At 47.1% G+C, this 143451-nt stretch overlaps 1 long non-coding RNA gene across 1 annotated transcript; it reads right to left on the bottom strand.

The window, feature by feature from the left end:
• Positions 1 to 80900: 80900 nt before the first annotated feature.
• LOC132207894 (uncharacterized) lies at positions 80901 to 140246 on the bottom strand. The gene is made up of 6 exons (XR_009443972.1): positions 140142 to 140246; positions 135361 to 135473; positions 91179 to 91388; positions 87426 to 87587; positions 82573 to 82632; positions 80901 to 81060 (listed from the first exon to the last, which is right to left on the bottom strand). It is a non-coding gene; the product is annotated as an uncharacterized LOC132207894 (long non-coding RNA).
• Positions 140247 to 143451: the final 3205 nt, after the last annotated feature.

Here is a 143451-nt window from a genome sequence, read left to right as displayed (position 1 = left end):
AGAGCAGGACGGGGGGGAGAAAAGAGCAGGACGGGGGGAAGAAAAGAGCAGGACGGGGGGAGAAAAGAGCAGGACGGGGGGAGAAAAGAGCAGGACGGGGGGAGAAAAGAGCAGGACGGGGGGGAGAAAAGAGCAGGACGGGGGGAGAGAAAAGAGCAGGACGGGGGGAGAAAAGAGCAGGACGGGGGGGAGAAAAGAGGAGGCGGGGGGGAAGAGCAGGAGGGGGGAGAAGGAGGGGGGGGAGGAAAAGGAGGACGGGGGGAGAAAAGAGCAGGACGGGGGGAGAAAAGAGCAGGACGGGGGGAGAAAAGAGCAGGACGGGGGGAGAAAAGAGCAGGACGGGGGGGAAAAGAGCAGGACGGGGGGAGAAAAGAGCAGGACGGGGGGAGGAAAAGAGCAGGACGGGGGGAGAAAAGAGCAGGACGGGGGGAGAAAAGAGCAGGACGGGGGGAGAAAAGAGCAGGGCGGGGGGGGAGAAAAGAGCAGGACGGGGGGAGAAAAGAGCAGGACGGGGGGAGAAAAGAGCAGGACGGGGGGAGAAAAGAGCAGGACGGGGGAGAAAAGAGCAGGACGGGGGGAGAAAAGAGCAGGACGGGGGGAGAAAAGAGCAGGACGGGGGGAGAAAAGAGCAGGACGGGGGGAGAAAAGAGCAGGACGGGGGGAGAAAAGAGCAGGACGGGGGGAGAAAAGAGCAGGACGGGGGGAGAAAAGAGCAGGACGGGGGGAGAAAAGAGCAGGACGGGGGGAGAAAAAGAGCAGGACGGGGAGAAAAGCAGACGGAAAAAGAGCAGGACGGGGGAGAAAAGAGCAGGACGGGGGGAGAAAAGAGCAGGACGGGGGGAGAAAAGAGCAGGACGGGGGGAGAAAAGAGCAGGACGGGGGGAGAAAAGAGCAGGACGGGGGGAGAAAAGAGCAGGACGGGGGGAGAAAAGAGCAGGACGGGGGGAGAAAAGAGCAGGACGGGGGAGAAAAGAGCAGGACGGGGGGAGAAAAGAGCAGGACGGGGGAGAAAGAGCAGACGGGGAGAAAAGAGCAGGACGGGGGGAGAAAAGAGCAGGACGGGGGAGAAAAGAGCAGGACGGGGGGAGAAAAGAGCAGGACGGGGGGAGAAAAGAGCAGGACGGGGGGAGAAAAGAGCAGGACGGGGGAGAAAAGAGCAGGACGGGGGAGAAAAGAGCAGGACGGGGGGAGAAAAGAGCAGACGGGGGGAGAAAAGAGCAGGACGGGGGGAGAAAAGAGCAGGACGGGGGGAGAAAAGAGCAGGACGGGGGGAGAAAAGAGCAGGACGGGGGGAGAAAAGAGCAGGACGGGGGGAGAAAAGAGCAGGACGGGGGGAGAAAAGAGCAGGAAAGAGCAGGACGGGGGGAGAAAAGAGCAGGACGGGGGGAGAAAAGAGCAGGACGGGGGGAGAAAAGAGCAGGACGGGGGGAGAAAAGAGCAGGACGGGGGGAGAAAAGAGCAGGACGGGGGGAGAAAAGAGCAGGACGGGGGGAGAAAAGAGCAGGACGGGGGGAGAAAAGAGCAGGACGGGGGGAGAAAAGAGCAGGACGGGGGGAGAAAGAGCAGGACGGGGGGAGAAAAGAGCAGGACGGGGGGAGAAAAGAGCAGGACGGGGGGAGAAAAGAGCAGGACGGGGGGAGAAAAGAGCAGGACGGGGGGAGAAAAGAGCAGGACGGGGGGAGAAAAGAGCAGGACGGGGGGAGAAAAGAGCAGGACGGGGGGAGAAAAGAGCAGGACGGGGGAGAAAAGAGCAGGACGGGGGGAGAAAAGAGCAGGACGGGGGGAGAAAAGAGCAGGACGGGGGGAGAAAAGAGCAGGACGGGGGGAGAAAAGAGCAGGACGGGGGGAGAAAAGAGCAGGACGGGGGGAGAAAAGAGCAGGACGGGGGGAGAAAAGAGCAGGACGGGGGGAGAAAAGAGCAGGACGGGGGGAGAAAAGAGCAGGACGGGGGGAGAAAAGAGCAGGACGGGGGGAGAAAAGAGCAGGACGGGGGGAGAAAAGAGCAGGACGGGGGGAGAAAAGAGCAGGACGGGGGGAGAAAAGAGCAGGACGGGGGGAGAAAAGAGCAGGACGGGGGGAGAAAAGAGCAGGACGGGGGGAGAAAAGAGCAGGACGGGGGGAGAAAAGAGCAGGACGGGGGGAGAAAAGAGCAGGACGGGGGGAGAAAAGAGCAGGACGGGGGGAGAAAAGAGCAGGACGGGGGGAGAAAAGAGCAGGACGGGGGGAGAAAAGAGCAGGACGGGGGGAGAAAAGAGCAGGACGGGGGGAGAAAAGAGCAGGACGGGGGGAGAAAAGAGCAGGACGGGGGGAGAAAAGAGCAGGACGGGGGGAGAAAAGAGCAGGACGGGGGGAGAAAAGAGCAGGACGGGGGGAGAAAAGAGCAGGACGGGGGGAGAAAAGAGCAGGACGGGGGGAGAAAAGAGCAGGACGGGGGGAGAAAAGAGCAGGACGGGGGGAGAAAAGAGCAGGACGGGGGGAGAAAAGAGCAGGACGGGGGGAGAAAAGAGCAGGACGGGGGGAGAAAAGAGCAGGACGGGGGGAGAAAAGAGCAGGACGGGGGGAGAAAAGAGCAGGACGGGGGGAGAAAAGAGCAGGACGGGGGGAGAAAAGAGCAGGACGGGGGGAGAAAAGAGCAGGACGGGGGGAGAAAAGAGCAGGACGGGGGGAGAAAAGAGCAGGACGGGGGGAGAAAAGAGCAGGACGGGGGGAGAAAAGAGCAGGACGGGGGGAGAAAAGAGCAGGACGGGGGGAGAAAAGAGCAGGACGGGGGGAGAAAAGAGCAGGACGGGGGGAGAAAAGAGCAGGACGGGGGGAGAAAAGAGCAGGACGGGGGGAGAAAAGAGCAGGACGGGGGGAGAAAAGAGCAGGACGGGGGGAGAAAAGAGCAGGACGGGGGGAGAAAAGAGCAGGACGGGGGGAGAAAAGAGCAGGACGGGGGGAGAAAAGAGCAGGACGGGGGGAGAAAAGAGCAGGACGGGGGGAGAAAAGAGCAGGACGGGGGGAGAAAAGAGCAGGACGGGGGGAGAAAAGAGCAGGACGGGGGGAGAAAAGAGCAGGACGGGGGGAGAAAAGAGCAGGACGGGGGGAGAAAAGAGCAGGACGGGGGGAGAAAAGAGCAGGACGGGGGGAGAAAAGAGCAGGACGGGGGGAGAAAAGAGCAGGACGGGGGGAGAAAAGAGCAGGACGGGGGGAGAAAAGAGCAGGACGGGGGGAGAAAAGAGCAGGACGGGGGGAGAAAAGAGCAGGACGGGGGGAGAAAAGAGCAGGACGGGGGGAGAAAAGAGCAGGACGGGGGGAGAAAAGAGCAGGACGGGGGGAGAAAAGAGCAGGACGGGGGGAGAAAAGAGCAGGACGGGGGGAGAAAAGAGCAGGACGGGGGGAGAAAAGAGCAGGACGGGGGGAGAAAAGAGCAGGACGGGGGGAGAAAAGAGCAGGACGGGGGGAGAAAAGAGCAGGACGGGGGGAGAAAAGAGCAGGACGGGGGGAGAAAAGAGCAGGACGGGGGGAGAAAAGAGCAGGACGGGGGGAGAAAAGAGCAGGACGGGGGGAGAAAAGAGCAGGACGGGGGGAGAAAAGAGCAGGACGGGGGGAGAAAAGAGCAGGACGGGGGGAGAAAAGAGCAGGACGGGGGGAGAAAAGAGCAGGACGGGGGGAGAAAAGAGCAGGACGGGGGGAGAAAAGAGCAGGACGGGGGGAGAAAAGAGCAGGACGGGGGGAGAAAAGAGCAGGACGGGGGGAGAAAAGAGCAGGACGGGGGGAGAAAAGAGCAGGACGGGGGGAGAAAAGAGCAGGACGGGGGGAGAAAAGAGCAGGACGGGGGGAGAAAAGAGCAGGACGGGGGGAGAAAAGAGCAGGACGGGGGGAGAAAAGAGCAGGACGGGGGGAGAAAAGAGCAGGACGGGGGGAGAAAAGAGCAGGACGGGGGGAGAAAAGAGCAGGACGGGGGGAGAAAAGAGCAGGACGGGGGGAGAAAAGAGCAGGACGGGGGGAGAAAAGAGCAGGACGGGGGGAGAAAAGAGCAGGACGGGGGGAGAAAAGAGCAGGACGGGGGGAGAAAAGAGCAGGACGGGGGGAGAAAAGAGCAGGACGGGGGGAGAAAAGAGCAGGACGGGGGGAGAAAAGAGCAGGACGGGGGGAGAAAAGAGCAGGACGGGGGGAGAAAAGAGCAGGACGGGGGGAGAAAAGAGCAGGACGGGGGGAGAAAAGAGCAGGACGGGGGGAGAAAAGAGCAGGACGGGGGGAGAAAAGAGCAGGACGGGGGGAGAAAAGAGCAGGACGGGGGGAGAAAAGAGCAGGACGGGGGGAGAAAAGAGCAGGACGGGGGGAGAAAAGAGCAGGACGGGGGGAGAAAAGAGCAGGACGGGGGGAGAAAAGAGCAGGACGGGGGGAGAAAAGAGCAGGACGGGGGGAGAAAAGAGCAGGACGGGGGGAGAAAAGAGCAGGACGGGGGGAGAAAAGAGCAGGACGGGGGGAGAAAAGAGCAGGACGGGGGGAGAAAAGAGCAGGACGGGGGGAGAAAAGAGCAGGACGGGGGGAGAAAAGAGCAGGACGGGGGGAGAAAAGAGCAGGACGGGGGGAGAAAAGAGCAGGACGGGGGGAGAAAAGAGCAGGACGGGGGGAGAAAAGAGCAGGACGGGGGGAGAAAAGAGCAGGACGGGGGGAGAAAAGAGCAGGACGGGGGGAGAAAAGAGCAGGACGGGGGGAGAAAAGAGCAGGACGGGGGGAGAAAAGAGCAGGACGGGGGGAGAAAAGAGCAGGACGGGGGGAGAAAAGAGCAGGACGGGGGGAGAAAAGAGCAGGACGGGGGGAGAAAAGAGCAGGACGGGGGGAGAAAAGAGCAGGACGGGGGGAGAAAAGAGCAGGACGGGGGGAGAAAAGAGCAGGACGGGGGGAGAAAAGAGCAGGACGGGGGGAGAAAAGAGCAGGACGGGGGGAGAAAAGAGCAGGACGGGGGGAGAAAAGAGCAGGACGGGGGGAGAAAAGAGCAGGACGGGGGGAGAAAAGAGCAGGACGGGGGGAGAAAAGAGCAGGACGGGGGGAGAAAAGAGCAGGACGGGGGGAGAAAAGAGCAGGACGGGGGGAGAAAAGAGCAGGACGGGGGGAGAAAAGAGCAGGACGGGGGGAGAAAAGAGCAGGACGGGGGGAGAAAAGAGCAGGACGGGGGGAGAAAAGAGCAGGACGGGGGGAGAAAAGAGCAGGACGGGGGGAGAAAAGAGCAGGACGGGGGGAGAAAAGAGCAGGACGGGGGGAGAAAAGAGCAGGACGGGGGGAGAAAAGAGCAGGACGGGGGGAGAAAAGAGCAGGACGGGGGGAGAAAAGAGCAGGACGGGGGGAGAAAAGAGCAGGACGGGGGGAGAAAAGAGCAGGACGGGGGGAGAAAAGAGCAGGACGGGGGGAGAAAAGAGCAGGACGGGGGGAGAAAAGAGCAGGACGGGGGGAGAAAAGAGCAGGACGGGGGGAGAAAAGAGCAGGACGGGGGGAGAAAAGAGCAGGACGGGGGGAGAAAAGAGCAGGACGGGGGGAGAAAAGAGCAGGACTGGGGGGGGGGAGAGAAAGAGCAGGACGGGGGGAGAAAAGAGCAGGACTGGGGGGGGGGGAGAGAAAGAGCAGGACGGGGTGGGGGGGGAGAAAGAGCAGGACGGGGTGGGGGGAGAGAAAGAGCAGGACGGGGGCGGGGGAGAGAAAGAGCAGGACGGGGGGGGGGAGAAAGAGCAGGACGGGGGGGGGAGAGAAAGAGCAGGACGGGGGGGGGAGAGAAAGGGCAGGACGGGGGGGGAGAGAAGGGGCAGGACGGGGGGGGGAGAGAAGGGGCAGGACGGGGGGGGAGAGAAGGGGCAGGACGGGGGGGGAGAGAAGGGGCAGGACGGGGGGGGGAGAGAAGGGGCAGGACGGGGGGGGGGAGAGAAGGGGCAGGACGGGGGGGGGAGAGAAGGGGCAGGACGGGGGGGGGAGAGAAGGGGCAGGACGGGGGGGGGGAGAGAAGGGGCAGGACGGGGGGGGGAGAGAAGGGGCAGGACGGGGGGGGGGAGAAGGGGCAGGACGGGGGGGGGGAGAAGGGGCAGGACGGGGGGGGGGAAGGGGCAGGACGGGGGGGGGGGGAAGGGGCAGGACGGGGGGGGGGGGAAGGGGCAGGACGGGGGGGGGGGAGAAGGGGCAGGACGGGGGGGGGGGAAGGGGCAGGACGGGGGGGGGGAAGGGGCAGGACGGGGGGGGGAAGGGGCAGGACGGGGGGGGGGAAGGGGCAGGACGGGGGGGGGGAAGGGGCAGGACGGGGGGGGGGGAGAAGGGGCAGGACGGGGGGGGGGGGAGAAGGGGCAGGACGGGGGGGGGGGAGAAGGGGCAGGACGGGGGGGGGGAGAAGGGGCAGGACGGGGGGGGGGGAGAAGGGGCAGGACGGGGGGGGGGGAGAAGGGGCAGGACGGGGGGGGGGAAGGGGCAGGACGGGGGGGGGGAAGGGGCAGGACGGGGGGGGGGAAGGGGCAGGACGGGGGGGGGAAGGGGCAGGACGGGGGGGGAAGGGGCAGGACGGGGGGGGGGAAGGGGCAGGACGGGGGGGGGGAAGGGGCAGGACGGGGGGGGGGGGAAGGAGCAGGACGGCGGGGGAAGGAGCAGGACGGCGGGGGAAGGAGCAGGACAGGGGGGGAAGGAGCAGGACGGCGTGGGGGGAGAAGGGAGATGAACACAGCAGACCGGCTGACATCACCTCTACACCCAGAATATTCAGACACTTCAGAAGCGTTTCTCCCTGCGACTCCTGAAACAGACTCTCGCAGCTATGCGCCGGCACCTCCACACACTGCAATCCAGCCTGTCCCAGCTCAGAGCCTCCCTCTCCCAGACCTGCTCAGGACCCCTGCTGTTTTTTATCCGCCGCAGGATCCACAGACTGAACACCCAGTTCCACTCAGCTTTACTGGACACCAAAAATCCTAAGTACAACCAACTCACGGGGCCCTGCCTCCCACAAGAGGATTCCTGCGCCTCCCAAATCCCGAGTCTGTACCTGCGCCGCCGCCATTGACCATGAAGACACGGCCATGGACCCCACCGATGACGTCACATCCGCCTCCGCCGGCCACACCACTTCCGGAACCGCTGCTGCAGTTACCACCTCCACTTCCAGGTACAACACCTCACACACCACCCTAACCGCAGCTGCTGCCGCCCACCCCGATCCTCCAAACGCCGACGGAACCCCGCCCACGGCCGACGCCGACGGAACCCCGCCCACGGCCGACGGAACCCCGCCCATGGCCGACGCCGACAGAACCCCGCCCACGGCCGACGACCTCATCGCTCCGCCCTCAGCCAGCAGCCCCAGAGGAGACAGTCACACCCGGCCCTGCCGCATGTTCACCGTCTCCCCACACCTCCCACTGACTGAGGACGAACGGTCAGTCCTCAGGAAGGGGCTCACCTTTGTCCCCCTACAACCACACATCAACCAACACCAGTCATGATTGGACATAGAGCAGTTTTTCCACCGTCTTCGCCTCCACGCCTACTTCTTCAACCGGGAGCCCAACCCTCCCTCCACTGACCCCTTCACCCTCTTCCAACACAAGTCCTGCTCCTGGACACCACCCCCAGGCCTCCTAACCTCCCTCGCACTCTTCATCTCCAACTGCCGTCGAGACATTAACCGCCTCAACCTCTCCACCCCTCTCACCCACTCCAACCTCTTCCCCGCAGAATGGGCAGCCCTCCGCTCCCACCCCAACCTCACCATCAAACCCCCAGACAAGGGTGGCGCAGTGGTAGTATGGCGCACTGACCTCTACATCGCCGAGGGCAGACGCCAACTCTCTGACACCACCTCCTACCGCCCCCTCGATCATGACCCCACACCCGAGCACCAAACCATCATCTCCAACACCGTTCATGACCTCATCACCTCAGGGGACCTCCCACCCACCGCCTCCAACCTCATTGTTCCCCAACCCCGCACGGCCCGTTTCTATCTCCTTCCCAACATCCACAAACCTGCCTGCCCTGGTCGACCCATCGTCTCAGCCTGTTCCTGCCCCACCGAACTCACCTCCACCTATCTGGACTCCATTTTCTCCCCTGTGGTCCAGGAACACCCTACCTACGTCCGTGACACCACCCACTCCCTCCCCCTCCTCCAGGACTTCCAATGTCCTGGCCCCCAACACCTCATCTTCACCATGGACGTCCATTCCGCATGCAGATGGCCTCCAGGCCCTCCACTTCTTCCTGTCCCGCAGGCCCGACCAGTCCCCCTCCACCGACATCCTAATCCGCCTAGCCGAACTCGTCCTCACCCTCAACAACTTCTCTTTTGACTCCTCCCACTTCCTACAGACTAAGGGGGTGGCCATGGGCACCCGCATGGGCCCCAGCTATGCCTGCCTCTTTGTAGGTTACGTGCAACAGCCCCTCTTCCGCACCTACACAGGCCCCAAACCCCACCTCTTCCTCCGGTACATTGATCAGTGTATCGGCGCCGCCTCTTGCTCCCCAGAGGAGCTCAAACAGTTCATCCACTTCACCAACACCTTCCACCCCAACCTTCAGTTCACCTGGGCCATCTCCAGCACATCCCTCACCTTCCTGGACCTCTCAGTCTCCATCTCAGGCAACCAGCTTGTAACTGATGTCCATTTCAAGCCCACCGACTCCCACAGCTACCTAGAATACACCTCCTCCCACCCACCCTCCTGCAAAAATTCCATCCCATATTCCCAATTCCTTCGCCTTCGCCGCATCTGCTCCCACGATAAGACATGCCACTCACACACATCCCAGATGTCCAAGTTCTTCAAGGACCGCAACTTTCCCCCACAGTGATCGAGAACGCCCTTGACCGCGTCTCCCGTATTTCCGCAACACACCCCGCCCCCGCCACAACCGCCCAAAGAGGATCCCCCTCGTTCTCACACACCACCCCACCAACCTCCGGATACAACGCATCATCCTCCGACACTTCTGCCATCTACAATCCGACCCCACCACCCAAGACATTTTTCCATCCCCACCCCTGTCTGCCTTCCGGAGAGACCACTCTCTCCGTGACTCCCTTGTTCGCTCCACACTGCCCTCCAACCCCACCACACCCGGCACCTTCCCCTGCAACCGCAGGAAATGCTACACTTGCCCCCACACCTCCTCCCTCACCCCTATCCCAGGCCCCAAGATGACATTCCACATTAAGCAGAGGTTCACCTGCACATCTGCCAATATGGTATACTGCATCCACTGTACCCGGTGTGGCTTCCTCTACATTGGGGAAACCAAGCGGAAGCTTGGGGACCGCTTTGCAGAACACCTCCGCTCAGTTCGCAACAAACAACTGCACCTCCCAGTCGCAAACCATTTCCACTCCCCCTCCCATTCTTTAGATGACATGTCCATCATGGGCCTCCTGCAGTGCCACAATGATGCCAGCCACCCAAAGGTTGCAGGAACAGCAACTCATATTCCTCCTGGGAACCCTGCAGCCTAATGGTATCAATGTGGACTTCACCATTTTCAAAATCTCCCCTTCCCCCACCGCATCCCAAAACCAGCCCAGTTCGTCCCCTCCCCCCACTGCACGACACAACCAGCCCAGCTCTTCCCCTCCACCCACTGCATCCCAAAACCAGTCCAACCTGTCTCTGTCTCCCTAACCTGTTCTTCCTCTCACCCATCCCTTCCTCCCACCCCAAGCCGCACCCCCATCTACCTACTAACCTCATCCCACCTCCTTGACCTGTCTGTCTTCCCTGGACTGACCTCTCCCCTCCCTACCTCCCAACCTATACTCTCTCCACCTATCTTCTTTTCTCTCCATCTTCGGTCCGCCTCCCCCTCTCTCCCTATTTATTCCAGAACCCTCACCCCATCCCCGTCTCTGATGAAGGGTCTCGGCCCGAAACGTCAGCTTTTGTGCTCCTCAGATGCTGCTGGGCCTGCTGTGTTCATCCAGCCTCACATTTTATTATCTTGGATTCTCCAGCATCTGCAGTTCCCATCATCTCTGACATCAGCTTCCCTGCGTCTCTGATGCTGCTTGTCCTGCTGTGTTCATCCACATCAACACCTTGTTACCCCCCATTCTCCTTTGTTTGTGTTTTCTTGCTCTTCCTCCCTCCCTCTGATTCTCACCCCCTCTCTCACCTCTGCTGGCTCTAATTTCACTCCCTTGTCATGTTCCCTTATTTCCATCTTTCTGTCCCTTCTCTCTCTCTCTCCGCCCACAAACTCACTCTGGCTTTATTCACAGAGAGTACAAGAGGAAAGGAAACCAAAGCACACAGCGCCTTCGGCTGAGAGAGAAATGAAGAACTGCCGGAGATTTTCCAAACCCTGACGCAGGGGTTGCCTCTCTCTCTCTCTCGACAGTCTCTGTGACTGCCCCATCAAACCCCACACCCATTCCCGTCCCATGGTGTCTCTCCACCTCCGGTTGGAAATGCAAACACAAGTTGCTGGAAATGCTCAGCATCTGTGAAGAAAAAGTCCCGAGGTAGCGTTTTGGGTGCGATGATCCTTTCCCTCAGAGCTCCGGCTAGAAATGCTCCAGCCTCTGAGACAGGGTCCCCTTGAGGTCGGAGAGCTGCGGCTCCATCTCGGCTGTTCGCTTGGCATCAGGAGCTCCCCTCAGCCCCAGGAAGGGGTATGATCACCCCCTAACCTTATACTGACAGTGGTTGTGTCCTTCCCTCATCCCCGGGAGCCCCTCCTGCCTTCTCACCTTGTTGCCGGGGTGCTATTTGACTACGGAGGGCTGTGCGATAAAGATCCTACTTCCCACAGCGGCAGGGGGAGGGGGCATCCCTTCGCTCCTAAAACACCTCCTCCCATCCAATCTTGTGGCAATGGCTGTTCGGCTGCAGAAAGCGGCGCTGCCCGTGACCCCAAACCTCCCTACAACACCCCTCTCCTAATCCGACCCTTTTGCAGTAGCTGTAGGCCACTCAGTCACTGGGCTGTACAATAGTGACTCTCCCCATGTCCATTCACCTCCAGGACGGCTATCCTCCAACCCCGACCCCATCCCATCCGCCTCCTTCCCTTTACCATGTGGTACGAGAGCTGCAGGCTGGTCGGCTACGGAAACCCGCGCAAGGCTGGATAATAGACACCCTCCCAATGTCCCCAGCCTTCCCCTCACCCGGGGAGGGGAATTCTCACCCCCAAAACATCCATTCCCAACACCTCGCTTTGGGATAGGAGCGGCGCAGGATGTGAAACAGGGACCGTGCTCATGTCCCCAATCCTCCCTTCACCCCAAACCACCACCCCACAGCTTACCTTGCAGTAGGAGATAGTTGTAGGCTGCTCAGCTACGGAAGGCGTCGCGGACCCGTGGCCGGGTGCTCGGGCTCGGTGCCAGGCAGCTGTGCCCAGGTGCCAGGCGAAGAGGCCTTCTCCCACCTCGGATCCCCACTCCCAGCACAGGCGGTGCAGGGCCGAGCCACTGAGCAGCGAGCACTCCAGCAGCCCGGATGCCTGCTCCCAGCCCGGTGGTCATGCTGGAGGCCGCTGGAGAACAGGAGGTTGTAGGGGTACGGGAGCGTGGTGCGATGATCCCCGCTGCCGAACAGCTGGGTCCTCAGAACCCTCCCGGGAAAAGGGATCCAGACAGCGGACTCGTCGCCGAGGGAGAGCGGGGGAAAGGCGTGAGTAGGAACAGGAGAGGAAGAGGATTTACTGAGAGGGAGAAAGAGACAGACTCTGTGTGTGTGTGTGTGTGTGTGTGTGTGTGTGTGTGTGTGTGTGTGTGTGTGTGTGTGTGTGTGAGAGAGAGAGAGAGAGAGGATTAGAAATGCAGTCTGATTGCGGATGGGTTGGGTTTAAATAGAGATTTTTAAACTTCGTTCAAAAAAACTCACAACGCTCCCTGCAGAGCGGGTGGAGAGGCTCGGACAGAGAGGAAGAGAGAGACGGGGGGCGGGGGAGAGGGGACAGAGAGAGGTTCACAGGGAGAGACGGAGAGACAGGGGAGAGAGAACGGCAGAAGCACACACAGAGGGAGCCAGATACAAGACGAGAGGTGGAGAGGGGCGCACACATAGACCAAAGAGACAGAGTGAGAGAGGAGAGAGGAGAGAGACAGAAGTGCACAGCGAGGTGGCAGAGACAAGACGACAGAGAGAGACAGAGACATAGAGTGAGGCACACACAGAGAGATGGAGAGACAGAGATTGTGTGTGTGGCGGGGGGTGGGTTTGGAGAAAATGGGAGAGAGAGACACAAAGTCGTAGAGTTGTACAGCAGGGAAACAGACCCTTCAGTCCAACTCCTCCAGGCCGACCAGACACCGTAACTGACTAGTTCTGTTTGCCAACCTGGAGCCCATATCCCTCCAGCCCCTTCCTATTCATGTGTCCCTGCAGGTGACTTCTCAATACTGTGAGTATAACAGCCTCTGCCACTCCTCTGGCAGTTCATGCCACACACAAACTACACTCGGGACAACACGTTGGCGCCAAATCCCCCTCCCATCCTCTGAGAAAAGGAACCGGAAATGACATCACCAACCCAAGGAAACCGGAACGCTTAAAGAGAAGGCGGGACCTAACTCCAGCGCTTCCCCGGATGCTCCCTGAAGATTTTACCCGGAATGGTCCCGAAACGTCTGCAAACTAACCTTCCAGCTCAGTGAGCAATCTTACATCCAGAACCTCAACCCTGAGCTACAAATCTTCTCAAAACTCGATAATGCTTTGCCACTTGATTAACAGGTGCATCCTTTTTTTAAAAAAAAATAAACTTTTTTTGCTGGATGTATGACTGACTGGCCAGTGTTTATTGTCCTTCCTTAACTGAGCCTTGGGAGCTCTGCAGACCAATGCTATCAACGTGGATTTCACAAGCTCCAAAATCTCCCCTCCCACCACTGCATCCCAAAACCAGCCCAGCTCGTCCCCTAATCTGTTCTTCCTCTGACCGATCCCCTCCTCCCAGCTCAAGCCAAACCCCCATTCCCGACCTCCAAACCTCTTCCCGCCCCCTTGACCTGTCCGTCCTCCCCAGACTGACCTAACCCCTCCCTACCTCCACACCCACACTCACCTCTACTGGCTTCATGTCCTCCGCTTTTACTTAAGACCAGAAGACATCGGAGTGGAAGTAGGGCCATTCGGCCCATCAAGTCCACTCAACCATTTAAATCATGGCTCAGGGGCATTTCAACTCCACTTCCCTGAACTCTCCCCGTTGTTCTTGGTTCCTCGTGAGATCAAGAATTAGTCGATCTCTGCCTCGAAGGCATCCAACGTCCTGGCCCCGACTGCACTCCGTGGCAATGATTTCCACAAGCCCGCCACTCTCTGGCTTTACAATTGTCATCTCATTTCCATTTCAAATTTACCCCCTCTAATTTTAAGGCTGTGCCCACGGGTCCTAGTCTCCCGGCCTCACGGAAACAACTTCCTAGCGTCCACCCCTTCTGAGGCAGACATTATGTTGTAAGTTTCTATTAGATCTCCCCTCAACCTTCTAAACTCTGATGAGTACAATCCCAGGATCCTTAGCCGTTCATCATATGTCAAACCTACCACTCCAGGGATCATCCGTGTGAATCTCCGCTGGACACGCTCCAGGGCTAGTATGTCCTTTCTGAGGTGTGGGGCTCAAAATTGGACACGGTATTCTAAATGGGGCCTAACTGGAGCTTGATAAAGCCTCAGAAGCACATCGCTGCTTTTATATTCCAACCCTCTTGCGATAAAGGACAACATTACATTCGCTTTCTTAATTACGGACTCTACCTGCAAGTTAACCTTTAGAGAATCCTGGACCAACACTTCTAGATTCCTTTGTACTTGAGCTTTACGAATTTTCTCACCATTTAGAAAATAGTCCATACCTGTATTCTTTTTAACAAAGTGCAAAACCCCACATTGAATTTCATCAGCCATTTCCTGGACCACTCTCCTAAACTGTCTAACTCTTTCTGCCGCTTCTTCACCTCCTCAGTACTACCTGCCTGTCCACCTATCTTCGTATCATCGGAAAACTTCGCCAGAATGACCCCGGTCCCTTCATCCAGATCATCAATACGTAAGGTGTACAGCTGCGGCCCCGACACCGAAACCTGCGACACCAATCGTCACCGGTTGCCATGCCGAAAAACAGCCTTTTATCCCAACTCTCTGCCTTCTATCAGACAGCCAATCCTCAATCCAAGCCAGTAGCTCATCTCGAACACCATGGGCCCTCACCTTGCTCAGCAGCCTCCCGTGAGACACTTACGTAAGGCCTTTTGGAAGTCTAGATAGATAACATCCACTGGGTTTCCCTGGGCTAACATACTTGTTACCTCTTCAAAGAATTCTAACAGGTTTGGCAGGCACGACCTCCCCTTACTACATCCATGCTGACTTGTTCTAATCTGACCCTGCACTTCCAGGAATTTCAAAATCTCATCCTTGACAATGATTCAAGAATTTTATTAACTTCCGAAGTCAGGTTAATCGGCCTGTAATTTTCCATCTTTTGCCTTGATTCTTTCTTAAACAAGGGGGTTACAACATCAATTTTCCAATCATCTGGGACTTACCCTGACTCCAGGGACTTTTGAAAGATCACATCCAAAGCCTCTGCTATTTCCTCAGCCACCTTTCTCAGAACTCTAGGATGTAGCCCTTCGGGGCCAGGAGATTTAGCAATTTTTAGACCTTTTAGCTTTTCTAGCACTTTCTCTTTTGTAATGCCTACCGTACTCAACTTTGCCCCCTGACTCTCCCTAAGTGTTGGCATACTACTCATGTCTTCCACTGTGAAGACTGACGCAAAGTACTTATTAAGTCCTTCAGCTACTTCCTTATCTCCCATCACTAGCCTTCCAGCATCAATTTGGAGCGGCCCAGTGTCTACTTTTGCCTCATGTTTGTTTCTTATGTATTGAAAGAAGCTTTCACTGTGATTTCTAATATGACTAGCTAGCCTACCTTCATATTTGATCCTCTCCTTCCTTATTGCTCGTCTGTCTCCTCTGCACCTATCTTCCCCTCTGTCCATCTTCAATCTGCCTTCCCCCTCTCCCTGTTTATTTCAGAACTGTCTCCTCCTCCCTCTTTTCTGATGAAGGGTCTCTGCCCGAAATGTCAGCTTTTGTGTTCCTGAGATGCTGCTTGGCCTGCTGTGTTCATCCAGCTCCACACTTTGTTATCTTGGATTCTCCAGCATCTGCAGCTCCCATTTTCTTTTTATTTTGGGGGCAGCTGCTGTCAATACCCACCCAAACAAAAGCTTCATTTGTCATTTTCAAAATTGGTAATAGCCCACAATCTGCTGAGTGAACAAAGAAAGTACGCATTTGCCTGTGACTCTCAGATGGATTTCTTTCCGATTTATTTATTCTTTAATGAGACATAGCTGTTGCTGATTGTCCAGCATGAACTGACTTCTTGAACAGCTTCATGTTGCTGTACAGAGACCCACAATGCTGTTCCAAAAGAGATTACGAAGATTGACTCAGTAACAACCATTCATTTCCAAATAAGTTTGTGAGTAGCTTGGAGGTGATTTTTACTGGGGTTAGTGCTACCATGTCTGATGTCCTTGCCCTTGAAGATGAGTTTTCTAAGTCTGGAAAGGTGTGTGTCAGAATAGTGGGTAAAAAATGTGGCAGTGCATCTTGTACAGGGACACATTATTGTCTCTTGGAGTTGGCTGTGGAGAGAATGGAAACGGTGCCAATCAAGGGGCTGCTTTGGCCTAGACTCAAGATTGTTTTCAGTGTTGTTGGATCTGCACCGTCATTGACACACTTCTGACTTGAGAATTGGAGGAGGGCTGCAGGCTTCGGAGTGTCAGCAGTTTCTACATCAAATCGCAGAGTCGTCTTGCTTTGTCTCTGAGTCTGTGGCCCCGAGTGATATCTAAAACCAGGTCATCTCTCTTGTGAGCTTGTTATTCTAAACTGGACATTGCGCTTTCTTTACTCAGAGAGTAGTAAGGGAATGGAATGCTTTGCTTGCGACGGTAGTAGATTCGCCAACTTTCGGTACATTTAAGTCGTCATTGGATAAGCACATGGACGTACATGGAATAGTGTAGGTTAGATGGGCTTCAGATCGGCATGACAGGTCGGCACAACATCGAGGGCCGAACGGCCTGTACTGCGCTGTAATGCTCTATGTTCTAATGGTCTCTTCATTATAGAAAAGAGGTGATTGCATTTGAGCATGTGTGGAGGACATTCATCAGGATGTTCTGAGGGAGTGAAGCATTTTAACTCGATGGAGAGTCTGGATAAGTTTGAGATAACAGGAACTGTCAATGCTGGAGTCTGAGATAACACAGCGTGGAGCTGGAGGGACACTGCAGGCCAGGCAGCATCACTGTTTTATCTGGATAAGGTTGGCTTGTTTTCTTCCGAATAGGGAAGGTTGAAGAAGGTCCTGAAAAAATGGTCTGCATTCTGATGGGTCTAGGCGAGGGAAGCAGAACGACCATTCATGGGGTGGGAGGTCGGGGGGGGGGCGGGGGGACGGGGGGGGAAGAGATACATACATTTAAGCTAAAAGGCTCAGAAGGAATTTCAGGAAAGAAAAGACACCCAGAAGGTGCTGGGGGTTTGGAATTCATTGTCTGGGACTTTAGTTGAGGTGGTGGATAATCTTTTCACATTAAAGAAAAAGGGTTGGTACAGCACTTAAAATGAAATAACATTCAAGGCAACGGGCCTATTGCTAAAACATGAGCCGAATGTGAACTTAGTGTGGCTTCAGTGGTTACAGACACAATGGAATGAAGTGCTTGTTCAATTCACACAGATGATCCCTGGAATGGTAGGCTTCACCTACGATGAATGGCTAAGGATCCTGGGATTATACTCACGACAGTTCAGAAGGTTGAGGGGAGAACTAATAAAAACTTACAAGATAATGTATGGTTGAGAAGAGGTGGACGCTAGGAGGTTGTTTCCGTTAGCAGGGGAGACGAGGACCCGTGGGCACAGCCTTAAAATTCGAGGGGTTCAATTTAAAACTGAAATCAGACGACATTTCTTCAGGCAGAAAGTGGTCGGCTTGTGGAATTCATTGCCGCAGAGTGCAGTGCAGGCCGGGATGTTGGACGCCTTCAAGGCAGAGATTGACAAATTCTTGATCTCAAAAGGAATCAAGGGCTACGCGGAGAGTGCAGGGAAGTGGTGTAAAAATGCCCATCAGCCATGATTTAAATGGTGGAGTGGACTTGATGGGGCGAATGGCCTTACCTCCACTCCTATGTCTCATGGCCTTATGGTCTAATTCTGGAGAATTCTCTTATTCTATGATTCTGGAGCAGGGGACAGTGAGTGGACAGCACATGACAGTTCACCTAACTTCTCCTTTACCAATCTTCTATCTGCCTCCCCACTTCTCCCTATTTTTTACAGAATCCCCTTCTCCTCCCCCATTTTTGAAGAAGGGTCTCGATCTGAAACGTCAGCTTTCTTGCTTCTCTGATGCTGCTCGGCCCGCTGTGTTCATCCAGTTCTACACCTTGTTCTCTCAGATTCTCCAGCATTGGCAAGTTCCTACTATCTCTTGAGGAAACTTACTTGTTTTTGCACCCAAACTGTGGTGAGAATGTGGAACGCACCGACTGTGTGGGTGGTAGAATCAGAAACCATGATAACATTTAACAAGTCTGTGATTGGGCATTTGCGATGCCAAGGCAAACAAGGCTCTGGGTCGAGAGCTGGGAAATGTGATGAGAATAGTTCGGGACTTGCATCTTGTGAGGGCACATACAATTTGCTGAAGGGTCTGTTCCATTGCCATGGCACTCTATTATGCTGTCCCTCAATGATCCTACGACAAGTAAGTGAAGGCTTCCAGAAACAGATAGTTTTCAAGGACAATGCCAAGAGGAAAAGTGATGCACAGGCAAAGTGCATGTAAGAATTTAACCAAGGATTAACACCATTGAAGAACTGGTATTTGTGCCAATGCACCAAACCTGCAGATGAAAATGCAGTGTCCAGTTTGATTGCAAACTGCAACAACCACCAGTTAGTAACATGATCAATGGAAATATCTGAATGCCTGTTCTTGTGATCTCAAGCATTTACCTGCGTCGAGTGAAATCCACCACCATAGTTCTGTTGCATCGTTGGCCACCTCGCAATCGGTGTTGCATCGTCAATATCATTCCTTGACAACGCTTGAAGCAAGGCATAAGCAGTGGTTTCCACAGTCATCGCAGAAGCCTGTGCTGCTTCAATTGGATACGGCTTCTCGTCCTCCAACAATGGAGGCTTTCCAGGAACCGACATCACAATCTGTCATTTGAGAAAGGGATTAGCTGAGAATAAAGTTTACATCATATAGATTTTTGTTTGCATTTCACCAACACAACAATGGTTTTGCTGGTCATGATCCAGCATTATCTCACCACTGATGTCTATAACATTCTCCATACTTTCCGCTCAGTGATGGGTCCTTTTGTTTGGGAAAAATAGGCACCTTCAAATGCAAATGAATCAAGGTGAGCTTTAGTTTCTCTTCAGGCTACATGGCAGTTATTACAAGATGTTACGAACAAAAGGTGAAGGAGCAGATGAAACCATTCACCAGTCTGGATGATCTTCTTGCCCTCATCCTGAGGAGGCATCATAGATCTTAACTTACACGCAATTCAAATTATTTCATGCAATGACAAGACTGAATGTTCCGGATACTGCAAATGCCATGGCACCTGGCAGCATCCCACAAACTGTCCTGGAACAATGTGCCCCAAGGTCGCCACGCCAACAGTAAATGTTTTCCTGTACATTTTTAAACACTTGCAACACTCACATTTCAGAGAAAGATGACCTATCACGCAATCGGCAGACAAATTGTCCTGACCAATTATGACCTCAATGTATTCTCAATCATCAGCAAAGTAATGCAACATCTGGATGACAGTGCTGTCAAACAGCTGCACACTAAGGTTCAGTTTACTTTTCGTCATGCCACACTTCTCGTAACCTCGTTCAGGATTTACCACAAATATGATCAGAGATCCTGAGCTTGAAAAGGAAGGAAAGTGCAATCTGTCATTTCCACCCTGGCAACTTCTGATTGAATGTGGTGTTAAGCAGAGGAATAGAAAATTGAGTCAGTGGCATTCACTGGATACCTGCACTGGTTGAAGTCATGTCTTCATTTGAACCAAAGTGGAGACATGAACGTTCATTGACTATTGTCCAGGTGTCCAGCAGAATTCATGACTTTTCCAACAGTGAAGTCAACGATGAGAAAATACAGTGAGACTTGGACAACGATCAGGCTTGGCCTGATAAACGATAAGTAACATTTGCACCATACAAGTGCGAAGCAGCAATCAGCTCCAACAAGAGCGAATATGACCATATCACAAAATTCCATGGAAATGAGGTAAGAAAAATTCAGTGCTTGTCTTTGACTCTCACAGAATCCGTGAGCTTAAGAATTTAATTCTCCTGTACTGTCGCCCACTGAGGTGCTTGGCTATCCACTTAATCAAGGTTAACACTGATCTAAAACTAAACTGGAACGGTTATATAATCAGCAGCAGCCAGGTCCGTGGTACAAACCGCCCTGCTGTGGGACAGGGTCAGGCAAATCCAAGTGAGTGATCGTGGTTGGAGACTCATTCGTTGGGGGCATAGTTTCTGTAGCCACATTTGAGATACCAGGGCTGTGTGTTGCTTCTCTGGTACCAAGGTCAAGGACATCTCTGAGTGGTTGCAAGAAATTCTTAAGGGGGAGGGTGAGCAGCCAGAGGCCATTGTGCACATTGGTACCAATGACGTAGGTAGAAAGAGGGATGAGATCCTGTGGACTGTGTACAAGGAGTTAGCAAAGAGGCTGAAAGGCAGGACCTCGAGGGTAATAATTTATGGGTTGCCACGAGTGCCACATGTTAGTGAGTTAAGTCAGAGAAAGATAGGTGAGATGAATGCATTGGTTAAGGAGCTGGTACTGGGGGCAGGCTTTCAGGTTCATGGATAATTGCGACCGCTTCTTGGGCAAGGGGTGACCTGTGCAAGAGGGATGGGTTGCACCGAAACTGAACAGGAACAAATACCCTCACAGGGAGGTTTGCTAGTGCTACTTGGGAGGATTTAAAGACTGGCAGGCAGCTGGGAACCAGAGCAGCAGGTCAGCAAGTAGATGAATTGATGGCAGGTACATGCTGGGACCAATAAATCAGAAAAGAATGGCAGTCAGAGACAGGTACATGAACATGATGGCACGAACAAGCTGAAATATGTTTATTTCACTGCCAGGAGTATTACAGGTAAGGCAGATGAGCTTAGAGCCTGGATCAGTACATGGGACTCTGATGTTGAGGCCATTACAGAGGCTTGGTTGAGACAGAGACCGGACTGGGTGCTCAATGTTCCAGGGTTTCATTGCTTCAGACAAGATAGAGGGGAAGATAAAAGGAGGAGGTGCACTCCTAACCTGTGGGAAATGTTGCATCTGTACCTAGAAAGGACATTCTGGAGGGCTTGCCCACTGAGGCAACAGAGGTAGCGTTCAAAAATAAGATAGACACGATCACTCTGATCAGATTAAACTAATAGCCTGCTCCCCTTTTGCCACTGACACACTGAGGAACAAATATGTAGGCAGCTTTTGAAACGATGCAATAAGTCAGAGTTGTCACAGTCAGTGAATTTAACCTCCCCGGTATTGACTGGGACTCCCTTACAACAAGAGTTTAAATGAGGCTGAATTTGTTAAGTCTATCCAAGAGAGTTTCTTGACACAGTATGTGGATAGAAGATGGGCCATACTGGACTTTGTCCTGGTCAGGTAACTGGTGAGAAGGGTGGGAAAGCATTTTGGAAATAGTGATCACAACTCCTTAAATTTTAAGATTGCTATGAAGAAGTATAAGTCAGGACCTTGGGGGAGAGTAAATTATATCAATTTTAGGTAGGAGCTGGGGAGTGTTAATTGGGGGGAGCTGTCACATTTGCCATACGGGAATTGTTTAAAGGCCTGCTTATGAGTTTAGGATCAGGAAGGAGGAAGGACAACGATGGCAAGGTAAAAGACCCTTGGATAATTGGGGAGGTTGTGAAGTTAGTCAAAAGGGAAAAACAAAAATATGTCAGGTTTACGAAGCTAAAATCGAACAGGGCTGACATAAAGAAAGCAGAAAAAGAAAGGCGATCAAATGACCTTGGCAAGGAGGGTTGAAGGAAATCCCAAGGCATTCTGTGCATACATCTAAAACAAGGGGATAAATAGCAAGAAGGTACGACCATTCAGGATAAAGGAGGGAACTTGTGTTTGGAAGCAGAAGATGTGGGCAAGATCCTAAATTAAGTCCGTGCATCACTATTCACTCAGGCGAAGGGTGTGGAGGATAGTGGGATTTGTGTGGAGCAGGCTCATGTGATAACAGCATTTTGAAATCAAGAAAGAGCATTAAGGTGGATAAGTCCTCAGGACCCAATGGTATCTCCTCAAGGTTTTTGAGCGAGGTGAGAGAAGAGATTGTCGGGGCATTCAGCAATATCTTTGTATCCTTGGTAGCCACTGGAGGGGTACTGGAGGATGAGCAAGTTGCTAAATGTTCTTCTTCTGTTCAAGAAGGGAAATAGGGTCAATCCAGGAAACTCTCGACTAGCGAGTTTCTCATCGTTCATTGGAAGCTATTGGAGAGAATTCTTAGGGATTGTATTTATCTGTATTTGGAACAGCATGGCCTCATTCGGGACAGTCAGCATGGCTTTGTGCAGGGCAGGTCATGTCTTCCTAACTTGACTGAATTTTTTGAGGAGGTGACGAATGTGATCAATGAAGGTAGAGCAGTGGATATTGTTGACATGGATTTTAGCAATACTTTCAACAAGGTGCCTCATGACAGGATCATCCAGAAAATTAAGATGCACCGAGTCAATGGTGGCTTGGATGCTTGGATTCACAACTGGCTTGCCCAGAGAAGACAGAGGCAAGAGGTGGAATGGTGCTTTTCAGGCTGTAGATCCAGGACGATTGGTGTTCCGCAGGGATCTGTGCTGGGACCTCTGCTGTTTGTGGTCTGTACAAAATGACTGAGGTGAAAATATAGATGTATGGGTTAGCAAGTTTGCAGACAATAGAATGATTGGGAGAATCAGGATGAGTGTAGACGTCATAAAAGGATACGGATCAGTTGCAGAAACGGCAAGTGGATTTTAATCCATTAAATGTGAGATGCTCCACTTTGGGAAATCAACTATTACAGAAAAATATACAGTTAATGGCACCCCTCAGTGCAGAATTGTTAAGGTGGGGATGCAGGTGCACTCAATCTGTTCATTGAGAACTGTCGACGTGCTATCACCTCAATTTCTCTGTTCCCTGCACCAAACCCAACCTACGTCCTGCCCAACCGACTGCCCTCCACGCACTCATATCTCACCCTGACTTTGTTATTAAGCCTGCCGATAAGGTGGTGCTGTTGTGGTCTGGTGAGCTGAAGTCTACCTTGCAGAGGCTGAGCGCCAGCTCTCAGATACCTCCTCCGACTTCTCCTGGACCATGACCGCACCGGGCCATTGTATCTACTACAGTAACTGATCTTGGTCTATCCGGTGATCTTCCCCCTCTGTTTCCAAGCTGAAAGGCCACAGCTCCCCACAGGTTGCTCCTACGTCCCCCTAAAAATCCACAAATGAGACTGTCCTGGCAGACCCATTGTTTCAGCCTGTTCCTGCCCCACAGAACTCATCTCTTCCGACCTTGACTCAATCTTCTGTCCCCTGGTCCAAGCACTGCCCACGTACATCCAGAAATACTCTGATATTTTACGCAGTTTTAAAAACATCAGTTTGCCGGTTCCAGCTGCGTCCTCTTTACCATGAATGTGTAATTCCTTTACACATCCATTCCCCACCAGGAGGTTCTTAGGGCTGTCCCCTTCTTCTTGGAGCAAAGACCTGAACATGCCCCTCCCACCACCACCCTCCTCCACTTGGTCGACCTCATCCTCACCCTCAACAACTTGTTGTTTAACTCCTCTCATTTTCTTCGGGTAAGAGGAGCAGCTCCGGGCACCTGCGTGGGCCCGAGTTAAACCTGTCTCTTCACGGGGTACGTGGAACATTCCCACCCACAACACTTTCTCCGATACATCAATGATATCATCCGGCTGCTTCTCTCTCTTGTCTGCAATTTGAAAACTTCATCAACTTCGCCTCCAATTTCCATCCTGCCCTCACTTTCACCTGCTCTACCTCTGACTCTACCCTTCCCTTCCTCAACATTTCTGCTTCCATTCCTGGGGGTAGGCTTCGCACTAATATCCATTACAAACTCTCTGACTCTCACAGCTACCTGGTCTATATATCCTCACACCCCACTTTCTGTAAAGACTCCAACCTCTTCTCTCACTTCCTCCATCTCCATCGAACATGTTCTCATGAGGCCAACATCAACAAGGGAGCCTCCAAAATGTCCATCTTCTTCCTCAACTGAGGATTCTCCGGCTCCGTGGTCGACAGGGCCCTCAACTGTGTCCAACCCAGCACTTTTGCCCTCACCTTTTCTCTTCCCTCCCAAGATAGCAATAAGGTTCCACTTGACCTTACCTATCAACCCACATACCCACATCCATACCAACCTCAGGCACCATTTCCACCACCACCAGCAGGATGCCGCCACCAGACACATATTCCCCTCCCCTCCCTTATCCGCCTTAACCGGATCACCAGGAGGAAATGCAAGCAGACACGGGGAGAACGTGCAAACTTCGCACAGACAATTGCACGAGGCTGCAGTGCGAACCACTGAGCCACCGTGCTGCCCAGAATCTTGGTGGTGTGGATGAGCAGAGAGATCTCGGTGTCCATGTGCGTAGATCCCTGAAAGTTGCCACGCACATTGATAGGCTTGTTCAGAAGGCGTATGGCGTGTTAGGTTTTATTGGTACAGAGATTGAGTTTCGGAGCCATGAGGTCATGTTGCAGCTGTACAAAACACTGGTGCGGCCGCGCTTGGACTATTGCGTACAGTTCTGATCGCCACATTATCGGAAGGATTTGGAGGGGGTTTATTAGGATCTTGTCTGGTGTGGAAGGAAGGTCTTATGAGGAAAAGCTTCGAGACTTGAGGCTGTTTTTGTCAGAAGAAGGTGAAGAGGCAACTTAATAGAGACATACAAGATAATCAGAGGATTAGATAGGTGGACAGCGATAGTCTTTTTCCTCGATGGTGATGGTGAGCACGAGTGGAGATAGGTTTAAATTGAGGGGAGATAGATATGGGACACATGTCAGAGGGAGGTTCTTTATTCAGAGAGTAGTATGGGTACGGAATGCCCTGCCTGCAACAGGAGTAGATTGCCAAGTTTAAGGGCATTTAAATGAACATTGCTAAATATATGGATGGTAATGGAATAGTGTCGGTTAGATGGGCTTCAGGTTGGATTCACAGGTTGGCGCAACATCGAGGGCTGAAGGGCCTGTACTGCGCTGAAATGTTCTATGTTCTATGTCATAATACTTCAGTGAATTCTGGTTACCCTGCCGTAGGAAGAATGCTGTTAAACTATACAGAGTGCAAAAATAATTACAAAAGGTCATTGCCGGGACTGGAGGGTTTACGAGGAGTGGTGGATAGGCTCGGACTTTTTCCCTGGAGTATCGGAGATGAAGGGGTGACTTCCAGAGGTGTAAAAAAATCATGATGGGCATTGATAAGGGGAATAACCAAGGTAGGGGAGTCCAAAGCTAGAAGGGAGTAGGTTCAAATGTGAAAGGGGAAAGATTTAAAAGTGACCCGACAGGCAACTTTTCCCACACAGAGGGTGGTGCGTGAATGCAATGAGCTGCCAACAGACGTGGTAGAGGCAGATAAAATTTCTGTATTTAAAAGACATTTGGACAGGTACACAATGAGGAAAGGTTTAGACGGATACCAAACGCAGGCAAATGGGACCGGTTAAGTTTGGGACACCTGATCAGTACAGATGATTAGGAGTGAGGGTCCTGATTCTGTGCTGTATGACTCTATGAATCTATGACTGAAGAGCTAACTAGGTGTGTGGATGAGGGCAATGCATTTGACACAGTCTACTTGGGCTTCAGCAGAGCTTTTGACAAGATTCCCCATTTGAAGACTGTTAGAACAGGAAACAGTCCATGGGATCCGAGGACACATGTGCACAGGAAATCATAACTCATATAATTTGAATGAGTTTTTTAAAGTAGTAATGAAGAGCATTGATTAAGGCAGAAACATGGACGTATATGGGTTTCAGTAAGGCGTTCAAGAAGGTTCCTGACAGTAGTCCAGTAGGGAAGTTAAATCACACGGAGCACAGGGAGAGCTAGCCATAGAAGAGAGAACATAGAACATTACAGCACAGTACAGGCCCTTCGGCCCTCGATCTTGTGCTGACCTGTCATGCCGATCTCAAGCCCATCTAACCTGCACTCTTCCATGTACGTCCATATGCTTGTCCAATGACCACTTAAATGTACCTGAAGTTGGCGAATCTACTACCGTTGCAGGCAAAGCGTTCCATTCCCTTACTACTGTCTGAGTAAAGAAACTACCTCTGACATCTGTCCTGTATCTTTCACCCCTCAATTTAAAGCTCTGCCCCCTCGTGCTCACCATCACCATCCTAGGAAAAAGGCTCTCCCTATCCACCCTATCTCACCCTCTGATTATTTTATATGTTTCAATTAAGTCACCCCTCAACCTTCTTCTCTCTAATGAAGACAGCCTCAAGTCCCTCAGCCTTTCCTCGTAAGACCTTCCCTCCATACCAGGCAACATCCTAGTAAATCTCCTCTGCACCCTTTCCAAAGCTTCCACATCCTTCTTATAATGCGGTGACCAGAACTGTATACAATACTCCAATGCGGCCGCTTCAGAGTTTTGTACAGCTTCACCATAACCTCTTGGTTCCGGAACTCGATCCCTCTATTAATCAAAGCTAAAACACTGTATGCCTTCTGAACAGCCCTGTCAACCTGGGTGGCAACTTTCAAGGATCTGTGTTCATGGACACCGAGATCTCTCCGCTCATCTATACTACTAAGAATCTTACCATTAGCCCTGTACTTTGCCTTCTGGTTACTCCTGCCGAAGTGCATCACCTCACGCTTGTCTGCATTAAACTCCATTTGCCACCTCTCAGCCCAGCTCTGCAGCTTATCTGTGTCTCTCTGCAACCAATCCTTTGTCACGATCCACAACTCCACCTATCTTAGTGTTGTCTGCAAATTTACTAACTCATCCTTCACTGCCCTCATCCAGGTCATTTATAAAAATGACAAACAGCAGTGGACCCAACACCGACACTTGCGGTACCACCAGAAACTGGTCTCCAGGATGAACGTTTCCCATCAACTACCACCCTCTGTCTTCTTTCAGCAGGCCAATTTCCGATCCAAACTGCTATATCTCCCACAATTCCATTCCTCTGCATTTTGTACAATAGTCTGTTATGGGGAACCTTATCGAACGCCTTGCTGAAATCCATATACACCACATCAACCGGTTTACTCTCATCTATCTGTTTGGTCACCTTCTCAAAGAACTCAATAAGGTTTGTGAGGCACGACCTACCCTTCACAAAACTGTGCTGACTATCCCGAATCAATTTATTCTTTTCTAGATGATTATAAATCCTGTCCCTTAGAACCTTTTCCAACACTTTACCAACAACTGAGGTAAGGCTCACTGGCCGACAATTACCAGGGTTGTCTCTACTCCACTTCTTGAACAGGAGAACCACAATTGCTATCCTCCAGTCATCTGGCACTATTCCTGTAGACAATGATGAGTTAAAGATCAATGCCAAAGGCTCGGCAATCTCCTCCCTGGATTCCCCGAGGATCCGAGGATAAATCCCATCCGGCCCAGGGGTCATAGCTGTCTTCACCCTCTGTAGGATTTCAAATACCTCTTCCTTGTGAACCTCAATCCCACCTAGTCCAGTAGCCTGTATCTCTGTATTCTCCTCGACAACATTGTCGTTTTCTAGAGTGAATACTGTTGAAAAATATTCATTTCACGCTTCCCCTATCTCATCTGACTCCACACACAACTTCCCACTACTATCCTTGATTGGGCCTAATCTTACTTTTCTCATTCTTTTATTTCTTAAATACCGATAGAAAACCTTACGGTTTACCCTGATCCTATCCGCCAACAACTTCTCAAATCTCCTCCTGGCTCTTCTGAGCTCTCTCTTTCGGTCTTTCCTGGCTACCTTGTAACCCTCAAGCACCCTGACTGAGCATTCACATCTTATAGTAACAGAAGCCTTCTGCTTCCTCTTGACCAGAGATTCCGCTTCCTTCGTAAACCACGGCTCCCGCGCTCTACAGCTTCCTCCCGGCCTGACAGGTACATACTTATCTAGGATACACAGGAACTTTTCCTTGAATAAGCTCTACATTTCTATTGTGCCCATCCCTTGCAGTTTCCTTCCCCATCCTATGCTCCCAAAATCTTGCCAAATCTCATCGGAATTGCCTTTCCCCCAGATAACTCTTGCCCAGTGGTGTACACCTCTACCTTTCCTTCACTAAAGTAAACATAACAGAATTGTGATCGCTGAGGTTGGCAGTTTATTATCTTAGAATTGTGATCGCTATCACCAAGGTGATCACCTACTTCCAAATCTAACACCTGGCCAGGCTCATGACCCAGTTCCAAATCTGATGCGGTCACTGCACTCCAATTCCATTAGTCACTACATCCCACTTCCCTCAGTCACTGCATCCCACTTCACTCAGTCACTGCACCCCAAGGCCCGTCAGGCACTGCATCCCTATTACCTCATTCACTCCTTCCCATTACGTCAGTCACTGCATCCCATTTCACTCAGTGACTGCATCCCATTTCACTCAGTCACTGCATCTCATTTCAATCAGTCAATGCATCCCATTTCACTCAGTCTCAGCATCCCATATCACTCAGGCACTGCATCCCATTTCACTCAGTCACTGCCTCCCATTTCAGTGAGTCACTGCCTCCCATTTCAGTGAGTCACTGCCTCCCATTTCAGTGAGTCACTGCCTCCCATTTCAGTGAGTCACACCCTCCCATTTCAGTGAGTCACACCCTCCCATTTCAGTGAGTCACACCCTCCCATTTCAGTGAGTCACACCCTCCCATTTCAGACAGTCACTGCATCCCATGTCCCCAGAGTCACTGCGTCCCATTACACTCAGTCACTGCATCCTATTTCCCTCAGTCACTGCATCACATTTCACTCAGTCTCTGCTTCCAATTTCCCTCAGTCACTGCGTCCGAGTTCACTCAGTCAGTGTTTCCCATTACACTCAGTCACTGCGTCCCATTTCTGACAGTCACTGCAACCCATTTCACACAGTCACTGCATCTCCTTCCCCTCAGTCACTGCATCTCCTTCCCCTCAGTCACTGCATCTCATTTCCCTCAGTCACTGCATCTCATTTCCCTCAGTCACTGCATCTCATTGTCCTCAGTCACAGCATCCCATTACACTCAGTCACTGCATCCTATTTCCCTCAGTCACTGCATCCCAATTCACTCAGTCACTGCATCCCATTTCACGCAGCCACTGCACCCCACTTCACTCAGTCACCGCATCCCATTTCACTCAGTCACTGCATCCCATTTCACTCAGTCACGACATCCCATTACACTCAGTCACGGCGTCCCATTTCACTCAGTCACTGCCTCCCATTGCACTCAGTCACTGCATCCCATTACACTCAGTCACTGCCTCCCATTTCACTCAGTCACTCCCTCCCATTTCACTCAGTCACTCCCTCCCACTTCACACAGTCACTGCCTCCCATTTCAGTCAGTCACTGCATCCCATTACACTCAGTCACTGCATCTCATTTCAATCAGTCAATGCATCCCATTTCACTCAGTCACTGCATCCCATTACACTCAGTCACTGCCTCCCATTTCACTCAGTCACTCCCTCCCATTTCACTCAGTCACTCCCTCCCACTTCACACAGTCACTGCCTCCCATTTCAGTCAGTCACTGCATCCCATTTCAGTCAGTCACTGCATCTCATTTCAATCAGTCAATGCATCCCATTTCACTCAGTCTCAGCATCCCATATCACTCAGGCACTGCATCCCATTTCCATCAGTCACTGCATCCAATTTCCTTCAGTCACTGCATCCCATTACACTCAGTCACTGCATCCCATTTCACTCAGTCACTGCATCCCATTTCACTCAGTCACTGCATCCCTTCTAACGGAGACAGTGAATCCTATTCAACTGCAACAGTGAATCCATTTCGATCATCACCACACCCAATTCCCCACAGTCACGGCATCACATTACACTCAGTCACTGCATCCCATTACAGTCAGTCACTGCATCCTATTTCCCTCAGTCACTGCGTCCCATTTCACTCAGTCAGTGCATCCCATTTCCCTCAGTCTGGGCGTCCCATTTCACTCAGTCACTATATCCCATTTCACGCAGCCACTGCATCCCATTTCACTCAGCCACTGCACCCCATTACACTCAGTCACTGCATCCCATTACCGTCAGCCACTGCATCCCATTTCACTCAGTCACTGCATCCCATTTCCCTCAGTAACTGCATCACATTCCCCTCAGTCACTGCATCCCATTTCACTCAGTCACTGCATCCCATTTCCCTCAGTAACTGCATCACATTCCCCTCAGTCACTGCATCCCATTTCATTCAGTCACTGCACCCCAGTTCACTCAGTCAGTGCATCCCATTTCCCTCAGTCACTGCGTCCCATTTCCCTCAGTCACTGCAACCTATTTCCCACAGTCACTGCATCTGCTTTCCCTCAGTCACAGCATCCCAATTCACTGAGACAGTGAATCTCATTGAACTGAAACGGCGCATCCCCTTACCCTCAGTCACAGCATTCCATTTCCCAGAGTCACTGCGTCTCCTTTCCCTCAGTCACTGCATCTCATTTCCCTCAGTCACTGCATCCCATTTCACTCAGCCACTGCATCCCATTTCACTCAGTCATTGCATCCTTTTTCACTCAGTCACTGCATCCCATTTGACTCAGTCATTGCATCCTATTTAATGGAGACGTTGAATCCTATTCAACTGAGACAGTGCATCCATTTCCATCAGTCACCGCACCTGATTCCCGACAGTCACCGCATTCCATTTCCCTCAGTCACCGCATCCCATTTCCCTCAGTCACCGCATCCCATTTCACTCAGTCACGCATCCCATTTCACTCAGTCACTGCACCCCATTTCACTCAGTCACTGCATCACATTACCGTCAGTCACGGCATCCAATTACCCTCAGTCACGGCATCCAATTACCCTCAGTCACGGCATCCCATTTCACTCATTCACAGCTTCCGATTTCACTCAGTCACTGCATGCCATTTCCCACAGGGACGGCATCTCCTTTCCATCAGTCAACGCATCACATTTCACTCAGTCACTGCATCCCATTTCATTCAGTCACTGCATCCATTTCCCCACAGTCTCCGCATCACATTTCACAGAGACACGGCGTCACATTTCACTTCGCCACTGCAACCCGTTACCCTCAGTCACAGCTTCCCGTTTCCACAGTCACTGCATCTCCTTTCCCCAAGTCACTGCATCCCATCTCCACGGTCACTTGCACCCATTTCATTCAATCACTGCCTCCCATTTCCATCACTCACTGCATCCCATTTCCAAAAGTCACTGCATCCTATTTCCCTCAGTAACTGCATCCCATTTCCCTCAGTCACTGCATCCCATTTCCATCAGTCAGTGCATCCCATTTCCCTCAGTCAGTGCATCCCATTTCCCTCAGTCAGTGCATCCCATTTCACTCAGTCCGTGCATCCCATTTGCATCAGACACTGCATTTAATCTCCATCAGTCACTGCATCCCACTTCACACAGTCATTGCAGCTCATTTCACTCAGTCACTGCATCCTATTTCCCTCAGTCACTGCATCCCATTACACTCAGTCACGGCGTCCCATTTCACTCAGTCACGGCGTCCCACTTCACGCAGTCACTGCCTCCCATGTCAGTCAGTCACTGCATCCCATTTCAGTCAGTCACTGCATCTCATTTCAATCAGTCAATGCATCCCATTTCACTCAGTCTCAGCATCCCATATCACTCAGGCACTGCATCCCATTTCCATCAGTCACTGCATCCCATTTCCTTCAGTCACTGCATCCCATTACACTCAGTCACTGCATCCCATTTCACTCAGTTACTGCATCCCTTCTAATGGAGACAGTGAATCCTATTCAACTGCAACAGTGAATCCATTTCGATCATCACCACACCCAATTCCCCACAGTCACGGCATCACATTACACTCAGTCACTGCATCCCATTACAGTCAGTCACTGCATCCTATTTCCCTCAGTCACTGCGTCCCATTTCACTCAGTCAGTGCATCCCATTTCCATCAGTTTGGGCGTCCCATTTCACTCAGTCACTACATCCCATTTCACGCAGCCACTGCACCCCATTACACTCAGTCACTGCATCCCATTCCCGTCAGCCAGTGCATCCCATTACCGTCAGCCACTGCATCCCATTTCACTCAGTCACTGCATCCCATTTCCCTCAGTAACTGCATCCCATTTCCCTCAGTCACTGCATCCCATTTCATTCAGTCACTGCACCCCAGTTCACTCAGTCAGTGCATCCCATTTTCCTCAGTCACTGCGTCCCATTTCCCTCAGTCACTGCAACCAATTTCCCACAGTCACTGCATCTGCTTTCCCTCAGTCACAGCATCCCAATTCACTGAGACAGTGAATCTCATTGAACTGAAACGGTGCATCCCATTACCCTCAGTCACAGCATTCCATTTCCCAGAGTCACTGCATCTCCTTTCCCTCAGTCAGTGCATCCCATTACCCTCAGTCACTGCATCCCATTTGACTCAGTCACTGCATCCTATTTAACGGAGACGTTGAATCCTGTTCAACTGAGACAGTGCATCCATTTCCATCAGTCACCGCACCCGATTCCCGACAGTCACCGCATTCCATTTCCCTCAGTCACCGCATCCCATTTCCCTCAGTCACCGCATCCCATTTCACTCAGTCACGCATCCCATTTCACTCAGTCACTGCACCCCATTTCACTCAGTCACTGCGTCACACTACCCTCAGTCACTGAATCACATTACCCTCAGTCACTGCATCACATTACCCTCAGTCACTGCATCACATTACCCTCAGTCACGGCATCCAATTACCCTCAGTCACGGCATCCCATTTCACTCATTCACAGCTTCCCATTTCACTCAGTCACTGCATGCCATTTCCCACAGGGACGGCATCTCCTTTCCATCAGTCAACGCATCACATTTCACTCAGTCACTGCATCCCATTTGATTCAGTCACTGCATCCATTTCCCCACAGTCTCCGCATCACATTTCACAGAGACACGGCGTCCCATTTCACTTCGCCACTGCAACCCGTTACCCTCAGTCACAGCTTCCCGTTTCCACAGTCACTGCATCTCCTTTCCCCAAGTCACTGCATCCCATCTCCACGGTCACTTGCACCCATTTCATTCAATCACTGCCTCCCATTTCCATCACTCACTGCATCCCATTTCCAAAAGTCACTGCATCCTATTTCCCTCAGTAACTGCATCCCATTTCCCTCAGTCACTGCATCCCATTTCCCTCAGTCAGTGCATCCCATTTCCCTCAGTCAGTGCATCCCATTTCCCTCAGTCAGTGCATCCCATTTCACTCAGTCCGTGCATCCCATTTGCATCAGACACTGCATTTAATCTCCATCAGTCACTGCATCCCACTTCACACAGTCATTGCAGCTCATTTCACTCAGTCACTGCATCCCATTTCACTCAGTCACTGCATCCCATTTGCATCAGACACTGCATCCCATTTCCCACAGTCACTGCATCCCATTTCACTCAGTCACTGCATCCCATTTCACTCAGTCACTACATCCCATTTCACACAGTCACTACATCCCATTTCACACAGTCACTACATCCCATTTCACACAGTCACTTCATCTCGTTTCCCACAGTCACTTCATCTCGTTTCCCACAGTCACTGCATCCCATTTCCCTCAGTCACTGCATCACATTTCAATCAGCCACTGCATCCCATTTCACTCAGCCACTCCGTCATATTCACTCAGTCATTGCATCCCATTTCACTCAGTCACAGCATTCCATTTGACAGAGTCACGACATGCTATTTAACGGAGACAGTGAATCCTCTTCAACTGCGACAGTGCATCCATTTCCCTCAGTCACCGCACCCTATTCCCCTCAGTCACCGCATCCCATTTCACTCAGTCACGGCATCCCATTTCACTCAGTCACCGCATCCCATTTCCATCAGTCACTGCATCCCATGACCCTCGGTCACTGAATCCCATTTCACTCAGTCACTGCATCCCATTTCCCTCGGTCACTGCATCCCATTTCACTCAGTCACTGCATCACATTTCACTCAGTGACTGCATCCCATTTCACTCAATCACTGCCTCCCATTTTCCTCAGTCACTGCAACCCATTTCCCACAGTCACTGCGTCTCCTTTCCCTCAGTCACAGCTTACCATTTCACTCAGTCAGCGCATCCCATTTCCCTCAGTCACTGCATCCCATTTCACTCAGCCACTGCATCCCATTTCACTCAGCCACTGCATCCCATTTCACTCAGCCACTGCATCCCATTTCACTCAGTCACTGCATCCCATTACCCTCAGTCAATGCATCCCATTTCAATCAGTCACTGCATCCCATTTCAATCAGTCACTGCATCCCATTCACTCAGTCACTGCATCCCATTTCACTCAGTCACTGCCTCCCATTTCACTCAGTCACTCACTCCCATTTCAGTGACTCCCTCCCATTTCCCTCAGTCATTGCGTCCCATTTCGCTCAGTCACTGCGTCCCATTTCTCTCAGACACTACATCCCATTTCACGCAGTCAGTGCATCACATGTCATTCAGTCTCTGCACTCCATTTCACTCAGTCACTGCATCCCATTTCCCATAGTCACTGGATCTCAATTCCTCAGTCACGGCATCCCATTACACTCAGTCACTGCATTCCATTTCACTCAGCCAGCGCATCCCATTACCCTCAGTCACTGCATCACATTTCACTCAGTCAGAGCATTCCATTTCACTCAGTCAGGGCATCCCATTACCCTCAGTCACTGCATCTCATTTCCCTCAGTCACTGCATCTCATTTCCCTCAGTCACTGCATCTCATTTCCCTCAGTCACTGCATCCCATTATCACTCAGTCACTGCATCCCATTATCACTCAGTCACTGCATCCCATTTCACGGAGACAGTGAATCCTATTCAACTGAGACAGTGAATCAATTTCCATCAGTCACCACACCCTATTCCCCACAGTCACGGCATCACATTACACGTGGTCACTACATCCTATTTCACTCAGTCACTGTGTCCCATTACCCTCAGTCACTGCATCCCATTTCACTCAGTCACTGCCTCCCAAATTCAATCAGTCACTCCCTCCCATTTCAGTCAGTCACTACCTCCCATTTCACTCAGTCACTGCATCTCCTTTCCCTCAGTCACTGCATCACATTTCACTCAGTCACTGCATCACATTTCCCTCAGTCACTGCATCCCATTTCATTCAGTCACTGCACCCCAGTTCACTCAGTCAGTGCATCCCATTTTCCTCAGTCACTGCGTCCCATTTTCCTCAGTCACTGCAACCAATTTCCCACAGTCACTGCATCTGCTTTCCCTCAGTCACAGCATCCCAATTCACTGAGACAGTGAACCTCATTGAACTGAAACGGTGCATCCCATTACCCTCAGTCACAGCATTCCATTTCCCAGAGTCACTGCATCTCCTTTCCCTCAGTCAGTGCATCCCATTACCCTCAGTCACTGCATCCCATTTGACTCAGTCACTGCATCCTATTTAACGGAGACGTTGAATCCTGTTCAACTGAGACAGTGCATCCATTTCCATCAGTCACCGCACCCGATTCCCGACAGTCACCGCATTCCATTTCCCTCAGTCACCGAATCCCATTTCCCTCAGTCACCGCATCCCATTTCACTCAGTCACGCATCCCATTTCACTCAGTCACTGCACCCCATTTCACTCAGTCACTGCGTCACACTACCCTCAGTCACTGCATCACATTACCCTCAGTCACTGCATCACATTACCCTCAGTCACTGCATCACATTACCCTCAGTCACTGCATCACATTACCCTCAGTCACGGCATCCAATTACCCTCAGTCACGGCATCCCATTTCACTCATTCACAGCTTCCCATTTCACTCAGTCACTGCATGCCATTTCCCACAGGGACGGCATCTCCTTTCCATCAGTCAACGCATCACATTTCACTCAGTCACTGCATCCCATTTCATTCAGTCACTGCATCCATTTCCCCACAGTCTCCGCATCACATTTCACAGAGACACGGCGTCCCATTTCACTTCGCCACTGCAACCCGTTACCCTCAGTCACAGCTTCCCGTTTCCACAGTCACTGCATCTCCTTTCCCCAAGTCACTGCATCCCATCTCCACGGTCACTTGCACCCATTTCATTCAATCACTGCCTCCCATTTCCATCACTCACTGCATCCCATTTCCAAAAGTCACTGCATCCTATTTCCCTCAGTAACTGCATCCCATTTCCCTCAGTCACTGCATCCCATTTCCCTCAGTCAGTGCATCCCATTTCCCTCAGTCAGTGCATCCCATTTCCCTCAGTCAGTGCATCCCATTTCACTCAGTCCGTGCATCCCATTTGCATCAGACACTGCATTTAATCTCCATCAGTCACTGCATCCCACTTCACACAGTCATTGCAGCTCATTTCACTCATTCACTGCATCCCATTTCACTCAGTCACTGCATCCCATTTCACTCAGTCACTGCATCCCATTTCACTCAGTCACTGCATCCCATTTGCATCAGACACTGCATCCCATTTCCCACAGTCACTGCATCCCATTTCACTCAGTCACTGCATCCCATTTCACTCAGTCACTACATCCCATTTCACACAGTCACAGCATCACATTTCACACAGTCACTTCATCTCGTTTCCCACAGTCACTGCATCCCATTTCCCACAGTCACTTATTCTCCTTTCCCTCAGTTACTGCGCCTCATTTCCTCACTCAGTGCAACCCATTTCCCACAGTCACTGCATCCCATTTCCCTCAGTCACTGCATCACATTTCAATCAGCCACTGCATCCCATTTCACTCAGCCACTGCATCCCATTTCACTCAGCCACTCCGTCATTTTCACTCAGTCATTGCATCCCATTTCACTCAGTCACAGCATTCCATTTGACAGAGTCACTACATGCTATTTAACGGAGACAGTGAATCCTCTTCAACTGCGACAGTGCATCCATTTCCCTCAGTCACCGCACCCTATTCCCCTCAGTCACCGCATCCCATTTCACTCAGTCACGGCATCCCATTTCACTCAGTCACCGCATCCCATTTCCATCAGTCACTGCATCCCATGACCCTCGGTCACTGAATCCCATTTCACTCAGTCACTGCATCCCATTTCCCTCAGTCACTGCATCCCATTTCACTCAATCACTGCCTCCCATTTTCCTCAGTCACTGCAACCCATTTCCCACAGTCACTGCGTCTCCTTTCCCTCAGTCACAGCTTACCATTTCACTCAGTCAGCGCATCCCATTTCACTCAGTCACCGCATCCCATTTCACTCAGTCACGCATCCCATTTCACTCAGTCACTGCACCCCATTTCACTCAGTCACTGCGTCACACTACCCTCAGTCACTGCATCACATTACCCTCAGTCACTGCATCACATTACCCTCAGTCACTGCATCACATTACCCTCAGTCACGGCATCACATTACCCTCAGTCACGGCATCCAATTACCCTCAGTCACGGCATCCCATTTCACTCATTCACAGCTTCCCATTTCACTCAGTCACTGCATGCCATTTCCCACAGGGACGGCATCTCCTTTCCATCAGTCAACGCATCACATTTCACTCAGTCACTGCATCCCATTTCATTCAGTCACTGTATCCATTTCCCCACAGTCTCCGCATCACATTTCACAGAGACACGGCGTCCCATTTCACTTCGCCACTGCAACCCGTTACCCTCAGTCACAGCTTCCCGTTTCCACAGTCACTGCATCTCCTTTCCCCAAGTCACTGCATCCCATCTCCACGGTCACTTGCACCCATTTCATTCAATCACTGCCTCCCATTTCCATCACTCACTGCATCCCATTTCCAAAAGTCACTGCATCCTATTTCCCTCAGTAACTGCATCCCATTTCCCTCAGTCACTGCATCCCATTTCCCTCAGTCAGTGCATCCCATTTCCCTCAGTCAGTGCATCCCATTTCCCTCAGTCAGTGCATCCCATTTCACTCAGTCCGTGCATCCCATTTGCATCAGACACTGCATTTAATCTCCATCAGTCACTGCATCCCACTTCACACAGTCATTGCAGCTCATTTCACTCATTCACTGCATCCCATTTCACTCAGTCACTGCATCCCATTTCACTCAGTCACTGCATCCAATTTCACTCAGTCACTGCATCCCATTTGCATCAGACACTGCATCCCATTTCCCACAGTCACTGCATCCCATTTCACTCAGTCACTGCATCCCATTTCACTCAGTCACTACATCCCATTTCACACAGTCACAGCATCACATTTCACACAGTCACAGCATCACATTTCACACAGCCACTTCATCTCGTTTCCCACAGTCACTGCATCCCATTTCCCACAGTCACTTATTCTCCTTTCCCTCAGTTACTGCGCCTCATTTCCTCACTCAGTGCAACCCATTTCCCACATTCACTGCATCCCATTTCCCTCAGTCACTGCATCACATTTCAATCAGCCACTGCATCCCATTTCACTCAGCCACTCCGTCATATTCACTCAGTCATTGCATCCCATTTCACTCAGTCACAGCATTCCATTTGACAGAGTCACTACATGCTATTTAACGGAGACAGTGAATCCTCTTCAACTGCGACAGTGCATCCATTTCCCTCAGTCACCGCACCCTATTCCCCTCAGTCACCGCATCCCATTTCACTCAGTCACGGCATCCCATTTCACTCAGTCACCGCATCCCATTTCCATCAGTCACCGCATCCCATGACCCTCGGTCACTGAATCCCATTTCACTCAGTCACTGCATCCCATTTCCCTCAGTCACTGCATCCCATTTCACTCAGTCACTGCATCACATTTCACTCAGTGACTGCATCCCATTTCACTCAATCACTGCCTCCCATTTTCCTCAGTCACTGCAACCCATTTCCCACAGTCACTGCGTCTCCTTTCCCTCAGTCACAGCTTACCATTTCACTCAGTCAGCGCATCCCATTTCCCTCAGTCACTGCATCCCATTTCACTCAGCCACTGCATCCCATTTCACTCAGCCACTGCATCCCATTTCACTCAGCCACTGCATCCCATTTCACTCAGCCACTGCATCCCATTTCACTCAGCCACTGCATCCCATTTCACTCAGCCACTGCATCCCATTTCCATCAGTCACTGCATCCCATGACCCTCAGTCAGTGAATCCCATTTCACTCAGTCACTGCATCCCATTACCCTCAGTCAATGCATCCCATTTCAATCAGTCACTGCATCCCATTTCAATCAGTCACTGCATCCCATTCACTCAGTCACTGCATCCCATTTCACTCAGTCACTGCCTCCCATTTCACTCAGTCACTCACTCCCATTTCAGTGACTCCCTCCCATTTCCCTCAGTCATTGCGTCCCATTTCGCTCAGTCACTGCGTCCCATTTCTCTCAGACACTACATCCCATTTCACGCAGTCAGTGCATCACATGTCATTCAGTCTCTGCACTCCATTTCACTCAGTCACTGCATCCCATTTCCCATAGTCACTGGATCTCAATTCCTCAGTCACGGCATCCCATTACACTCAGTCACTGCATTCCATTTCACTCAGCCAGCGCATCCCATTACCCTCAGTCACTGCATCACATTTCACTCAGTCAGAGCATTCCATTTCACTCAGTCAGGGCATCCCATTACCCTCAGTCACTGCATCTCATTTCCCTCAGTCACTGCATCTCATTTCCCTCAGTCACTGCATCTCATTTCCCTCAGTCACTGCATCCCATTATCACTCAGTCACTGCATCCCATTATCACTCAGTCACTGCATCCCATTTCACGGAGACAGTGAATCCTATTCAACTGAGACAGTGAATCAATTTCCATCAGTCACCACACCCTATTCCCCACAGTCACGGCATCACATTACACGTGGTCACTACATCCTATTTCACTCAGTCACTGTGTCCCATTACCCTCAGTCACTGCATCCCATTTCACTCAGTCACTGCCTCCCAAATTCAATCAGTCACTCCCTCCCATTTCAGTCAGTCACTACCTCCCATTTCACTCAGTCACTGCATCTCCTTTCCCTCAGTCACTGCATCACATTTCACTCAGTCACTGCATCACACTTACCTCAGTCATTGCATCCCATTTCACTCAGTCACTGCATCCCATTTCACTCAGTGACTGCATCCCATTACCCTAAGTCACTGCAACCCATTTCCCACAGTCACTGCATCGCATTTCACTCAGTCACTGCATCCCATTTAACTGAGACAGTGAATCTCATTGAACTGAGACAGTGCATCCCATTTCCCTCAGTCACAGCAGCTCCTTTAACTCAGTCACAAAATCCCCTTTCACTCAATCACTGAATCCCATTTCACACAGTCACTGCACCCCATTTCACAGAGTCACTGCACCCCATTTCACAGAGTCACTGCACCCCATTTCACAGAGTCACTGGAGCCCATTTCACTCAGTCACTGCAGCCCATTTCACTCAGTCACTGCAGCCCATTTCACTCATTCACAGCTTCCCATTTCACTCATTCACAGCTTCCCATTTCACTCAGTCACTGCCTCCCTTTTCCCACAGTCACTGCAAAATTTTCCCACAGTCACTGCAACCCATTTCCCTCAGTCACTGCATCCCATTTCCCTCAGTCACTGCATCCCATTTCCTTCAGTCACTGCATCCCATTTCCCTCAGTCACTGCATCCCATTTCTCTCAGCCAGTGCATCCCATTTCACTCAGTGACTGCATCCCATTTCACTCAGTCACTGCATCCCATTTGCATCAGACACTGCATTCAATTTCCATCAGTCACTGCATCCCACTTCACTCATTCACTGCATCCCATTTCCCACAGTCACTGCATCCCATTTCCCACAGTCACTGCATCCCATTTCACACAGTCACAGCATCACATTTCACACAGTCACTTCATCTCGTTTCCCACAGTCACTGCATCCCATTTCCCACAGTCACTGCATCCCATTTCCATATGTCAATGCATCCCATTTCACGCAGTCACTGCATCCCATTTCATGCAGTCACTGCATCCCATTTCACGCAGTCACTGCATTCAATTTTCATCAGTCACTGCATTCAATTTCCATCAGTCACTGCAATGCATTCCACTCTATTACTGCATCCCATTTCCCTTAGTCAATGCATCCCATTTCACGCAGTCACTGCATCCCATTTCACTCAGTCACGGTGTCCCATTTCCCTAAATCACTGCATCCCATTTCACGCAGTCACTGCATCCCATTTCACGCAGTCACTGCATCCCATTTCACGCAGTCACTGCATCACATTTCACGCAGTCACTACATCACATTTCACTCAGTCACTGCATCTCCTTTCCATCTGTCACTGCATCTCCTTTCCATCAGTCACTGCATCTCACTTCACTCATTCACTGCATCCCATTTCACGCAGTCACTGCATCCCATTTCACAGAGTCACTGCATCCTGTTTCTCATCTGATGCTGCATTCAAGTTCCGTCAGGTACGGCGTCCCATTTCACTCAGTCACTGCATCCCATTTCCCTCAGTCACTGTGTCCCATTTCTCTCAGTCACTACATCCCATTTCCAAACAGTCATTGCATCCAATTTCACTCTCTCACTGCATTCAATTTCCATCTGTCACTGCATCCCATTTCACTCAGTCACGGCATCCCATTTCCCTCAGTCACGGCATCCCATTTAACGGAGACAGTGAATCCCATTTAACGGAGACAGTGAATCCTATTCAACTGAGACAGTGAATGTATTTCCATCAATCACCACACCCAATGCCACACAGTCACTGCATCCCATTTCACTCAGTCACTGCATCCCATCTCCATCAGTCAGGGCATCCCATTTCCATCAGTCATGGCATCCCATTTCCATCAGTCACTGCATCCGATTTCCATCAGTCACTGCATCTCCTTTCCCTCAGTCACTGCATCCCATTTCAGTCAGTCACTGCATCCCATTTCACTCAGTCACTGCATCCCATTTCCCACAGTCACTGCATCCCATTTCCCTCAGTCACTGCATCCCATTTCCCTCAGTCACTGCATCCCATTCCCCTCAGTCACTGCATCGCATTAACGACAGTCACAGCATGCCATTTCCCACAGTGACTGCATCCCATTTCATTTAGGCACTGCATCCCAGTTCAATCATTCACTGCATTCCAGTTCACTCAGTCACTGCATCCCATTTCCGTCAGTCACTGCATCACATTCCCCTCAGTCACTGCATCGCATTAACCTCAGTCACAGCATGCCATTTCCCACAGTGACTGCATCCCATTTCATTTAGGCACTGCATCCCAGTTCAATCATTCACTGCATCCCAGTTCACTCAGTCGCTGCATCCCAGTTCACTCAGTCGCTGCATCCCATTCCCCTCAGTCACTGCACCCGATTTCCAACAGTCCCTGCAGCCCATTTCACGGTCACTGCATCCCATTTCACTCAGTCACTGCATCCCAGGACACTCAGTCACTGCATCCCAGTTCACTCAGTCACTGCATCCCATTTCACTCAGTCACTGCATCCCATTTCACCCAGTCACTGCATCCCAGTTCACTCAGTCACTGCATCCCAGTTCACTCAGTCACTGCGTCCCAGTTCACTCAGTCACTGCGTCCCAGTTCACTCAGTCGCTGCATCCCATTCCCCTCAGTCACTGCATCTCCTTTCCCTCAGTCACTGCATCCCATTTCACTCAGTCACTGCAACCCATTTCACTCAGTCACTGCAACCCATTTCACTCATTCACAGCTTCACATTTCACTCATTCACAGCTTCCCAATTCAGTCAGTCACAGCATGCCATTTCCAACAGTGTCGGCATCTCCTTTCCATCAGTCAACGCATCACATTTCACTCAGTCACTGCATCCCATTTCATTCAGTCACTGCATCCATTTCCCCACAGTCTCCGCATCACATTTCACAGAGACACGGCGTCCCATTTCACTTCGCCACTGCAACCCGTTACCCTCAGTCACAGCATCCCGTTTCCACAGTTACTGCATCTCCTTTCCCCAAGTCACTGCATCCCATCTCCACGGTCACTTGAACCCATTTCATTCAATCACTGCCTCCCATTTCCATCACTCACTGCATCCCATTTCCAAAAGTCACTGCATCCCATTTCCCTCAGTCACTGCATCCCATTTCCCTCAGTCACTGCGTCCCATTTCCCTCAGTCAGTGCATCCCATTTCACTCAGTCAGTGCATCCCATTTGCATCAGACACTGCATTCAATCTCCATCAGTCACTGCACCTCACTTCACTCATTCACTGCATCCCACTTCACACAGTCATTGCATCCCATTTCACTCAGTCACTGCATCCCATTTCACTCAGTCACTGCATCTCACTTCACTCATTCACTGCATCTCACTTCACTCATTCACTGCATCCCATTTCACTCAGTCACTGCATCTCACTTCACTCAGTCACTGCATCCCATTTCCCAGTCACTGCATCCCATTTCCCACAGTCACTGCATCCCATTTCACTCAGTCACTGCATCCCATTTCACTCAGTCACTGCATCCCATTTCCCACAGTCACTGCATCACATTTCACACAGTCACTTCATCTCGTTTCCCACAGTCACTGCATCCCATTTCCCACAGTCACTGCATCCCATTTCACGCAGACACTGCATCACATTTCACGCAGTCACTGCATCACACTTCACGCAGTCACTGCATCACACTTCACGCAGTCACGGCATCACACTTCACGCAGTCACGGCATCACAATTCACTCTGTCACTGCATCACATTTCACTCTGTCACTGCATCACATTTCACTCTGTCACTGCATCACATTTCACGCAGTCACTGCATCCCATTTCACACAGTCACTGCATCCCGTTTCTCATCTGACGCTTCATTCAAGTTCCGTCAGGTACTGCATCCCATTTCACTCAGCCACTGCATCCCATTTCACTCAGCCACTGCATCCCACATCACTCAGTCACTGCATCCCATTTCACTCAATCACTGCCTCCCATTTTCCTCAGTCACTGCAACCCATTTCCCACAGTCACTGCGTCTCCTTTCCCTCAGTCACCGCATCCCATTTCACTCAGTCAGCGCATCCCATTTCCCTCAGTCACTGAATCCCATTTAACTGAGACAGTGAATCTCATTGAACTGAGACGGTGCATCCCATTACTCTCAGTCACAGCATTCCATTTCCCACAGTCACTTCATCTCCTTTCCCTCAGTCACTGCATGTCATTTCCCTCAGTCAATGCATCTCATTTCCCTCAGTCAATGCATCTCATTTCCCTCAGTCAATGCATTCCATTTCACTCAGCCACTGCATCCCATTTCACTCAGCCACTGCATCCCATATCACTCAGTCACTGCATCCCATTTCCCTCAGTCACTGCATCCCATTTCACTCAGCCACTGCATCCCATTTCCATCAGTCACTGCATCCCATGACCGTCAGTCCCTGAATCCCATTTCACTCAGTCACTGCGTCCCATTTCACTCAGTCACTGCATCACATTTCACTCAGTGACTGCATCCCATTTCACTCAATCACTGCCTCCCATTTTCCTCAGTCACTGCAACCCATTTCCCACAGTCACTGCGTCTCCTTTCCCTCAGTCACAGCATCCCATTTCACTCAGTCAGCGCATCCCATTTCCCTCAGTGACTGCATCCCATTTCACTCAGCCACTGCATCCCATTTCAATCAGCCACTGCATCCCATTTCAATCAGCCTCTGCTTCCCATTTCACTCAACCACTGCATCCCATTTCACTCAGTCACAGCATTCCATTTGACTCAGTCACTACATGCTATTTAAGGAAGACAGTGAATCCTATTCAACTGAGACAGTGCATCCTATTTCACTCAGTCACTGCGTCCCATTACCCTCAGTCACTGCATCCCATTTCACTCAGGCACTCCCTCCCAAATTCAGTCAGTCACTACCTCCCATTTCACTCAGTCATTGCATCCCATTTCACTCAGTCACAGCAGCCCCTTTCACTCAGTCACTGCATCCCATTTCACTCAGTGACTGCATCCCATTTCCCTCAGTCACTGCCTCCCTTTTCCCAGTGTCACTGCAATCCTTTCCTGCAGTCACTGCAACCCATTTCCCACAGTCACTGCATCCAATTTCCCTCAGTCACTGCCTCCCTTTTCCCAGTGTCACTGCAATCCTTTCCTGCAGTCACTGCAACCCATTTCCCACAGTCACTGCATCGCATTTCACTCAGTCACTGCATCCCATTTAACTGAGACAGTGAATCTCATTGAACTGAGACAGTGCATCCCATTTCCCTCAGTCACAGCATCTCCTTTAACTCAGTCACAAAATCCCCTTTCACTCATTCACAGCTTCCCATTTCCCTCAGTCACTGCAACCCATTTCACAGAGTCACTGCACCCCATGTCACTCAGTCACTGCAGCCCATTTCACTCATTCACAGCTTCCCATTTCACTCATTCACAGCTTCCCAATTCACTCAGTCACAGCTTCCCATTTCACTCAGTCACTGCATCCCATTTCCCTCAGTGACTGCATCCCATTTCCTTCAGTGACTGCATCCCATTTCCCTCAGTCACTGCATCCCATTTCTCTCAGCCAGTGCATCCCATTTCACTCAGTGACTGCATCACATTTCACTCACCCAGTGCATCCAATTTCCCTACATCAGTGCATCTCATTTCCCTCAGTCACTGCATCTCATTTCATTCAGTCACTGCATCCCATTTCATTCAGTCACTGCATCCATTCCCCACAGTCTCCGCATCACATTTCACAGAGACACGGCGTCCCATTTCACTCAGCCGCCTCAACCCGTTACCCTCAGTCACAGCATCCCGTTTCCACAGTCACTGCATCTCCTTTCCCCAAGTCACTGCATCCCATCTCCACGGTCACTTGCACCCATTTCATTCAATCACTGCCTCCCATTTCCATCACTCACTGCATCCCATTTCCAAAAGTCACTGCATCCTATTTCCATCAGTAACTGCATCCCATTTCCCACAGTCACTGCATCCCACTTCACACAGTCATTGCAGCTCATTTCACTCAGACACTGCATCCCATTTCACTCAGTCACTGCATCCCATTTCACTCAGTCACGGCGTCCCATTTGCATCACACACTGCATTCAATTTCCTTCAGTCACTGCATCTCACTTCACTCATTCACTGCATCCCATTTCCCACAGTCACTGCATCCCATTTCACTCAGTCACTGCATCCCATTTCCCACAGTCACTGCATCCCATTTCACACAGTCACTGCATCCCATTTCACACAGTCACAGCATCACGTTTCACACAGTCACAGCATCACGTTTCACACAGTCACAGCATCACGTTTCACACAGTCACTTCATCTGGTTTCCCACAGTCACTGCATCCCATTTCCCGCAGTCACTGCATCCCATTTCACGCAGTCACTGCATCCCATTTCACGCAGTCACTGCAATGCATTTCACGCAGTCACTGCAATGCATTTCACTCTGTTACTGCATCCCATTTCACTCAGTCACGGTGTCCCATTTACCTAAGTCACTGCATCCCATTTCACGCAGACACTGCATCCCATTTCAGGCAGTCACTGCATCACATTTCATGCAGTCACTGCATCACATTTCACACAGTCACTGCATCACATTTCACTCAGTCACTGCATCTCCTTTCCATCAGTCACTGCATCTCACTTCACTCATTCACTGCATCCCATTTCACGCAGTCACTGCATCCCAGTTCACTCAGTCACTGCATCCCATTTCACTCAGTCACTGCATCCCATTTCACCCAGTCACTGCATCCCATTTCACTCAGTCACTGCGTCCCAGTTCACTCAGTCACTGCGTCCCAGTTCACTCAGTCGCTGCATCCCATTCCCCTCAGTCACTGCATCTCCTTTCCCTCAGTCACTGCATCCCATTTCACTCAGTCACTGCAACCCATTTCACTCAGTCACTGCAACCCATTTCACTCATTCACAGCTTCACATTTCACTCATTCACAGCTTCCCAATTCAGTCAGTCACAGCATGCCATTTCCAACAGTGTCGGCATCTCCTTTCCATCAGTCAACGCATCACATTTCACTCAGTCACTGCATCCCATTTCATTCAGTCACTGCATCCATTTCCCCACAGTCTCCGCATCACATTTCACAGAGACACGGCGTCCCATTTCACTTCGCCACTGCAACCCGTTACCCTCAGTCACAGCATCCCGTTTCCACAGTTACTGCATCTCCTTTCCCCAAGTCACTGCATCCCATCTCCACGGTCACTTGCACCCATTTCATTCAATCACTGCCTCCCATTTCCATCACTCACTGCATCCCATTTCCAAAAGTCACTGCATCCCATTTCCCTCAGTCACTGCATCCCATTTCCCTCAGTCACTGCGTCCCATTTCCCTCAGTCAGTGCATCCCATTTCACTCAGTCAGTGCATCCCATTTGCATCAGACACTGCATTCAATCTCCATCAGTCACTGCACCTCACTTCACTCATTCACTGCATCCCACTTCACACAGTCATTGCATCCCATTTCACTCAGTCACTGCATCCCATTTCACTCAGTCACTGCATCTCACTTCACTCATTCACTGCATCTCACTTCACTCATTCACTGCATCCCACATCACTCAGTCACTGCATCCCATTTCACTCAGTCACTGCATCTCACTTCACTCAGTCACTGCATCCCATTTCCCAGTCACTGCATCCCATTTCCCACAGTCACTGCATCCCATTTCACTCAGTCACTGCATCCCATTTCACTCAGTCACTGCATCCCATTTCCCACAGTCACTGCATCACATTTCACACAGTCACTTCATCTCGTTTCCCACAGTCACTGCATCCCATTTCCCACAGTCACTGCATCCCATTTCACGCAGACACTGCATCACATTTCACGCAGTCACTGCATCACATTTCACGCAGTCACTGCATCACACTTCACGCAGTCACGGCATCACACTTCACGCAGTCACGGCATCACATTTCACTCTGTCACTGCATCACATTTCACTCTGTCACTGCATCACATTTCACTCTGTCACTGCATCACATTTCACGCAGTCACTGCATCCCATTTCACACAGTCACTGCATCCCATGTCCCCAGAGTCACTGCGTCCCATTACACTCAGTCACTGCATCCTATTTCCCTCAGTCACTGCATCACATTTCACTCAGTCTCTGCTTCCAATTTCCCTCAGTCACTGCGTCCGAGTTCACTCAGTCAGTGTTTCCCATTACACTCAGTCACTGCGTCCCATTTCTGACAGTCACTGCAACCCATTTCACACAGTCACTGCATCTCCTTCCCCTCAGTCACTGCATCTCCTTCCCCTCAGTCACTGCATCTCATTTCCCTCAGTCACTGCATCTCATTTCCCTCAGTCACTGCATCTCATTGTCCTCAGTCACAGCATCCCATTACACTCAGTCACTGCATCCTATTTCCCTCAGTCACTGCATCCCAATTCACTCAGTCACTGCATCCCATTTCACGCAGCCACTGCACCCCACTTCACTCAGTCACCGCATCCCATTTCACTCAGTCACTGCATCCCATTTCACTCAGTCACGACATCCCATTACACTCAGTCACGGCGTCCCATTTCACTCAGTCACTGCCTCCCATTGCACTCAGTCACTGCATCCCATTACACTCAGTCACTGCCTCCCATTTCACTCAGTCACTCCCTCCCATTTCACTCAGTCACTCCCTCCCACTTCACACAGTCACTGCCTCCCATTTCAGTCAGTCACTGCATCCCATTACACTCAGTCACTGCATCTCATTTCAATCAGTCAATGCATCCCATTTCACTCAGTCACTGCATCCCATTACACTCAGTCACTGCCTCCCATTTCACTCAGTCACTCCCTCCCATTTCACTCAGTCACTCCCTCCCACTTCACACAGTCACTGCCTCCCATTTCAGTCAGTCACTGCATCCCATTTCAGTCAGTCACTGCATCTCATTTCAATCAGTCAATGCATCCCATTTCACTCAGTCTCAGCATCCCATATCACTCAGGCACTGCATCCCATTTCCATCAGTCACTGCATCCAATTTCCTTCAGTCACTGCATCCCATTACACTCAGTCACTGCATCCCATTTCACTCAGTCACTGCATCCCATTTCACTCAGTCACTGCATCCCTTCTAACGGAGACAGTGAATCCTATTCAACTGCAACAGTGAATCCATTTCGATCATCACCACACCCAATTCCCCACAGTCACGGCATCACATTACACTCAGTCACTGCATCCCATTACAGTCAGTCACTGCATCCTATTTCCCTCAGTCACTGCGTCCCATTTCACTCAGTCAGTGCATCCCATTTCCCTCAGTCTGGGCGTCCCATTTCACTCAGTCACTATATCCCATTTCACGCAGCCACTGCATCCCATTTCACTCAGCCACTGCACCCCATTACACTCAGTCACTGCATCCCATTACCGTCAGCCACTGCATCCCATTTCACTCAGTCACTGCATCCCATTTCCCTCAGTAACTGCATCACATTCCCCTCAGTCACTGCATCCCATTTCACTCAGTCACTGCATCCCATTTCCCTCAGTAACTGCATCACATTCCCCTCAGTCACTGCATCCCATTTCATTCAGTCACTGCACCCCAGTTCACTCAGTCAGTGCATCCCATTTCCCTCAGTCACTGCGTCCCATTTCCCTCAGTCACTGCAACCTATTTCCCACAGTCACTGCATCTGCTTTCCCTCAGTCACAGCATCCCAATTCACTGAGACAGTGAATCTCATTGAACTGAAACGGCGCATCCCCTTACCCTCAGTCACAGCATTCCATTTCCCAGAGTCACTGCGTCTCCTTTCCCTCAGTCACTGCATCTCATTTCCCTCAGTCACTGCATCCCATTTCACTCAGCCACTGCATCCCATTTCACTCAGTCATTGCATCCTTTTTCACTCAGTCACTGCATCCCATTTGACTCAGTCATTGCATCCTATTTAATGGAGACGTTGAATCCTATTCAACTGAGACAGTGCATCCATTTCCATCAGTCACCGCACCTGATTCCCGACAGTCACCGCATTCCATTTCCCTCAGTCACCGCATCCCATTTCCCTCAGTCACCGCATCCCATTTCACTCAGTCACGCATCCCATTTCACTCAGTCACTGCACCCCATTTCACTCAGTCACTGCATCACATTACCGTCAGTCACGGCATCCAATTACCCTCAGTCACGGCATCCAATTACCCTCAGTCACGGCATCCCATTTCACTCATTCACAGCTTCCGATTTCACTCAGTCACTGCATGCCATTTCCCACAGGGACGGCATCTCCTTTCCATCAGTCAACGCATCACATTTCACTCAGTCACTGCATCCCATTTCATTCAGTCACTGCATCCATTTCCCCACAGTCTCCGCATCACATTTCACAGAGACACGGCGTCACATTTCACTTCGCCACTGCAACCCGTTACCCTCAGTCACAGCTTCCCGTTTCCACAGTCACTGCATCTCCTTTCCCCAAGTCACTGCATCCCATCTCCACGGTCACTTGCACCCATTTCATTCAATCACTGCCTCCCATTTCCATCACTCACTGCATCCCATTTCCAAAAGTCACTGCATCCTATTTCCCTCAGTAACTGCATCCCATTTCCCTCAGTCACTGCATCCCATTTCCATCAGTCAGTGCATCCCATTTCCCTCAGTCAGTGCATCCCATTTCCCTCAGTCAGTGCATCCCATTTCACTCAGTCCGTGCATCCCATTTGCATCAGACACTGCATTTAATCTCCATCAGTCACTGCATCCCACTTCACACAGTCATTGCAGCTCATTTCACTCAGTCACTGCATCCTATTTCCCTCAGTCACTGCATCCCATTACACTCAGTCACGGCGTCCCATTTCACTCAGTCACGGCGTCCCACTTCACGCAGTCACTGCCTCCCATGTCAGTCAGTCACTGCATCCCATTTCAGTCAGTCACTGCATCTCATTTCAATCAGTCAATGCATCCCATTTCACTCAGTCTCAGCATCCCATATCACTCAGGCACTGCATCCCATTTCCATCAGTCACTGCATCCCATTTCCTTCAGTCACTGCATCCCATTACACTCAGTCACTGCATCCCATTTCACTCAGTTACTGCATCCCTTCTAATGGAGACAGTGAATCCTATTCAACTGCAACAGTGAATCCATTTCGATCATCACCACACCCAATTCCCCACAGTCACGGCATCACATTACACTCAGTCACTGCATCCCATTACAGTCAGTCACTGCATCCTATTTCCCTCAGTCACTGCGTCCCATTTCACTCAGTCAGTGCATCCCATTTCCATCAGTTTGGGCGTCCCATTTCACTCAGTCACTACATCCCATTTCACGCAGCCACTGCACCCCATTACACTCAGTCACTGCATCCCATTCCCGTCAGCCAGTGCATCCCATTACCGTCAGCCACTGCATCCCATTTCACTCAGTCACTGCATCCCATTTCCCTCAGTAACTGCATCCCATTTCCCTCAGTCACTGCATCCCATTTCATTCAGTCACTGCACCCCAGTTCACTCAGTCAGTGCATCCCATTTTCCTCAGTCACTGCGTCCCATTTCCCTCAGTCACTGCAACCAATTTCCCACAGTCACTGCATCTGCTTTCCCTCAGTCACAGCATCCCAATTCACTGAGACAGTGAATCTCATTGAACTGAAACGGTGCATCCCATTACCCTCAGTCACAGCATTCCATTTCCCAGAGTCACTGCATCTCCTTTCCCTCAGTCAGTGCATCCCATTACCCTCAGTCACTGCATCCCATTTGACTCAGTCACTGCATCCTATTTAACGGAGACGTTGAATCCTGTTCAACTGAGACAGTGCATCCATTTCCATCAGTCACCGCACCCGATTCCCGACAGTCACCGCATTCCATTTCCCTCAGTCACCGCATCCCATTTCCCTCAGTCACCGCATCCCATTTCACTCAGTCACGCATCCCATTTCACTCAGTCACTGCACCCCATTTCACTCAGTCACTGCGTCACACTACCCTCAGTCACTGAATCACATTACCCTCAGTCACTGCATCACATTACCCTCAGTCACTGCATCACATTACCCTCAGTCACGGCATCCAATTACCCTCAGTCACGGCATCCCATTTCACTCATTCACAGCTTCCCATTTCACTCAGTCACTGCATGCCATTTCCCACAGGGACGGCATCTCCTTTCCATCAGTCAACGCATCACATTTCACTCAGTCACTGCATCCCATTTCATTCAGTCACTGCATCCATTTCCCCACAGTCTCCGCATCACATTTCACAGAGACACGGCGTCCCATTTCACTTCGCCACTGCAACCCGTTACCCTCAGTCACAGCTTCCCGTTTCCACAGTCACTGCATCTCCTTTCCCCAAGTCACTGCATCCCATCTCCACGGTCACTTGCACCCATTTCATTCAATCACTGCCTCCCATTTCCATCACTCACTGCATCCCATTTCCAAAAGTCACTGCATCCTATTTCCCTCAGTCACTGCATCCCATTTCACTCAGTCACTGCATCCCATTTGCATCAGACACTGCATCCCATTTCCCACAGTCACTGCATCCCATTTCCCACAGTCACTGCATCCCATTTCACTCAGTCACTGCATCCCATTTCACTCAGTCACTACATCCCATTTCACACAGTCACTACATCCCATTTCACACAGTCACTACATCCCATTTCACACAGTCACTTCATCTCGTTTCCCACAGTCACTGCATCCCATTTCCCTCAGTCACTGCATCACATTTCAATCAGCCACTGCATCCCATTTCACTCAGCCACTCCGTCATATTCACTCAGTCATTGCATCCCATTTCACTCAGTCACAGCATTCCATTTGACAGAGTCACGACATGCTATTTAACGGAGACAGTGAATCCTCTTCAACTGCGACAGTGCATCCATTTCCCTCAGTCACCGCACCCTATTCCCCTCAGTCACCGCATCCCATTTCACTCAGTCACGGCATCCCATTTCACTCAGTCACCGCATCCCATTTCCATCAGTCACTGCATCCCATGACCCTCGGTCACTGAATCCCATTTCACTCAGTCACTGCATCCCATTTCCCTCGGTCACTGCATCCCATTTCACTCAGTCACTGCATCACATTTCACTCAGTGACTGCATCCCATTTCACTCAATCACTGCCTCCCATTTTCCTCAGTCACTGCAACCCATTTCCCACAGTCACTGCGTCTCCTTTCCCTCAGTCACAGCTTACCATTTCACTCAGTCAGCGCATCCCATTTCCCTCAGTCACTGCATCCCATTTCACTCAGCCACTGCATCCCATTTCACTCAGCCACTGCATCCCATTTCACTCAGCCACTGCATCCCATTTCACTCAGTCACTGCATCCCATTACCCTCAGTCAATGCATCCCATTTCAATCAGTCACTGCATCCCATTTCAATCAGTCACTGCATCCCATTCACTCAGTCACTGCATCCCATTTCACTCAGTCACTGCCTCCCATTTCACTCAGTCACTCACTCCCATTTCAGTGACTCCCTCCCATTTCCCTCAGTCATTGCGTCCCATTTCGCTCAGTCACTGCGTCCCATTTCTCTCAGACACTACATCCCATTTCACGCAGTCAGTGCATCACATGTCATTCAGTCTCTGCACTCCATTTCACTCAGTCACTGCATCCCATTTCCCATAGTCACTGGATCTCAATTCCTCAGTCACGGCATCCCATTACACTCAGTCACTGCATTCCATTTCACTCAGCCAGCGCATCCCATTACCCTCAGTCACTGCATCACATTTCACTCAGTCAGAGCATTCCATTTCACTCAGTCAGGGCATCCCATTACCCTCAGTCACTGCATCTCATTTCCCTCAGTCACTGCATCTCATTTCCCTCAGTCACTGCATCTCATTTCCCTCAGTCACTGCATCCCATTATCACTCAGTCACTGCATCCCATTATCACTCAGTCACTGCATCCCATTTCACGGAGACAGTGAATCCTATTCAACTGAGACAGTGAATCAATTTCCATCAGTCACCACACCCTATTCCCCACAGTCACGGCATCACATTACACGTGGTCACTACATCCTATTTCACTCAGTCACTGTGTCCCATTACCCTCAGTCACTGCATCCCATTTCACTCAGTCACTGCCTCCCAAATTCAATCAGTCACTCCCTCCCATTTCAGTCAGTCACTACCTCCCATTTCACTCAGTCACTGCATCTCCTTTCCCTCAGTCACTGCATCACATTTCACTCAGTCACTGCATCACATTTCCCTCAGTCACTGCATCCCATTTCATTCAGTCACTGCACCCCAGTTCACTCAGTCAGTGCATCCCATTTTCCTCAGTCACTGCGTCCCATTTTCCTCAGTCACTGCAACCAATTTCCCACAGTCACTGCATCTGCTTTCCCTCAGTCACAGCATCCCAATTCACTGAGACAGTGAACCTCATTGAACTGAAACGGTGCATCCCATTACCCTCAGTCACAGCATTCCATTTCCCAGAGTCACTGCATCTCCTTTCCCTCAGTCAGTGCATCCCATTACCCTCAGTCACTGCATCCCATTTGACTCAGTCACTGCATCCTATTTAACGGAGACGTTGAATCCTGTTCAACTGAGACAGTGCATCCATTTCCATCAGTCACCGCACCCGATTCCCGACAGTCACCGCATTCCATTTCCCTCAGTCACCGCATCCCATTTCCCTCAGTCACCGCATCCCATTTCACTCAGTCACGCATCCCATTTCACTCAGTCACTGCACCCCATTTCACTCAGTCACTGCGTCACACTACCCTCAGTCACTGCATCACATTACCCTCAGTCACTGCATCACATTACCCTCAGTCACTGCATCACATTACCCTCAGTCACTGCATCACATTACCCTCAGTCACGGCATCCAATTACCCTCAGTCACGGCATCCCATTTCACTCATTCACAGCTTCCCATTTCACTCAGTCACTGCATGCCATTTCCCACAGGGACGGCATCTCCTTTCCATCAGTCAACGCATCACATTTCACTCAGTCACTGCATCCCATTTCATTCAGTCACTGCATCCATTTCCCCACAGTCTCCGCATCACATTTCACAGAGACACGGCGTCCCATTTCACTTCGCCACTGCAACCCGTTACCCTCAGTCACAGCTTCCCGTTTCCACAGTCACTGCATCTCCTTTCCCCAAGTCACTGCATCCCATCTCCACGGTCACTTGCACCCATTTCATTCAATCACTGCCTCCCATTTCCATCACTCACTGCATCCCATTTCCAAAAGTTACTGCATCCTATTTCCCTCAGTAACTGCATCCCATTTCCCTCAGTCACTGCATCCCATTTCCCTCAGTCAGTGCATCCCATTTCCCTCAGTCAGTGCATCCCATTTCCCTCAGTCAGTGCATCCCATTTCACTCAGTCCGTGCATCCCATTTGCATCAGACACTGCATTTAATCTCCATCAGTCACTGCATCCCACTTCACACAGTCATTGCAGCTCATTTCACTCATTCACTGCATCCCATTTCACTCAGTCACTGCATCCCATTTCACTCAGTCACTGCATCCCATTTCACTCAGTCACTGCATCCCATTTGCATCAGACACTGCATCCCATTTCCCACAGTCACTGCATCCCATTTCACTCAGTCACTGCATCCCATTTCACTCAGTCACTACATCCCATTTCACACAGTCACAGCATCACATTTCACACAGTCACTTCATCTCGTTTCCCACAGTCACTGCATCCCATTTCCCACAGTCACTTATTCTCCTTTCCCTCAGTTACTGCGCCTCATTTCCTCACTCAGTGCAACCCATTTCCCACAGTCACTGCATCCCATTTCCCTCAGTCACTGCATCACATTTCAATCAGCCACTGCATCCCATTTCACTCAGCCACTGCATCCCATTTCACTCAGCCACTCCGTCATTTTCACTCAGTCATTGCATCCCATTTCACTCAGTCACAGCATTCCATTTGACAGAGTCACTACATGCTATTTAACGGAGACAGTGAATCCTCTTCAACTGCGACAGTGCATCCATTTCCCTCAGTCACCGCACCCTATTCCCCTCAGTCACCGCATCCCATTTCACTCAGTCACGGCATCCCATTTCACTCAGTCACCGCATCCCATTTCCATCAGTCACTGCATCCCATGACCCTCGGTCACTGAATCCCATTTCACTCAGTCACTGCATCCCATTTCCCTCAGTCACTGCATCCCATTTCACTCAATCACTGCCTCCCATTTTCCTCAGTCACTGCAACCCATTTCCCACAGTCACTGCGTCTCCTTTCCCTCAGTCACAGCTTACCATTTCACTCAGTCAGCGCATCCCATTTCACTCAGTCACCGCATCCCATTTCACTCAGTCACGCATCCCATTTCACTCAGTCACTGCACCCCATTTCACTCAGTCACTGCGTCACACTACCCTCAGTCACTGCATCACATTACCCTCAGTCACTGCATCACATTACCCTCAGTCACGGCATCACATTACCCTCAGTCACGGCATCCAATTACCCTCAGTCACGGCATCCCATTTCACTCATTCACAGCTTCCCATTTCACTCAGTCACTGCATGCCATTTCCCACAGGGACGGCATCTCCTTTCCATCAGTCAACGCATCACATTTCACTCAGTCACTGCATCCCATTTCATTCAGTCACTGTATCCATTTCCCCACAGTCTCCGCATCACATTTCACAGAGACACGGCGTCCCATTTCACTTCGCCACTGCAACCCGTTACCCTCAGTCACAGCTTCCCGTTTCCACAGTCACTGCATCTCCTTTCCCCAAGTCACTGCATCCCATCTCCACGGTCACTTGCACCCATTTCATTCAATCACTGCCTCCCATTTCCATCACTCACTGCATCCCATTTCCAAAAGTCACTGCATCCTATTTCCCTCAGTAACTGCATCCCATTTCCCTCAGTCACTGCATCCCATTTCCCTCAGTCAGTGCATCCCATTTCCCTCAGTCAGTGCATCCCATTTCCCTCAGTCAGTGCATCCCATTTCACTCAGTCCGTGCATCCCATTTGCATCAGACACTGCATTTAATCTCCATCAGTCACTGCATCCCACTTCACACAGTCATTGCAGCTCATTTCACTCATTCACTGCATCCCATTTCACTCAGTCACTGCATCCCATTTCACTCAGTCACTGCATCCCATTTCACTCAGTCACTGCATCCCATTTGCATCAGACACTGCATCCCATTTCCCACAGTCACTGCATCCCATTTCACTCAGTCACTGCATCCCATTTCACTCAGTCACTACATCCCATTTCACACAGTCACAGCATCACATTTCACACAGTCACAGCATCACATTTCACACAGCCACTTCATCTCGTTTCCCACAGTCACTGCATCCCATTTCCCACAGTCACTTATTCTCCTTTCCCTCAGTTACTGCGCCTCATTTCCTCACTCAGTGCAACCCATTTCCCACATTCACTGCATCCCATTTCCCTCAGTCACTGCATCACATTTCAATCAGCCACTGCATCCCATTTCACTCAGCCACTCCGTCATATTCACTCAGTCATTGCATCCCATTTCACTCAGTCACAGCATTCCATTTGACAGAGTCACTACATGCTATTTAACGGAGACAGTGAATCCTCTTCAACTGCGACAGTGCATCCATTTCCCTCAGTCACCGCACCCTATTCCCCTCAGTCACCGCATCCCATTTCACTCAGTCACGGCATCCCATTTCACTCAGTCACCGCATCCCATTTCCATCAGTCACCGCATCCCATGACCCTCGGTCACTGAATCCCATTTCACTCAGTCACTGCATCCCATTTCCCTCAGTCACTGCATCCCATTTCACTCAGTCACTGCATCACATTTCACTCAGTGACTGCATCCCATTTCACTCAATCACTGCCTCCCATTTTCCTCAGTCACTGCAACCCATTTCCCACAGTCACTGCGTCTCCTTTCCCTCAGTCACAGCTTACCATTTCACTCAGTCAGCGCATCCCATTTCCCTCAGTCACTGCATCCCATTTCACTCAGCCACTGCATCCCATTTCACTCAGCCACTGCATCCCATTTCACTCAGCCACTGCATCCCATTTCACTCAGCCACTGCATCCCATTTCACTCAGCCACTGCATCCCATTTCCATCAGTCACTGCATCCCATGACCCTCAGTCAGTGAATCCCATTTCACTCAGTCACTGCATCCCATTACCCTCAGTCAATGCATCCCATTTCAATCAGTCACTGCATCCCATTTCAATCAGTCACTGCATCCCATTCACTCAGTCACTGCATCCCATTTCACTCAGTCACTGCCTCCCATTTCACTCAGTCACTCACTCCCATTTCAGTGACTCCCTCCCATTTCCCTCAGTCATTGCGTCCCATTTCGCTCAGTCACTGCGTCCCATTTCTCTCAGACACTACATCCCATTTCACGCAGTCAGTGCATCACATGTCATTCAGTCTCTGCACTCCATTTCACTCAGTCACTGCATCCCATTTCCCATAGTCACAGGATCTCAATTCCTCAGTCACGGCATCCCATTACACTCAGTCACTGCATTCCATTTCACTCAGCCAGCGCATCCCATTACCCTCAGTCACTGCATCACATTTCACTCAGTCAGAGCATTCCATTTCACTCAGTCAGGGCATCCCATTACCCTCAGTCACTGCATCTCATTTCCCTCAGTCACTGCATCTCATTTCCCTCAGTCACTGCATCTCATTTCCCTCAGTCACTGCATCCCATTATCACTCAGTCACTGCATCCCATTATCACTCAGTCACTGCATCCCATTTCACGGAGACAGTGAATCCTATTCAACTGAGACAGTGAATCAATTTCCATCAGTCACCACACCCTATTCCCCACAGTCACGGCATCACATTACACGTGGTCACTACATCCTATTTCACTCAGTCACTGTGTCCCATTACCCTCAGTCACTGCATCCCATTTCACTCAGTCACTGCCTCCCAAATTCAATCAGTCACTCCCTCCCATTTCAGTCAGTCACTACCTCCCATTTCACTCAGTCACTGCATCTCCTTTCCCTCAGTCACTGCATCACATTTCACTCAGTCACTGCATCACACTTACCTCAGTCATTGCATCCCATTTCACTCAGTCACTGCATCCCATTTCACTCAGTGACTGCATCCCATTACCCTAAGTCACTGCAACCCATTTCCCACAGTCACTGCATCGCATTTCACTCAGTCACTGCATCCCATTTAACTGAGACAGTGAATCTCATTGAACTGAGACAGTGCATCCCATTTCCCTCAGTCACAGCAGCTCCTTTAACTCAGTCACAAAATCCCCTTTCACTCAATCACTGAATCCCATTTCACACAGTCACTGCACCCCATTTCACAGAGTCACTGCACCCCATTTCACAGAGTCACTGCACCCCATTTCACAGAGTCACTGGAGCCCATTTCACTCAGTCACTGCAGCCCATTTCACTCAGTCACTGCAGCCCATTTCACTCATTCACAGCTTCCCATTTCACTCATTCACAGCTTCCCATTTCACTCAGTCACTGCCTCCCTTTTCCCACAGTCACTGCAAAATTTTCCCACAGTCACTGCAACCCATTTCCCTCAGTCACTGCATCCCATTTCCCTCAGTCACTGCATCCCATTTCCTTCAGTCACTGCATCCCATTTCCCTCAGTCACTGCATCCCATTTCTCTCAGCCAGTGCATCCCATTTCACTCAGTGACTGCATCCCATTTCACTCAGTCACTGCATCCCATTTGCATCAGACACTGCATTCAATTTCCATCAGTCACTGCATCCCACTTCACTCATTCACTGCATCCCATTTCCCACAGTCACTGCATCCCATTTCCCACAGTCACTGCATCCCATTTCACACAGTCACAGCATCACATTTCACACAGTCACTTCATCTCGTTTCCCACAGTCACTGCATCCCATTTCCCACAGTCACTGCATCCCATTTCCATATGTCAATGCATCCCATTTCACGCAGTCACTGCATCCCATTTCATGCAGTCACTGCATCCCATTTCACGCAGTCACTGCATTCAATTTTCATCAGTCACTGCATTCAATTTCCATCAGTCACTGCAATGCATTCCACTCTATTACTGCATCCCATTTCCCTTAGTCAATGCATCCCATTTCACGCAGTCACTGCATCCCATTTCACTCAGTCACGGTGTCCCATTTCCCTAAATCACTGCATCCCATTTCACGCAGTCACTGCATCCCATTTCACGCAGTCACTGCATCCCATTTCACGCAGTCACTGCATCACATTTCACGCAGTCACTACATCACATTTCACTCAGTCACTGCATCTCCTTTCCATCTGTCACTGCATCTCCTTTCCATCAGTCACTGCATCTCACTTCACTCATTCACTGCATCCCATTTCACGCAGTCACTGCATCCCATTTCACAGAGTCACTGCATCCTGTTTCTCATCTGATGCTGCATTCAAGTTCCGTCAGGTACGGCGTCCCATTTCACTCAGTCACTGCATCCCATTTCCCTCAGTCACTGTGTCCCATTTCTCTCAGTCACTACATCCCATTTCCAAACAGTCATTGCATCCAATTTCACTCTCTCACTGCATTCAATTTCCATCTGTCACTGCATCCCATTTCACTCAGTCACGGCATCCCATTTCCCTCAGTCACGGCATCCCATTTAACGGAGACAGTGAATCCCATTTAACGGAGACAGTGAATCCTATTCAACTGAGACAGTGAATGTATTTCCATCAATCACCACACCCAATGCCACACAGTCACTGCATCCCATTTCACTCAGTCACTGCATCCCATCTCCATCAGTCAGGGCATCCCATTTCCATCAGTCATGGCATCCCATTTCCATCAGTCACTGCATCCGATTTCCATCAGTCACTGCATCTCCTTTCCCTCAGTCACTGCATCCCATTTCAGTCAGTCACTGCATCCCATTTCACTCAGTCACTGCATCCCATTTCCCACAGTCACTGCATCCCATTTCCCTCAGTCACTGCATCCCATTTCCCTCAGTCACTGCATCCCATTCCCCTCAGTCACTGCATCGCATTAACGACAGTCACAGCATGCCATTTCCCACAGTGACTGCATCCCATTTCATTTAGGCACTGCATCCCAGTTCAATCATTCACTGCATTCCAGTTCACTCAGTCACTGCATCCCATTTCCGTCAGTCACTGCATCACATTCCCCTCAGTCACTGCATCGCATTAACCTCAGTCACAGCATGCCATTTCCCACAGTGACTGCATCCCATTTCATTTAGGCACAGCATCCCAGTTCAATCATTCACTGCATCCCAGTTCACTCAGTCGCTGCATCCCAGTTCACTCAGTCGCTGCATCCCATTCCCCTCAGTCACTGCACCCGATTTCCAACAGTCCCTGCAGCCCATTTCACGGTCACTGCATCCCATTTCACTCAGTCACTGCATCCCAGGACACTCAGTCACTGCATCCCAGTTCACTCAGTCACTGCATCCCATTTCACTCAGTCACTGCATCCCATTTCACCCAGTCACTGCATCCCAGTTCACTCAGTCACTGCATCCCAGTTCACTCAGTCACTGCGTCCCAGTTCACTCAGTCACTGCGTCCCAGTTCACTCAGTCGCTGCATCCCATTCCCCTCAGTCACTGCATCTCCTTTCCCTCAGTCACTGCATCCCATTTCACTCAGTCACTGCAACCCATTTCACTCAGTCACTGCAACCCATTTCACTCAGTCACTGCAACCCATTTCACTCATTCACAGCTTCACATTTCACTCATTCACAGCTTCCCAATTCAGTCAGTCACAGCATGCCATTTCCAACAGTGTCGGCATCTCCTTTCCATCAGTCAACGCATCACATTTCACTCAGTCACTGCATCCCATTTCATTCAGTCACTGCATCCATTTCCCCACAGTCTCCGCATCACATTTCACAGAGACACGGCGTCCCATTTCACTTCGCCACTGCAACCCGTTACCCTCAGTCACAGCATCCCGTTTCCACAGTTACTGCATCTCCTTTCCCCAAGTCACTGCATCCCATCTCCACGGTCACTTGAACCCATTTCATTCAATCACTGCCTCCCATTTCCATCACTCACTGCATCCCATTTCCAAAAGTCACTGCATCCCATTTCCCTCAGTCACTGCATCCCATTTCCCTCAGTCACTGCGTCCCATTTCCCTCAGTCAGTGCATCCCATTTCACTCAGTCAGTGCATCCCATTTGCATCAGACACTGCATTCAATCTCCATCAGTCACTGCACCTCACTTCACTCATTCACTGCATCCCACTTCACACAGTCATTGCATCCCATTTCACTCAGTCACTGCATCCCATTTCACTCAGTCACTGCATCTCACTTCACTCATTCACTGCATCTCACTTCACTCATTCACTGCATCCCATTTCACTCAGTCACTGCATCTCACTTCACTCAGTCACTGCATCCCATTTCCCAGTCACTGCATCCCATTTCCCACAGTCACTGCATCCCATTTCACTCAGTCACTGCATCCCATTTCACTCAGTCACTGCATCCCATTTCCCACAGTCACTGCATCACATTTCACACAGTCACTTCATCTCGTTTCCCACAGTCACTGCATCCCATTTCCCACAGTCACTGCATCCCATTTCACGCAGACACTGCATCACATTTCACGCAGTCACTGCATCACACTTCACGCAGTCACTGCATCACACTTCACGCAGTCACGGCATCACACTTCACGCAGTCACGGCATCACAATTCACTCTGTCACTGCATCACATTTCACTCTGTCACTGCATCACATTTCACTCTGTCACTGCATCACATTTCACGCAGTCACTGCATCCCATTTCACACAGTCACTGCATCCCGTTTCTCATCTGACGCTTCATTCAAGTTCCGTCAGGTACTGCATCCCATTTCACTCAGCCACTGCATCCCATTTCACTCAGCCACTGCATCCCACATCACTCAGTCACTGCATCCCATTTCACTCAATCACTGCCTCCCATTTTCCTCAGTCACTGCAACCCATTTCCCACAGTCACTGCGTCTCCTTTCCCTCAGTCACCGCATCCCATTTCACTCAGTCAGCGCATCCCATTTCCCTCAGTCACTGAATCCCATTTAACTGAGACAGTGAATCTCATTGAACTGAGACGGTGCATCCCATTACTCTCAGTCACAGCATTCCATTTCCCACAGTCACTTCATCTCCTTTCCCTCAGTCACTGCATGTCATTTCCCTCAGTCAATGCATCTCATTTCCCTCAGTCAATGCATCTCATTTCCCTCAGTCAATGCATTCCATTTCACTCAGCCACTGCATCCCATTTCACTCAGCCACTGCATCCCATATCACTCAGTCACTGCATCCCATTTCCCTCAGTCACTGCATCCCATTTCACTCAGCCACTGCATCCCATTTCCATCAGTCACTGCATCCCATGACCGTCAGTCCCTGAATCCCATTTCACTCAGTCACTGCGTCCCATTTCACTCAGTCACTGCATCACATTTCACTCAGTGACTGCATCCCATTTCACTCAATCACTGCCTCCCATTTTCCTCAGTCACTGCAACCCATTTCCCACAGTCACTGCGTCTCCTTTCCCTCAGTCACAGCATCCCATTTCACTCAGTCAGCGCATCCCATTTCCCTCAGTGACTGCATCCCATTTCACTCAGCCACTGCATCCCATTTCAATCAGCCACTGCATCCCATTTCAATCAGCCTCTGCTTCCCATTTCACTCAACCACTGCATCCCATTTCACTCAGTCACAGCATTCCATTTGACTCAGTCACTACATGCTATTTAAGGAAGACAGTGAATCCTATTCAACTGAGACAGTGCATCCTATTTCACTCAGTCACTGCGTCCCATTACCCTCAGTCACTGCATCCCATTTCACTCAGGCACTCCCTCCCAAATTCAGTCAGTCACTACCTCCCATTTCACTCAGTCATTGCATCCCATTTCACTCAGTCACAGCAGCCCCTTTCACTCAGTCACTGCATCCCATTTCACTCAGTGACTGCATCCCATTTCCCTCAGTCACTGCCTCCCTTTTCCCAGTGTCACTGCAATCCTTTCCTGCAGTCACTGCAACCCATTTCCCACAGTCACTGCATCCAATTTCCCTCAGTCACTGCCTCCCTTTTCCCAGTGTCACTGCAATCCTTTCCTGCAGTCACTGCAACCCATTTCCCACAGTCACTGCATCGCATTTCACTCAGTCACTGCATCCCATTTAACTGAGACAGTGAATCTCATTGAACTGAGACAGTGCATCCCATTTCCCTCAGTCACAGCATCTCCTTTAACTCAGTCACAAAATCCCCTTTCACTCATTCACAGCTTCCCATTTCCCTCAGTCACTGCAACCCATTTCACAGAGTCACTGCACCCCATGTCACTCAGTCACTGCAGCCCATTTCACTCATTCACAGCTTCCCATTTCACTCATTCACAGCTTCCCAATTCACTCAGTCACAGCTTCCCATTTCACTCAGTCACTGCATCCCATTTCCCTCAGTGACTGCATCCCATTTCCTTCAGTGACTGCATCCCATTTCCCTCAGTCACTGCATCCCATTTCTCTCAGCCAGTGCATCCCATTTCACTCAGTGACTGCATCACATTTCACTCACCCAGTGCATCCAATTTCCCTACATCAGTGCATCTCATTTCCCTCAGTCACTGCATCTCATTTCATTCAGTCACTGCATCCCATTTCATTCAGTCACTGCATCCATTCCCCACAGTCTCCGCATCACATTTCACAGAGACACGGCGTCCCATTTCACTCAGCCGCCTCAACCCGTTACCCTCAGTCACAGCATCCCGTTTCCACAGTCACTGCATCTCCTTTCCCCAAGTCACTGCATCCCATCTCCACGGTCACTTGCACCCATTTCATTCAATCACTGCCTCCCATTTCCATCACTCACTGCATCCCATTTCCAAAAGTCACTGCATCCTATTTCCATCAGTAACTGCATCCCATTTCCCACAGTCACTGCATCCCACTTCACACAGTCATTGCAGCTCATTTCACTCAGACACTGCATCCCATTTCACTCAGTCACTGCATCCCATTTCACTCAGTCACGGCGTCCCATTTGCATCACACACTGCATTCAATTTCCTTCAGTCACTGCATCTCACTTCACTCATTCACTGCATCCCATTTCCCACAGTCACTGCATCCCATTTCACTCAGTCACTGCATCCCATTTCCCACAGTCACTGCATCCCATTTCACACAGTCACTGCATCCCATTTCACACAGTCACAGCATCACGTTTCACACAGTCACAGCATCACGTTTCACACAGTCACAGCATCACGTTTCACACAGTCACTTCATCTGGTTTCCCACAGTCACTGCATCCCATTTCCCGCAGTCACTGCATCCCATTTCACGCAGTCACTGCATCCCATTTCACGCAGTCACTGCAATGCATTTCACGCAGTCACTGCAATGCATTTCACTCTGTTACTGCATCCCATTTCACTCAGTCACGGTGTCCCATTTACCTAAGTCACTGCATCCCATTTCACGCAGACACTGCATCCCATTTCAGGCAGTCACTGCATCACATTTCATGCAGTCACTGCATCACATTTCACACAGTCACTGCATCACATTTCACTCAGTCACTGCATCTCCTTTCCATCAGTCACTGCATCTCACTTCACTCATTCACTGCATCCCATTTCACGCAGTCACTGCATCCCAGTTCACTCAGTCACTGCATCCCATTTCACTCAGTCACTGCATCCCATTTCACCCAGTCACTGCATCCCATTTCACTCAGTCACTGCGTCCCAGTTCACTCAGTCACTGCGTCCCAGTTCACTCAGTCGCTGCATCCCATTCCCCTCAGTCACTGCATCTCCTTTCCCTCAGTCACTGCATCCCATTTAACTCAGTCACTGCAACCCATTTCACTCAGTCACTGCAACCCATTTCACTCATTCACAGCTTCACATTTCACTCATTCACAGCTTCCCAATTCAGTCAGTCACAGCATGCCATTTCCAACAGTGTCGGCATCTCCTTTCCATCAGTCAACGCATCACATTTCACTCAGTCACTGCATCCCATTTCATTCAGTCACTGCATCCATTTCCCCACAGTCTCCGCATCACATTTCACAGAGACACGGCGTCCCATTTCACTTCGCCACTGCAACCCGTTACCCTCAGTCACAGCATCCCGTTTCCACAGTTACTGCATCTCCTTTCCCCAAGTCACTGCATCCCATCTCCACGGTCACTTGCACCCATTTCATTCAATCACTGCCTCCCATTTCCATCACTCACTGCATCCCATTTCCAAAAGTCACTGCATCCCATTTCCCTCAGTCACTGCATCCCATTTCCCTCAGTCACTGCGTCCCATTTCCCTCAGTCAGTGCATCCCATTTCACTCAGTCAGTGCATCCCATTTGCATCAGACACTGCATTCAATCTCCATCAGTCACTGCACCTCACTTCACTCATTCACTGCATCCCACTTCACACAGTCATTGCATCCCATTTCACTCAGTCACTGCATCCCATTTCACTCAGTCACTGCATCTCACTTCACTCATTCACTGCATCTCACTTCACTCATTCACTGCATCCCACATCACTCAGTCACTGCATCCCATTTCACTCAGTCACTGCATCTCACTTCACTCAGTCACTGCATCCCATTTCCCAGTCACTGCATCCCATTTCCCACAGTCACTGCATCCCATTTCACTCAGTCACTGCATCCCATTTCACTCAGTCACTGCATCCCATTTCCCACAGTCACTGCATCACATTTCACACAGTCACTTCATCTCGTTTCCCACAGTCACTGCATCCCATTTCCCACAGTCACTGCATCCCATTTCACGCAGACACTGCATCACATTTCACGCAGTCACTGCATCACATTTCACGCAGTCACTGCATCACACTTCACGCAGTCACGGCATCACACTTCACGCAGTCACGGCATCACATTTCACTCTGTCACTGCATCACATTTCACTCTGTCACTGCATCACATTTCACTCTGTCACTGCATCACATTTCACGCAGTCACTGCATCCCATTTCACACAGTCACTGCATCCCGTTTCTCATCTGACGCTTCATTCAAGTTCCGTCAGGTACTGCATCCCATTTCACTCAGCCACTGCATCCCATTTCACTCAGCCACTGCATCCCACATTACTCAGTCACTGCATCCCATTTCACTCAATCACTGCCTCCCATTTTCCTCAGTCACTGCAACCCATTTCCCACAGTCACTGCGTCTCCTTTCCCTCAGTCACCGCATCCCATTTCACTCAGTCAGCGCATCCCATTTCCCTCAGTCACTGAATCCCATTTAACTGAGACAGTGAATCTCATTGAACTGAGACGGTGCATCCCATTACTCTCAGTCACAGCATTCCATTTCCCACAGTCACTTCATCTCCTTTCCCTCAGTCACTGCATGTCATTTCCCTCAGTCAATGCATCTCATTTCCCTCAGTCAATGCATCTCATTTCCCTCAGTCAATGCATTCCATTTCACTCAGCCACTGCATCCCATTTCACTCAGCCACTGCATCCCATATCACTCAGTCACTGCATCCCATTTCCCTCAGTCACTGCATCCCATTTCACTCAGCCACTGCATCCCATTTCCATCAGTCACTGCATCCCATGACCGTCAGTCCCTGAATCCCATTTCACTCAGTCACTGCGTCCCATTTCACTCAGTCACTGCATCACATTTCACTCAGTCACTGCATCACATTTCACTCAGTGACTGCATCCCATTTCACTCAATCACTGCCTCCCATTTTCCTCAGTCACTGCAACCCATTTCCCACAGTCACTGCGTCTCCTTTCCCTCAGTCACAGCATCCCATTTCACTCAGTCAGCGCATCCCATTTCCCTCAGTGACTGCATCCCATTTCACTCAGCCACTGCATCCCATTTCAATCAGCCACTGCATCCCATTTCAATCAGCCTCTGCTTCCCATTTCACTCAACCACTGCATCCCATTTCACTCAGTCACAGCATTCCATTTGACTCAGTCACTACATGCTATTTAAGGAAGACAGTGAATCCTATTCAACTGAGACAGTGCATCCTATTTCACTCAGTCACTGCGTCCCATTACCCTCAGTCACTGCATCCCATTTCACTCAGGCACTCCCTCCCAAATTCAGTCAGTCACTACCTCCCATTTCACTCAGTCATTGCATCCCATTTCACTCAGTCACAGCAGCCCCTTTCACTCAGTCACTGCATCCCATTTCACTCAGTGACTGCATCCCATTTCCCTCAGTCACTGCCTCCCTTTTCCCAGTGTCACTGCAATCCTTTCCTGCAGTCACTGCAACCCATTTCCCACAGTCACTGCATCCAATTTCCCTCAGTCACTGCCTCCCTTTTCCCAGTGTCACTGCAATCCTTTCCTGCAGTCACTGCAACCCATTTCCCACAGTCACTGCATCGCATTTCACTCAGTCACTGCATCCCATTTAACTGAGACAGTGAATCTCATTGAACTGAGACAGTGCATCCCATTTCCCTCAGTCACAGCATCTCCTTTAACTCAGTCACAAAATCCCCTTTCACTCATTCACAGCTTCCCATTTCCCTCAGTCACTGCAACCCATTTCACAGAGTCACTGCACCCCATGTCACTCAGTCACTGCAGCCCATTTCACTCATTCACAGCTTCCCATTTCACTCATTCACAGCTTCCCAATTCACTCAGTCACAGCTTCCCATTTCACTCAGTCACTGCATCCCATTTCCCTCAGTGACTGCATCCCATTTCCTTCAGTGACTGCATCCCATTTCCCTCAGTCACTGCATCCCATTTCTCTCAGCCAGTGCATCCCATTTCACTCAGTGACTGCATCACATTTCACTCACCCAGTGCATCCAATTTCCCTACATCAGTGCATCTCATTTCCCTCAGTCACTGCATCTCATTACATTCAGTCACTGCATCCCATTTCATTCAGTCACTGCATCCATTCCCCACAGTCTCCGCATCACATTTCACAGAGACACGGCGTCCCATTTCACTCAGCCGCCTCAACCCGTTACCCTCAGTCACAGCATCCCGTTTCCACAGTCACTGCGTCTCCTTTCCCCAAGTCACTGCATCCCATCTCCACGGTCACTTGCACCCATTTCATTCAATCACTGCCTCCCATTTCCATCACTCACTGCATCCCATTTCCAAAAGTCACTGCATCCTATTTCCATCAGTAACTGCATCCCATTTCCCACAGTCACTGCATCCCACTTCACACAGTCATTGCAGCTCATTTCACTCAGACACTGCATCCCATTTCACTCAGTCACTGCATCCCATTTCACTCAGTCACGGCATCCCATTTGCATCACACACTGCATTCAATTTCCATCAGTCACTGCATCTCACTTCACTCATTCACTGCATCCCATTTCCCACAGTCACTGCATCCCATTTCACTCAGTCACTGCATCCCATTTCCCACAGTCACTGCATCCCATTTCACACAGTCACTGCATCCCATTTCACACAGTCACAGCATCACGTTTCACACAGTCACAGCATCACGTTTCACACAGTCACAGCATCACGTTTCACACAGTCACTTCATCTGGTTTCCCACAGTCACTGCATCCCATTTCCCGCAGTCACTGCATCCCATTTCACGCAGTCACTGCATCCCATTTCACGCAGTCACTGCAATGCATTTCACTCTGTTACTGCATCCCATTTCACTCAGTCACGGTGTCCCATTTACCTAAGTCACTGCATCCCATTTCACGCAGACACTGCATCCCATTTCAGGCAGTCACTGCATCACATTTCATGCAGTCACTGCATCACATTTCACACAGTCACTGCATCACATTTCACTCAGTCACTGCATCTCCTTTCCATCAGTCACTGCATCTCACTTCACTCATTCACTGCATCCCATTTCACGCAGTCACTGCATCCCATTTCCCTCAGTCAGTGCATCCCATTTCACTCAGTCCGTGCATCCCATTTGCATCAGACACTGCATTTAATCTCCATCAGTCACTGCATCCCACTTCACACAGTCGTTGCAGCTCATTTCACTCATTCACTGCATCCCATTTCACTCAGTCACTGCATCCCATTTCACTCAGTCACTGCATCCCATTTCACTCAGTCATGGCATCCCATTTCACTCAGTCATGGCATCCCATTTCACTCAGTCATGGCATCCCATTTCACTCAGTCACTGCATCCCATTTCACTCAGTCACTGCATCCCATTTGCATCAGTCACTGCATCTCACTTCACTCATTCACTGCATATCATTTCCCACAGTCACTGCATCCCATTTCACTCAGTCACTGCATCCCATTTCACTCAGTCACTGCATCCCATTTCACCCAGTCACTGCATCCCATTTCACTCAGTCACTACATCCCATTTCACACAGTCACAGCATCACATTTCACACAGTCACTTCATCTCGTTTTCCACAGTCACTGCATACCATTTCCCACAGTCACTGCATCTCCTTTCCCTCAGTTACTGCGCCTCATTTCCTCACTCAGTGCAACCCATTTCCCACAGTCACTGCAACCCATTTCCCACAGTCACTGCATCCCATTTCCCTCAGTCACTGCATCACATTTCAATCAGCCACTGCATCCCATTTCACTCAGCCACTCCGTCATATTCACTCAGTCATTGCATCCCATTTCACTCAGTCACAGCATTCCATTTGACAGAGTCACTACATGCTATTTAACGGAGACAGTGAATCCTCTTCAACTGCGACAGTGCATCCATTTCCCTCAGTCACCGCACCCTATTCCCCTCAGTCACCGCATCCCATTTCACTCAGTCACGGCATCCCATTTCACTCAGTCACCGCATCCCATTTCCATCAGTCACTGCATCCCATTTCACTCAGTCACTGCATCCCATTTCCCTCAGTCACTGCATCCCATTTCCCTCAGTCACTGCATCACATTTCACTCAGTGACTGCATCCCATTTCACTCAATCACTGCCTCCCATTTTCCTCAGTCACTGCAACCCATTTCCCACAGTCACTGCGTCTCCTTTCCCTCAGTCACAGCATACCATTTCACTCAGTCAGCGCATCCCATTTCCCTCAGTCACTGCATCCCATTTCACTCAGCCACTGCATCCCATTTCCATCAGTCACTGCATCCCATGACCCTCAGTCACTGCATCCCATTTCACTCAGTCACTGCATCCCATTACCCTCAGTCACTGCATCCCATTTCATGCAGTCAGTGCATCACATGTCATTCAGTCTCTGCGCTCCATTTCACTCAGTCACTGCATCCCATTTCCCATAGTCACTGGATCTCAATTCCTCAGTCACGGCATCCCATTACACTCAGTCACTGCATTCCATTTCACTCAGCCAGCGCATTCATTACCCTCAGTCACTGCATCTCATTTCCCTCAGTCACTGCATCTCATTTCCCTCAGTCACTGCATCCCATTTCAATCAGTCACTGCATCCCATTTCAATCAGTCACTGCATCCCATTCACTCAGTCACTGCCTCCCATTTCACTCAGTCACTCACTCCCATTTCAGTGACTCCCTCCCATTTCCCTCAGTCATTGCGTCCCATTTCGCTCAGTCATTGCGTCCCATTTCGCTCAGTCACTGCGTCCCATTTCTCTCAGACACTACATCCCATTTCATGCAGTCAGTGCATCACATGTCATTCAGTCTCTGCGCTCCATTTCACTCAGTCACTGCATCCCATTTCCCATAGTCACTGGATCTCAATTCCTCAGTCACGGCATCCCATTACACTCAGTCACTGCATTCCATTTCACTCAGCCAGCGCATTCATTACCCTCAGTCACTGCATCACATTTCACTCAGTCAGAGCATTCCATTTCACTCAGTCAGGGCATCCCATTACCCTCAGTCACTGCATCTCATTTCCCTCAGTCACTGCATCTCATTTCCCTCAGTCACTGCATCTCATTTCCCTCAGTAACTGCATCCCATTATCACTCAGTCACTGCATCCCATTTCACTCAGTCACTGCATCCCATTTCACGGAGACAGTGAATCCTATTCAACTGAGACAGTGAATCAATTTCCATCAGTCACCACACCCTATTCCCCACAGTCACGGCATCACATTACACGTGGTCACTACATCCTATTTCACTCAGTCACTGTGTCCCATTACCCTCAGTCACTGCATCCCATTTCACTCAGGCACTCCCTCCCATTTCAGTCAGTCACTCCCGCCCATTTCACTCAGTCACTGCCTCCCACTTCACTCAGTCACTGCCTCCCAAATTCAATCAGTCACTCCCTCCCATTTCAGTCAGTCACTACCTCCCATTTCACTCAGTCACTGCATCTCCTTTCCCTCAGTCACTGCATCACATTTCACTCAGTCACTGCATCACATTTACCTCAGCCATTGCATCCCATTTCACTCAGTCACTGCATTCCATTTCACTCAGTCACTGCATTCCATTTCACTCAGTGACTGCATCCCATTACCCTCAGTCACTGCAACCCATTTCCCACAGTCACTGCATCGCATTTCACTCAGTCACTGCATCCCATTTAACTGAGACAGTGAATCTCATTGAACTGAGACAGTGCATCCCATTTCCCTCAGTCACAGCATCTCCTTTAACTCAGTCACAAAATCCCCTTTCACTCATTCACAGCTTCCCATTTCACTCATTCACAGCATCCCATTTCACTCATTCACAGCTTCCCATTTCACTCAGTCACTGCAACCCATTTCCCTCAGTCACTGCATCCCATTTCACAGAGTCACTGCACCCCATGTCACTCAGTCACAGCTTCCCATTTCACTCATTCACAGCTTCCCATTTCACTCATTCACAGCTTCCCATTTCCCTCAGTCACTGCATCCCAATTCCTTCAGTGACTGCATCCCATTTCTCTCAGCCAGTGCATCCTATTTCACTCAGTGACTGCATCACATTTCACTCACCCAGTGCATCCAATTTCCCTTCATCAGTGCATCTCATTTCCCTCAGTCACTGCATCTCATTTCATTCAGTCACTGCATCCCATTTCCATCAGTCACGGCATCCCATTTCACTCATTCACTGCATCCCATTTCCCACAGTCACTGCATCCCATTTCCCACAGTCACTGCATCCCATTTCCCGCAGTCACTGCATCCCATTTCACGCAGTCACTGCATCCCATTTCACGCAGTCACTGCATCACATTTCATGAAGTCACTGCATCACATTTCACGCAGTCACTGCATCACATTTCACGCAGTCACTGCATCACATTTCACTCAGTCACTGCATCTCCTTTCCATCAGTCACTGCATCTCCTTTCCATCAGTCACTGCATCTCACTTCACTCATTCACTGCATCCCATTTCACGCAGTCACTGCATCCCATTTCCCTCAGTCACTGCATCCCATTTCCCTCAGTCACTGCATCCCATTTCCCTCAGTCAGTGCATCCCATTTCCCTCAGTCAGTGCATCCCATTTGCATCAGACACTGCATTCAATCTCCATCAGTCACTGCACCTCACTTCACTCATTCACTGCATCCCACTTCACACAGTCATTGCAGCTCATTTCACTCAGCCACTGCATCCCATTTCACTCAGTCACTGCATCCCATTTCACTCAGTCACTGCATCCCATTTCACTCAGTCACTGCATTTCACTTCACTCATTCACTGCATCCCATTTCCCACAGTCACTGCATCCCATTTCACTCAGTCACTGCATCCCATTTCACTCAGTCACTGCATCCCATTTCACTCAGTCACTGCATCCCATTTCACACAGTCACAGCATCACATTTCACACAGTCACTTCATCTCGTTTCCCACAGTCACTGCGTCCCGTTTCCCACAGTCACTGCATCCCATTTCACGCAGACACTGCATCCAATTTCACGCAGACACTGCATCCCATTTCACGCAGACACTGCATCCCATTTCACGCAGTCACTGCATCCCATTTCACGCAGTCACTGCATCACATTTCACGCAGTCACTGCATCACACTTCACGCAGTCACGGCATCACATTTCACTCTGTCACTGCATCACATTTCACTCTGTCACTGCATCACATTTCACTCTGTCACTGCATCCTATTTCACGCCGTCACTGCATCCCATTTCACACAGTCACTGCATCCCGTTTCTCATCTGACGCTTCATTCAAGTTCCGTCAGGTAATGCATCCCATTTCACTCAGCCACTGCATCCCATTTCACTCAGCCACTGCAGCCCATTTCACTCATTCACAGCTTCCCATTTCACTCATTCACAGCTTCCCATTTCACTCAGTCACAGCATGCCATTTCCAACAGTGTCGGCATCTCCTTTCCATCAGTCAACGCATCACATTTCACTCAGTCACTGCATCCCATTTCATTCAGTCACTGCATCCATTTCCCCACAGTCTCCGCATCACATTTCACAGAGACACGGCGTCCCATTTCACTTCGCCACTGCAACCCGTTACCCTCAGTCACAGCATCCCGTCTCCACAGTCACTGCATCTCCTTTCCCCAAGTCACTGCATCCTATCTCCACGGTCACTTGCACGCATTTCATTCAATCACTGCCTCCCATTTCCATCACTAACTGCATCTCATTTCCCTCAGTCACTGCATCCCATTTCCCTCAGTCACTGCATCCCATTTCCCTCAGTCACTGCATCCCATTTCCCTCAGTCAGTGCATCCCATTTGCATCAGACACTGCATTCAATTTCCATCAGTCACTGCACCTCACTTCACTCATTCACTGCATCCCACTTCACACAGTCATTGCAGCTCATTTCACTCAGCCACTGCATCCCATTTCACTCAGTCACTGCATCCCATTTCACTCAGTCACTGCATCCCATTTCACTCAGTCACTGCATCTCACTTCACTCATTCACTGCATCCTATTTCACCCAGTCACTGCATCCCATTTCACACAGTCACTGCATCCCGTTTCTCATCTGATGCTGCATTCAAGTTCCGTCAGGGACTGCATCCCATTTCCTCAGTCACTGCATCCCATTTCCCTCAGTCACTGTATCCCATTTCTCTCAGTCACTACATCCCATTTCCCACCATCATTGCATCCAATTTCACTCTCTCACTGCATTCAATTTCCATCTGTCACTGCATCCCATTACCCTCAGCCACTGCATCCCATTTATCTCAGTCACGGCATCCCATTTCACTCAGTCACTGCATCCCATTTACCTCAGTCACTGCATCCCATTTATCTCAGTCACTGCATCCCATTTATCTCAGTCACTGAATCGCATTTGTTGTTCTCACTTGAATGCAATGGTCATGAATCTCCTCCAATGGCTGGTCATGTATTTCCAATGCAAAATTTTACCAAGTTTTGATTTTCAATTTTGATTACATGTGTCTCCTCTAATCTATAAGATGCTGCAATAAACTCAAATTTTATGAATCTTAATTCAACCACCATTACCTACAGAGTTAATTTCATCAAACAGATCCAATTAGAATTGTCACATTCCCAAATCCTGATTCAAGTTTTTCTAATTATGGGCCACGTGGTTCAGAAAAAAGACACTTAGAGTCAGAGAGATGTACAGTAGGGAAACAGATTCTTTGGCCCAATTTGTCTATGTTGACCAGATATCCGAAATTAATTTAGTCCCATTTGCCAGCATTTGGCCCATATTCCTCTCAACCCATCCTATTCATATACCCATCCACATGCCTTTTAAACGTTTCAACCTCCACCACTTCCTCTGGCAGCTCATTCCATACATGCACCACTATGAAAAAAGTCCGGTCCATTTTAAATCTTCCCTCTCTCATTTTTAACCTATTCCCTCCAGTTTTGGATTCCAGCAACCAGGGGAAAAGATCTTGGCTGTTCGCTCTATCCACGTCCCTCATAATTGTATAAACTTCTATATGGTCAGCCCTGAACTCCAAAGTTCCAAGTAATCGCTGCCTGTTCAAGCCCACGGTATACCTTCAACCTCCGATGCTGGTAACATCCTTGTAGATCTTCTCTGAACCCTTTCAAGTTTACAACATACAACAATACAGCGCAGAACAGGCCCTTCGGCCCTCAATGTTGCGCCAACATCCTTCCTCTCGCAAGGAGACCAAAAGCGATTGCAGTATTCCAAAAGCAGCCGAACCAACGTCCTACATGGCTGCTAAGTGATCTCCCAACTCCTATACTCAATGCACTGACCGATAAAGGCGAGCACACCAAATGTCTCCTTCATATCCTTTCTACCGGTGGCTGTACTTTGATGGAACTACGAAACTGCACTCCAGCGTCTCTTTATTTAGCAACACTCCCCACAACCTTCAGTGTATACGTGCTGCCCTGATTTGCCTTTCCAAAAGGGAGCTCCTCACATTTATCTGACCTCAACTCCATCTGCCACTCCTCAGTTTATTGGCCCTTGTCAATGTCCCATTGCATTCTGAGGTGACCTTCTTGGCTGGCTACTACACCTTCAATCATTGGGAAACTTACTAACCACACCTTCTATTTACATATCCAAATCATTGCATCACTTCAACTCCCCCTCCCACTCCCTGGACGACATGTCCATCCTGGGCCTCTTCCAGTGTCACAATCACACCACCCAGAAACTAGAGGAGCAGCACCTCATATTCCGCATCGGGAGCTTCCAACTCAATGGCCTCAATATGGACTTTGCCACCCTCAAAATCTCCCCACCCGTCAGCCTCATCCCAAGACTAGTTCCTCCACTCATCCCCGCCTCCATGACCTGTCCGTCTTCTCTCCCACCTATCCACTCCTCCCACCTCACTGACCAACTCCCAACACTGCTTGGAATTATTCTTCTTTTCACACTTCATCAGCTCGATGTTATTTCTAAAATCTATTTTCCAATTTTGGAAAAAGTGAAATAAAGAGAAGTAAAAGAAGTTACATTCTTACCACTCGTGAAATCTCTGAATATTCTTCTGTTGAAAGGCCGCCAAGGAACAATGCAATTCTTTTGTCACAAACGCTGTGAGGGAGACATCTTTTTCGGTTCCATTAACTCCACCCGAAGGAAGACAAACCCACGTAACATATCTAGTGACTTAAAGCATACTCTACTGTTGCCCAAGGTGGAGAGCTGGATGAACATAGCAGGCCAAGCAGCATCAGAGGAGCAAGAAAGCTGATGTTTCGGGACGAGACCCTACTTCAGAAAATTGGCGCTGGAGAATCTGAGATAACAAGGTGTAGAGCTGGATGATACTGCTTGACCTGCTGTGTTCATCCAGCTTTACACCTTCTTATCTCAGATTCTCCAGCATCTGCAGTTCCTACTGCCTCTATTGTTGCCCTTTCACTTTACTGAACTAATATGAGCCAGTAGTTTTGTTTAGGCCCATGTAATCTTACAGTTATTGGCCTGTACAAAATTCTGAATTAATTTTGATCGACTGACGGGAGGAGAGATTAATTTTATAGAAATTTTTGTTTTCTACCAATTTGCAGAGGGCATCGTGGGCGATTGAAGGACAGTGTTATTATCCTCCAGGTCTGCGGACTGCATCATTACCAACTTGCCCATTTGCATATACATACAGTATTCATGATGTACCAATGAAACATAATAAACCAATACTGTGTACTAAAAACAACGTTCACATATCAATGGAAAGTTAAATATTTATCATAGAGATTGAAGGATTGAATTCAATGATACAAAGCAAAAACCAGTGAAGATGAGTGCAGTTGGTCAGCACTTTTGCCACTAAGTGGAGGTTGGCAGTTTGAGGCCACCCAAGAACAAGCAAGCTCTGTCTAACTCCAAGGGCAGCACGGTGGCTCAGTGGTTAGCACTGCTGACTCACAGCGCCAGGGACCCAGGTTCGATCCCACCGTTGCGTGATTTTCTGTGCAGAGTTTGTACATTCTGCCCATGCCTGCATGGGTTCCTGCTGGGTGCTCTGGTTTCCTCCCACTGTCCAAAGATGTGCAGGCTCGGTGTATGGGCCATGCCAAACTTGCCCATTGTGTTTCGGGATGTGTAGATTAGGTGTGTTAGTCATGGGAAATGTAGGGTTACTGAGGAAAGGGTCGGGGAATGAGTCAGGGTGAGATGCTCTTTGGAGGGTGGCTGTGGACTTGTTGGGTCAAAAGGGGCTTGTTTCCACACTGTAGGGATTCTATGATATGGAAGTATCTTTTGAAGTGGGCATTCATGGGTATGCTGTAACAGGGACCTTGAAATACTGCACAACAAATATTTGGAACTAGACTGTCAATTCAGACAGAGCATCAAAAAAGGTCATGGAAGTTGTCACCGATATAAAGCAGGATTGATGAAAATCCAGCAGGAAATGGTGTCAAAAGGCACTGTATCTTTTATTCACCTCCAGTTATTTTGTCCAAGGCACTGGATGCTGGCAGGATTGAAACATGTAAGAAATGCTTCACAAATCACATATAAGGACCTGCACATCTTTGAACAATGGGAGGAAACTGCAGCACCTGGCAGAAGCCCCTCGCAGACGCGGGGAGGACGTGTCAATTCCACACAGATCGTTACCCAAGACTGGAATCTCAATTGGCTCCCCAGTGCATGAGCAGCTCTAACCACTGAGCAACTACCTTGCCCAGAAGGGGTTTTATAAGCGCATACATTATTTCCATTAATAGTTGGGGTAAGACAGATCCAATCCTCTATGTCCAATCAAAATAACATATCGTAGATATCATGACAACAATCATAAATGATTTTGAATAAGTAAATCAAAAAAACAGAAATTGTTCCCAAGCCTAAATACTAGATATGGTGCAGTTAAGATGAATAGCGCAACAACAAAAAGGCCATATTTTATGTGACCATCGGTAACACTTGAAAACTTGCAACAATATAGTCACCAGTAGAGATCTGGAGTGGTTTGATGATGCACTCCTTCATACACTGGAATGAAACTCCAAAGATCACAAATTCTCCTTCAATACCGTGTTATAACAGTGACTGCATCAACCTGTGTTTATGGGCCTGACTGGAAGCCCACACAACACGCACAAACAAAAATATAATCTAAGGTGATAGGAGAAATAAATGTATGTATGCAACGTCTTTGAAAAGCAATCATTTCTAGCAGATGCAAGCCCATAAGGAATCTCGTTTCGCAGATTATATTCATTTGCACTGCAGTTCACGCCAGTCAGAATCAGTTTTCGTTTCATGACAGGTAACTAAAATGTCCAAAACAATGAACTTTGTTTGATCAGAAGATTTTAAGTAAGGACTATGTCTTGTGTGAGCTGACGGCATTAGGGGATGGAGAAGGTACACTCACTGCTGGCATCTTGACACCATTGAATGAGCAAGCGTGGACGCAAAGGTTGTAACAGGTAACAATTGTACAGGCAATATCTTTTGAGCTCCTTCCGAGCAGGCCTGTAATACTCTAAAGCTGTGCTAGACCCTCACTTACTCCACCTTACGTACGCTGCCTTTTTCTTTTCGACAAGAAGCACCTCTGCACCCGTCATCCAAGGCTCCTTAATCTTACCCCTTCTTATCTGTCTCAGAGGAACAAATTCATACATCACTCGCAACAACTGCTCCTTGAACAGCTCCACATGTCTGCTGTGCCCTTTCTGTGGAACAATTGCTCCCAATCTGTAGTTCCCAACTCCTGTCTGATAGCATCAGAGTTTCCTTTTCCCCAGTTCAATGTCTTCCCCTGGTAACTGCTCCTTTCCCTTTCCATGGCTATGGTAAATGTGAGTCTGTTGTAGTCACTGTCGCCAAAGTGCTCTCCCACCACGATATCCGACACCTGTCCTGGCTCATTGCCGAGCACCAAATCCAAAACGGCCTCCCTCCTCGGCCTGTCCACATACTGAGTAAGGAAACCCTCCTGAACACACCTGACAAAAACGGCACCATCCAAACCATCTGCACTCAGGAGGTTTCAATCTATATTGGAAAAGTTGAAGTCACCCTGAACAACAACCCTGCTACGTTTGCACTTTTCAACTATCTGCCGGCCAATGAGTTCTTTGATCTCTCAACTGCTATTTGGGGGCCGTAGGAAACCCCCAGTGAGGTGACTGCTGCCTTGCTGTTCCGAACTTCCACCCACACTGACTCAGTCGACAAACCTTCCTTGGCAACCTGAGCCCATACCACCTCAGTAGACGAGTCCTCAAAGGTTCTTTCAGCCGCCGTTATAGTGTCCTTGACCAACAAAGCCACACCTCCCCATCTTTTACCACCTTCCCAGACCTTAATCAAAGATCTAAACCCTGGAACCTGCAACATCCATTCCTGACTCTGCTCTATCCATGTCTCCGAAATGGCCACAACATCGAAGTCCCAGGTACCTATCCAAGCTGCAACCTCACCTGACTTATTCCGGATACTCCCGGCATTAAAGTCGTCACACTTCAATCCAGCTTGCTGTCTGCCAGCACACTCCTGTGACAGTGAGGTCCTGACCATGTCCTCCCTACGCTCATCCTCCTGTGTACCAGGACTACACCTCAGTTTCCCATCCCCCTTCTGAGCTCGTTTAAATCCACCCGAATGGCACTAGCCAATTTCCCACCCAGGATATTCGTGCCCCTCTGGTTCAAGTGGAGACCGTCCTGTTTGTACAGGTCCCACCTTCCCCAGAATGAGCCCCAATTGTCCATGTACCTGAAGCCCTCCCACCTGCACCATCCCTGCAGCCACGTCTTCAGCTGAAATCTCTCCCTGTTCTTTGCCTCGCTATCACGTGGTACGGGTGACAAACAGAGATGACCACGCTCTTTGTTCCAGCTCTCAGCTTCCACCCTAGCTCCCTCAAATCCTGCCTGGCATCCCTCTCCCTCTTTCTACCTACGTCGCTGGTGCCTACGTGGACCACGACTTGGGGCTGGTCACCCTCTCCCCTCAGGACCCTAAACACACTATCCGAGACATCACGGACCCTGGCTCCTGGTCGGCAACACACCAATCGTCAGTCTCTTTTGTTCCCGGCAAATCTTCTATCAGTCCCTCTAACTATTGAGTCCCCAATGACTATCACTCTCTTCCTATCCCCGCTTCCCTTCTGTGCAAGAGGGACAGACTCTGTGCCAGAGATCTGCACCCTACTGCATGCCCCTGCTAAGTCGTCCCCCGGAACAGTATCCAAAACGGTATACTTGTTTTTCAGGGGAGCGACCGCAGGGGATTTCAGGGGAACGACCACAGGGGAAGGTTGGTCGAGCTACACCGGGTAAACATACATTTTTGGCTGAAGAAACATGTGTTTCAATGTGAGCTAATGGAAGAAGCCATGGAGTCAAAGCTAAACATTTCGACAGTAAGACAACCATTCTTAAAAGCAGCAGACAGCATGAAAAAGAAATCAGCGGCTTTAATATCCAGTTAAAATTTGTGGAATATCAGATGGAATTTTCTTATTGACTCCATTGTGCAATCATATCGATCTAAAAATGTTAACTGCATTAATTAATACTAACCAGAAACGGACTTTGTAGTAAATGGTTTGACTATTTTCTGTATCTGGAACATCCCTTTTCCTTCTCCAACGAAGATCGTACCAACCTATGGTACCAAACTCTGAGTCAAACGGACGGGACTCGTAATCTTTAAGTTCCTCATCAAAACAGTCTAATTGTATGGTTCTGTGTAATAAAAGAGAAAGAATAAACATGTTTCCCACAATTTTGCTGATGTTTGCGAACAGAATGCACAAATTCAACAAGTTTGAGCTGGCATGTCTGCTTCCTCCAGCCTGTTTGAACTGTTCCATTCAATGTGAAATTTGTCATAAGTTTTAGCACACAGGTCTACTTGATCTGTGCCACCACCTTCTATTAGTCATACATGCTTTCCCCACCTTCCTGTAATACATTCCTTGAAGTGTTCAATGAGATTTTGATTTTAAATCTTATCGTCATATTCTTTTGATTCTCAAGCATCAATGAATCTGATGTCGCCACCATTCCATGCAGTGCATAGCACGTCAAACAGGAGTCTTACTCTTGCCATGAGCACTGAGGGAGTACGGGATCATAACTGTCTCATAGTTCAGAACGAAATTCTACATATAGGGCTATGTAGAGTCATGCAGTTAATTTTATTTGACATGCTATTTCTTTTCTTCACAAATATGCTGGATTTAAAGTGATCTTCACCCTCATTTAAAATGAATCCAATATCCAACCATGTGTAAAACAAGCAGATCCAAATTTTAATTGGAGTTTAGTGTTTCACAAATATATTACTTTCTTAAAAATTATATTTGAGTCAACATTATCATTTCATTCCCTGACAGCGGGTGAACTTACTTTTAAACTCCAATTTTCCTTCGGTATTAACGGAGAGGTGAGCCTTTTTGCAAGCACCGAAAGGCTGCACCAGTTTATGCTAAAACTTACGGAACTGTAAGTTTCACAAATATGTTCCTATTAAACACTAATTCCTATTGAAGCAGTACGAAGCCAAATTCATTCAACTGGACAGCAAAAATGGTCAAGATTTTAAAAGCAGGCAACTATTTTGAAGTCACTCTTTGAACTAAATTCCATCTTGGTGTGTGAGAGTCCATAGGTTCCTCACTCTCAAGGAAACATTCAAACTGTCATGCAATTACTGAAACACACAGACAAAAAACATGAATGTTAACAGTCACTAAGATTTTGAGAGTGATTTGGAATTCATATTCAATACCCGCTGGGGGAAATCTGTTCCAATCTGGATAGTACTCACTTATCACCATCCCACCTACCTTCCCCAGCACCTCCTCCCCCTCCACACTGTTTGTTTCTGAGCTCCCTTCCACCCTCCATTTCTGAGGAAGGGTCCTGACCCAAAACCTCACCTTTCTTGAGCCTCTGATGCTGCCTGCCCTGCTGTGTTCCTCCAGCTCCACAATGTGTTATCTCAGACACCAACATTGGCAGTTCTTACTATCTGGATAACTCATTCTCACCTTGTAACAAGTGATTTATACTCATTATCTTTTCAGATTACGCATGTACATGTATATACTTAAATATACATATTGCACTTTTATGCCTGAACCACTAACCTAGAGGATATTTTAAAATAGTCTCTTCATATCTGCATGAAAGAGAAATCATCAAGGTCATAACTTTCATTTTAGGAATAACTCGAACATTCAAAGTACTCACAGTCAGTGTCCCATTTACTTGACCAGTCAACTTGATGTGAATCTTTCTTCCAAGCGGAAGCTATAACAACAATTATATTTGAGAATCAAACTCTTCATTGCATCACCAATATTTCCTTGTCTGTTTGAAACATAAGATAATGAAATAATCATGGACAGATTGGCCAACAGTGTCATTTAATGCGTGTTACAACCATTGAAGTGATCTTTAAAAAGCTGTTGTTACACAACACACCACTTTTTGAGATGCAGTGATGAACATACTTCCTGAGACGTAAATAATATATGCCGAATTAATTCCAAAGAATACATTTACAATTAAAAAGAAGCTAAAAATCTCTTCACATTGTGATGCTTGTCAGATTGCTATTCGTCAATGGAAATCGTTCAGAACAGTTATTTATTCCCAGATGAAAAGGAAGTGTATACATTTCATTTTCAAATCTTATCCAAGAGAGAAAAAAAAACGCCTTCATGAATGCATTGTCAAACAAGAAGACTCACAAAAAAAGTCATTTGGCCCATTGAATTTCCTCCATCATTCGCTGAGAACATGGTTGATCTCATTACATTTATCACGACACAACATTTCCACCAAACCCACCTTACAGCTAATACATTCCGATCCAAGTCACATCCTGGTAAATCTCTGTTTCTGTGCCATGCCTTGTCTTTCTAAATATTTTTTCAGTCATCTACAAATTTAGCCACAGCACATGCACCTCTTTCCTCCAAGTCATTAATAAACAAGCACAAGAGCTGTGGTTCCTTCAGCGCGACCTCATTTCTTACTGACAAGCCAACCCTGGCATCTCTGTCCATTTGTATCGGAGATAATGGGAACTGCAGATGCTTCAGAATCCAAGATAACAAAGTGTGGAGCTGGATGAACACAGCAGGACGAACACACAGAAGTAGAAGGGTCTCGGCACAAAACGTCAGCTTTTACGCTCCTGAGATGCTTCTTGGCCTGTTGTGCTCATCCAGCTCCACGCTTTGTTATCTCTGTCCACTTGCCTGTTCTTTCTATCGGACATGAATCATTGGCTATTTCGTTCCCAACACTTATCCCCTAACAACCACCTCTCTGTGATACCCAGAGTGATGTATCTGTCAATTTCAATCTGCTCCACAAACTCATTCACTTTGTTTCATACACTCCCTGCAATTCAATACAAGATCTTCAGTCTGGCATTTACAGCCACCCTTCTTATCTGCTGCAGCTGAAGTGAGATTCCTGACCATTTCGATACTTTTTGTCCTATTACTTGCTCTGGAAACTTTGCTGAGCACTTAGCAGCTTCTAACTCTTTCCACAATTTTCCATGCAACTGAGCTCACCCGCTCCACACTTGTTATTTTAACGCCCTACCCCAAGACCGAGCTCTGTATTTTGCCAGGATACTTGTCCCAAAATGATTCTCGTCGAGCCTATAACAACAGAACGACTCCCTCCTTCCCCATACCGATGCCAATGTCCCATGAATTCAAACACATTTCTGCCATGCCACCATTTGAACAATGCATTTGCATCTATAATTATGCTCACACCGTGCCAAATTGCTCAGATAATAATCCAGAGATTATTACCATTCTGGTTCTGCTTTCTCATTCAGCACCTCAGTGCTCATAATCCCTCAGCAGAACCTCTTTCCTCTTTCTTCCATATCAATGGTACCTGTGTGGACCACAAAAGCTGGATTTCTACTCCTCCCACTTCAAGTTCCTTTGTAGCTGAGATGGAATATCCTGAACCTGGGCACCAGGCAGGCAACACTACTTTCGAGACTCTCGATCCTAGTCACAACGAACAGTGTTCATTCCCCAAACTACACTACCTCTGATTATAACTACATTTCACTTTTTATCCCCTCCTGAATGTCCCCCCTGTACCACAGTGCTACAGTCAGTTTACTCATCTTCCCTATACCCTGCACTCTCATCCACACAGGAAGAAAGAATCTCAAACCTGTTAGATAAGATCAAAGGCCAAGGTTCCTTCTGCACTACATCCTGGATCCTTCCACCTGCCCTGTTCTTTGTCACACTCTCACGTCTCTGGCCACTGACCGAGTTTCAGCTAGTTAATCTAAGGTGTGTGACTGCCTCCTGAAGCACAGCATTCCCTGGTAACTCTGCCCCACATGATTTGTTGATTGGTCGAAACTGAGATTCCAGTTCATCAACCCTGAGCTGGAGTATGGGGTCTGACCACTCCCCCGTCATGTAGGAATAAATCATCATCTGGCCTGGCATCTCCATTTCAATTACTTGGATCTTAATGTGATTTGAAAACATTCTGGTCTTTTAGTTTGGAGCCTGTAAATATTTCTCCGATTTACTTTCAATCTGAAAGCTACCGATAATAGATTCTTAAACCAGTAGTGATCACCAACCAATGAACCTGGTTCACCCTCTAGGTCCCTGATTCTGGCTTCAATTCACCCTGTCTCAACAAAAACTGCTTACGAACTATCAGGCAAAAAAAAGCAAGCAAATGGCACCTCTTACCCTCTGCGCTGACTTGCCACGTTGCCACCAAGTTCCCCAAAATATATATTCATTTGGTGCATTTCACTCGAGATGTGATCTCTCCTTCCAGAACATGCAAAGCATACTGAACCATCGCAATATACTACCTTCAAAACCTCAGCTCTCAGCTTATTACTTTTGAGTACATTCTCAAATGCTTTCTCCAAGTCCAAACACAACACATTTACTGGTTTTCCTCTATTAATTCTCCTTCCAAAACTTCCTCCAAAAACCAAAACAAATTAGCCAGACATAATTTCTCTTTCAGCAGGCTGTGGTGATTCTGTTTGATTAGATTCTGATTTTCCAAATGTCCTGCTATTATTTTCTTCACAGTTGATCACCACATATTTCAACAATAGATGTTAGGCTGGTTCGGTTGTAGTTATCTTCTTTTTGCCTCTCTCCTTTTTAAATAGGAATGTCAGATCAGCATTTTTCCAGCCCTCAGATGCTACTCTCGAATCTAAAACTTTTTGGGAAATTACAATCAATGCATACACCGACTCTGAAGCTCATTGTTCAGAATCTTAGAAAGTAAACCATCACGGCAAAGAGTCTAATCTGCTTTTACTCCATTAGATTGTCTACTACAACTTCTCTCATGGTAGTGATGGTGTGGTAGTGATGTGTTTAATTCCTCCCTGTATTCTTTAGTAATAAGGGGATCCTTGAAGTATCTTCCGCTGGAAAGACTACCCTTTTTTCATTGTCGTTATTCCTTGATTTAAAAATTAACCTGGCCATCTCAGCCGAGCATATAATTAATGGCATTACCTCTAAAACCTTCTCTGCCAAAGTGTTCAATAGATTGCTACAACCTGAAAGAAGTAATTCTTCCCCTAAATTAATAGGCAACCAATTTGAAAATGTGGCCTCTGGTCATAAAATCTTTCACAATGGGAGTAATCTCTACGGATATACACTATCAAGCCTCTTAAGCATCTTAAATGTTGAAAAAATAAGATTTGTTTCAATCTTATAAACTCCAATGAATGTCGTCCCAGCCCGCCCAACTTTCCTAAGGATGGCAATCCCCTACGCCATTTCCGAAATCAACCCAGTCAACATGAGGTGTACGGCCTCCGCAGCATTCACTATGTGGCCGTACATGACTTATAAGTTACCATCTTGCTGCTACGACTCTACTTCTATGTACGATGCAGTCCTCTGTCCATCCTAACATACTACGCTTGAACACGTGGGCTCTTTTCTTTTGAGACACCTTATGAGCTGTACCTTATCAAATGCTTTGTTGAAATCTCAATGTACGACATCAACTGGTGGTCCTTCGTCAGTAATGTTTGTTTCCTTCTCAAAGCACTGTAGCAAGTTTGTCAAGTATTATTTCCCCTTTATGAAAGGATGTTAACTCTGTTGGATGTTATAGCACACTAAGTACCCTGTTGTTTCAACTTTCATTGCCGGCATGAACATCTTCCCAGGTTGACCTAAATTGGCAATACTTGCTCACTATTTTATTGAAGTATCTTTGTAATAAAGGTGTTATGTTCACAATCTTTCAATCCTCTGAGAATTTTCCACAATCTAAGGATTCTTAAGATTATCATCAGTGCCTCCATTGTATCTGTAGCTGCATTGTTCAACATGAGAGGAAACAACTCATCATACCCCTTGGATATTTTCTCTACTGATTGGAGTCATGTTTGGAATTCTGTGCAGTGACATTCACTTTTAACAGTTTGCTAAATACTACCAGGAACAGAAATTGTGATCCAGCTGCAACTAAGCTAAAGCTTTCAGCACAGAAGAAAGTCTTTGAATTCATTATGACCCAAATAACTCCTGAAAAGGGCAATACAATTTGCCTCAGTCCATAAATGTTCTTTCTCCAACATCCTGAGATGCATTATCTGTATTTCTTCAAATTTACCCCAGAATCTGTTTCAATCACCCTTTCAGCAATACGCATGACAACAATTCGGCATTCTTAGTCCCCCTGTAGCCTCCGTTGCACATGTGCATTGTTAGCTGATTATTTGTTTGTGTGCCTGCTTTTTTGCTCAAATGGATCAAGTTAAGTTCGTGTTCTTTTGTCATCAGAACTCTTGTCTCCTCACTCTCATCTTCCTTGTTTTGTCCCTCTGCTGGAATATTTAATTTGTCGACATATCTGAAGTATGTTGTCGAATGGATTGGGTTTTGTGCCATTGCATTCCCCATAGCCCATCTACCCATCCTGTTGCTTGTTCTAACAGTTATTATCTTGCAGAGTGGAAAATGCAGTTTGAAAGCAATGGAACATGATTGATGAAGAAGTTGATGCATAAATTGCTGCGATCTTCCAAACTACAAACTCACCTTCGATTCTTTCTCGGTCAGAGCATTATGCCAGCGCACATGAATCATGTTCTCAATGGGACTTACAAAACCATGGAATTGAATTTGCATGTTGATTTCTTCTTCCCTCTTCAGAAATGCAATGTCGTATCATGATGAAGCTTCCAAGGCAATGATTGTGTCCTTCAATGAAGGGAAAAGTGACTTTTAGATTCATGGAAATATTTCAGTACTTCCACATACATGAAATGCAAACATTCTCCCTGCATGCTGACCCAAGTCCGCAAGGCTAGGGCATGACCCAGTCTCATTTTATCGAATCTTTCTGATTTTACATGCCACGGGATAATCATTGCAGTGTAACAGAAATGTTGATCATGGAAATTTATCAGTGTTTTAATAAATAATGGCAAATTTTCAACATCTTGCAAGTGTATGAAGGCTCAATCTCATGACACCTTGCCTGCTGCACAAAGACATTCTTACACTGCTTTCAATGTTAGGGCTCAAACAAAACACAATCATTACACAAATGCATCAACACGCTACTTTCAATAGGATCTGGCGCAGGCTTGGAGGGCCGAAGCGCCTGTTCCTGTGCTGTAATTTTCTTTGTTCTTTGACCAGATAAAAAGGAAAAGGGAGGTGTATAACAGTCATCAAGGGAACAAGAGTCCCTGTGGACGCACTAACGTCAACCAGGCCAACATCCCCAGCACTGAGGCACTGACCATCCTCGATCAGCTACAATGGGCTGGACACTTCATCTGTATGACTGACACGAGACTCTCCGCAAGTTCTCATCCCAGCTTCAAAAAAGCAGGCGAGACCCAGATGTGCAGAGGAAGCACTCGGTGATAAACTCAAGTCCTCAATGGTGAAGTACGACATTCCCGCAGACACCCGGGAATCGCCGGCCTAAGACGGCCCAAAGCCTGAAGAGCACCTGGGAAGGCATCAAACACTTTGCGGCTTGCCTTTGGAAGCAGCGGAAGCCATGCAGCCACACCAACACCTCCCTCACCCCTTCCCACGAGTGCCTTCTGCCCCGAGTGCAACAGAGCCGACGGTAGCTGCATCGGTCTGTGCAGCCGGCGGTCAATTCAGCCTGAGAGTGGGAGAGTGTCATCCATATCTGCGAGAAACCACCATGATGATGATGATGTATAGTGTGCAGGGGCACTCTCGTCACAGCAAATCAGAGAACAAATACAGGGCAACAGAACACTGGTGACCAAGATTAGGATGAGGGAGAATCTCACAATCTTCTACAAGTGTCTCAGAGGGAAAGAGAAAACCCAGGGAAAACCAGGTCTCATTAGGGATGAAGAGGCAAATGAACGGTTTGAACTGGAGGGCAATGTCAGGTGTTAAACGAGAATTTCACATCAGCTTTTACATGTGAGAAGGAGCACACAATTCTCGGACAGAATTAACGGAGACTGGGGAGATGTTAGGTGTTTTGGTGAATTTAAAATTGGACAAATCCCAGGTTTGGATGAGGTGTATGCCACGATGCCCAGGGAGATGAGAGAAAAAATTCCACTCGCCCTCATACAGAGCTTTCAAAAGTACCAAAGGACTGGAGAACAGGTAACATAGTTCCACTTATCAAAATGCGTGACAAACATAAAGCAGAGTATTACAGACTGGTGAGTATCACATCAGTAGATAGGAAAATATTGGAGAAAATTCTGAACGGCAGACGTAATTTCCATTTCAAGAAGTGGGGTCTGATCAGCGACCGTCAGCATAGCTTTGTCAGAGGGAGGTCACGCCTCACAAACTTAGATGATTCTTTCAAAGAGGTGACAGAGTGTGCAGATGGGAGTTGATGTAGTGAAAATAGATTTCAGCAAAGACTTGGACAGGGTCCCAAATGGGAGCGTGGCAAAGAAGGTAAAGCTCGGGGGGTCCAGGAAAATACAGCAAGTTGAATCCAAAGTCACAGATTGGTCAAATGGGCAGGTCAACGGTAGATGGAATGTTAACCCTGATCAATAAGGCAATTTGGACAAACTAACAAGGCAAGGAATCATTCAAAGAAATGCCAGGACACTAGGAAGATCAGAGGAGTGGTGTGATCCTGGGGTGCTTGTCCACAGATTCCTGAACATGGAATGGCAGCTTAAAGGGACAGTTCAGAAAGCATATGGCTCAAGAGCTGTACAGGACTTTTGTTAGGCCCCAGCTGAAGTGCTCAGTGCAGTTCTGGTCTCTCCATTATAGAAAGGAGGTGTTTGCATTTGAGCATGTGTGGAGGACATTCATCAGGATGTTCTGAGGGGGTGAAGCATTTTAACTCTTTGGAGAGCCTGGATAAGTTTGCGTTAGCAATAACTAGCAATGCTGGAGTCTGAGATCACACAGTGTGGAGCTGGGGGAACACTGCAGGCCAGGCAGCATCACTGTTGCCGATCTCTGATTAAGGGTCTAGGCCTGAAACATCAGCTCTTGTGCTCCCGAGATGCTGCTTGGCCTGCTGTGTCCAGCCAGCTCCACACTTTGTTCTCTTGGATTCTCCAGCATCTGCAGTTCCCATTGTCTCAAGCATCACTGTTTTATCTGGATAAGGTTGGATTGTTTTCTTTCGAGTAGAGAAGGTTGAAGGAGGTCCTGAAAAAATTGTTTAGATTAATATGGGTAGGGGCGAGGTAAAAAGAAGGTCCATAATGGGGTCGGTCGGGGGGCGGTGGTGGTAGAAGAAGAGATACATACATTTAAGCTAAAAGCTCAGAAGGAATTTCAGGAAAGAAAAGACACCCAGAAGGTGCTGGGGGTTTGGAATTCATTGTCTGGGACTTCAGTTGAGGTGGATAATCTTTTCACGTTAAAGAAAAAGGGTTGGTACAGCACGTAAAATGAAATAACATTCAAGGCAATGGGCCTATTGCTAGAACATGAGCCGAATGTCAACTTAGTGTGGCTTCAGTGGTTACAGACACAATGGAATGAAGTGCTTGTTCAATTCTGTACAATTCTCTGATTCTATGATTCTGGAGCAGGGGACAGTGAGTGAACAGCACGGGACAGTTCACCTATCTTCTCCTTTCTCCATCTTCTGTCTGCCTCCCCACTTCTCACTATTTTTTACAGAATCCCCTTCTCCTCCCCCATTTTTGAAGAAGGGTCTCGACCCGAAACGTCAGCTTTCTTGCTTCTCTGATGCTGCTCGGCCCGCTGTGTTCATCCAGTTCTACACCTTGTTCTCTCAGATTCTCCAGCATTGGCAAGTTCCTACTATCTCTTGAGGAAACTTACTTGTTTTTGCACCCAACCTGTGGTGAGAATGTGGAACGCACCGACTGTGCGGGTGGTAGAGGCAGAAAGCATGATAACATTTAACAAGTCTTTGATTGGGTATTTGCGATGCCAAGGCATACAAGGCTCTGGGTCGAGTGCTGGGAAATGTGATGAGAATAGTTCGGGACTTGCATCTTGTGAGGGCACATACAATTTGCTGAAGGGTCTGTTCCATTGCCATAGCACTCTATTATGCTGTCCCTCAATGATCCTACGACAAGTAAGTGAAGGTTTACAGAAACAGATAGTTTTCAAGGACAATGCCAAGAGGAAAAGTGATGCACAGGCAAAGTGCATGTAAGAATTTAACCAAGGATTAACACCATTGAAGAACTGGTATTTGTGCCAATGCACCAAACCTGCAGATGAAAATGCAGTGTCCAGTTTGATTGCAAACTGCAACAACCACCAGTTAGTAACATGATCAATGGAAATATCTGAATGCCTGTTGTTGTGATCTCAAGCATTTACCTGCGTCGAGTGAAATCCACCACCATAGTTCTGTTGCATCGTTGGCCACCTCGCAATCGGTGTTGCATAGTCAATATCATTCCTTGACAATGCTTGAAGCAAGGCATAAGCAGTGGTTTCCACAGTCATCGCAGAAGCCTGTGCTGCTTCAATTGGATACGGCTTCTCGTCCTCCAACAATGGAGGCTTTCCAGGAACCGACATCAGAATCTGTCATTTGAGAAAGGGATTAGCTGAGAATAAAGTTTACATCATATAGATTTTTGTTTGCATTTCACCAACATAACAATGGTTTTCTGGTCAAGATCCACCATTGTCTCACCACTGATGTCTATAACATGCTCCATACTTCCCGCTCAGTGATGGGTCCTTTTGTTTGTGAAAAATAGGCACCTTCGAATGCAAATGAATCAAGATGAGCTTTAGTTTCTCATCAGGCTACATGGCAGTTATTACAAGATGTTACGAACAAAAGGTGAAGGAGCAGATGAAACCATTCAGAGCATCAGTCTGGATGATCTTCTTGCCCTCATCCTGAGGAGGCATCACAGATCTTAACTTACACGCAATTCAAGTTATTTCACGCAATGACAAGACTGAATGTTCTGGATACTGCAAATGCCATGGCACCTGGCAGCATCCCACAAACTGTACTGGAACAATGTGCCCCAAGGTCGCCACACCAACAGTAAATGTTTTCCAGTACATTTTTAAACACTTGCGACACTCACATTTCAGAGAAAGATGACCTATCATGTAATAGTCAGACAAATTGTGCTGACCAATTATGGCCTCAATGTATTCTCAATCATCAGCAAAGTAATGCAACATCTGGATGACAGTGCTGTCAAACAGTTGCACACTAAGGCTCAGTTTACTTTTCGTCAGGCTCACACTTCTCATAACCTCATTCAGGATTTACCACAAATACGATCAGAGATCCTGAGCTTGAAAAGGAAGGAAACTGCAATCTGTCATTTCCACCAAGCCAACTTCTGATTGAATGTGGTGTTAAGCAGAGGAATAGAAAATTGAGTCAGTGGCATTCACTAGATACCTGCACTGGCTGAAGTCATGTCTTCATTTGAACCAAAGTGAAGACATGAATGTTCATTGAATATTGTCCAGGTGTCCAGCAGAATTCATGACTTTTCCAACAGTGAAATCAACGATGAGAAAATACAGTGAGACTTGCACAACGATCAGGCTTGGCCTGATAAACGATAAGTAACATTTGCACCACACAAGTGCTAAGCAGCAATCAGCTCCAACAAGAGAGAATATGACCACATGACAAAATTCCATGTCCTTACCTGAACATCATCCTTACATTTTTGTTTTAAATGTACAAGTGCTATCCAAGCCACGCAAGGCTATGCGCCAGGTGTTGGAAATGAGGTTAGAAAAATTCACTGCTTCTCTTTGACTGTCACAGAATCCGTGAGCTTAAGAATTTAATTAAGTCTATCCAAGAGAGTTTCTTGACACAGTATATGGATAGAAGATGGGCCATGCTGGACTTTGTCCTGGTCAGGTAACTGGTGAGAAGTGTGGGAAAGCATTTTGGAAATAGTGATCACAACTCCTTCAATTTTAAGATTGCTATGAAGAAGGATAAGTCAGGACCTTGGGGGAGAGTAAATTATATCAATTTTAGGTAGGAGCTGGGGAGTGTTAATTGGGGGGAGCTGTCACATTTGCCATATGGGAATTGTTTAAAGGCCTGCTTATGAGTTTAGGATCAGGAAGGAGGAAGGACAAGGATGGCAAGGTAAAGACCCTTGGATAATTGGGGAGGTTGTGAAGTTAGTCAAAAGGGACAAAAACAGAAATATGTCAGGTTTAGGAAACTAAAATCGAACAGGGTCGACATTAGAAAAAGCAGAAAAAGAAAGGGCGATGAAATGACCTTGGCAAGGAGGGTTGAAGGAAATCCCAAGGCATTCTGTGCATTCATCAAAAACAAGGGGATAAATAGTGAGAAAGTAGGATCATTCAGGATAAAGGAGGGAACTTGTGTACGGAAGCAGAGGATATGGGCAAGATCCGAAATGAGTACTGTGCATCACTATTCACTCAGGCGAAGGGTGTGGAGGATAGTGGGATCTGTGTGGAGCATGCTCATATGATAACAGCATTTTGAGATCAAGAAAGAGCATTAAGGTGGATAAGTCCTCAGGACCCAATGGTATCTCCTCAAGGATTTTGAGCGAGTTGAGAGAGGAGATTGTCGGGGCATTCAGCAATATCTTTGTATCCTTGGTAACCACTGGACATGTACTGAGGACGAGCAAGTTGCTAAATGTTCTTCTTCTGTTGAAGAAGGTAAATCGGGTCAATCCAGGAAACTATAGACTAGAGAGTCTCTCATCGTTCATTGGGAAGCTATTGGACAGAATTCTTCTGGATTGTATTTGTCTGTATTTGGAACAGCATGGCCCAATTAGGGACAGTCAGCATGGCTTTGTGCAGGGCAGGTCATGTCTTACTAAATTGATTGAATTTTTTGAAGAGGTAACTAATGTGATCATTGAAGATAGAGTGGTGGATATTGTTGACATGGATGTTAGCAAGGCTTAAAACAAGGCGCTTCACCGTAGGATCATCCAGAAGATTAAGATCCATGGGGTCCGTGGTCACTTAGCTGCTTGGATTCACAACTGGCTTGCCCAGAGAAGGCAGAGGGTGGTGGTGGAAACGTGCTTTTTAGGCTGCAGATCCAGGACTATTGTGTTCTGCAGGGATCTGTACTGGGACCTCTGCTGTTGTGGTATATATATAAAATGACTGAGGTGACAAGATAGATGGATGGGTTAGTAAGTTTTTAGACGATAGAATGATTGGTAGAGTGGTAGTTAGGGTAGAAAGTCATAAAAGGATACAGAAGGATACAGATCCATTGCAGAAATGGCAAGTGAATTTTTGATCCATTAAGTGTGAAGTGCTCCACTTTGAGAAATTAAATGTTAAGGAAAAATATACAGTTAATGGCAGGACCCTGAGCAGCATTTGTGTACACAGGGATCTTGGGATTCAGTTCATAGCTCCCCGAAAGGGGCCACACAAGTTGATAGAGTGGCAAAGAAGACGCATGGCATGCTTGCCTTTATTAGTTCGGGAATCGAGCACAAGAATCAGGATGTCATGTTCCAGCTTTAGAACACTTTGGTTCGGCCTTAAGTATTGCACTCTTAAGAATTGTATCCAATTCTGGTCGTCATGTTACAGGAAGGACGTGGAGGTTTTGAATACGGTGCAAAAGAGGTTGCCTGGATTTGAGGGCTTGAGCTAGAAAGGAGAGGCTGGAAAGACTCAGGCTGTTTTCTCTGCAGTGGCAGAGGTTGAGGGAAGACTTGATAGAGGTTTACAAATTTATGACATGCATCGACAGATTCTGACTGTAACCCTTCTCCCAGATTTGAAATGTCTAAAACTGGGGGCATGTATTTAAGGTGAGAGCAGGAAAGTTCAAAGGAGATGTCAGAGACAATTCTTATATACAGAGAGTGGTAGGAGTCTGAAAAGCACTGCCGGGGTGGCTGTGGAAGCAGATACAATAGGGCCGTTTAAGACACTTTTATATACGTACTTGAATATGCAAGGAATGTAGGGATATGAATCAAGGACATTCAGAAGGCTTTAGCTAAATTTGGCATCATGTTTAGCACAACATTGCATGCCAAAGGGCCTGTTCCTCTGCTGAAGTGTTCTTGGATCTATGTTCATCAATGTGACTGGAACCGTAGATCAGAGACAATAGATTCTACAGCAAGTAGACTTCTCAACATCTGTCCACTGCCGATAAACTCCAAATCCGGGTGTCAATGAAATACTCTTCACTCAGCTGAACGAGTGCGACTCCGACAACACTATCGATAAACGACAGCAATGCAGTCAAATCATCCCATTGATTGATCCCCCTTCTTACGTAAGGATATAGGAAAACAAGTCAGCCATTCAACCCTTCAAACACTTTCTCCCATCCAATGAGGTTATAACTTAATTGTGGCCTACCTCCATATTGCCTTTGGTCCATATCCCTCAATACTGTTTTTCCTTTCGGTCGAACTGAAAATTTACAATTAACAATGGATCGAGAATGAACTGTTGTTTGAGATGGGGAGTTACAATGAGACAATGCACCAATTCATCAAACTCCTTCCACAGTACCTGATAATTGTGTGAACCCTACCACCCAAAAATATTTAAACAGCAGCTCCAGAATCTGCATGTTCCCTGTCAAAATCAGCAGAATCCTGATCTGGAACTGTATGACTGTTACTTCATTTCCACTGAGTAAAAGCAATTCATCTCCTGTCCTCAGTATTTCATTAATATATTCATACCACGTGCATTGCAGCTATTCAACAGGCCGATTCTCCACAACCTTCTCAACAGCAATTCTGGATGGATAGCAAATGCAGCCCAAGAAAGCAACATCAATGACATGCTCGTGAATTTTAAAAATTATCATGACAATATTTGCGGATTATAACAAATCTCAGACTTCATGACGTCTCAAGTCCATTCTCACCCTCTCCCCACTGCTTGGATGTGCATTCATGATTGTGATTTACAAAGAACAGCAACTAATTTGAAACAATTCACTTGCAAAAATAGAACAGAAATCTGGTTTTGTGCAAAACCGATGCAAATCAGATAGTAGCGGATAGCGAAGGGGACTGTTGGAGAATGCACAATATAGACAGATTGGAGAGTTAGGTGGAGAAATGGCAGATGGAGTTCAATCCGGGCAAATGCGAGGTGATGCATTTTGGAAGATCCAATTCAAGAGCGAACTGTACGGGAAATGGAAAAGCCCTGGGGAAAATTGATGCACAGAGAGATCTGGGTGTTCAGGTCCATTGCACCCAGACGGTGGCAACGCAGGTCAATAGAGTGGTCAAGAAGGCATACGGCATGCTTTCATTCATCAGACGGGGTATCAAGTATAAGAGTTGGCATGTCATGTTGCAGTTTTATAGGACTTTGATTCACATTTGGAATACGGCGTACAGTTCTGGTCGCCACATTACCAATAGGACGTGAATACTTTGGAGATGGTGCAGAGGAGGTTCACCAGGATGTTACCTGGTATGGAGGGCACTAGCTATGAACAGAGGTTGAGTAGATTGGGATTATTTACATGAGAAACACGGAGGTTGAAGGGGGGGACCTGATTGATGTCGACAAAATCATGAGAGGTATAGGCAGGGTGGATAGCAAGAAGCTTTCCATCTCAGAGTGGGGGGATTACTAGACGTCACAATTTCAAGGTGAGAGGGGAAAAGTTTAAGGTATATGAGTGGAAAGTTCTTTATGCAGAGAGTCGTAGGTGCCTGAAACCTTTGTCAACGCAGGCGTTCGAGGCGGGCACAATAGCGTCATTTAAGATGTATCTAGACAGAAACATGAATGGGCAGGGAGCAAAGGGAACAGATCCTTGGAAAACAGGCGACAGGTTTACATAAAGGATCTGGAACGGCGCATGCTTGGAGGGCCAAAGGGCCTGTTCCTGTGCTGTAATTTTCTTTGCTCTTTTCCTCTTTGAAACAGTTTGAAGGCTGGCTATCAGCTAGACAACAGCAGCGAAACCTGGGATTCGTCATTAGAAACATGAAGGAGTTTCCAACATCAATTGGAGAGAGAGCGTACTTGAAGATTCAAGTCACTATTTCATCTACAACTTTCCACTCACACCGGTAAAATGCCCTTTCAGAACTACAGTGCACGTTAGTCCAGAACCTGCTGCACTCAAGCCACTTCCATTTTTCCACTTCCTGAACTACAATTTGATCCCTTCATTTCCTGCTTTGTTTGCTTTTAATGTTTTTCTAGTCTTGAAGATTTCGACAGTACAAATTTACAGTTGCCCTATTTTAGAAGGATATTATTAAGCAAGAGTGGGCACAGAAGAAATTTACCAGATTGTTGCTGAGCATGGAAGGTTTCAGTGATAAAGGAAGGTTGGGTCAGCTGGAACTTTTTTCACTGGAGCAAAGGGGGATAAAAGGTGACCTGATCGAGGTTTATAAATAGGACAAGGCTGAATGGATATGGGCCACGAAGAGGCAGTTGGGACTAGTTTAGTTTGGGATTATGTTGGACCTAAGGGCCCATTTCCACGCTGTACGACTATGACTCTATAAAATAGGCTGACAAGGTCAAGTAACACATACCGTACCAAAACGAGTTAAAAAAAGCACAGCATCCCCTTCAAATTACATCTCACCACAGGACAAGTTAAGGCCAGGCTACTACATAGAACAAACATCAACACTGCATCTCAAACCTCCACTGGAATTGAATAGTTTTGCATTTATCTTGATAAGTGAAACCACATTCTGTTCTCCAGCCCTCTGGTACTTCCCTTGTGAGAGGACTTGAAAAACTGGTCAGGGCCACTGAGATTTTCTTTGAGGTAACAAGGTGTACAGCTGGACGAAAACAGTCGGCCAAGCAGCATCAGAGCAACAGGAAGGGTGACGTTTCAGGCCTAGACACTTCTTCAGAAATGGAGGAGGGAGAGGGGGTTCTGAAATAAATAGGGAGAGAGCGGGAGGCGGATAGAAGTTGGATAAAGGAAAAGATAGGTGGACAGGAGACAGGCAGGTCAAAGAAGCATGGATGGAGTGCAGGTGGGAAGTTAGGGAGCAGACAGGGCAGTCCAGAGAGGACGAACAGGTCAAGGGGGCGGGAAGAGGCTAGTAGGTAGGAGGTGGAGGTGGGGCTTGAGGTGGCAGGATGGAATAGGTGGGTTGGTTTTGGGTTGCGGGAGCAGGAGGGGAGATTTTGAAGCTTGTGAAGTCCACATTGATACCACTGAGCTGCAGGGTTCCCAAGCGGAATATGAGGTGCTGCTCCTGCAATCTTCTGGTGGCACTGCAGGAGACCCAGGATGGACATATAATCTGAGGATTGGGAGGGAGAGTTGAAACGGTTCGCAACTGGTAGGTGCAGTTCTTTCGTGCATTAGTGACTTGCAAAGGTCCCGAAGCCTCCGCTTGGTTTCCCCGATGTAGAGGCGGCTACAATGGGAACAGCGAATACAGTATATCACATGAGCAGATGTGCAGGTGAACATCTGCTTGATGTGGAAATTTCTTCTTGGCGCCTGGGATGGGGGTGAGGGGGGAGGTATCGAGACAGGTGAAGCACTTCCTGCAGTTGCAGGGAAAAGTGCCGCGTGTACGGGGTGCTGGAGGGGAGTGTGGAGCGCATAAGGGAGTCACCTCAGGGCGGCGAGGGAAAAAATGTCTTCGGTGGTAGGGTCAGAGTGCAGATGGCAGAAGTGTCGGCGATGATGCATTGAATCCGAAGGTTGGTGGGGTGGTACGTGAGGGCGAGGAGGACTCTGTTTTGGTTGTTGTTACGGGGAGCGGGTGTGAGGGGTGAGTTGTGGGAAATGTGGGTGACCCGGTCGAGGGTGTTTTCGACCACTGCGGGGGGGTGGGGGGTAGTTGCGGTCCTTGAAAACTAAAACTTCTCTTTCAAATCCTCCCACCTCCTACAGGCAAAGTGGGTGGCCAGGGTATCCACATGGGCCCAAGCTATGCCTGCCTCTTTGCAGGTTACATGGAACGATCCCTCTTCCGTACCTACACTGGTCCGAAACCCCATCTCTTCCTCCGTTACATTGATGACCGTATCGGCGCCACTAATGTGGTATGCTGCAAAATGTGCTATGTGGTAATCCTTTCACCATGTATATTTCGTAATCAAACAACAAACTAAAGGAAGACAACAAAATGTGGGGCTGGATGAACACAGCAGGCCCAGCAGCATCTCAGGAGCACAAAAGCTGATGTTTCGGGCCTAGACCCTTCATCAGAGAGGGGGATGGGGAGAGGGTTCTGGAATACATAGGGAGAGAGGGGGAGGCGGACCGAAGATGGAGAGAAAATAATATAGGTGGAGAGGAGAGTATAGGTGGGGAGGTAGGGAGGTGATAGGTCAGTCCAGGGAAGACGGACAGGTCAAGGAGGTGGGATGAGGTTCAGAGGCAGAAAATGGAGGTGCGGCTTGAGGTGGGAGGAAGGGATGGGTGAGAGGAAGAACAGGTTAGGGAGGCAGAGACAGGCTGGGCTGGTTGTGTGATGCAGTCGGGGTAGGGGACGAACTGGGCTGGTTTTGGGATGCGGTGGGGGAAGGGGAGATTTTGAAGCTGGTGAAGTCCACATTGATACCATTGGGCTTCAGGGTTCCCAAGCGGAATACGAGTTGCTGTTCCTGCAACCTTCGGGTGGTATCATTGTGGCATTGCAGGAGCCCAAGGATGGACATGTCGTCTGAGGAACGGGAGGAGGAGTTAAAATGGTTCGCGACTGGGAGTTGCAGTTGTTTATTGTGAACCGAGCGGAGGTGTTCTGCAAAGCGGTCCCCAAGCCTCCCCTTGGTTTCCCCAATGTAGAGGAAGCCACACAGGGTACAATGGATACAGTATACCAACTGCACCTCCCAGTCGCGAACCAATTTAACTCCCCCTCCCATTCTTTAGATGACATGTCCATCATGGGCCTCCTGCAGTGCCACAATAATGCCACCCCAAGGTTGTAGTAACAGCAACTCATATTCCGCTTGGGAACCCTGCAGCCCAATGGAATCAACGTGGACTTCACCAGCTTCAAAATCTCCTCTTCCCCCACCGCATCCCAAAACCAGCCCAGCTCATCCCCTCCCCCCACTGCAACCCAAAACCAGTCCAGCCAGTCTCCGCTTCCCTAGCCTGTTCTTCCTCTCACCCATCCCTTCCTCCTACCTCAAGCCGCACCTCCATTTCCTACCTACTACCTCATCCCGCCTCCTTGACCTGTCCGTCTTCCCTGGACTGACCTATCCCCTCCCTACCTCCCCACCTATACTCTCCTCTCCACCTATCTTCTTTTCTCTCCATCTTCGGTCCGCCTCCCCCTCTCCCCCTATTCATTCCCGAACCCTCTCCCCATCCCCCTCTCTGATGAAGGGTCTACACCTGAAACGTCAGTTTTTGTGCTCCCGAGATGCTGCTCGGCCTGCTGTGTTCATCCAGCTTCACACTTTATTATCTTGAATTCTCCAGCATCTGCAGTTCCCATTATCTCCTGGGGGTTACCATTGACTAGAAACTCAACTAGGCTTGGCACACAAATAGATTGGCTACAAGAGCACATCAGAGGCGAGGAATACTGTGGTGAATAATTTACCTCTTGACTCCCTAAAGCCTGTGCATCGTCGACAAGACACAAGTCAGGAATATGATGGAATACACCCTTCTCGCCTGGACAGGTGCAGCTCCAACATTCAAGAAACTTGACACCTTCCAGGACAAAGCGGCATGCTTGATTGGTCCCATATCCTTTCCCACGACTACTGACACTCAGTAGCAGCACTCTGTACTATCTACAAGATGCACTGCAGAAATTCACCAAAGACTCTCAGACAGCACCTTCCAAATCCACTACCAATTCCATCTAGGACAAGCACAGCAAATACATGGGAACACCACCACATGCCTGTTCCCCTCCGAGCCACTCAGCATCCTGACTTGGAAATATATCACTGTTTTTTTTCCACTGTTGCAAGGTCAAAAGCATGGAATTCCCTCCCTAACAGCATTGTGGGTCAACCTACAGCATGCGGATTGCAGTGGTTCAAGAAGGCAGCTCACCACCACCTTCCCAAGGGCAACCAGGGACGGGCAATAATGCTGACCCAGATAGTGATGGCCCACGTCCCACAACTGAATAAAAATAAACATAAGAACACACACAGAGTAACATGACAACGACTAGAAAATCTGTTTTTTTTTGTTTGCTTTCATGATACTTATTGTGGGAATAAATCCCAGCCAGATTAGCAAGAAGAATGTCCATGATTACATGTGGGATTTTTTGCATCGAGCTGAGAGGGTTAATGTTTCATCTTAATTACAATACCTCAGGCAGTGTAGCACTCTATATGTCGTCCCCTGCTGTGGGATTTGAACCCCTGAACTACCAGGCAATATATCTCATAAATTTCACTTCTGAGGGTAGGAGATAATAACTTGCAGAAACTATCCTGATGTATCAATGGATTTCCCCTTAGACACAGAACCGTTTCATCATGTTTGTGCAGAAATGACCAAGTTTCTGCATTCAAAGGACAAGCAACAGCTAACACTGCTGGAGAGACTCAGAGAGAGAGAGAGAGAGAGAGAGAGAGAGAGAGAGAGAGAGAGCGCACCAAAAGATGAAAGCGCCATGCGAAGAAATTTCAGTGAGAAATGCAAAAACGTTCCAAATGAAAATTCAAACACAGAAAGCACAATTGCAGTATTATACTGAACGCTGAATTTAATGGAAGTGATGGACATTAGGCGAAGAAAAAAAACAACACTGAACGGTTTGTGTCTTGTATTTTATAGCTGTACTAGCATGATAGATTTTCATACAGCTCCTGGTCCATTATTAATTGGTGGGTTTTCAGTGATGGTAGCTATACCCATATTTAAAGCCCACCTCTAGCTGCCCGCAGTGAATTGTATTGAATTATTTATTGTCACTTGCAGTGAATAATACGGTAAGATACAGTGAAAAGCTCCACCTGTTTCCGCAATACAGTGCCATTATGGACGGTCTGAGAATAAAAAGAGTAAAAAGAAAGTTTTTGTTCCACTGCCTCCAGGATGACTCTGAGCCGGCTCACCAAAGACATCTGCACTGCCAGCCCTCTTGCGCCGTCTTGCACCATCTGTGCCAGGTCCACCAACATAGGTGTCGCCACTCTTCAGGAGCCTTGCCACGGGGCTCACATCACTGTCACCAAGTCCCGTGCTCAACACATAATCGCCCCACATACGGGAATTCCCGATTGCAATCCGTCGCCACCTTGCCAATAACCAGGGGTCCCTGCTCCAGGCCTGCAATCAGCGGTGCCTGCCCGCACTGCCACCTTGATGATGCCAGGAGTTCCCACTCTAGGCCCACCACATCCAGGAGTCCCTGGCTCTGCTGGCGACCACCTCGCCAAGAGCCTCGCTCTGGCTGCCTTCACCCAAGGTGTTCTCTTGCCGGTGCCGCCATCTTGAAGCGTGCACAGCAGCTGCTGGCCCCACGTGAGGACGTCCCTGATGCCATTGCCATGGTTTCTGACTGCCAGGAAGCAGCTGCCAGTCTTCACGTGGCCCGTGCTCACTGCAACGTCAATCCGGGTGACTCACACGCCAAAAAGATAATCCAGGAAAAAAAAGCAGAAATAAAAAGAATAAAAAGTGAAAGAAAACAGATGGGAGTGGGTGAGCCCCAGGCAAGAGCCCAGACACAACCCTGCTACTCCCTCCTACAAGCAGTGCAGTGGTTTCAGGCACTTGAAGAGTTTGAGTAACAGGCTGAGGTCCAGTTCCTGTTCCTATCTCAGCCAGAGATAACAAGGTGTAGAGTTGGATGAACACAGCAGGCCAAGCAGCATCATAGGAGCAGGGAAGCTGACGTTTTGGGCCTAGGCCCTTCTTCAGAAATTTATGAAGAAGGGCCTAGGCCCGAAACATCAGGTCTCCTGCTCCTATGATGCTGCTTGGCCTGCAGTGTTCATCCAGCTCTACACCTTGTTATCTCAGATTCTCCACCATCTGCAGTTCCTACTGCTTATGTCAACCATCTTGTGTGGAAATGTTGTTCACTGCAGAAAATACAACAAATGCAGACTAGCGTGGTGGCTTGCCTGACAGATATCAGGATGCCATTTAGGAGTTTGCGACAAACCAAAAGCTTTTGTCGTCATTTCCTGATGCCAGTCTGTTGTTTCCAGCATGCACTGAGAGACCACTTACTTACTGATTTTCAATCATGAAGGAGCCACGGGTTTCCATGAAAGACACTTGGAACATTGAAGGCAATGCCAGAGGCTCATGTCTTTGGAGTGTTCTGCCAGTCATGTCTAAAATAGACCAGCAGGTGAAGCAAAGTGATAATGGGAACTGCAGATGCTGGAGAATCCAAGATCATAAAATGTGAGGCAGGATGAACACAGCAGGCCCAAGCAGCATCCTGAGATGCTGCTGGGTCTGCTGTGTTCATCCAGCCTCACATTTTATTATTAAGGTGAAGCAAAGGGCAGTTTTCAACCTTAAAAGCTCCAACACGCAGCCACAATCAGCACCTCTCACTGCACAATGGACGGTTCCTGCTTATTATTTCACGTTTGGAGTGCGCTCTAATGAGTACAGTTCATTTTTAATACACAAATTATTTCAAACATCAATTCAGAATGCGTAAACATTTTTGCATTAATTCAGCTTTAATTGGCCAATTTGCTCTCATAACAAGCATTGTTGCAAAACAATCTGACCCAGATCTGAAAGATTAAAACATCCTGTAAAAGCCAACACATGAGAATTGTTAAGAATGATATTTACTCGTTCACATCACCCATTTGGATCTTTGCAGCTCTTAAAAAGGTGAATCCTGCTCTCTGTGTTTAAATAGGTTTCCAGTGGATGCTTCTGTTGCTGGTCATGAATGCCTCTGTTGGCATTGCAGAGATTTGACTGCTCTGCGCTAACCCTCTACTAATTTTGCATTTATGGGCCTTATATCATACTAATGTACCTATCACAGCAACTTTATTCAGAACTGCAGATCATCCAGCTTCTTTAAATCTGAGCAAGGTGAAGAACTTTGAATATGGGAAAAGAAAAGCATACTTTGTGTATCATTGTCAGCTGTTTATCTCTAGCATTAGAAAGTTAGGCAGTTCTGAACAGTTTGATTAGAAAAGTAGGTCAATCATAATTTCTATTTAAAAAATGGACCGAAAGAGTGGGCACTGCAGGGGATAGGGTGCTTTATTTCCCCATGAGAAGAAAGAAAGCAAAAAGGGGAAAAAATCTCGGCAGTTATGATTCCACTATTTCCCACTCCCAGACTTAGAGTTCCACTGCCTTGAATCAGTATTCAACAACCTTTTGTCATCCAACCATCCTGAGAGACTAATTGGAACAGTCTTAAAGAAAAACTGCATTAGTGCAATGCTTTTCACAAGTTCAGGGCATCTCAAAGCAATCAAAGCCAATGAAATACTTTCTGAATTGTAGTCACCACTGTAAAGTAGAAAACAGCAAACTACTGCAAGCAACAATGTAACCATGTTTTGGCCATGAAAACACAAATTTTGATTGTATTATGATAACTGTTGAGCTCAATGACATTCAAAAAGAAAGCCAGAATTCCATTTAATAGTTAAAAACAGTAACACTACTGAAACTTATATTTTAAAACCTGTACTGCAACAGATGACCAAAACACCATTGATTAAGCATTATTATGAAAGACAACTTAGATTTTGAACTACAAAAAGGATCATTTGCCTTTTAAACTTACCCACACATTGCACATTCCATGCACATTGTAAACCATATGCAGTAGCTCCAACCCTACAATGGATTTGTATTTCCATGTTTTACATTCTAGCAGCTTCAAGTGGCCCTCTCCAGGTACTTCCCTCAATTTTTATAGTTTCCTAATCCACCAGGAGTAGTAAAGTCTATCTCAATGGATTTTCTTCCCCGACCATGTCAAGACAAATCTCCTGCAATCTTTATATCTCTATGCCTATGAAATGCATCTCTTCAACTAGAGTTGGTCTCATACCACAGCCAGTTCACAAAGTCAAGTGATAATGGGAACTGCAGATGTTGGAGAATCCAAGATCATAAAATGTGAGACTGGATGAACACAGCAGGCCCAGCAACATCTCAGGAGCACAAAAGCTGACGCTTTGGGCCTAGACCCTTCATCAGAGAGGGGGATGGGGTGAGGGTTCTGGAATAAATAGGGAGAGAGGGGGAGGCACACCGAAGATGGAGAGAAAAGAAAATAAGTGGAGAGGAGAGTATAGGTGGGGAGGTAGGGAGGGCATAGGTCAGTCCAGGGAAGACAGACAGGTCAAGGAAGTGGGATGAGGTAAGTAGGTAGGAGATGGAGGTGTGGCTTGGGGTGGGAGGAAGGGATGGGTGTGGTGCAGTCGGTGGAGGGGACGAACTGGGCCCAGTTCGTCCCCTCCCCCCACTGCACCACACAACCAGCCCAGCTCTTCCCCTTCACCCACTGCATCCCAAAAGTTTAGGGAGGCAGAGACGGGCTGGACTGGTTTTGGGATGCAGTGGGTGGAGGGGAAGAGCTGGGCTGGTTGTGTCGTGCAGTGGGGGGAGGGGACGAACTGAACTGGTTTTGGGATGCGGTGGGGAACTAAAAAAAAATTATACAGGTTTTAATCAAACAGAGACACAAAAAAGGAGTGGGTTGGAGGTGACGTTGGTGGTAGGAAAGAGCTCAGAGGGGCAAAATCAAATGATGTTACAAAGGGGGAATTGGGCAGGTCTGACTCTACGTTGTGGATAAGTGATTGGAAGCTCATCTCAGAGTCACATATGACACCACCGAGTGCGCAAACAGGCTCCAGCCTCTGACAGATGCCAGGAAAAGGAATCTGTGGCCAGGAAGCGTAGTTTGTTTTGGGTTTGAAGATAATGGTTTGCAATACAGAATAGAATCACGACAAAAGGGAGATGAAAAATCGAGCACAATATCGGATTCCTCATATAACGAAAATCTCATAACAATGACGTGATTGCAAGCTTTCAGGATCTCTGCCATATATTCATTAAGTGGTCATGGAAAACAATGTTGCATTGTTTGGATACAAGTGCATTTTTACAGTAGAAACATGAGAAAAAAAATTATACTGCAATATAGACAGATTAGAGAGAAGTTAAAAATAGTCTTCTGAACTTAAGTTGATGAAAGCTCCGTTAAGCCGATGGTTATGGATCTGTGCCGTTCTTTGCATTAAATCTGTCAGTGCTGGAATTTGACAGAATCTCAAACAGGGCTTTGGGTCAGCTTGGATTGAGGTGAAGTCCAAGACAAATATACAGCTATTATCACAATTCTCCAGCACAAAATAGCCACAAAACATTTGGAAGCAAACAAGACCCCATTTTCTGTTGTCAAAATTGGTTCTGCACCAACAGAATATACAGATGCAAAGACGGCATTCTGAAAAGATTCAACACTGACCAGTGGGCCGTCTAAAAACTGGATTGAGGCCATTGGCTGTTGTGTGTGAACAGTCCTTCCACCTCTCTGGAAGAAACTTGTGAAAATGGCAAAGGAAATGAGAATGCTTCTTGGCCTGTAGCAATGTAGAACCAATGAGATAAAGGAGAAAAATTGGGTTTCTGATATACAGCGGAAGGGGCAGTATGGTGACTCAGTGGTTAGGCCTCAAGTGCCAGAGACCCAGGTTCGCAGATGAGTGTCTGTGTGCAGTTTGCACGTTCTCCCTCTGTCTGTGTAGGTTTCCTCCAGGTGCTTTGGTTTTCTCCACAGTTCAAACAAGTGCAGGTTAGGTGGATTGGCCATGCTAAATTGTCCATAGTGTCCAGGGATGCGCAAGCTGGGTGGGTTAACCATGGGAAATGCAGGGTGACGGTGATAGGGGGTTGGGTTTGGGTGGGATACTCTTTGGAAGGTCAGTGTGAGCTCAATGGGTCGCATGGTCTGCTTCCATTCTGTGGGGATTCCACGAACTGAATTATCAGTGAGGAGGACCTGATCTTCAAACTTTACATGAGATAAATCAAAATATCTTCCAGCCACACTCTGATAAATGAGCACATATTAGAAATCAGCATTTAGCATACAAGAGCAGCTACAGCTAAATGCATTGTTACTGTTGATTACTGGCTTTAGATATGTAGAAGTAGTACATCCAACAGATTTTCATGTAGGCAGTGTGGTATTCTGCAAAGCTGCATTTGGTCAGTTGATGAGGACACTACTTCTACAACCTCCTCTTAAACAAGCAGATCTCTGATCTCCTACAACTCAGGCCTTGTGTGCAAGCCTTACTCCTTTGACCCATTGCTGGTCAAGCATTTAACCATTTCCAACCTGAGGTTTGGAATTCATTCCAGAGACATCTTTATCCCTGTCTCCTCCTATAAGATACTTCTCAAACACTTTCTTTCACTCAGTATGGCTCCCTGTTTGATTCTGCTCCTCTGACATGCCTTGGGGCTTGGTAGCTATGGCAAAGGCACTATACAAATGCAACTTTGATTACAGATGACAAGTGAATGTGAAGTGTACAGAATCTGTTAGTTCGTGCCAGTTTTAGCAGCTCTGCTGATAGGTTTCTCAAGATAGGTTCCTTAGGATCATCCAGACACTTGACTGCATTTACTTAATCCTGGAAAGCATCATTTTGGTCCACTTATCAATAACATTCACACTCGGAGAGAAACAAAAAAAGTTGCCAAACCAGAAGTTTGTTGATTTAACAAAACAGAAATAAATCAAGAGTTAAAGAAAAATCTGCTCTCATAAAGACAGATCAGAATATCTGTTTATTTGACAATCATCCAGGACACTAAGGGCAGAGATCTTCACCTCGTCATTGAGCTAGCTAGGAAAACACATTGCATTGAACGGAACTAATTACAATGGGAAACAAAAACACTTGTCAATAGAAGGGTGACAACTGATAGTCGGCATGTGACATTGCTGTGTTGCTGTTGCCAGGTCTATTTAAGTCACCGTAAACCTTTAGGCTCCTTGTGTCTTAGAAACAGCAGCAGCTTTCCTGAATAAAATACTATATCAAAGTCATTAGATTTCTGACAGCCTGGAACAGTAGCAAGGCCAGATTTGAAACAATAGCTGGTTGAAAATAGGCCACATAACAATCTATGCATGAGGTTTTTCTGTACTTGGGATGAAAATCTAATGTCTCATTTAGTTAAAGAACTAAGCAAAACAAAGGTCATTTTAAAAAATTTAAAAATGCAATCAAAGTTCAACAATGAAGAGAAGGAACACTTGCACTCAAACAGGGAAGTTGGTGCTTAATCGTACAAATTGATTGCTTTGGTTTTGTGTGAATTATAATGGCACTTTTACTTCACACTTAATTTTCAACCTTTTGACTGAGGCGGTCAGTCATATCCAGGAAAGTTGAGTTGTGTGTGCACGTGCTCTGTTTTATCTGTCCAGAAAATAAGAACAGGAGGCCATTCAGTCCTTGAACTTCTTCCACTGTTCAATTACATCATGACTGTTCTCTGATTTAACTCCAAAAGCCCAACTTGCTTCAATAAGACTCTTATAAAATCTCAATCACCTTCCAAACTGGTGATCACTACTATTTAGATAAACAAGGAGAACTGACTCATGGGAGCACCACCTTAAAATCACTCACTATACGTACTTGGAACTATATCGCTGCTTCTTTGCTGCTGAGTCAGATCCTTCAAACTCCCTCCCTGACAACACTGTGATGTCCTACACCACATCAAAAGCAGACGTTCAAGAAGGCAGTTCATGACCTTTTTCTCAAGCGCAGATAGGGATGAACAATAAATATGCATTCCAAACTCAAACAGACAAAAAGGATTGATCTCCCACCTCGATAGGTTTTGAGGGGAAGAGCTTTCCAATGCTTTCAGCAACCTTTGTTCAAGAAGTACGTCTGCAACAGCCTAGCTCTGATTTCAAGGTTACACGCTCCTTGAGCTGCAATAGGATGAAACTGACATTGAGGGTCCTGAGCTCGCTGGGCCTGACATCAGTGAGTTCCAGCTGGTTTCAGAGCTCCATGTGTAGAAATTGCATTGTAAATGCATGTTTTGCAATGAGTTCGGAAACCACCCCATCTATCAGCATCACTGAGAGCACTTTCACTGCACAAACTGCCAGCAATTCAGCAAGGCAGCCCCTTTCGCAAGTTCAATAAACAATGATCAGCAAATGTCGACTTTGTCACCAACATCCCATGAGTTATTTTTTTACAAAAACACATTGCAAAACATTGAAATTTCTTTTACCAAGATAAAGATCTTTTACCGCATGACTGTCAACCGGAATTGCCACTGAACATATTCTTGCACTATAATCACACAAGATGTCCAAGTACTGGACTGTTTTCCTCTATTTCCAAAATTTGTTTAATTAAGAAATTGAAGTATTTAAAGAAACACCATTTTCAACGTCCCTGAATTTTTCTCTCACAATTTTCAATCCTCAAGGAATTCCAGAGAAATCCGAGAAGGTTGGAAATCCTACTCTAAGCCATGTTGATTACAGTTCAGCCACATGAAGATCCACAGCAGAAATTTGCAATCCTGAGTAGACATCATCCTCAAATGCAGGGATAGCTGATGATGGTGACTAACAATGGTGGGCTTACAATGGAAGTTAGACAAGTACATGAATAAAAAAGGAGCAGAAGGACGTGCTGATAAAGTGAAGATGAGGAAGGTATGAGGACTCATACGAAGTATAAATAGCAGCTTACCCTAGTTGAGCAGAATGGCCTGTTTCTGTGCTGTAAATTCAACATAATTCTACACAGGAGTCAGGAAATATATCCTATACGATGAAACATTGAGAAGGCCATGATGAGACTGAGCTGGCAAAAACCAATTCTATCATACTCCCATATTAAAAAAACCTGAAGAGTTCTGAGGAATGGTCACTGGACCCGAAACATTAACTCTGTTTTTCCCTTTGCACATGCTGCCAGACCTGCTGAGCTTTTCCAGCATCTTTGTTTTTGTTCTATTATACCCTTTCTGGATAGAAACACAAAAAAATAGGAATAGGAGTAGGCCATTCAGCCCTTTGAGCCAGCTCTGCCATTATGATCGTGCTGGTCATCCAACTCAAGTACCCTGTTCCCTCTTTTAACTATACTGTCTCATCCCTTTCACTGCAGGAACTATGCTTGTCTCCTTCTTGAAAATATTCAATGTATTGGCCCCAGCTGATTTCTTTGGCAGTGAATTCCACAGGCTCACCACTCTCTGCGTGAAGCAATCTCTCCTCATCTCAGTCCTAAATGGCCTACCCATATCTTTACATTATCATTCCTGGTTCTGAACTCCCCACTCCTCAGAAATATCCTTTCTTGGGTTTACTCTGCCTATTCCAGTTAGAATTTTACAGGTGTTTCGGACGCACCCCTCCCCCCCCCACCCCCAATCTGCTGAACAGCACTGAATACAGTTCTAATTGATCTTGACTCTCTTCATACAACAATCCTGCCATCCCAGGAATCAGTCAATTTCAACCTCAACATTGGATTGAATATTTCATGGTATTATTTCAAGAAATTCAGTAGCAGTGCCCAAGTTTGAATACAGTGTAGGTCAATATTTTTCTCTCAGCTTTGCTTAACAATTCCAGATTATCAGAAGGTATTTGGGATGTTTTTGTCTGCACAATGATATTGGGGCTACAAGAGTTAAAGTGTGGGGCAGGCTGCAAAAACTTGGCTTAATTCCCAAATTTAGAAGATTAGGGAGTTTACAAATTGATCTGCTTAAAATGATTTGATGAGGTATATGAAGAGAAACTATTTTTTTCTGGTCATACAGTCTGAAATAAGGGAATATAATGTTAAACTTAGAGCTAGGCTGTTCAGGCTGATGTCAGAAAGCATTTCTTCACCCACTGCAGAGTTGAATCCTGAAATTGGGACCTCATCCCCACCAACTCAAACCCCCTCAAAAAGCTGTTAAATGTGAGGATCAACTGAAAATCTCAAATCTGAGTTTATTTATTTAGGTAAGGGTAGTAAGGAATACAGAATCAAGTTAGGAAATCTATTTTTTTAAAATTCATTCACGGGACCTGGGAATCTCTGGCTACATTAACATTGATTCTTCATCGATAATCACCTTTGACTACCAGCGAAGGTAGTGAGAAGCATTTTTTGAATCACTGCATGTTCTGAAATGTAGAAACACCACATGAAAGGTATTTCCAGGATTTTGCCCCAGTTGACAGTGAAGGAATAATGATAAATATTTCTGAGTCAGGATCATGTGTGACTCGGAGGGGAACCTGCAGGTGGTGGTGATCCTATGTATCTACTGGCCCAATCCTTCGAGCTGGGAGAGGTCGCAGATTTGGAAGGTACTGTCAAAGGAGCTATAGAGAGTATTTCACTGCTTTTTCCACATGGTAGCTGTCACTGTCCATCCTGTGGTTGGAGGGCATGACTGTTGAAGTTGGTGGATGGGGTATCAATCAAGTGGGTTGTTTTAGCTGGGCTGGAGTCACACTGCTCAAGTATTGTTGGGGTTATACTAATCAAGACAGTGGCCCCAGTTTGCTGTCAGCTGCTTGGATGTGCTGGGAAAGCAGAGCTTAGAGCTGATTTGTTTCTGGGCTGACCTTAGCTCTGTCTATCACTGAATGGCATGCAAGTAGTCCCATGTTGTGGCTTCACCAGGTTGACACCTCATTTTTAGCTATGTCTGGCATTGCTTCTAGCATGTCCTCCTGCCCTTTTCATGGAAGAAGGGTTGTTGCCCTAGTTTGATGGTAAGGGTAGAGTGGGGGATATGTCTGGATGTGATTATGTAAGAGTAAAATTCCGCTGCTGTTGATGCCCCTTCTGAATGCCCAATCTTGAGCTGATGCCCCTTCTGAATGCCCAGTCTTAAGCTGATGCCCTTTTGGAATGCCCAGTCTTGAGCTGCTAGATGTGTTTGAAGCCTGTCCCATCTACCATGGTGTTAGTGCCACATGACAAAATGGAGGGTACACTCAAAGCCAAAACAAGACTTTGTCTCCGCAAAGACTGTGCAGTGGTCTCTCTCACCAATACAATCAGGGACAGACACCTCTTGGTGAGAACAAGATCAAATAGATTTTTCCCTCTTGTTGGTTCTTTCAGCACCTGCCGCAGATCCAGTCAAGCAGGCTCATCCTTTCAGACTTGACCAATTCGATCAGTAGGGTACTTAATGAAACAGTCCAGAGCAGAGTTAGTAGTGAAGTCCCTCACCCAGAGAGCCCTGTGTGCCTTTAACACCCTCAATGCCACCTCCAAGTGATGTTCAACATGGAGCAGCTGTGGAGAAAGGGTGAGGAGTGGTTGTAGGGAGTAATCAGTGGGATGTTTCCTTGCTCATGTTTGATTTGACGCCATGAGACTTCATATGGGCTAGAATCAAAACCAGGGACTCGCAGGGTAATTGCTTCTTGGCTGTAGTTTCTGTGCTACCATCTCTGTCAGGTCTGTCCTGTTGGACCGGGCACACCCAGGGTGGTAATGGTGGTGTCTGGGTTATTGTCTGTCCGCTATGACTCAGTGAGCATGAGAATGACAGGTTGTTGATTGCCTTGTTTGTGGAACAGCTCTCCCTATTTTGGTGCAGATGTTAATAAGGAAGGCTTTGCAGCGTCAGGGGGGGTTAGGTTTACCATTGGTTTGACGCTGACCAGTCAATCTACTTTAGTCCCTTTGTATGGGCTTTGTAGTAGTTTGACTGGCTTGCCGAGCCATTTCAGGGGGCAGTCAAGTGTGAACCATATTGCAATGGGTCTGGAGTCACATGTAAGCCAGTCCAGGTAAAGACAGCAGATGTCGTATCCTAAAGGACACTGGCAAACCAGCTGAATTTTCATGACAATTAGCAATAATTTGATTGCTGCCATTAGTCTCTTTTTTATCTCCAGATTTTATTGAATTAAAATTTCACCATCTGCTGCCTTGGGATTTAAGGCCAATCAACCTTAATCTAACTGCATAATAGCACCAGCTTTAGAATGATGTGTCTTCTAGATATGATATGGTCTGAGTGCTGTCCTATATGTTAGCTCACATAACATATACCACAAAGACTGGGTACTCCTTGAGACAGATGTCTTGAAGTTCATTAACAACACTAACTATTTACACTGCTATAGCATCTCGTACTCATAGTCTGGTTTCAGTGCTTATTGATGTTACTACAAATTACATGCACGTAGCTGACTGAACATGCCAGACTGACCTAATTGTCTGAGAGCTTGACTGAAGGTGAGGTGGGTATCTTTATGCAAGAGTGTTACACATGATGTCAAGTAACTGTTTTAAAGGTACACTGCCTGTCTGCGCTGGAATCTCTGTAATAACAAACAGAAAAGCTGATTAGCCTACACCAGTTCATATGTCAGACAAGGAAAGGCAGCAAGTTAGCCATGATTTGAGGTTTTTTAGTCAATATGCATCTAGCAGTGCAGTGTAGGCACAGCCATTATACAAAAGCAGTGTTGCACTCCAGTATCCCACAAAGTCTTTAACAGGCTGGTAGAGCTTACAGGCACCACTGCAAAGTATTTAATTTCCATCAGATGGTGTCCTTTCAAGTGCAAGAATTTGTTTGCAGACCATCAGTCAAACCTGGTTGTTAAAATTATCCCCATTACTACAAAACACCAATTCTGCAACACTCTTTAAAAGAACTGCTGAGGTGGGAGATCAGCATTTATTCATAGTGATAATGGGAACTGCAGATGCTGGAGAATCCAAGATAATAAAATGTGAGGCTGGATGAACACAGCAGGCCAAGCAGCATCTCAGGAGCACAAAAGCTGACGTTTCGGGCCTAGACCCTTCATCAGAGAGCATTTATTCATACATCTGTTTAAGGTCACGAGTGAGCCGAGTCGAAAAACATCAGGCTCCAAGGTTGGGTACACATAATTCTATGTTTCTTCCCAAATCTGTCCTCCCCACTACGTCTGCAAAACTATAATTATTCTTGGCATTTAAAAGCCGGAAGAAAAGAGTGGTGTTTAGAAAGGTGGGGGGACGGGGGGGAGAAAGAGGGAGAGCTGCACATCTGATTTGTCATGAAAGGAGAAGCTTCAATTTGTAATTAGATTCAGTGACAGCAGTCGCAAATATGACCATTCTTATCAACAACTCCTCAAGTCAATTAGCTGTAGAGAGCTCTTTTCCAATCGAGTGCTGGGGAGAAAGAGTGATAAAAAGCTGCTTCATTAAAAAAAAGACAGAATTTTAATAGCCTGCCAGAGAAGAGTGGACTCACCTCTTAAAGGAACAATGGCAAACATGGACAGATGATTTTTTTTCAGGCAACTTTAGTTCGTGGGAGTTGTCATGTATTAGAGTGTCATCCCAAACCCTGCAGTAGGTACATTTTTGTTTATTTAAAAATATAATGCTGCTTTATTTGAAATGAAATGTCTGTGTGGATTTCCTCCAGGTGCTCCAATTTCCTTCCACAAGATGTGCAGGTTAGGTGGACTGGCTATTCTACGTTGCCCATAGTGTCCAGGGGTGTGTGGGCTAGCCATGGGAAATGCAGGGTTATAGGGATAGGATGAATTGGGTGGGATGCTCTTTGGAAAGTCGGTGCAGATTCACTCGGCAGAATCTTGTAGGGATTCTATGATTCTAGGAAATTCCAACAAAAGTGAAGTTGTGGTTGATCTGAAGTCAAGGACAATGATGTTGTTGTCAGCAAATATGGCTGCAAGAGAAGTCACCCTTTAAAATGAAATAGCCTTTCTGCCAGCATGAAGCTTATTTCTGAATAGAACAATTAAAACTAATAGCAAACTTGCATAAGTATTGCTTAAGAATGTATTTCTTCAGGAGGGAAGTTTCAAATTGACAGTGTACTTGGCAACATTTCTCAGAAATTATTATGTTTTCTATATGCCAGGATGTCTCAGCTGAGAAAAGGAAAGGCTTTCCAGACCTTGCATCTTGTACCAATATCAAGCACTCCTAGGTCAGGTAGAATATGGGTTGATAGTAGGGAATTGGTCCCATACTGAAAATGTATGACATTATCCATCACATGAACTATTGTTTCAGAGATTCTAAGACTGCCAATGCCGTGCCAAGTAATTCCAAATCAGAATTACAGCAGCAATGGTTTACTTTATGTGGACCAATGAATAATCTAATTGCATATATTTGGTGGTTTTCACCACTGTTCTTTTTCAACTAGCATCCTATCCTCCCCATCTGAAATAAGCATCAACCAAATGCACCAAAATGGACCACATCAGCTGAATAGTTAGTTTCTATGCTGTAAAAATCTATGTAAATGTTAAATCACTCCATTCCCTATTTGTGGGATCTTTCTGTGCATGGGTAGCCACCAGCTTTGTCTACGAATTGTCATTGTACTGTAAGATGATCTACTCTAAGAGTTACTTTGAAGGATTTCTGAGGGCTAGGCATGTTTTTTTTTCTTTCGAAACTGGCTGGCTCGATGGAAGACATTGGAACATATTCATTGGCTTCCATCATTGTAAAAGATTTCTGACTTCCCGTTGCTCACTGAGGACAACTAGTGGCAGAAACTCAGTGCTGCAGCTTTAGCACAGCACTCCATGTGATCTTTCCCAAAATGATCTGAAATGTTGACGCCACAAGTTCTGAGGTAGGAATGATATTCACAAAGTTCTGACCATGTTCTATCAACTGTGTGCCTATTCTAACAGTTTCCTGTTCTCACAGGCCACCCAACAACTCACAACTTCCCCCAATGACCCGCACCCATACGTGCCTCACAGAGGGGATGCAAGATGTTTTAGGCCTCAAAATGGGTCACAGTGGCAAGATGTTTAAGGAGCACTGGCTCATTGGATCCTAACTCAGTTCCCAGTGTGTACACCAGCCACAGACTCCAGTTTTAGACAAATGTGGCTATCTGACATCACTATTAATATGGCACAGTGGCTCAGTGGTTCGCACTGCTGCCTCACAGCACCAGGGACCCAGTTCAATTCTAACCTCTGGCAAATGTCTGTGTGGAGTTTGCACATTCTGCCCTTTGTCTGCGTGGGCTTCCTCTAGGTGCCCCAGCTTCCTCCCACAGTCCAAAGATGTGCAGGTCGGGTGGATTGGCCATGGTAAATTAAGACCGTAAGACCATAAGACATAGGAGTGGAAGTAAGGCCATTCGACCCATCAAGTCCACTCCGCCATTTAAATCATGGCTGATGGGCATTTCACCTCCACTTCCCTGCACTTTCCCCGTAGCCCTTGATTCCTTCTGAGATCAAGAATTTGTCGATCTCTGCCTTGAAGGCATCCAACGTCCTGGCCTCCACTGCACTCCGTGGCAATGAATTCCACAAGCCCACCACTCTCTGGCTGAAGAAATGTCGTCTCATTTCAGTTTTAATTTTACCCCCTCTAAGTTTAAGGCTGTGCCCACCGGTCCTAGTCTCCCCACCTAACGGAAACAACTTCCTAGCGTCCACCCCTTCTAAACCACACATTATCTTGTAAGTTTCTATCAGATCTCCCCTCAACCTTCTAAACTCTAATGAGCACAATCCCAGGATCCTTAGCCGTTCACCATATGTTAAACCTACCACTCCAGGGATGATCCGTGTGAATCTCCGCTGGACACGCTCCAGGGCTAGTATGTCCTTCCTGAGGTGTGGGGGCCAAATTGACTGTCGTGTCCAGAGATGAGCAGGCTTCGTAAATGCTGGGTTACAGGGATAAGGCAGGTGCGATACTCTGCAAAGAGTTGGTGCTGACCTGATGGGCTGAATAGCCTCTATCAGTACTGCAGGGATTCTGTGGTATCAATTACAAAACTTACACTTCTAAGGGGTTAAGTACAGTAGCTATCTTGAGTTGGACAAGGGACTGAAATTTTGTGCCTTTCTATTTTCAAGGAACTGCCAGAAGACCAGCCCCATTTTACCTCAGTACCAATCACAGACATTAATGCTTTGCTCTGACGTGTTGAAAGAACAAATCAAGTCCTGCTCGGCCCTCTGCAAGTATAGGCAGAATGGTTTTGATCCAGATAGGGAGACCCAGAAACAGTCCAGGGTTCGTTGTTTTGACCATACAGTGGTCTATTCTTTTCTTTAGGTTTTGTCAAATTTTGATGTAACTGGGTGCCTTGCTAAGCCATCCCAGAGAGCAGGCACCCATCGCTGTGGGTATCAAGTCACAAGCAGGGGGCAAGTGACCAGCTAAGAATAGCAGTTAAAGGGTACTAGTGAACCAAATGAGTTTTCACAACATTCAACGTGGTTGCCACTAATTCCATTTCAGTTACTGCCATGGCAGGGTTTGAACCAACGACCTCAGTACATCGCCCTCGTCCTCGGGACTCCTCAGACAGTAAGACTGTCTTCGCCTTGCCGCCTCCCCATTTTCTCAGCACTTCTGTATGATGATGCTTGGCATAAAGGATCCCATGGCTGCTGTTGTCAAGTTTTTCCTGGTATCCTTGCTATTACTGGGATCTTGCTGTGTGCAGCCCTGTCAACCTACATTTCCTCCATCACAACCGCACCTACACTTCAGAAGTGTCTCTTAGGTTGTAACACATCCCAAAATAATGAAATATGCCAAATAAATGCAAGAATTGTCATTTTTTCATCTTTTTGTATAAGGCTAAAACCATGATAAAAGTAAGAGTAGAGGCAAGCTCAAATTAACTTAACTACAAAAGGTTCTGACTACGAGAAGCCACATTGATGCATTGATTAAAATGAATGGCTAGGTCATCAAGCAATAAGGTGAAACACACAAGAATCATGGAGCCAATTAAATTTGTGTTGCATGTGTGACAGGGTCACGGGATCATAACACACTCCTTTACAATGGGCACATATTTCACAGAATGTTACCCGATCAAAATAAGTCAATTTTTTCTCAGATTGATGCTGCATATAATTAACACAATGGTTTCCAGCTGGAAGTGTTTTAACACATGAACATTCTATTTTAATATGGGACGGGAGACAAGAACTTCAATAAAGCCAGTCCATACTGGATGTAAATGCTGTTAAATACAACAAGAATAACTTGTTAATAAAATGTGAGACTGGATGAACACAGCAGGCCCAGCAGCATCTCAGGAGCACAAAAGCTGATGTTTCGGGCCTAGACCCTCCTGAGATGCTGCTGGGCCTGCTGTGTTCATCCAGTCTCACATTTTATTATCTTGGATTCTCCAGCATCTGCAGTTCCCATTATCACTCAAGAATAACTTGTTAATATGTAGTGTTTTTAGAGTCCCAAGTTGCTTCACGAGAAGTCATTGGGTAATTTTTTACATTGAGCTACATCGTGATATATTAGGACAAGTGACCAAAAGGTGAGCACTTTAAGTGAGCAGAAACAGATAGTGGAGATTCAGAGAGAGGTTTGTGAGGGAATTACAATGGTAAGGCAGTAGGAACCTGAAGCTAAAACTGCTGGAACAGTGAAGACAAAGCAAAGTTAAGTACATTTAAGACGTCATTGGACAAGCATATGGAATAGTGTAGGTTAGATGGGCTTCAGATTGGTCTGGCTGGTCGGCACAACATCAAGGGCCGAAGGGCCTCTACTGTGCTGTAATGTTCTATGTTATATTCTATGAAATTAAGGATGTGGAAGAAGCCAGATTTGAAGGAATGAAAGAATCACAGAGAGTTTTAGATTTGGAGGGATTGACCAAGATAAGGAGGAATGGGGCCAAGGAGGGCCTTGGACTGTGTAGCCAAAGACCCGAGTAATATTCTGGGCACCTGGATTCATATCCTGCCGTGACAGACGGTGGAATTTGAATGTAATTTAAAAATCTGGAATTAAGAGTCTAAACAATGACCACGAAACCATCGTTGATTGTCGGAAAAAGCCGTCTGGTTCACAAATGTCATTTAGGGAAGGAAACTGCTTTCCTTACCTGGTCTGGCCTACACGTGACTTCAGACCCACAGCAACATGGTTGACTCTTAACTGGCCTCTGGGCAAATAGGGAAGGGCAATAAATACTGGCTTAACCAGCAACGCCCCCACCCTGTGAATGAATAAATAAAAATTTTGTTTCCCGAATCCTTCAGTTCTCTGATCTTTCTTTGTGTTTCCTTCACTGCTTCATAGGAGGCACAGAGTGACCAGTTCACAAATTACAAAGTCTTTGGCTTATCGGTTAAAAGCAACAGCTTACAACAAGTGTTGAGCGAAACAACTGGTTTTCTTTTAGTTCCAAGTATTATTTACTGCAGAGACAAAGAGAGACTCTACCTTCCATTTCTGAGGCCTGAAGGCTTCCACGGTATCATTCACACCCACAAGCTGTTCACTTTCCCAGGAACCAGAGAGCTGTCGTCAGGCTGATGACCTGTAGCATCCACAACTAGTCACAATTCCACAAACCAATCAGCAACCACAGCATGTACTGCATGATACGGCCCAGGCCATAAGCAGCAGGAGGCTGACTTGGGTTTTCAACTTGTGAAAGAAATAGAAAACTGGGAAAGCTAAAGACAATTTCATTGCATTGAAGAGGGAGTGAATTAGCTGAGAGAATGTGTTTTGAACTTTAATTTCAAAAAGAGGCAAATTATTCCACAGGTAAGTCCATGTAATGGACATAACATTACAGGTTCAATATCTGCCTCAGTTTCGAATACCTTCTACCCCAAGGTACCAACTTGAGGCAAGACATTTTGCTGAGGGGAATCAACAGATCTCCCATTGATTCCTGGTATGTATGGTGATTAAAGCACTCTATTGGGTAGACAGGGGAAAATGAAATAATTGAATAGGCTAATGGCCTTACTAGAATGCAACAGGATAGAAATCATGCTTCAGTGATATGAAGCTCCAGACAGACCACATCTCAAGAGGAGTTTTGGACACCATGTCTTAGAAAGGATATTCTAACCTTGTAAATGTAGGTTTATCAGAATAATACTTCTAAAAACCGACGAGGGTGAAATAATGAAGAGAGATTACACAAACAAGGGCTGTACCTGCTATAATTCAAAAATATTAAGGCATAAATTGATTGAAGATTTTCAAATAATAAGGGGAAAAGTCGTAAAAAGATGTTTCTGCTCATTTGAAAGTCTACGGCGGCGAGCGTCTTCAAAAAATTTGAGTCAGGCCTTTCAGGAATAATTGTTTTATACAAAGGGTGGCTGCATTTAGACCTTACTTCACAACTGTCAATTTTTTTTAAAAAATGATTGATTTATTTTTGTTAGCTGAGGGTATCAAAGAACATAGAGCAAAGGTGGCTATACAGAGTTGGGTCACATATTGGCTATGATCTCACAAAGTGGCAGAACAGGCTTGAGAGACTAAATGGCCTCTTCCTGTTCCAATGTTCCGGCTGTTTCATTTGGTTTGGGAATTCTGAACAACACAGCATAAACGTAACATCAGGGCTAGGCCGATCTTGGGCACCATCAGGAAGCAGCGTTGTACACAGTGTGATGGAAATCTGGAACTCTGACATCCAAAAAGGTTAAATTTCAATTGAAAGTTTCAGAACTGAGAGACTGGTAGATTTTCATTTGGCAAAATGAAGCAATATGGAATCAGGGCAGGTCAATGGAGTTCGGATTCAGTTTGTCCGTTATCTAAGTTAAAGGTAGAATAAGCTTAAGGAGCTGTAAGGCCTCCCATGATACAGAAACACCAGTTTGTGTGTGGCTGAGCAGTTTGCGTTCCTGCCATTACCTGTTCAATTGATTCAGTGATCCACTGGGGTTTAAATGAACAGAGAACAGTAAAATAATGTGAGAATTCATAGTGATAAGGAGATGGAGCCTGACAGTCATTACAAATGAGGGGGGCGTTCCATCAATAGTACTTAATCATCATCCATGAGTAATTCCTTCAATCTATATAAATATCATACTGAACAACAGTTAGATTGTCCTATTCCTATTAATAAAATATGATACTTGAGGCATTTGGAGCCTGAAGAGCATATGAAGCAGACACAGGGCACACAGTAATTCCATCAGAATTATAAAGCAATCAAATAGAGAGAAAATAACATCTAAAATCCAGGTTCACCTATTTTAGTTCTACTGTAAAAATTTGGCCCAATATAATTTAAAAAATTAATATAACGAAAAGCATCATATTAAGTTGTCAAAACATAGTCTTTGAAATTAACCTCGAGCTACAGCTTTGAGAGGTTGACTGAGCTCGGTCTCTTTTCATTGGAGAAAAGGAGGAGGAGAGGGGACCTAATTGAGGTATACAAGATAATGAGAGGCATAGATAGAGTTGAAAGCCAGAGACTATTTCCCAGGGCAGAAATGGCTAGCACGAGGGGTCATAGTTTTAAGCTGGTTGGTGGAAAGTATAGAGGGGATGTCAGAGGCAGGTTCTTTACGCAGAGAGTTGTGAGAGCATGGAATGCGTTGCCAGCAGCAGTTGTGGAAGCAAGGTCATTGGGGTCATTTAAGAGACTGCTGGACATGTATATGGTCACAGAAATTTGAGGGTGCATACATGAGGATCAATGGTCGGCACAACATTGTGGGCTGAAGGGCCTGTTCTGTGCTGTACTGTTCTATGTTCTATGTTCTATGTTCTACAGGGACAATTTGGCAATATTCTACAGTGGTGTATGAATACTATGTTTTCCAGGAGCAAAGCAGAGTCCTCCCACTGAAATACTAATGCACACCTTTATTTTTATCTTTTCTGAATAAAGGCAAAAGTCGATGGTATTTGCATGCAAGAGAAAACACCCTGACCTCTGTATCGTACACACATTGTTGGTGCATCTTATATCATTAAAAAACAAATACTTTATTCTTCCTGTAATTTAAGGTATTATAACGGGCACCCTTGCATTTAGTCTTCACATAGTCAACTTTTTCACTCCTCACCAGTGATTTCTTTGCTGACATTTACAGTAGCATGTAGATGTCCTTTGGTTTCCTACTAATCGGAAACAAAGGCACCAAATGACATGAATCAGTTTCAATTGTGGGTTGACTGTTGATCACAAGTTTTATTGACCATAACTGATATGTGTCAGAGTCGTCAGTTCATCTTATGTCCGTTGAGATTATCGTGGGTTTCATATCACATTGATGTTGCCAATTGAAAATACTATTGTATCTGAGCCCGAGTACATACTGAGTTAATTTGGTTACATTGCTTTATTTTAAAGTTCTGTCTTTCTCAGTTTGAAGAGATTAAAGCAAGACATCATCACCTTGAAACCTCTATGTGATGTACACGCTTCACAAATAATGTTCATTAAAACATTCAAATAGGCCGGCTCCATCATTCAATTGGATTATTGATGATCCCAGCTCAACTTCATCTTCCCACGCTTTGCTCTAAATTCCTTCAAAACCTCACTGAACAAAAGAAAACTCTCAGAAAATTTATACAGAGATAGTAGGAACTGCCGATGCTGGAGAATCTGCTGTGTTCATTCAGCTTCACACCATGTTATCAGAAAATTTAAAATGATGCACAAACACAGCCTTCTGGAGAGAATTTCAGATTTCCCCTGTCTTCTGTATAGACAGCTGCTCCTGCTCAGCTTGGGTTCCAATATTAAGTATTAATCTTTTGTTCTGGATTCACCCCAAGAGGAAACAGTTCCTCTATATTTATCCTAATGAATCTATTCATCATGTTAAATATTTTGTTGCGATCAATGTGGACCATCTAAACTGAAGAGATAAGCTATGTCCAGACAACCGGTCTCCATAACTTAACTCTTTAAGCCCTGCTATCATTCTGGTGAATCTACAATTTACCTCCTCAAAAGGCCTTCTCTGAGGCATGCTGACCAAAACTGAACATTGAATTCCAGATGCAGTCTGGCCAAGCTTCATGAATTTGAACTGCCTTGAGATAAAAGCAATCTTTTCTACTTGAAATCTATCCTGTAATGGTCTGTTTGTCTTGACACACCAATCTTTTAAAGCTCCTGGTCTCATCATTAAGGAGATCGGCCTCAGACTTGCCCACATTGCGATGCTTTGACCCATTCCCCTTCTTTTTGTTTCTGCGCTGTATCCTCCTGACTTTTGAAGAGATCACTCGGTGAAAATGCAGAATTTCCTATTGACAGCTTTGTTTTTTCAAATATTATTGAAATTACAACTTCTCCCTGGCATACAGTCCTTCACGGTAAACTCAGCCGGTACAAGAATCGGACTCACACTATTGGTATCATTTTGCATCCCAAACCAGCAATCCAGCCAACTCAGCTAACCAACCAAGTATATGCTGAAATATTTCAAGTTGAATGTTATGGAAAGTGCATTAGAATTCAACTTTCCTCCTTACAACATATTCCGCTCTGAGGCATCTCAGAGAGCAATTTCCGTACTATTAGTATTTACTGCATACATACCATGCCAAACGTACAACCTTCGGGAATCTATGTCGTTTTGGCCACTAGGGTAGAATAGCTAAATGGCTATGGTGATCCTTCCCCAGTACCATCTTTATTTTATATCCACCAAAGGCTCAGGCAGTACAAACACTGTCTGGTTTGGAATTGAATGACACAGACCAGTCTGTGATATGTTATCTGATCTAAGTGATGAAGAAGACATTACTAGTAATCTCTGCATGCCAGATTAAAGGAAGGAATGGGAATCAGAGCTACCCACAACCGCTGCTCATAAGTGATATCTCTTTTCAAAAGGTTGCTATGCACAGTCACTCGGAGATATCAAGAGCTGCAGATGTTGGAGTCAGAGTCAACACAGTGTGGAGCTGGAGGAACATGACAGGTCGGGCAGCATAAGAGGAGCAGAAAAATTGACGTTTCAGATTTACAGCCCTGATAGAATGTATGGTCACTATTCTGTGCCCTGTGATGCTCCCACTGAGAACAAGTCAATTCTTGGTCTCATGACACTCCTGCAAATAGTGGGTGCTCAATTGGAGAACCAAATCCTGGCAGCTGGTGTTCTTTCTCAAATGTTGGCCTCATATAAGATGTGTGAAAGATATGTGAGCCCTCCGATGTTTGCTGGATGATTGTGCATTCTGCTACATTCAAATACCATGCCTCTTAACCTTAATCTTGAATAACTTATACAAAGGGATAATGCAATGATGCACATTAGTATTTAAGACTGCAGACTCAGCTTTACTCGTGAAAAAATACATTGCTCATACTTTGCAGTACTGCCTCATTTTAGTTTGTAATTTAATTGTAAAAGGCTACGTTTTGACTAATCATCGTTTCTTAACATAGAACTTCTATTTCACTCCACAAGAAAGGATCTTCAATGCAGCTGAAAGCTGGGTGAACTTCGCTTTGAAATGGTATTATTTCTCTGTCATTTGATAGTGATTGGTTCATCATGAACCACAGCTCTGGTAAATGCCAGTGTCTTCAGTCAGGGAAAAGGATTGGTTTTGTGCCTTCATACATGTGTTCCAATATGGTTATGAAATGCAATTGCGATATTAAAAAGAAACATCCACCAGCTCTGACTATTGGATGTCACAGTCATTCAAATTCACTCACAAGTAATTGGCTACAGCCAGTCATCAAGCATCAATGGGCAGGAGTCTCTTGCTTCTGTCAGGGAGGATCATTCACTCTTCAAACACCAATAAAACATGTCACTCAATGATACAAACTCATCTGATGTTTGTCTGATAGTTCAATAGAATAAAGCACTTTGTTTTCTTTGCCAGAAATTCTTCACTGAACTATAACCCACATTAACCATCAGGATTGTGAGAGTGTGGGGTAGAAATTACATGTAATTCACTCATTTTATTACAGCATCTGGAACTTTCATAACTTTTCTTTCCACTGGTAGATAGGTCAACACAATGAAATATCAAGCACTACTCTGGTTTGATAAGCTCCAGGCTTCTGGAAATAATAATAAATACAGATAAAATAAGGCCAGCCTCCTCCTCCCATCCAATCGCCACTCCAAATACAATGAGCATCTCTGTATTTTAGATCATAGGAGGACTCTGTAAAGCTGCACCTACTCATCCAAATTACACTTAACTGCTCGATGTACCCCACATTATTAAAAAGCACCGAATTTGTATTATCATGACTTCTGCAAAGTGAAGCATGGTGTTTAGTTATTAAATATGGTTGTAATCTCATCATTTTTCTAAATGAAATTATACTATGTCCAATATTATAGAAGCCACTGGAGAATCCTCATGCAACAGAATTCCTCTTCTTTCGTTTTTAAAAAGATGAACAATACATAGTGCCTTATAGTGCATCAAACATTTCAGGAATAGATTGTAAAATTTGAAAGTTACGAATATTAGCTTCAAATCACACAGAAGAATGAGCTGTTGAGAAAATATAACTGGAGCCAACTCTCCGACAGAAATCCACAAATAACTTGCCTTTATATAGTCTCTCTCTGAGCTTCAGGACATCTCCAAAGCATTTTTTTCAGCCAAATAAGTACAATATTTGGTGAAGGCCAAACCTTAACTTAATTTCTCACCCAATAAAAAGTACCTCTGACATTGCAGCACTCCTTCAATACTGCAGTGAAACGTGCTCATATCTCTAGAAAGTGACTGAATCCACAACCTTTTGACTCAATGGTGATATTTCTACTAAGCCAATACAGTAACAATGGAATCTGTCATGTACCTTCACATCACAGCTATTTCTTTTCTCCGTGACTTCATCTTGATTGGCAGCTTGTAAAAGTCAGCACCATGCAATACTAGCATAGTAAGTGGCTCCCTACACTCAGAATAGAGAATCTCGAATGAGGATGCAAGTAGATGCCTTAAAGTGGATGCTCCAACTGGAATCTACAAGATACAGTGCAGTAACGCAACAACATTTCTTCAAAGGTTTCTCCAGAACCCACAACATCTACCAACCAGCAGGGCAAGGACAGCAGGCACATGGGGGCATAACTTCTCAGTTTCCCTCCAATCTTCGGATGTACACACAATCCTGACATGAAAATGTTGCCATTCCATCATCTTTACTGATTGAGAATTCTGCAGCTCCCTCCTTATCATCGCTTTGGGAATACTGTGGTTTTGGAAGGCAGCTCAGGAGCATCTGCTCATGAGCAATTAATGATGCCCACATTCAATAAATAAATAATATTTTAAAAAGAGGCATTCAGAATGAATCACCTCTCTTGCCACCTACTTTGCCAATTGTGTTTCTAGGGCAACCCAAGCAGCACAATGAAAGCAAGATGCTCTGAGGCAGGAGGAATGAAGTAGTTTAAAATGGGAAATATTTGCAGTGGTGCAGAGAAAAGACTGGGAAGTGGGGCAGATCAGAAATCTCTTTCCGCCAGTCAACCCAGGCATAATGGATTGAATGGACTCATTCTGTGCTGTACAATTTAATGATTTTAACCATTGTGGGAAGTGGATGGCAAAGCACAAAGCCATCTATACAAAGTCTAAGTGCTTCAACAAGCAGCTAGGCTGCCACATGACTTTCTGATTTATTGTGCAATTCCATTTCTTTGGTTTAATAGCTTTTTTAAAAAATAAATCTGTATGTACTTACAATGTGTTCTGCAAAACCCACAGCAATTGCTATTCGCCTTCCTTGAAGTTATAAGCAGTTTTACGACAAGGTACGAGAGGCAAGCAAAATCAATAAGGCCATACAAAGCAACCAATTCTGTTCAGGCCAGCATTCATTTCCTCAATCTGAATACACCTTTTACTTTCCCTCACCATGATACAGTACATTCCACATGCACCCACAAAAAAACTATTCATTTCCTGAGTTAGATGCTATAACACTTAAAAGACACTTAGAATCGTACATGAACAGGAAAGATTTGGAGAGTTATGGACCAGGAGCAGGCAGGTGGGACTAGTTTAGCTCGAAAATATGTTTGGCACGGGCTGGTTTGACTGAAGAGTCTGTTTCCATGCTGTATGATTCTATGACTCTGTTTCTCAAGCAGTTCTCAGAAATATTATAAAAAGATTGAATCTAAAATGAGAAGAACAAAAGGTACTCATATACTCCTTTTTCCTCTCTCCAAGTTTAATAAGTGACACCCAGAAAAAAAGAGTCACAACTTTGGCTATTTGATCTGAGCTTCCAAGCTAAGAGATTCTGGACAGCAGCAGGAAGAGGGGTCAACCTATGTGCAGTTGGATGATGGATGTTAGAACGGAATATAGGAACATGTCATTTGAGAGCAACAGAAAGCCATTCAGCCCTTTAACTCTGCTCCACCATTCAGTGGCTGATCTGCTTGTGGACTCAAGCCCCTCTGTCCCTTTTCCCCAAGCCTTCGTCTCCCACATCTATCAAAAAACCATCTAACTCAACCTAGAATAAAGTCAATGGTACAGCCGCCAATACTTTTTGGGGAAGAGAATTCCACAGACCCATACCCCTCTGATGGAAATCCTCCTCGTCTCCATCATAGAAAGAAGACCTCCTGTTCTTAAATTGTACCCGCTTTTTTGAGATTCCCTCACAAGAGGAAACATTTTCCCTGTACACAATGTATCAAGTCCCCTCAGGATTTTATATATTGCCATAGGGTCAATTCTCATTCTTCTAAGTTCCAACCGGTACAGATCCGATCATTCCTCACAGGAGAACCCTATCTTCCCAGGAACAGGTCACAGAGTGGTGTCACAGAATGGCTGCCAACAAACCACAACCGATGTATGAGGGTGGCATAAGACAGACAGAATTGGCACACCATGACAGCAGGTCTCCTGGCAGGAGCGGCTACAAGCAGCAGCTTAATAAGAAGGTGCACTCACAATCTACTGGCAAGTTTCTGAAAATTTGCTCCGAGTGAGTGAATGAGAGCAGGCTGCACAGTGTGGTGTTTACACCATTTTCCTTTCACTCACTATACAGATCAATCATTGGATATTAGCTGCAGCTCAGTGGGTTTCACTCCAACCGTTAAGACAGAATGTCATTGTTCAAGTCAGGATCTATAGACCCGAGAAGAAAATCTCGGCTAACATACCCAGTGCTCCATTGTTGGAGGTGCTGACCTTTGGATGATACCATTCGAACCAACACTCTACCCTTGGAAATTGTGGCTTCAGGTGTCTAGTTGTTAAATACTCGTATTCCCTCTCAGGTAATGTAATGCCTCTGTTGTCAAGCAGAGTTATCCTGGTGTTTTGGTCAATACTAAGCTCTGAACTGATATTACTGAAGGGGTTTTCTGGTCACTGTGATGTTGCCGTTTGTGAGATCTCACTGTGTACAAATGGACTGCCATGTTTCCACATTACGACAGTGACTCCAATTCTCAACTATTCTCTTGGTCAGAAGTTGTTTGGGATATCCTAAAGCTGTGAAATGCACAATGTTAAGAAAGAAAGCCTTCTCTTTCTTCCCTTTCATGACCTCAGGACATTCCAAAGCACTTTACAGCCAATGAAGTATTTTGGCAGTAATCAGTTGGTAATCCAGAACTTGAAAAATATACATTTTGTTTATCCTTTTCATCTTGCACTTATTGGGGCAATTTGCAAGAAGTGAAGGGAAAAGCTGTACACAAAGAGAGTGCTGATTCATTTGGAAGTGGAACCACATCAATATTTAGGAACAGGTACAGCAAATGGTTGAAGTAAAGATGAATAAAGCAATTACAGTGGACTCTGAGGTGTTTCCACAGGGAAAACACCAGGACTCACTTCTTATTTACTATAATAGTTGATCCTTTTACATTGTATTTGATGTGAATTGTCCTGTTAAGTGCAAGTTGAAAAACTGGAGCAATATATGCCTTTTCTCAGCAGTATTCATATTTTGGAAGTGTAGTCACTATTGCAATGTCAGGAAATGCAGCAGTCAATTTAGGCACAGCAAGCTGCTACAGTTAACAAAGCAACAGCGAGAAAAATTCATTCCCTCCACCAGTGATGGGAAGTAGCAGCTGTGCACATCATCTACAAAATCCCCTGCATAAATTCACCAAGGCTCTTTAGAAACCAACACTTTCATAAATACTACCATCTAGAAGGATAAGGGCAGCAAATTTGTGGGAATACCACCACCTGCAAGTTGCCCTCCAAGCCATGGTTCAAGAAGGCAGCTCACCAACACCTTGTCAAGGGCAGCTATGAGTGGGCAATAAATACTGGCCAGCCAGCAGCAGCTCCATTCTAAGAATGAATACAAAAAAACCCCAGGTAATTTATTCAGTGCCAGTTCTTCCTTTCTTTAATGACTATTTAAAGTCTCTATTGATGGTATAACTAAAGCAGCACAAGCCCTTGTTTCCAACTGCTGCATCAAACACATAGAGTTCAAAACGTGCAACCAGAATTAATGACTGAACAGGCAGCCAAGTCAATATTTAGGAATAGGTTAAGCAAGTGGTCAAAGTAAGGATGAATAAAGCATTCACTGGAACAGAGTGGGCACATGGGATTAAGACTCATGTCCACGTAGAGGGTAAAATCTTTATACAAAAACGTTGGTTAGAGTGAGTGGCAACTGTTTGCCTTTATTCACGTCTTTAATGGATTCTAAGGCATGTCTCAGAAACTGATACTGCAATAACAAGTAGATAGTAGCAAGGGGAAGAGGGAGGTTTTCATCAGACTGATGTTCTATGTCATGAGTGAACTTCTGGAAGAGCTTTACATCTACTTCAAAATTCAAAGGGGAGATCAAAACCTCTCCAAAGTAACGCCACTGATTATATCAAATGATTATATCAAATATCACAAGGTATATACACACACACACACACACAGTATCCATATTGTAATTTCCGCGTCATTTTCATTGTGATTGTGTTGAAGGTCAAAAGGCATGGAATTGTCACAGCAAACCTCAAACTGCTGAAGTCTGGCAGAAATCCAAGAATCATCCCAACTGAAATAAAATGCACCTTTCAATCTGTAAAGACATGTCACAGCACAGGAGTTGACATAGGTGCAGTTGGAATTTTGAGTTTTATCATTAAGAGAATAAAAATGTCTCATCATTTTAATTTGTCAATCACTGTATCCGATTTCTATCAGTCACTGCGCGCATTTCCCTCAGTCACTGCATCTCATTTCACTCATTCACTGCATCCCATTTCACGCAGTCACTGCATCCCATTGCCCTCAGTCACTGCATCCCATTGTCCTCAGTCACTGCATCCCATTGTCCTCAGTCACGGCATCCCATTTCACTCAGTCACTGCATCCCATTTCACTCAGCCACTGCATCCCATTTCACTCAGCCACTGCATCCCATTTCACTCAGCCACTGCATCCCATTTCACTTAGCCACTGCATCCCAGTTCACATAGTCACCGCATCCCAGTTCACACAGTCACCACATCCCAGTACACAAAGTCACCGCATCCCATTTCCTTCAGTCACTGCATCCCAGTTCCATCAATCACTGTATCCGATTTCTATCAGTCACTGCGCGCATTTCCCTCAGTCACTGCATCTCATTTCTCTCATTCACTGCATCCCATTTCACGCAGTCACTGCTTCCCATTCCACTCAGTCACTGCATCCCATTACCCTCAGTCACTGCATCAAATTAACTTCAGTCGCAGGATCCCATTTCAAACAGACACTGCATCCCATCTCCGTCAGTCACTGCATCCCATTTCCCTCAGTCACTGCATACCATTTCCATCAGACACTGCATCTCATTTCACTCAGTCACTGCATCCCATTTCCGTCAGTCACTGCATCCCTATTAACTCAGTCACTCCTTCCCAGTACCTCAGTCACTGCATCGCATTTCACTCAGTCACTGCATCCCATTTCACTCAGTCACTGCATCCATTTCCATCAGTCACTGCATCCCATTACCCTCAGTCGCAGCATCCCATTTCCCACAGACACTGCATTTCCTTTCCCTTCGTCACTGCATCTCATTTCCACCAGTCACTGCATCCCATTTCACTCCGCACTGCATCCCAGTTCACTCAGCCACTGCATCCCATTTCACTCAGCCACTGCATCCCAGTTCACAGAGTCACCGCATCCCAGTTCACACAGTCACCACATCCCAGTTCACACAGTCACCGCATCCCACTTCCGTCAGTCACTGCATCCCAGTTCCATCAATCACTGTATCCGATTTCTATCAGTCACTGCGCGCATTTCCCTCAGTCACTGCATCTCATTTCTCTCATTCACTGCATCCCATTTCAAACAGACACTGCATCCCATCTCCGTCAGTCACTGCATCCCATTTCCCTCAGTCACTGCATACCATTTCCATCAGACACTGCATCTCATTTCACTCAGTCACTGCATCCCATTTCCAAGAGTCAGTGCATCCCATTTCACTCAGTCACTGCATCCCATTTCACAGAGTCACTGCATCTCCTTTCCATCAGTCACTGCGTCCCATTTCACTTCGTCACTGCGTCCCATTTCCATCAATCACTGCATCCCATTTCCCAGTCACTGCATCCCATTACCATTAGTCACTACATCCCATTACCCTCAGTCACTGCATCACAGTACGCTCAGTCACAGCATCCCATTTCCCTCAGACACTGCATCACATTCCCATCAGTCACTGCATCCCATTTCCATCAGTCACTGCATCCCATTTCACTCAGTCACTGCATGCCATTTCCCATAGTCACTGCATCTCCTTTCCTCAGTCACAGTATCCCATTTCACTCAGTCACTGCATCCTATTCCCCTCAGTCACTGCATCCCATTACCCTGAGTCACAGTATGCCATTTCCCACAGTCACTGCATCTCCTTTCCCTCAGTCACTGCATCCCATTTCCCATAGTCACTGCATCCCATTTCCAACAGTCACTGCATCCCATTTCCAACAGTCACTGCATCCCATTTCCAACAGTCACTGCATCCCATTTCCAAGAGTCAGTGTATCCCATTTCACTCAGCCACTGCATCCCATTTCCCTCAGTCACTGCATCCCACTTCACTCAATCACTGCAGGACATTTCACTCATTGACTGCATCCTATTTCACTCTGACACTGCGTCCCGTTTCCCTCAGTCACTGCATCCCATTACCGTCCGTCACTCCATCCAATTACTGTCAGTCACCGCATCCCATTTCCCACAGTCACTGCATCCCATTTCCACCAATTACTGCATCCCATTTCACTCAGCCACTGCATCCCATTTCACTCAGCCACTGCATCCCATTTCACTCGGCCACTGCACCCCATTTCACTTGGCCACCGCATCCTAGATCACACAGTGACTGCATTACAGTTCGCACAGACACTGCAGCCCATTTCACACAGTCACTGCATCCCATTTCACACAGTCACTGCATCCCATTACCCTCAGTCAGAGCATCCATTTCCCTCAGACACTGCAGCCCATTTCACTCAGTCACTGCATCTCCGTTCCATGAGTCACTGCATCGCATTCCCCTCAGTCACTACATCGCATTCCCCTCAGTCACTGCATCCCATTTCCATCAGTCATGCATCCCATTTAGCTCAGTCACTGCATCCCATTTCACTCAGTTACTGCATCCCAGGTCACTCAGTCACTGCGTCCCATTTCAGACAGTCACTGCATCTCCTTTCCTCAGTCACTGCATCCCATTTCACCAAGTCACTGCTGCCCATTTCACTCAGTCACTGCGGCCCATTTAACAGTCACTGCATCCCATTTCCACAGTCACTGCATCCCATTTCCCAGTCACTGCATCCCATTACCATCAGTCACTACATCCCATTACCCTCAGTCACTGCATCACAGTACGCTCAGTCACTGCATCCCATTTCCCTCAGACACTGCATCACATTCCCATCAGTCACTGCATCCCATTTCCATCAGTCACTGCATCCCATTTCCATCAGTCACTGCATCCCATTTCACTCAGTCACTGCATGCCATTTCCCATAGTCACTGCATCTCCTTTCCTCAGTCACTGCATCCTATTCCCCTCAGTCACTGCATCCCATTACCCTGAGTCACAGTATGCCATTTCCCACAGTCACTGCATCTCCTTTCCCTCAGTCACTGCATCCCATTTCCCATAGTCACTGCATCCCATTTCCAACAGTGACTGCATCCCATTGCCAACAGTCACTGCAATCCATTTCCAACAGTCACTGCATCCCATTTCCAAGAGTCAGTGCTTCCCATTTCACTCAGCCACTGCATCCCATTTCCCTCAGTCACTGCATCCCACTTCACTCAATCACTGCAGGACATTTCACTCATTGACTGCATCCTATTTCACTCTGACACTGCGTCCCGTTTCCCCCAGTCACTGCATCCCATTACCGTCCGTCACTCCATCCAATTACTGTCAGTCACCGCATCCCATTTCGATCAGTCACTGCATTCCATTTCCACCAGTTACTGCATCCCATTTCACTCAGCCTCTGCATCCTATTTCACTAAGACAGTGCATCCCATTTCTCTCAGCCACTGTATCCCATTTCCCTCAGTCACTGCATCTCATTTCCCTCAGTCACTGCATCTCATTTCCCTCAGTCACTGCATCTCATTTCCCTCAGTCACTGCATCCCATTTCCCTCAGTCACTGCATCCCATTTCCCTCAGTCACTGCATCCCATTTCCCTCAGTCACTGCATCTCATTTCCCTCAGTCACTGCATCCCATTTCCCTCAGTCACTGCATCCCATTTCCCTCAGTCACTGCATCCCATTAGACATAGTCACAGCATCCCAGTTTACTCAGTCACTGCAACCCAGTTCAATCAGTCTCGGCATCCCATTCCCCTCAGTCACTGCATCCCATTACCCTCAGACACAGCATGCCATTTCCCACAGTCACTGCATCTCCTTTCCATCAGTCAACGCATCCGATTTCCATCAGTCACTGTATCCCATTTCCCTCAGTGACTACAACCCATTTCCCGCAGTCACTACAACCCATTTCCCGCAGTCACTGTATCCTATTTCACTCAGTCACTGCATCTAATTACCCTCAGTCACTGCATCTAATTACCCTCAGTCACTGCATCCCATTACCCTCAGTCACTGCATCCCAGTTCACACAGTCACTGCATCCAATTTCACTGAGTCACTGCATCCCGTTTCACTGAGTCACTGAATCGCATTTGTTGTTCTCACTTGAATGCAATGGTCATGAATCTCCTCCAATGGCTTGTCATGTATTTCCAATGCAAAATTTTACCAAGTTTTGATTTTCAATTTTGATTACATGTGTCTCCTCTATTCTATAAGATGCTGCAATAAACTCAAATTTGACGAATCATAATTCAACCACCATTACCGACAGAGTTAATTTCATCAAACAGATCCAATTAGAATTGTCACATTCCCAAATCCTGATTCAAGTTTTTCTAATTATGGGCCACGTGGTTAAGAAAAAAGACACTTAGAATCAGAGAGATGTACAGTCGGGAAACAGATCCTTTGGCCCAATTTGTCTATGTTGACCAGATATCCTAAATTAATTTAGTCCCATTTGCCAGCATTTGGCCCATATTCCTCTCAACCCATCCTATTCATATACCCATCCACATGCCTTTTAAACGTACAAGCCTCCACCACTTCCTCTGGCAGCTCACTCCATACATGCACCACTATGAAAAAAATCCGGTCCATTTTAAATCTTCCCTCTCTCATTTTTAACCTATTCCCTCCAGTTTTGGATTCCAGCAACCCGGGGAAAAGATCTTGGCTGTTCGCTCTATCCACATCCCTCGTAATTGTATAAACTTCGATATGGTCAGCCCTGAACTCCAAAGTTCCAAGAAATAGCTGCCTGTTCAAGCCCACGGTATACCTTCAACCTCCGATGCTCATAACATCCTTGTAGATCTTCTCTGAACCCTTTCAAGTTTACAACATACAAGAATACAGCGCAGAACAGGCCCTTCGGCCCTCAATGTTGCGCCGACATCCTTCCTCTCGCAAGGAGACCAAAATCGATTGCGGTATTCCAAAAGCAGCCGAACCAACGTCCTATATGGCTGCTAAGTGATCTCCCAACTCCTATTCTCAATGCACTGACTGATAAAGGCGAGCACACCAAATGTCTCCTTCATATCCTTTCTACCGGTGGCTGTACTTTGATGGAACTATGAAACTGCACTCCAGTGTCTCTTTATGAAGCAACACTCCCCACAACCTTCAGTGTATACGTGCTGCCCTGATTTGCCTTTCCAAAATGTAGCACCTCACATTTGTCTAACCTCAACACCATCTGCCATTCCTCAGTTTATTGGCCCTTGTCAATGTCCCATTGTATTCTGAGGTGACCTTCTTGGCTGGCTACTACACCCTCAATCATTGGGAAACTTACTAACCACACCTTCTATTTTCATATCCAAATCATTGCATCACTTCAACTCCCCCTCCCACTCCCTGAATGACATGTCCATCCTGGGCCTCTTCCAGTGTCACAACCAGACCACCCAGAAACTGGAGGAGCAGCACCTCACATTCCGCCTCGGGAGCTTCCAACTCAATAGCCTCAATGTGGACTTGGCCACCCTCAAAATCTCCCCACCCGCCAGCCTCATCCCAAGACTAGTTCCTCCCCTCATCCCCGCCTCCATGACCTGTCCGCCTTCTCTCCCACCTATCCACTCCTCCCACCTCACTGACCAACTCCCACCACTGCTTGGAATTATTCTTCTTTTCACACTTCATCAGCTCGACGTTATTTCTAAAATCTATTTTCCAATTGTTGGAAAAAGTGAGATAAAGAGAAGTAAAAGAAGTTACATTCTTACCACTCGGGAAATCTCTGAATATTCTTCTGTTGAAAGGCCACCAAGGAACGATGCAATTCTTTTGTCACAAACGCTGTGAGGGAGACATCTTTTTCGGTTCCACTAACTCCACCCTAAGGAAGACAAACCCATGTAACATATCTAGTGACTTAAAGCATACTCTGTTGTTGCCCAAGGTGGAGAGCTGGATGAACACAGCAGGTCAAGCAGCATCAGAGAAGCAAGAAAGCTGATATTTCGGGACGAGACCCGACTTCAGAAAATTGGCGCTGGAGAATCTGAGATAACAAGGTGTAGAGCCGGATGATACTGCTTGGCCTGCTGTGTTCATCCAGCTTTACACCTTCTTATCTCAGATTCTCCAGCATCTGCAGTTCCTACTACCTCTATTGTTGCCCTTTCACTTTACTGAACTAATATGAGCCAGTAGTTTTGTTTAGGCTCGTGTAATCTTACGGTTATTGGCCTGTACAAAATCCTGAATTAATTTTGATCGACTGACGGGAGGAGAGATGAATTTTATAGAAATTTTTGTTTTCTACCAATTTGCAGAGGGCATCGTGGGCGATTGAAGGACAGTGTTATTAGGTCTGTGGACTGCATCGTTACCAACTTGCCTATTTGCATATACATAAAATATTCCTTATGTACCAATGAAACATAATAAACCAATATTGCGTACTAAAAACAACGCTCACATATCAATGGAAATTTAAATATTTATCATAGAGTTTTAAGGATTGAATTCAATGATACAAAGCAAAAACCAGTGAAGATGAGGGCAGTTGGTCAGCACTTTTGCCACTAAGTGGAGGTTGGCAGTTTGAGGCCACCCAGGAACAAGCAAGCTCTGTCTAACTCCAGGGGCAGCACGGTGGCTCAGTGGTTAGCACTGCTGACTCACAGCGCCAGGGACCCAGGTTCGATCCCACCGTTGGACGATCTTCTGTGCGGAGTTTGTACATTCTGCCCATGCCTGCATGGGTTCCTGCTGGGTGCTCTGGTTTCCTCCCACAGTCCAAAGATGCGCAGGCTCAATGTATGGGCCATGCCAAACTTGCCCATTGTGTTTAGGGATGTGTAGATTAGGTGTGTTAGTCATGGGAAATGTAGGGTTACTGAGGAAAGGGTCGAGGGATGAGTCAGGGTGAGACGCTCTTTGGAGGGTGACCGTGGACTTCTTGGGTCAAAAGGGGCTTGTTTCCACACCGTAGGGATTCTATGATATGGAAGTATCTTTTGAAGTGGACATTCGTGGGTGTGCTATAACAGAGACCTTGAAATACTGCACAACAAATATTTGGAACTAGACTGTCAATTCAGACAGAGCATCAAAAAAGGTCATGGAAGTTGTCACTGATATAAAGCAGGATTGATGAAAATCCAGCAGGAAATGGTGTCAAAAGGCACAGTATCTTTTATTCATCTCCAGTTATTTTGTCCAAGGCACTGGATGCTGGCAGGATTGAAACATTTAAGAAATGCTTCACAAATCACATATAAGGACCTGCACATCTTTGAACAATGGGAGCAAAACTGCAGCACCTGGCGGAAGCCCCTCGCAGACGCGGGGAGGACATGTCAATTCCACACAGATAGTTACCCAAGACTGGAATTTCAATTGGCTCCCCAGTGCATGAGCAGCTCTGACCACTGAGCAACTACCTTGCCCAGAAGGGGTTTTATAAGCGCATACATTATTTCCATTAAGACAGATCCAATCCTCTATGTCCAATCAAAATAACATATTGTAGATATCATGACAACAATCATAAATGATTTTGAACAAGTAAATCAAAAAACTTGAAATAGTTTCCAAGCCTAAATACTAGATATGTTGCAGTTAAGATGAATAGCACAACAACAAAAAGGCCATATTTTATGTGACGATCGGTAACACTTGAAAACTTGCAACAATTTGTCGCCAGTAGTGCTCTGAAGTGGCTTGATGGTGCACTCCTTCATTCACTGGAATGAAACTCCAAAGATCACAAATTCTCCTTCAATACCGTGTTTTAACAGTGACTGCATCAACCTGTGTTTATGCGCCTGACTGGAAACCCACACAACATGCATAAGCAAAAAAAAATCTAAGGTGATAGGAGAAAAAAATGTATGTATGCAACGTCTTTGAAAAGCAATTATTTGTAGCAGCTGCAAGCCCATAAGGAATCTCGTTTCGCAGATTATATTCATTTGCACTGCAGGTCATGCCAGTCAGAATCAGTTTTTGTTTCATGACAGATAACTAAAATGTCCATTACAATGAACTTTGGTTGATCAGAAGATTTTAAGTATGGGCTATGTCTTGTGTGAGCTGATGGCATTAGGGGATGGAGAAGGTACATGCACTGCTGGCATCTTGACACCATTGAATGAGCAAGCGTGGACGCAAAGGTTGTAACAGGTAACAATTGGACAGGCAATATCTTTTGAGCTCCTTCCCAGCAGGCCTGTAATACTCTAAAGCTGTGCTAGACCCTCACTTCCTCCACCTTACGTACGCTGCCTTTTCTTTTTGACAAGAAGCACCTCTGTACCCGTCATCCAAGGCTCCTTAATCTTACCCCTTCTACCCTGTCTCAGAGGAACAAATTTATACATCACTCGCAACAACTGCTCCTTGAACAGCCTCCACATGTCTGCTGCGCCCTTTCTGTGGAACAATTGCTCCCAATCTGTACTTCCCAACTCCTGTCTGACAGCATCATAGTTTCCTTGACCCCAGTGAAATATCTTCCCCTGGTAACTGCTCCTTTCCCTTTCCATGGCGATGGTAAATGGGAGGCTCTTGCGGTCACTGTCGCCAAAGTGTTCTCCCACCACGAGATCTGACACGTGTCCTGGCTCATCCCCAGCACCAAATCCAAAATGGCCTCCTGCCTCGTCGGCCTGTCCACATACTGAGTCAGGAAACCCTCCTGAACACACCTGACAAAAACGGCTCCATCCAAACCATCTGCACTAAGGAGGTTTCGATCTATATTGGGAAAGTTGAAGTCACCCACAACAACAACCCTGATACGTTTGCACTTTTCAACAATCTGCCGGCCAATGAGTTCTTCGATCTCCCAACTGCTATTTGGGGTCTGTAGAAAACCCCCAGTGAAGTGACTGCTGCCTTGCTGTTCCGAACATCCACCCACACTGACTCAGTCGACAAACCTTCCTTGGCAACCTCAGCCCATACAACCGCAGTAGACGAGTCCTCAAAGGTTCTTTCAGCCGCCGTTATACTGTCCTTGACCAACAAAGCCACACCTCCCCCTCTTTTACCACCTTCCCAGACCTTAATGAAAGATCTAAACCCGAGAACCTGCAACATCCATTCCTGGCCCTGCTCTGTCCATGCCTCCGAAATGGCCACAACATCGAAGTCCCAGGTACCTATCCAAGCTGCAAGCTCACCTACATTATTCCGGATACTCCCGGCATTAAAGTCGTCACACTTCAATCCAGCTTGCTGTCTGCCAGCACACTCCTGTGACAGTGAGGTCCTGACCATGTCCTCCCTATGCTCATCCTCCTGTGTACTAGGACTACACCTCAGTTTCCCATTCCCCTTCTGAGCTCGTTTAAATCCAACCGAATGGCACGAGCCAATTTCCCACCCAGGATATTCGTGACATCACAGACCCTGGCACCTGGTAGGCAACACACCAATCGTGAGTCTCTTTCGTTCCCGGCAAATCTTCTATCAGTGCCTCTAACTATTGAGTCCCCAATGACTATCACTCTCTTCCTATCCCCGCTTCCCTTCTGTGCAAGAGGGACAGACTCTGTGCCAGAGACCTGCACCCTACTGCATACCCCTGCTAAGTCATCCCCCGGAACAGTATCCAAAATGGTATAGTTGTTTTTCAGGGGAGCTACTGCAGGGGATTTCAGGGGAACGACCACAGGGGAAGGTTTTGGCTTTCATTAACAGGAGGATTGAGTTTCAGAGTCGTGAGATCTTGTTGCAGCTCTATAAAACTTTGGTTAGACCGCACTTGGAATACTGCGTCCAGTTCTGGGCGCCCTATTATAGGAAAGATGTGGATGCTTTGGAGAGGGTTCAGAGGAGGTTTACCAGGATGCTGCCTGGACTGGAGGGCTTATCTTATGAAGAGAGGTTGACTGAGCTCGGTCTCTTTTCATTGGAGAAAAGGAGGAGGAGAGGGGACCTAATTGAGGTATACAAGATAATGAGAGGCATAGATAGAGTCGATAGCCAGAGACTATTTCCCAGGGCAGAAATGGCTAGCACGAGGGGTCATAGTTTTAAGCTGGTTGGTGGAAAGTATAGAGGGGATGTCAGAGGCAGGTTCTTTACGCAGAGAGTTGTGAGAGCATGGAATGCGTTGCCAGCAGCAGTTGTGGAAGCAAGGTCATTGGGGTCATTTAAGAGACTGCTGGACATGCATATGGTCACAGAAATTTGAGGGTGCATCCATGAGGATCAATGGTCGGCACAACATTGTGGGCTGAAGGGCCTGTTCTGTGCTGTACTGTTCTATGTTCTATGTTCTATGTTAGTCAAGCTACACCGAGTAAACGTGCATTTTTGGCTGAAGAAACATGTGTTTCAATGTGAGCTAATGGAAGAAGCCATGGAGTCAATGCTAAACATTTCGACAATAAGACAACCATTCTTGAAAGCAGCATACAGCGTGAAAAAGAAATGAGCTGCTTTAATATCCACTTAAAATTTATGTGGAATATCAGATGGAATTTTCTTATTGACTCCATTGTGCAATCATGTCAATCTAAAAATGTTAATTGCATTAATTAATACTAACCAGAAACGGACTTTGTAGTAAATGGTTTGACGATTTTCTGTATCTGGAACATCCCTTTTCCTTCTCCAACGAAGATCGTACCAACCTATGGGACCAAACTGTGAGTCAAACGGATGGGACACATAATCTTTAAATTCCTCATCAAAACAGTCTAATCGTATGGTTCTGTGCAATAAAAGAGAAAGAATAAACATGTTTCCCACAATTTTGCTGATGTTTACGAACAGAACGCTCAAATTCAAAAAGTTTGGGCTGGCATGTCTGCTTCCTCCAGCCTGTTTAAACTGTTCCATTCAATGTAAAATTTGTGCTAAGTTTTAGCACACAGGTCTATGTGATCTGCGCCACCACCTTCTATTAGTCATACATGCTTTCCCCCTCTTCCTGTAATACATTCCTTGAAGTGTTCAATGAGATTTTGATTTTAAATCTTATTGTCATATTCTTTTGATTCTCAAGCATCAATGAATCTGATGTTGCCGCCATTCCATGCAGTGCACAGCACGTCAAACAGGAGTCTTACTGTTGCCATGAGCACTGAGGTAGTATGGGGTCACAACTGTCTCATAGTTCAGAATGAAATTCTACATATAGGGCTATGAAGAGTCATGCAGTTAATTTTATTTGACATGCTATTTATTTTCTTCACAAATATGCTGGATTTAAAGTGATCTTCACACTCATTTAAAATGAATTCAATATCCAACCATCTGTAAAACTAGCATATCCAAATTTTAATTTGAGTTCAGTGTTACACAAATATATGACTTTTTTAAAAATTATGTTCGAGTCAACATTAACATTTCATTCCCTGACAGCGGGTGAACTTACTTTTAAACTCCAATTTTCCTTCGGTATTAATGGAGAGATGAGCCTTTTTGCAAGCACCGAAAGTCTCCACCAGTTTAAGCTAAAACTTGCGAAACTGTAAGTTTCACAAATATGTTCCTATTAAACACTAATTCCTATTGAAGCAGTATGAGCTAAATTCATTCAACTGGACAGCAAAAACGGTCAAGATTTTAAAAGCAAGCAACTATTTTGAAGTCACTCTTCGAACTAAATTCCATCTTGGTGTGTGAGAGTCCATAGGTTCCTCACTCTCAACGAACCATTCAACTGTCATGCAATTACTGAAACACACAGACAAAAAACATCAACGTTAACAGTCACTAAGATTTTGAGAGTGATTTGGAATTCGTATTCAATACCCACTGGGGAAAATCTGTTCCAATCTGGATAGTACTCACTTATTACCATCCCACCTACCTTCCCCAGCACCTCCTCCCCCTCCACGCTATTTGTTTCTGAGCTCCCTTCCACCCTCCATTTCTCAGGAAGGGTCCTGACCCAAAACGTCAACTTTCTTGAGCCTCTGATGCTGCCTGCCCTGCTGTGTTCCTCCAGCTCCACAATGTGTTATCTCAGACACCAACATTGGCAGTTCTTACTATCTGGATAACTCATTCTCACCTTGTAACAAGTGATTTATACTCATTATCTTTTCAGATTACACATGTACATGTATATACATAAATATACATATCACACTTTTATGCCTGAACCACTAACCTCGAGGATATTTTAAAAGAGTCTCTTCATAGCTGCATGAAAGAGAAATCATCAAGGTCATAACTTTCATTTTAGGAATAACTCGAACATTCAAAGTACTCACAGTCAGTGTCCCATTTCCTTGACCAGTCAATTTGATGTGAATCTTTCTTCCAAGTGGAAACTATAACAGCAATTATATTTGAGAATCAAACTCTTCATTGCATCACCAATATTTCCTTGTCTGTTTGAAACATAAGATAATGAAATAATCATGGACAGATTGGCCAACAGTGTAATTTAATGTGTGTTATGGCAACTGAAAATCACAACCATTGAAGTGATCTTAAAAAAGCTGTTGTTATACAACAGAGCACTTTTTGAGATGCAGTGATGAACATACTTCCTGAGATGCAAATAATATATGCCAAATTAATTCCAAAGAATACCTTTACAATTAAAAAGAAGCTAAAAATCTCTTTACATTGCGAAGCTTGACAGATTGCTATTAGTCAATGGAAATCGTTCAGAACAATTATTTATTCCCAGATGAAAAGGAAGTGTATACATTTCATGACAACAAAATGTGAGGCTGGATGAACACAGCAGGCCAAGCAGCATCTCAGGAGCACTTTTGTCCTCCTGAGATGCTGCTTGGCCTGCTGTGTTCATCCAGCCTCACATTTTGTTGTCTTGGATTCTCCAGCATCTGCAGTTCCCATTATCTCGTATACATTTCATTTTCACATCTTATCCAAGAGAGAAAAAAAAAACACCTTCATGAATGCATTGTCAAACAAGAAGACTCACAAAAAAAGCCATTTGGCCCATTGAATATTCCTCCATCATTCGGTGAGATCATGGTTGATCTCATTACATTTATCATGACACAGCACTTCCACCAAACCCTCCTTATAGCTAATACATTCCGATCCAAGTAACATCCCGGTAAATCTCTGTTTCTGGGCCATGCCTTGTCTTTCTAAATATTTTTTCAGTCATCTGCAAATTTAGCCACAGCACATGCACCTCTTTCCTCCAAGTCATTAATAAACAAGCACAAGAGCTGTGGTTCCTTCAGCGCGACCTCATTTCTTACTGACAAGCCAACCCTGGCATCTCTGTCCATTTGTATCGGAGATAATGGGAACTGCAGATGCTTCAGAATCCAAGATAACAAAGTGTGGATCAGGATGAACACACAGAAGTAGAAGGGTCTCGGCACAAAACGTCAGCTTTTACGCTCCTGAGATGCTGCTTGGCCTGCTGTGCTCATCCAGCTCCACACTTTGTTATCTCTGCCCATTTGCCTGTTCTTTCTATCGGACATGAATCATTGGCTATTTCGTTCCCAACACTTATCCCCTAACAACCACCTCTCTGTGATACCCAGAGTGATGTATCTGTCAATTTCAATCTGCACCACAAACTCATTCACTTTGTTTCATACACTCCCTGCAATTCAATACAAGATCTTCAGTCTGGCATTTACAGCCACCCTTCTTATCTGCTGCAGCTGAAGTGAGACTCCTGACCATTTCCATACTTTTTGTCCTATTACTTGCTCTGGAAACTTTGCTGAGCACTTACCAGCTTCTAACTTTTTCCACAATTTTCCATGCAACTGAGCTCACCCACTCCACACTTGTTATTTTTACGCCCTAGCCCCAGACCTAGCTCTGTATTTTGCGAGGATACTTGTCCCAATATGATTCTCGTCGAGCCTATAACACCAGAACGACTCCCTCCTTCCCCGTAC

This window comes from Stegostoma tigrinum, unplaced genomic scaffold (genome assembly GCF_030684315.1).
Source record: "Stegostoma tigrinum isolate sSteTig4 unplaced genomic scaffold, sSteTig4.hap1 scaffold_197, whole genome shotgun sequence".
NCBI classification, from domain to species: domain Eukaryota; kingdom Metazoa; phylum Chordata; class Chondrichthyes; order Orectolobiformes; family Stegostomatidae; genus Stegostoma; species Stegostoma tigrinum.
This window is presented reverse-complemented; position numbering and strand designations above follow the sequence as displayed.